We start from the raw sequence: 144179 nt of genomic DNA, 5'->3' as shown, positions 1-144179 counted from the left end.
ACCCAACTTCAACATAAAAATAAATAATAATATACCAAACTGAATAAAAACTTTAAAAGTATAGGAATAAATAAAGCTAGCTATAGCTAGCTGCCTCAAAATGTACGTTTTGTAGCTAGCCAAAAACTTAAAATTGGTTTGTTTAAGATTTATACGTAGCTAGAAAAAGTGATGAAATATTCACCTTAACATGTGAAAACAAACTAAATAATCCTATAGGATAAAAAGTACTCAGAAGAAATAAGGAGGATTGAAAGGAAACCTACAAACTTCACACCATCACTTCCAAACCAAAATGGCCTTCGTAGGGGTAGCATGTTTCCTCCCGTCGGCATGTTGAGGCCGCGAAGCACTTGGATTGGTCATTAGTGAAAATGGAGCCTCGTGATTGGTTTATTACAATGAGCGGCAAAGCAAGGCCGGTAAAAAAAGGGGTCTGCCGGGGATTCGAAATAAAGCCGCAGGGCCGCGGGGATTTTCGGCGGGTCTCGCTACTTGCTCCGCCATGTTGCGCAGAGACAGACAGACGGAATACGGCTATTATTATAGAGACTAGCCGGGAAACCCGGCGTCGAAACGCCGGGTTAAGCCACAAGTAAAGGTGTGATCGCCGGAACACTCTGTGGAGCGCTTAATAAGAGCCGTAAACTGTCCCACACGATCAGGTGGAGCGCTTTAGTACAGGTATACAGTATGTCGTTAATCATTTGAAGCGCATACACCATTATAGTGTGCGACTGTAACATATTTTTCAAAAATAACTTTCCCGCAACGATAACTGATATAAAAACAGAGTTTACAAAGTGTTGTTACTCCATCATAGCAAAAACAATCGTCAATTTTATTTCATTTTGCGGAATAACTTTTTGCGCAAGTTAAAAAATTAATCGTGACACTGAGCTGAACGCTTAGTACAGTTAAACCGTGTTGCACAGGCGTAAATCAAGTTAAGTGCATACACCATTATAGTGTTCGACTGTAACATATTTTTTTTAAATTACTTTCCCACAACAATAGCTGATATGAAAACAGATTTTACAAACGGTTGTTACCCTGTCATAGCAAAAACAATCGGTCAATATTATTTTATTTTGTGGAAAAGTCTTTTTAAAAGTTAAAATATTAATCGTGACACTGGGCTGAGCGCTTAATACAGTTAAACCCTGTTGTACAGCGTATAGGAATAATACCCTTTTGAAAAAAACTTTCTCGCAGACACAGGGCTGAGCGGTTAGTCCAGGCGTGATTCCCAAGAAAGTTTAAAATTAATTGTCACAGTGGTGGGCTGACCTTAGTATATACAGGTAAACGGTGTTGCACATGCCCATAGGCGTAACAGCCTTTTACAAAAAACAGTCTGTTTTTAACACTGGGCTAACCGCTTAGTACAGTTAAACACAGTTCAACAGGCGCATAAGGCGTATTACCCTTTTCCAAAAATGTTCATTGCAACTTCGGTTTAAATAAAAACACAGGGAACAGCCTGTCGTTACTCGTCCAGCCAAAACAATCGCTCAGCCATTTCATTTGCAGAAAAAGTTTGCAGAAAAATAATAAAATATGTAGCTATACCTAGCTAGCTAACTGCATTTAGCATAAAAATTATATATTGCTTAAGAATATTGTTGTAGCCAAGCTGCATTTTTATACTTTCACTTCTTAAGGAGCTAGCTAAATAGCCACAGCCTCAACATAAAAATAAATGTTGGCTAGGATAAAAAGCTCTTATACCAAACAGAATAGCAATAAGTGAGGCTCTAGCTAGCTAGTAGCTATAGCTAGCTAATCTTCGTTCCTAGCCAAACATCCTAAAACTGGTGCGTTTAAGATCTGTACGTGGCTAAAAAACGTGACAATATATTTATCCTAACATTGAAAACAAACAGAAAACAAATATTACAAATATATAAGGCTTTTAGAAGATCAAAAAGTCAAACAGGCCTACAAACCTCACACACTGACCACAAACACGACCATTATCAAAATGGCCTTCGTTCCGCGAAGATCTTGGATTCTTTCTGGTCGCGAAAATCTTGGGTTTTTTTTAAAGAATCAGGCGTTGTGAATGGTATTCCACGCGCGAGCGGTCAAAACAAAGTCGGTAAAAATATATCGCATTTGATATTCGTGCACATTTTAAAAATTTCGTGTTTCCGTTACGGGAGGCGGCTTTCGCGGACAGACAGACAAAATACGGCTATTATTAAAGAGACTAGCCGGGAAACCCGGCGTCGAAACGCCGGGTTAAGCCACAAGTAAAGGTGTGATCCGGCATTGAACACTCTGTGGAGCGCTTAATAAGAGCCGTAAACTGTCCCACACGATCAGGTGGAGCGCTTTAGTACAGGTATACAGTATGTCGTTAATCATTTGAAGCGCATACACCATTATAGTGTACGACTGTAACATATTTTTCAAAAAATAACTTTCCCGCAACGATAACTGATATAAAAACAGAGTTTACAAAGTGTTGTTACTCCATCATAGCAAAAACAATCGTCAATTTTATTTCATTTTGCGGAATAACTTTTTGCGCAAGTTAAAAAATTAATCGTGACACTGAGCTGAACGCTTAGTACAGTTAAACCGTGTTGCACAGGCGTAAATCAAGTTAAGCGCATACACCATTATAGTGTGCGACTGTAACATTTTTTTTTTTAAATTACTTTCCCGCAACAATAGCTGATATGAAAACAGAGTTTACAAACCGTTGTTACCCTGTCATAGCAAAAACAATCGGTCAATATAATTTTATTTTGTGGAATAAGTCTTTTTAAAAGTTAAAAAATTAATCGTGACACTGGGCTGAGCACTTAGTACAGTTAAACCGTGTTGTACAGCGTATAGGAATAATACCCTTTTGAAAAAAACTTTCTCGCAGGGCTAAGCGGTTAGTCCAGGCGTGATTCCCAAGAAAGTTTAAAAATTAATTGTCACAGTGGTGGTCTGACTTTAGTATATACAGGTAAACGGTGTTGCACATGCCCATAGGCGTAACAGCCTTTTACAAAAAACAGTCTGTTTTTAACACTGGGCTAACTGCTTAGTACAGTTAAACACAGTTGAACAGGCGCATAAGGCATATTACCCTTTTCCAAAAATGTTCATTGCAACTTCGGTTTAAATAAAAACACAGGGAACAGCCTGTCGTTACTCGTCCAGCCAAAACAATCGCTCAGCCATTTCATTTGCAGAAAAAGTTTGCAGAAAAATAATAAAATATGTAGCTATACCTAGCTAGCTAACTGCATTTAGCATAAAAATTATATATTGCTTAAGAATATTGTTGTAGCCAAACTGCATTTTTATACTTTCACTTTTTAAGGAGCTAGCTAAATAGCCACAGCCTCAACATAAAAATAAATGTTGGCTAGGATAAAAAGCTCTTATACCATACAGAATAGCAATAAGTGAGGCTCTAGCTAGCTAAGTAGCTATAGCTAGCTAATCTTCGTTCCTAGCCAAACATCCTAAAACTGGTGCGTTTAAGATCTGTACGTGGCTAAAAAACGTGACGATATATTTATCCTACCATTGAAAACAAACAGAAAACAAATATTACAAATATATAAGGCTTTTAGAAGATAAAAAAGTCAAACAGGCCTACAAACCTCACACACTGACCACAAACACGACCATTATCAAAATGGCCTTCGTTCCGCGAAGATCTTGGATTCTTTCTGGTCGCGAAAATCTTGTTGTTTTTTTTTAAAGAATCAGGCGTTGTGAATGGTATTCTACGCGCGAGCGGTTTAAACAAAGTCGGTAAAAATATATCGCATTTGGTATTGGTGCGCATTATAAAAATTTCGTGATTCCGTTACGGGACGCGGCTCTCGCGGACAGACAGACAAAATACGGCTATTATTAAAGAGACGCTGTTTAAATGGATGCGTCAAAATGTGTCTCAGAGGCAGAAAACTCTCTCCTCCACGATGCTTCTTCACAAAAACGAGAGCGTCTACATACGAGCGATAAAGCAAAGCGACGGAGTTACCCGAGATGGCTTTGAAATCGGACAACAAATTGTACCATAAATATTTATTTTAATGCAGAAATACAAAACTAATTAAATCACATGAAAAAAATACAAATTTAATTTTCTAATTTTTAAGAAAAAAGAAAAATAAAAAAAGCGAAACACGACTCAAAAATGATCGAGCCACTCGGCTTTAAATTAATTCGAATCTAAAAAATACATCCGGTGAACTTTCGTTCCGAATAAGGGAAAGTCCATTGTGTCTATCAAAATTGTTTACATGTGCATAACTAAAAAAGTTCACAAGCACTCGCGAATTACAAAGCAAAACACTTCTCCACTATGCTTAGAAAGCAAGCAAAACACTTCTCCAGTGTATAGAAAGCAAGCAAACCACTTTTCCACTGTGTCTTCACCTTCTTTTACGACCTTTGCGTCCTTTCTTCTTTTTCTGATATGTTGATTCAGAACTAAAAAAAAAAATCGGTAGCAATTTTAATTTTTGTTCATAGTCAAGAAAAGAGCCAGGCGGCGGAGGGTGGGCGGAAAGACTGGGCTTCGAACGTAGACTATGGTATTTCCTTCCAGCACACCAAAATGTGTTTCCTCAAAATATTTGCAAAGATGCTTTGAGCGTATACTTAACTATATTTGCACTGGGTCTCAATTAATTTGGATTTTGATGTTCTATTGATTCCGATGTTTTTTGACTTATTAATAATACTAGTCGTTAGCCCGTGGAAAATCCACGGGTTCGCCGTCGCAGTTAAGCTACCACTTTGCGTGACAGACAGACAGACAGACTTATACAGGCATTATAATATAGACTATTCGGTGGTCCGTGGGAAAATCCACGGGTTCGCCCGTCCTTTATATATCGCATTTCGTGTTTCCGTAACAGGACGAGTCTTTCGCGCACAAACAGACAGACGGAATACGGCTATTATTATGGATTTTTCCACGGGCTAACGACTAAGAGATTAGTCGTTAGCCCGTGGAAAAATCCACGGGGTCGACCGTCCTTTAAATTAACCCGTTGCAACAAAGTGAACAGAAATATATCGCATTTGGTATTGATGCGCATTTTAAAAATTTCGTGTTTCCGTTACGGGACACGGCTTTCGCGGACACACAGACAGACGACGACGATTTTTCTGGAAATTCCCCACAGTTTAATCCGTATTTTTGAACCGTTTTGACTCATTTTGTCCGCCATTATTAAGCTAAAAAATGTTCAAAAAACTGAGGGTCAATTGTTGTCATCTTTGTGCAAAACATCAGAAAAAAACTAACCAGGGGCGGATACAGGTTTAAAAAGTCCTTAGTCAAAATTTTTCGTGAAGCCAAAAATTTTTTGTCGCAAATGCCCGAATTATCATTTTTTTAATGTATACTTAGCAGACATTTCATAAGAATAAATTGAAAGAAAAAACAACATAAATCTAGCTACTTTTTCATAGCAGCTGGTATTCCAAAATAATGTTTTTTGAAAACTTGAAGGGTTACATTAATAACCCATAAAAATCTTCTTTCTTCTTTCTTCTTTCTTGCACATCACGTAATGTAGAAAACCATGGACAAATTGAATCTAACATGAAATGGGTCAAATTGAGCAAATTGTCAAAACCGGCCAATGGAATAATGAATGAATCTATCAAATCTGACATCTAAACATCAGTATACCGGGTTGACATGATAAGAAAGAATTATATAAAAACAAATTTAAAAAATGAATGTGCAAGAACTATTTCAGTAAAATATATAAAAAAAACAAAGGATATGGCATATAAAAAACAAGGCTCAAAAAGTAAATATATAAACTGAAAGGACTCTTGCTAAAAAGCAGCATTAACATATAAATCAGGGGTTGTGCTCAAAGCATTTTAATAAATGTATGTTATAAAATAGGAGTTAGGACTTCAGAAAATCCAAAGTTGAGAAACTTTTAGGATGAACCTAAGATGTTAAGTGTATAATTACCAACTTAAAAGTAAGACTTATTAAAAGATGAGTAAGTAGAGGTAAGTATGGGTAAGTAAGGATAAAGTAAATTGTTTATATATGTATTAAGTTTTAAGTGAATTTAAATTAACTGTAATCTTCTAGGATCTCGGGCAAAAATATTAAGTACATCATCTACCTTTGGAATAATTTCTTGATGAATGTACATTAAAGAAAGGCCATTAAGACGATCTTCTGTCATGGTACTACGACAATAATCTTTTAATCGTCTTAATGATGAAAAACTTCTTTCACATTCACATGAAGTAATAGGGATAGTAGCAAGAATGCGAATAGCAACATTTATATTAGTAAATAGAGACAGGTTTATTGACTTTAAAGTTTGAGCAATGGTTTCAGGTCTTGTACCCTGATAATCCAAAGCAAACTTTTCCCACAGCTCTAACTCAGACTCTAGAGCAAGAGGATTTGGCATGTCAGATTTGTAAAAATCTACAAACCTTTTAAATTTGCTCTTCCAATCTTTGTTGGAGTAAACCATTGAAACTACTTTGGCTGGTACAATGCACAATCCATTATACACTACAAAGTTTTCAAAATCAAACCTCGAGTTAAGTTCACTGTTTAAATGGTCCAAGATTGGTATGGTTAAGGCTTTTTTATAATAATCCTTTGGACTGATAGCAGGTTGGTTGTCCCTTAATGTTTGCCTTCTGATAACCCGTTTCATTTTCTCCTCAACTCCTACACTTTCCGCAACATCTAATGCCTCCTTGTACCATGAGTTGTGAAAAAAATCTACATTGTTCCTGCAACTCATAGTTGTATTTTTCAAATTAGTAATGTATTGAACATTATCTGTAATATCAATACTTCTATCTTGAAGCAAAGTTGTAACACCATGTGTTAGTGCCAAAACATTTCTGGTCACAACAACAGATACAATGAACTCAAAGGTAGAAATTTCATTAAAAAAAGAGTGTGCTTTGGTGGCAGTTTCATTATTGACAATTTTATTTAAATTAACTATCATATCATCAAGGGTCACATAAATTGCAACATAAAGTTCTTGAAAAACTTCCATGCCATCAATACGCTCAATCCACCGTGTTCGGCAGACATCTTTAAGTTTAGACTTATCAGAATTAGGACAATATTGAATGACATTTTTTTCAAGGAGCTGTTGCCTTTTTTGTGAAAAGTTAAAGAAGTAGGAAATTTCTTTAATTTTGTTCATAGCATTTCTTACCAGCGTGATGGAACAAGATTTAGCAACACAAAGGTTTAAACGGTGGCTATGACAATGAACATAAATAGCCTTTTTGTTAACTGACAGAAGACGAGCTGATAAACCATTTAAATGTCCAGCAACATTACCAGCCCCATCATAACCCTGGCCCCTGCAATTACTGAAATCTAGATTTAAATTTTGCAGAGCAGACAACATAAGCTGGGCTAAATCTGCACCAGTTAAACCCTCTTTACAATGAAGAAATTTAAGAAAATCTTCCTTGATATTTCTACTTGAATCAACATAACGGATTACTAAAGAAAGTTGTTCCTTATTAGAACAATCTAAAAGTTCATCAGCCAGGACAGAGAAAAATCTATTCTTCCTAATTTCAGAAACAATTTTATTAGTTATTACCTCACCACAACAATTTATTAAATCATTTTGAGTGGTTTTGGAAATATATGTTGCGTTTTTAGGGCATTTTGATAAATGCTCTTTCAAATCAGTATCACCACCTCGAACTCGAAAATTCAGCAATTCTACAAAATTGCCAGTTCTCCCTACTGAATATTCCCCTGGAACTGGATGATACTTAGCATCATCACGATGTCCTCTTAGTGCAATACCTTGCCGCCCACACAATATGATGGCATCTGTAATGGGAATCAGTTTTTTTCGGTTTTCTAATACAACAGTTTTCCTTTGGTTGTCAATTAAGACATCAATTGCTTTGGATTTACCTTCAACAGCATTTATCAGTGAGGTAAAAGCAACTATGGTATCACTATGTATTCCATTGGGAACATTTTCATGGCGCTTGAAAGCAGCGCATGCATCAGGCCAATATGTTAATGGCTCACGTAACAGTTTCTTTATTTTATATGCCTTGGTTGGAAATCTGTCTCCAAATAAAACACAAGGAAGACAGTATGCACCATCTTGGCTTGGAGAATAACATAGCCAACTAAACGACTTAAGCCATTCCCGACGAAAACTTCTAGATTTTTTTTAGGAAAAACAAAATTGTCACCACATTTGTGAACATTTTTTATCAAATTATATAATTCTTCTGGTCTAAGACCTTTACATTTGTCCCTATATCCAGCAACATCCCACTCATTTATTGAAGAAGTGACAAGAGATGAGCAACCTGCTTTTGATGATGATTCTGAGAAAAATGAAGGAAATAATAAAGGCTTTTGGGACAAAAAGGATACAGGGGAAGAAAGATTAGCAGGGGAAGTAAAAGTAGAAGAATTTTTTCCAAAAACTTGGCTGGCATTGGAAGTAGAAATGGAAACCGTTAAACTATTTTTAGAATTATACGTAGATGAACTTTTTATTGAATCAGTACTATTTATTTTAGTTATCAGCAAGCTGTTTTGTGTGGACATACTTTTTACTTTAGGTAATACAAGCTTATCGCTGCATTTATCGGTCCAAAATGATAGCTTTGCTTGTACTTTATCACTAGCAAAACCCACAGTTTTAATTTTTTTTACAAGTTTTTTTTCATTGGAAAAGGATTTACGCTTACTACTATGATTTAACAAACGTATACAGGGAACAAAATGGTTTGGTTTATAATTTTCACCTGGTCTGGATACATAACCATGCATAACATAACAAAGCTCTATGTCAGAAGCTATGTTTTCATTGGGGATTCGAGGTTGAACTTTCTCCGCAAACAATAACTTATAACATGTTTCGCCGCATTCGGGGTATGCTACATTTATATTGTGATTAATGACAGTAGAAAGGGCAAGTATGTCAAGAAGACCTGCCCATCTGCCGTTTTTGCAATTATACAGAGCTTCAAATTGCACTAATTCTGTAAGTGAAGAACCATGGGGGTAATCTTTATCAGATATAGCCAGGGACATATCAAATACTTGCTTGAAATTCTTAAAAAGTTGGTTATTATTTAGTTGTCCTTGTTCAAAAATAGAGTATAGAAGGGGATGCGTAGAATAAAATTCAGCATGAATAAACAACTCTAAAGAAGTAAGTAACCTTAAATCATGACACAATGAATTGTCACCTGACAACATTAATGATACCGAGCTGTATAAGCAGTTTCCACTTGCTTCAGAGCTAAAACAAGAAAAACAAAGCCAATCTGAGTCTTGTGCCTAGCTATTAATACATTCACAAACATAACAACACAACTCAGCTACCATTTATATATTTGTTTATGACACGTTTTGAAAAATTAAATTATTCTGAGAATAAAACAAAAGAATATTTAATAAAAACAATTAAGGTCAGCCATATTAAATCTTTGGCTTTAGTTTCAGTTTATGACTGAAAATTGCATTACAATAGCTGAACAAAAACTAAATTGTAAACTTCACAGTCTATTAACAAAAACAAAGCTTTAGGGATCAGAAAAAAGTTTAAACAAACCTACCTCAAAGCAATGAGTGTTTCCGAGTTGTTTTGAACAAACTTTGTAGGAAAGTCCAAAGGAGCTAACCTATATTTTAATACACTTCCATTCTCCAGCAGCTGCGGAAAATTTATTGTAGGTAATTTTGACAAATCACCAATGCGGGAGTTAAAAATTTCTTTCATTACATCGACATTTCTACTTAAAAAAGCACTAGTCACCTTGTCAGACATGGTTTTTAAAGCCATGTTTAACAAGAAAGAACCTTTTTCACAGGGGTAATCGAATCCAGCGGACTGCTAAGTCACTAGACTGGTAATTCGAGTTATATCGTTAAGGGCGGCTACCTTTTTTTTCACTCAAAAATCGTGCCGCACAAACTATATATGTCACTAGTCTATGTTACAGGTTTGCTCAACTCTGTAGATTTGTATGACTTTTACCGCCGTAAGAAACACTACCGCTTAACAGACCACAGACTATATTCGTCAAAACAATCACGCACCATGCAAATTAAAACAGATACAACGCACAGACGTGGCTCTGCGGCACCCTGAGCCGTTGGTCCCCTATTTTAAAACAACTCCCGCTCGTCGGCGCACGTTGTTTACATATAAAAAGAACTTTACGCACTACTATGCCCCTCTCGATTGACATCGTCCGTTATACAGGTAGACAATTTACCTTCGTCACTTGACGTCTTTGACGTGGTATGTATCCGCCCCTGCTAACGATCCAATCTTGAGAAATGCCTTAAAAATTAAATTTTAGGACCGCTTTTGCTAATTTTGCGCATAAGTTCGTCATTTTTGGGTCAATAGAATTTTTTCTCAGAAAACTGACTTCGCCAAATTTCAGGGTTTATTGTTCTCCACCATTGTGCAAAAAATCAGAAAAGACTAACGATCCAATCCTAAGAAATTCTAGCAACGGAAGGACGGACGAACACGGGTCATTTTATAGGACTTTACGTGTACCAGGCAGGTCCAAAAAAGGTTTTTGAATATAAAATTGTTATGAGGCGTTTTTAAAATCAACTTTCCACTGGTCAATCTTGACTTAAACACTGGTCTACCTTAACTTGAAGGCTGGTCTATTTTGACTTGAAGACTGGTCGATATTGTAGCGAAAATGATTTTTTTAAAGATAAAATTTATTTATCGATGATGATTGGTTGCTGGTGGTAAAGCTGCTTACCAATTACGAAGTTCGCTATAGTTACTCATGTAGAAAGAAATGTTGACAAAAACTTACTATTCCTGGTGTTCATGAGGTCTGTGACGTCGGGTTCGAGGTATACCACCGAGTCGACATGGAACTCGATGAGAGTTCGCAGGTATGACAGTGTGCAGATTTTGACATCTCGCCCAATCAGTTAATTCGTATATCTGAAAGATAAAAAGAAAATGGCTACAAATCGTGAAGCGATGTCTTCAAAACTTAACTCCTAACTGATACTCCTAAGACTCACTTTTGAATATGTTTTATGACAATATTAGGGTAATTGTTCCAATTAAATGTCTGCTACAAATTTAAAATGATTTTACTCTTGGGACTAAAACAGGAGAGTCAGCAGTAGCGAGGCGAGGTGGGGGGAATGGAGTTTTCATTTTTTTATTTAAATTGTGTTTTCTTTTGATCCATTCTGACTTTTCTGTCTGAGATTTAATAATTATAACTGAAAATTTTTTATAAAGTACATAATGACACAATATTTATCGTTTATTTGAATCACGATTAGGGTTAAAACGAAATTCCAAGAGATCCATGTCAGATATTTAGTTTAACTTTATTAGTACAGTTTCAACTTACTTCACCATCCAGACATGCATAACACGTCCAGTTCAAACCCAGCATGTTCGTTTCTGCCCACAAATCTCCATCATTCGCTGCATGACTTGTATTGCACTTTCTACAATACCGTGCTGATAGGAAATTTCTGTCCTTCATCAAGGTTTTAGGGTGTCTTCCATCACAATTTGAACAGGGTAAGGTGTTTATCATCTCATCGAACATTTTTTGGAAATCGTCAGAATATTGTTTACTAAATGCATCCCATTGCTTTCGTTGTTCCTCCTCCGCAGCTGTTTCTTCACGTTTTTCTGTATCAGATATCTTTTTAAAAGCTGCGTCTAAAACTAAAATTTAATGCTTAATTTCTAACTGTTGTTTATAAAAATTGGTTTCATTGCCCAAGCACTAATCAATAAGAACATAACATAGTCAGGACCTAAAAAAGGTTTGATGTCCAATTTGTTGAGTTAAAACACGAAAAATTCTGCACTTAATTCTACAGTTAATGTTTTTTAAAAGAAACACCTTTAGCCATACTTTTTACTAACAAATTATTAATCGTAGAATTAAGGTCAGTATGTAACTAAACACTGTTCTTCCCTCCTAAAGAACTTCAAGATCGTTGTCCAACTCCTGATCTTTCGAAACAGCGGTGTTGTTTCCTCTAAAATATTTTCCCGTGTAGAGGTTTTCAAACGTTTTGCGGCTTACAAAAGTTTACGCTTCAAAAAAAAAAAAAATAATAATTTACTGGATTTACATTCATAAAACAAAAAAAATGTGTTTGTGTTTCTGTGTAGCCTAAAAATGCCAACTTGTATTTTAAGATACAACAATGCTTCGAGTAGAAAACGCCCACCACTTTTAATGATCCTTTCATTAATAAATGCCCCCTTCACGAAGGCGTATATTCTAAACATAATACAAATGCTAAGTTAACGGATCGTTATAAAAAACCCTTTGAAATATCGGAGAAGATGTGGTCAAAGCTGTACCAGCTTTAAATATATTGGCAATGATCATATTGATAATAATGTAGATGTTATAAGGAAAATAATATGTTTTAATTGTCAACAAGACGTGTGATATACGCAAACAACCTCGCGAATAAAGTTTACAAAAAGCTGTCTATGAAATTGTGATTTCTGTTACGAAGTTAGACACAACATATTGAGCTATTCTGATAAGCAATAATATTTGTTACGCACTACGCAGTTATTTTTCAAAATTGATTTGTGAGATCTTCTTGAACGAAAAATTCCTCGAAATATCAATTTTTGTTCGGTCAGTCTGGAGTAAAATGACTGACAGGAAGAAGAAAGACCACAAGCTCCACTTAAAATTCAGTAATTCAGTAACCTGCTAAAAAAAAATACAGCATATTATTCATGGTTGAAAGTCGCGCGATTGAAACGTTTATGGTCTTAAACAGCATTTAGTTGACAAAAAATTAACATTTTGATGTCACTATCATATTCAGCATACTTTTGTAGAAAATAAAGTAATTTTAATTTTTGGACCAATTTTGGCCTAAAATGACATTTAAGTGACAAAAATTAAAATAATGATGTCAATATCATGTTCGGCTTACTTTTTTTGTTAACTGTGCCAAATTTTGTCGAAAACAAATACCAATTTTGGCCTGAAACGTCATTTAGATGACTTCTAAGTACTTAGAGAGTTTATGTACGAAGTTTAAATCTGTGACGATGCAATTGACCATTTGGTTACTTTAATGGGATAAATTTTCGCTGAAATTAAAGTTCGCGCATTTCGCGGATTTGGGTGCTATCCGCAAAAAATATGTCTCTTCGAAAATTTGGAATCAGGCCATTCGCAAAAATTTGTCCCCGCGAAAATTTGGAAAAATTACTCGATCAAAATTTTAAATTTTAGTTTTTTCTTTGCTTTCAAAGTCTAAGGCTTTCTTTTTTGTAGGCCTTTTGCAGGCCTAATTTCTCTTCATCTTCATGCTGAAGATGAAAAGACAGAGAAAATTGAAAAAGGTTTCGAATCAGTTGACCCTTTCATGGATATCGATCCTTCGCTCCCAGATTGAGTTCTCTTTTCAGCCTCACGGATGAACAATTGAAAGTTCCTTACATCTCCCACGAAGTGAAATAGTAGATAGTAGTAGTCGATGTAACGGATGAAAAATCAGCTTTTTAGAATTCAATCGCTTCGGTTTTTATCTAGTTGTGTTTATTCTACCCATAATTGATATGTTCTACCTGACGTTATAGCCGTGTTAAAAGAGCTTTGAACTAAAATGCAAAACTACATTTTGTCTCAGTCAGTGTAGAAATGACAGGTGTAACGAGGGTCGAGGAGACAGTGTCATTCGGCCCCAAACCCTTTTGACAACTTATTTTTTCAAAAATTGCTATTATGACCTCATCCGCGAAATTAAGTTCCCGCGAAAAATTAAAACATCCCTCATCCGCGAAAATAAGTCCACGCGAAATGCAAAACTTCGCGGAAGAGCACAACTGCGAAATTTAATCCCCGCGAAAATTTATCTCATTAAAGTAGTTAGTTGTGAGTTGGAAACACATCCTCGCAGGCAAGATAGTGAAAAGAAAAAAAAAAGTTACCAAGATGAGATTCGTTCGACTACTCCCATGTCGGTGCTCAGAGATGCAAAAATTTCCATTCTTGTAGGACACATTTGCGTTTTAATGCAAGCTCACGAGCTTGTAATAAAAAGGAAAAATTACGAAGTTTTATTAAAGAGAGGGTGCCTTTTTTAAACACTCTCTCGAAAAAAAATCGAAAATTTAAGAAACGTTAAACGTTACCATGAATTTATGAAGTGCAAAATTTGCATTTAAGTTCAGTACTACTCGTAAATAAAAGGGAAAGACATTCAACATTTTGAATGAGGTTTTTAGTCTAACCAGATGGCCTTGTAACACCTTGCAGACCAGAATATATGAAAAAGAAAAACAAATTCATATAATCCCCCTGCATAAAAGAAGTTTTTAAAGTAACTTCAAAAAGACCATTAGTGTCAGAAGGTATAGTTGAGAAAAAAGACATGAAGTTAAATTTACTTGTTGCACTAAGCTATAGTCCATTAAGCTCTTATAGGTAATATTATAAGTTCCTCAACAATTTATAATGGTATATTTTAGGAAATTTTAGTAGAATTTGGAAAGCTGTAAAATTTAGGAGAAAACACTAAAAATAATTATGTTCTTTAAGCTTTTTCTAGCACACAAGTTATTTGTGAGATTTTAGGAGGGTCCTCATTTTTTTAAGAGATTATAGGAGGTGTGGTCACCCTGACCTAAAAGGGGGATTAAATTAGTACGATTAAGACTTCAACATGGCTCTTGATGATTACCTTTAAATGCATCGTCTGATTTGTTGTCTTCACATTTGTCTGGATGAACAAGCAAAGCCAACTTTCTGTAATTTGATTTGATGTCTGCATTAGATGCATTTCTTGTCAGACAAAGTGTTCTAAAAATATTAGCAATACTTTAGTAATATGTAGCATTTCGGATCACAGGTGATTATTTTTTTACATTTGTGATAACACAAATATTTAATAAAAATTAATTTTTTCTTTCCGTTGAATAATCTTCTCCTAAAATAAACTCTCCCTCACACTGACCTTTAAATGTCACCCACCCACCTCTGTTTCGAATAACTAATAATAACTAATAAATAATAATAACTCGAATAACTCACTGTACTTGTGGTGAAAATTGCTAAAAGGCATTAACCATACATACTGGCACATTAAATGGAAATCCCTTTTAGCACTACATTTTACACTCATAAAACAGTAATTATTAAAAAGAAGCTAAAAGGTTGGTTTCCATTGACAACAAAAGTTGTAGTCATTTTTTCTATTTCCACAACCGTTGTACAAGAAACAATGCACGCCAATTACTGACTTTAATGGAAACCAATGTAAGTTTAAAAAGTATTACACCTTTTGTAAAAATCTCAATATCAAAAAGTTGTAGCAGCCCAACCTTATTCGAAGGTATACCCATTATCATTTTTGACTTTGGAAACACTGTTAAATTTTATTTCAAAGAAAAACGACAGTCTTACCAACAAAACAAAAACACTGATTTTTAAATCACCTGTACGGTTTGTTTTCTTTTTGCTGAAGCAGGTGTCTGACAGCCTCGCTTGAAGAAGTAGGAAAATCAATTGCTTCATCTTCGTTATCACTTTCCAGCTTTGAATTTTTTTTTTGGAAGTAATTATTTACATTGAATCCTGTCACGAGATGGAAGATTTCGAGAATGGTAAAGAAAAACAAACGAATTTTGGATGTGATCCGATATTTCGCATTAAATACAACAGCATAATAAATACACCTAAAAAACAAAAAACAAAACAAAATCTGTTTATCTATACTTTCAAATTGATATGCTAAGTTTGTAATGTAGTCAGAAATTTACCTAGCCACACTATTTGCGTAAAAAGCATAAGAGTAACAAAACTGGAAATTCTGTAGCTTGTTAGCAAACCAGCTAGGCATTATCCCTTTTAATAATAATGAAAGTTGCTAAAAATCACAAGTAATGTAGTATGTTCACTAGAGTATGTGGAGATCATGAAACGAAACCTCTTAATCCCTATAGCTAGGTAGTTAAAACATCAAAAAACTTCAAAAATAAAAAAAGAATGCAAAAAAAAGGAGATAAAAGTATTAAATGCGACATAAACAAGTTGTGGCTAGCCAGCAAGTATTAGGATATATAGCATTCCCCCTGCAGCAAATACAATTGGACATATCTTTTTTGTGCATGACTTTTCCTAACTTTTACTATTGATTCCAGCAAAAAAAACATTTTGTGAAATATTATTGATGTTGTTAAATCCACAAGATTTTTTCCTCTTAGGGTAAAAAGCTTCAGAAAAACCTTAGTTACACTTCTGAGCATGTTCAAAAAATTGTTACATTCCCTTTTTTGCTTTTTTCAAACTTTTTTGGAAATAACTGAATATCTGAGGCCTAATTTTTTGCATAAAATTTTTACCATTAATTCTGTAAGGTTAAAAATAGTAACTTTTTATTGCTTATGAAAAGAAATTTTTAGGCTTTCTGGCAATAGTGTATTACCTAAGACCTTCCAAAAAAGATTATGGTGAAAAACTGTTTTCAGATAAATTGAACTTAGTGGCATGTCATAAATGTGAAAACAACAGGCTTAAATTTTGAAATTATTAATTTAAAAGATTTCTTTGTGAATATGTCATAGTTAAATACTTAATTTTATAGCAAAAACGAAAACCAACAGTATATATTAAGTATAACTTACTGCAAAAACATTCCATATTAGTGAACAAACCTAAGCTTACAAGACAGAAAGGAACTACTCTAGTATCTGTATTATATAATTATATATAATAGATTTTTCAAGTTTCACTGTTAGCCTTCATCTTGTACATAACAACCCAAGTGAAAGTATATAATAGATTTACCCAATTATGGTATAAATCTAATATATAATACTTAACAGTTTGTGTTTTTTGTGTGTATATTTTTTACAATTTTCTTCAACAGCACCTATAAAACATTCCCTAAAAGCTTTATTCTGTATTTTATAAAAATTTTGTTTTACATTTTTAATTGACCAGAACAAATCATGTAATAAAATGAAGCAATTTAATTGGTTGGAAATTTATTGTATACCAATTTAAATTTACCAGTTTTAATACTAGGGAGTGTAATTGCTTTTTCATAAATTAATGGCAATTAAAATTGTTATTTCGATTGTCTATTTCATTAAAACTTTGCTGCTTTTTTATTTGAATTAACAGCAATTTAAAAAAATTTAAAAAAAATTTAAAAAACTAGTCTGATATACTAATACTCTAACTGTGTCTGTGTCTGTGTCTGTTACAGGCAAAAGCGAATAAATTTTCTACAACAGCATGTAAAAACATACATAAGAAATTTACAACAAACCGTTTTGTGAAAAAGGTAAAATAAAATTTTAAAAAGTTTCCGTTAGTTAGTGGATTCTTCATGGGTTTTTACAACAAGTTTTATATACTAACACTCTAACTCTGACTCACTGTGTCTGTGACAGGCTAAAGCACCTAACTTTCTACAACAGTGTCTACAAAACATCCTCTTAAACCTATATTCTGTGTTGTATAAAAATTTTGTTTACACATAGTTGCCTAGAAAAATCATGGAATAAGCGATTTGATTAGCTGGAAACTGTATTGTACTCTGATTTTAATTTAGCTTGACAGGTTTTGAAACCACAGGAGGTGTTATTACTTTGTTCGTAAATTAGTGTATAAGTGAAGTTGATTTTGTTTGAGAAATTTCAATTGTGTGTGTTTTTCAGTACCACGCAAAATTGATTAATTTTCTACAATTTTCCCTGAAAGTGCCGCCTATAAAACATATAAACTATTTTCCATATTATATGATAATTTTATTTGCATTTTTAGTAAGACTTTTTCAATGTTGCCTTTTCATAATCAGCAGTTTGTAGTGAAAAATCAAAACATTGCATGAAAACGAGTTTAGTTTAGATAAAGTTCAGGATGCCAAGTTGGTAACTTGCTTCTTTGACCATAGGTATCAACAATTAAACTCAGAATTAAAAAATATCGAACAGTATGATCTTATAATTAACTTAAAAAGAGGAAAAACGGAAGCAATGTTATTCGGAACTAGTAAAAAGTTGAATTCAGTATTCCACAAGCTCAAGCTATTTTATAATTTTGGGGAAGTCAACACGACAAGCCAGTATAAATATTTGGGTTCAACTCTTGATTCAAAACTATCCATGCAGGTGAATTTTGACACAGCCTACAAGAAAGTTTCAACAAGATTTCGCCTCCTATCAGCATTGAGATCGCAAATTGATGACAACACTGCTACTATCATTTACAACATGATGATACTACCTCTTATCACATTTAACAGTATCATCAACCTTAAATTTACAAATACACAACAGTAAAGGCTTGTGTCTCTGGACAACAGAGCGAGAAATGTCACGAAAAATGCAAACGTTACAACAATCAAAGTATGATAATAAGAAATGTTTGTTGCATAGTTCGTAAGTGTATTGACGGAGAGAGTTGTAGCAGCTTCAGCAGTTACTTCGAGTTGATGAATCATGAAAGGGTTACACAGAAGAAGCAGTTATCATTACCCTTGCAAAAAGTTAAATTAGAAGTTGCGAAAAGTGGTTTTTATTACATGGGTGCTGATACATACAACAAGTTGCCATTAGACATTAGAAAAGAAAAATGTTATGTAACATTTAAAAAGAAATTGAAGCAATATTATATTTAGGTGTATGTTATGAAATTTTGTTTCTTTGTTTTCTAGATGTGTCCCATTTGAGGAGCGTCTTTACTCTAAGTTTGTGTCCACACTCGATCATTTTCTCTGCCTTTTGTTTCACATTTTCTTCTATTTTTTCCCATATCGTTTTTATTTAGATTTTAATCAAATATTAACTAATTTTTAGCTATTTTTTTAAAACACGACAAATTTGTAAAGCAGATATTTTATCTGAGATGTTTTATCCTGTATAAATATTCATAAATAAATAAATAAATGTTTGTTTTATAATTTTTAATTGGCACATTGGAAGAATCGTGATAGGCCATAAGTAGTGGTAGTGTAACAAAAATTGTTTTTATGCCAACTTTTGTGTATGCTAAGTAGCCAATTGGAATAAAAAGAGATCTCTTTCTATCCCTCCAAAATGTTTACATTTTTTACTATAAAATCCAATATGTTATACTGAATCTAATATATATACTGAAACTTAGTGGCTCATTAAGTTAGGTTATAATTATTAATTTTCTTAGAATGTTAGTCAGTTTCATTCTAGCAAGATATTGCAGCTAGCTATATGCACACAGAAATGATGTGCTGCCCAGTTATGTATTGTATGGCCACACTCCTTTGCTAATATGCTTTTATCTTCCTGTTACATCTTCCTGTTCAGTACACATTTATAGTAAGCATATTTTTGGCTTAACACAGTCTGCTTAGTAACAATAAATTGTTTATTGGTATTGTTCTGGCATAAAGGAAACTAGCTGGCTAAACCTTTTTTCAGAAGACAATTTTATAAATGGAAATTTCTGCCGTTCTAACAAAAATGTGCTTAAAATTATGTGCTTTATGTGCTTAAAATACATAATTAGCTAAGCCAAAATTTAAAAATTAAGATTTGAAGGTACTTATAAGCAAGAAGCATATATATACATATTCGCTGTGAATGATTGCATTGCTCTTACTTTACTATATTTTTTATAATATAAACCATGATGAAGACCAATTTTCATCCTATTACCACACCAACCCAACATGCTCAAAATAACTGGCCAAGATGTTTTAAAATAAAAGATAACAATAACCATGAATAAACAACATCCAATAGCAACGAATAAAGTATCTATATTATAATACCCGTATACGTCTGTCCGTCTGTCTGTTTGTCACGCAAAATGGTAGCTTAGCTGCGCAATAGCGAGAAGCACGCAATGCGGCATAAAAAGGACGGGCGAACCCGTGGATTTTCCACGGGCTAACGACTAGTATATGTTATGTTAGCAACACTGGTTAAAGCTTTAACTATCTGGGTTAGTAGCCAATGCTAGTGTGAAATATAAAATACATAACAATCAACTTAGCTAGCTGAACATCCAGAAAAAAAAGAAACTAGCATAAATTATGATGCCATATAAGTAATCACAAATTTTGGCATTTTCAGTCATCAGTAGTTTTAGAACTGTTAAAGGATGTGCAGTCAGACTTTACATAGATTTTATAAAGGTGAATTGATGAGCATAATTTTTTGTGCCAAAATGACACACGTTTGCTCGTGCCAGGCCCCTTATTTTTTGCTAACAACCCCATAACTTCGGATCTGCTTATGAGTAATTGTATAAGGCCTATAGAAGCTGCCATTTTCTAGTTTTTTTTACCAAACATTCATATTTTGCCTACTTGACAAGTTAATTTGAGAAATAATAAAACAAAAAAACTCTTTGTGCATCACTTCGCTGGAAAATTAAAATTATCTCAATTAACCTTGTTTTGCAGAATGGAAATGGATATTGAAATAGGCTGAAACAAATTATACATTGTTAACAACTCGTTTTGTGATAAGAACCACAAAAATGTTTGGAAAAAAATTTAAGTGGATTTTTCCATGGGTTTAAACAATTATATAGTATATATATTAATATCACATTAGAGTGAAAACCAAATATATTCACTTCTATTGTAAATTGATAGTGAAAATGTTGCAAGTCAGCATTGTATTTTTGAACGTGTTCTTCAGCTAATCCTTCTTAGAGTATGATGATGTACTGGTGATTTTCTAACCCCAATATATATAAAATTGTAAATATATTCGTGACTAAAACTCTGAATATTGCACCTTAATGCTACTTTTAATTATTTTACCACTTTCTTTACCTTTCCTTCTCAAATTTCCCAATATATATATATTTTTTTGATGGTCAATTGATTACTCAATGTGGTAGTTAAAATATGCTTAGTATTTATCAATTCTAAGTAATGTGTGGCCAATGCTTATATAGAAACAGTAGCACGACAGCTTAAATTTTGCATAAAAAAAACGAAAAGATAAACAGAAATACCAAAACTTACCTTGCAATAATCAAAAGAAATACCCATAACAACATCTTGATCAAAAACATACCAGTGTGGAACAAAAACTTTACTACTATCCATAGAAACATAATTATTAAGCAGACAACAAAAAACCCAGCTCTTTTAACAACTTGAAGGAATTTCTCAAACCAAACTTTAAAACTTTCAGTGTAGAAATTATCATTGTCATATCTGAAATTCATGTCAGGATCAGCTTGTCCTTCAGTCTTGAAGGTATCATTACTACCATTAGGAATATTATTAAATACTGCATTATTTTCAGCATCTTTTTTAAGGTTTTGTTTGCAGGCTTGTTTCTTACGTTGCCTATTTTTTTTGCACGGTTTTTCATCTGGTAGGTTTTTTGTCCTTTCGGTATTTTTATGAGGCATGCTTCTATAGGAGTTTTCTGTTTCTGCAGATTCATCTTGATTTGATTGAAAGTTATTTTGTTGTGTTGAACCTCTTGAGAAATTAAAGCCCTGTGCATTGTGATTATTTTCATCTTTTTGTGTAAACGCACTAGTACAGTATTTTTCACTGAAAGCATTAGAATTGTCTCTTTCTTTGTACTGTTGTTTCGTACGTTCTGTATTGATTTTGAATGCTGAATGACTCTTAAAGGTATGGTTGGCAGTACGCTCTTGTTTCACTATTAAAAATAGATAAAAAAATGAGAGACAAGTTGTACAAAAATTAAAGGACAGTAACCCCTAGATCATTATATTATAAACTGCTTTGTCTATCTATACTGAGAATTATTACATAAGGTTAATACGCTGATGAAGGACTTTAAAAATGCAGTGTATTTAAAATTATTAACATTTCTTGCTGTTTTTCTGGTGGAGTAATGCGAAGTTTTTCGATTCACTGTTAGTTGATTTTTGAGACTGTATGCTACTATTTCTCTGGCAAAGTTGTTTGTTTACATTTATAGCAACTATTTTGGTTGCTATGAGGTTAAATGTTTTACCATGATGTATAAAGCCCATAGAGAAGCCTTTTTAGTCTATTGAGTGGTTTGCAGGAAATGCACTGGGGTGGATTGTATTTAATTTTATAAACACATAAAAAAGTACATTGATACAGATGAATAAGCGTGTGTGTGCATTTAACTAATTTTCTTGGAAAAAATGATACAAATAAAAGGTATAGTATCAAAACCTTGGACAACAGAAAAAATTGAATGTAAAGCTTAAAGATTTGTTCAGTGTTTTTGTCAGTTTTTATCCTAATTAGGTACAACAAATATGTGCTAAAGATTAAATTTTTCACAGCTAAAATCAATATAAAATACAATAAAAAAGGGTAAACCAAAAACATGATTATTCTTAATAAAGAAGTTCTACATGCAGATGACGAGGAGTCGCACAGTTTCCAGTATGTCATGTAATGATCATTGCATATAAATATACATCACTCTACAGCTTAATATATCCTTGATTTTAAACTTTAAAATAGGAAATCTGATACAAAATCAACACAGTCAAATTAGTTTTTACACTTGTGCATTTATGAAGAAGTGTATTGGTTTTCAGTGAAGCAAAAAATGTGATTCTTCACCTACTAGTGTATTTAAAAAATCCAAAATGGCAACTTAGGCAATATCAAGCTTTCATTTTTCTTCCGTAGAGTCTTCTGGGCTATATTATAAGTTAATATATCTTACTTTTTAGACATCATTCAAGTCTTTTTTTTGAAAGAAAAGCCATTCTTTCTTTTTTTAAAAAATAATATAATAATATTTAACATAAATGAATAATATTTAATATAAAATAATTATAATAAAAAGTTTGTTTATGTTTTTGAGATGATTTATAAAGCACATTTTCGAAAAAAAAATTCTAATTTAAATTAAAATTTAGTTTTTTATTCTTTTTTTTGTGTATACCCCAAAATCGTTTAAAATATGCTCACTATTATTAAAATGTTTGCATGTGTCATTTTAATGTAGAAATTATTTAAAAAAACATTTGATTTCATAACGTCACTTTTATGATACTAAACCATGATGAAAATAAAACCAAGACACACTGGATTTAATGCTGTGCCCAAAATCCTGCAAACAACATTATATGTAAGTCTTATGCAGTTGTCTAACAGCATTGTTGAAATCGTCAGGCTTTTTGTTTATCATAATATAGAAAAAAAAGAAGCTTTAATTCTGCCAAATAAAATGGAAATTATTTTCCAAGATGTTAAATGACTGTTACTAAATAAGTTAATCAGACTTTTTCAAGACTGTACATTAATTACTCCTGTAATCAAAACTGACATTCACCTTAGAAGTCCACTTAGCAATTCCTTCATGACGTGACATAAAAAAGAAAAATAGGCAAAAATTTAACATTGCCCCTTTTTTCTGACATGTTCACAATATTTTTTTAAAAAATCCTAACATTTCCAAACTTTTCTGACGATCCTGACAGAGTAGACAATCTGGCAATATAAGTGTTTTTAGCAAATTTATCCCTAACTTACTGTTATTCTTTTTGCAGTCACACTTTGGTGCTTGCTTTTCTTTCTCTTTTTCTTGGTTGCATGCTTCTTCCAATACTTTATAGAATTCTTTCCAGTTAGAAGTGTTATTTTCTAGCTCATGGCTAAGGAATTTCACAAACTTTTCTTCGATTTCCTCTTGTGAGAAATGAGAAGTTCCTTCAGCATGTGTACTAGCCATATTTTTGTAGTCTAAACATAAATCAGAAATTAGTAAGGAAAACTTCTTTCAACAAAATAGGAAAAAATAAAAACACAGACTATACAAATCAAAATTAAGTGTTTTGCTGCAATTATTTATAATAAATTTTTCCCATGAAAAGTTTAGTGACCAGGGTTCGAATTAGAAAAGTAAAGTCGGTTTGCAAAAATTTAGGCACTCTGTAACGAAGTAAACCACCATCTAGATGTGGCCTGGGAACAACTTAGATCAATTACCAATTTTTTATCGCCGTTCTTTGTTCTGAAGTTTTTTAAACACGATCTAAAAAAGCATTTTTATTGCCGCTTTTCGTTCTTAAACTTTTAAACACGATCTAAAAAAGCATTTCTATCGCCGTTAGGCAAGGCCCAGAGGCAGACCGAGAAAGACTTTGCAGGAGGTTATAAGGATAGACTTGATACAGAGGAAGTTGAGTTTAGGTCTAACACAGTCTAGATCAGATTGGAAGAGGGACATTAATATACCCCGCCCAAACCATGCTAGCATGGAAAACGGACGTTAAGCCGAGAATGATGATGAAGAATGTTCTTTGTTCTTAAGTTTTTAAAATGTGATCTAAAAACCTTTCCATCTCCGTTCTTCGTTTTTAAACTCTTAAAACGCAATCTAAAAAAGCATTTCTATCGTCGTTCTTTGTTCTTAAGTTTTTAAAATGCGATCTAAAAACCTTTCCATCGCCGTTCTTCGTTCTTAAACTTTTAAAACGCGATCTAAAAAAGCATTTATATTGCCTTGAAATACCCCTTTATTGGCAGAAAATCCAAATTGTTCTAATTGGAGAGTAGACTTCAAAGAGTTGCATCTTTCAAATTTTAGAAAATTTTGGAACCAACATAAATGACATCATTAAAATATTTTCTTAAACTATATATATCGTTTACAATAACTAGATGATAAAAAAAGTCATTTTTTGTTTTGATGCAATTCATGTGATCAATTAACATTTTATGGAAACATGCAAATTTTTAAGTTTTATACACTAAAAGTACAACTACCTCTATTAGTAGCCAAACATATTGATGTTTTACGAAGAAATGAATACACAAATCAACTGCAGTAAAAATATTTCACTGCAGTTAAATAATTACATAGTCAAACTCTTATAAAATTTAAAAAAATTAAAATATTAAAAACCCTGTTCTAACAATCATATGGTATTCAAAATTTCCTATCTTATATAATTTTTGCTGATAAATCCAAATATGTAACTTATTTTCCCCCAATATTTTTTTTTCTTTTTTATTGATACTTTTTCATTGAATCTGAAAATACCCAACATTTGAACAATATATAATAAAAACCTATATCTCTGGTAGTGTTCAAATTAGTGAAAAAATTGCCAGAGGCTAATAATAGAAAAACTACATGACCAGCAGTCTTCAGATAATACTGTGGCACACAAATAAAATGCAACCAACATGCTCTGCAGTCTTTGAAATTGCAAATACAACTAGTGGTAACATATAAACACACAAAAATTTTATTGTTGGATTTTTAATTTAATGTGTTTTTTTAGAACAAGAATCCAGTTTTACTGTTTGAATTTGAATTTGCCAGTGAAAAAATATGTCAGTGAATCAAAACAATACATTTTTATTATACTACCCTGAATATTTTGATTTAAGTGACATAAATTCAGCATTTAACCAATTTTTCCGTTTGTTATTTTTTTTTTCAATTTTGTTCAATCTAAGCAACAGCATTTCTATTTAAACTATATGATAACATGTCACTCAAAAGTCATCTACTTTTCCTTTCTCTGTTCAATTTCTAAAATTATGTCCACAAAAAAGATTGACCTAACCTTGATTTCCTGCAAAGAAAAACGCCCTTAAATCAATCACAAAAGTTTATTCCACAACATATTCAACTTAAAGAAACAAGCAATTTTTTTTCTGAAGGAGAGAAAGGTAGTTTTTTAATTTAAAACAAATGCAAATCACAAAAGTTTAATCCCTTCACATCAACAAAACCTTTTGAATCAACCAAAGTTTATTTTGGTAAATTTTTTTTCGAAACTTCAAGGTGATTTTAGTATCATGAAGTTGTTTTCCAGAGACCCCAATTGAACTCAAACCAATGCAAAATTTTCATTTCATGTCAGAATAAAATGCAATTTTTGATCAGTAGACATGCCTAAAAATCACAAACGCGAAAGATTTGGTCCTTTAGACCTTTTTTAACCAAAGTTACATACAATCCGAAGTGACAAATCGTGTAAACAGAAAACACTTTTCACTGCTGTGGCGAATTTAACTTCGCCGTAATTTAACCTTTTAATTTAAGTTTGGAGTAAAATGCTGGATATAGACACTGCAAAAAATTTTAGGCATCCATATAATTCTAAGAATCCCACTCTACTAATTCAGGATAAGGTACAGGTATGGAAACAATTTTCATGTTCAACTTTTTTGTGACAATCTTATTTGTGAAAAAATCGAAAATAGTTTCCAAATAAAACAACAGATCTCAGTTTTTGCATCTTCTGCAAGCAGCTGTGGGTTTGGGCATAATTTTTAGAACGTACCACAAAGAAATATAAAAAATATTATATGAGACCAGAGTGTACTTAAGGGGTTCTCTCACTACTAAAGTTCTTATTAAATTTACCCCCATCTCAAAGCTATCTTACCCCCCCCCCCCCCCCCCCCCCACCCCCCAGCTAAACACAGAAACAGTTTCCGCAGTTGCAAACAATTTCTGTTTTACAGAAAAAGAGCATAAAATCTGGATTCTCAACTATGTAAGTGTTAAATCAGAAACTTTACAGGTTTGGACTATTGTGAAAGAAAGGCATTTAACTGCTATTGGTCTATTGGCTAGCTACAGTGCTAACTAGCAACTGGAGAGACAAGAAAATTTCTCCTTTAAACAAAATTTTTTGAAAAAGGAGATTTCTAGCACTAAAAATTTTCAGGTATATACCTGTTGTTGTTGTATATACTTAGTACAAGTAGAAAACTAATACTGATGAAAAACACCTAGCTAGCTGCCGAGCTGGCTATAGCTAGCTAGCTAGTAGTTAAGAGGACTTTTGAGTGGCCCCCAGTGGAAACAATCCACTAACTATAGGTTTTTGTGATTTTCTGGGCTAGCCACTTTAAATATTTATTATTATTATTATTATTATTGATTATATTGCTAATTTGGACGTTTTCATGATGTTTGTTAAGTATAGGTTAAAAATATAGCTGAAAGAACATCTCTCTCAACTTGTAACTCAACCTTTTTAACACAGCTAAAAAGCAAGTCTTTTACCACTACACATAGCCTAGTTAACTAAGCTTTCAAAATTTAGTTCGTTTTCCAGGTGGTAAGGAAAATAATGCTGGATCTCCTGGTTGCACTACACCGTGCTCTAACACATTTGTATTTTCTTCCTTGTAGATTTCCTTCAGCTCAATGGCGCAAAACGAAATTAAAAAAGCTTGCAGGTCATCCCGGGAACGAGGTTGGGAGGGCAGGCTCAACAGGTGGTAGATAGATGTGCATATTTGAAATGGCTAGCCTCACAAATATCGAGGGGAGCTATGCAGACCCAATTATAGGGGAGCTATGCAGACCCAATTATAGCCCGCCCTCTACTAGACAACTCCTGGCAACATTCAACGGCCCACACAGTGTGCCATCTCCCCAATTTCCCTCACATGGTTGGGTTAACCCGAGGCTATGGTAACATTCACTCGCCCATGCTGAATCGCCGTCAAGAGGAATCGAACTCCGGTCTCCCGCACAGAGTACGAGAGCTATAACCACTAATCTACGGAGCCACGGCCGGCACGGTGAGAAAAAATCATGGTTAATCCCAAACGATGCATGCAAATATTCAGACTTCAGATATGCAGTCTTCCAATTCAGACTTTATAGTACTTATTCAGACTTGAGACTTTACACAAATTCAGACTTCAGAGTTTAGACACACGGGCACAAAATTGATACTTCTTCAGGCTTATTCAGACTTAAGGCTGCGGGTCCTGGTTTTGTTTACTATTTCTCGTGGAAAATATAAGAATTTAATGACATTTTTGTTTCTCAATTTATACTTATTTATATTCATTTCTTAATATATAAATATAATGTTTCATGTTTTGGTTTGACCATTATTGGTTTTGCAATGAAATGCTTCTAACGTTCACCAGGAAAAATAGTCCTGTAACCAATGTTTCAAACAGGAAAAATCAAACACATCTGCTGCCCACAGCTAGCAAAACAACAGCTCCACTTTAACTACAATTTGGTGATTTTTTACATGAAACATGGTTTTCTGCTTTGGAAAACATATAGATAAAACGGATTAAAACACTTTCATTGAGCAGAAATTTGGGGCAAAGAAAAAGATAAAAGTACTGTTGCTAAGGCCATTGCTAGGAAAAAGTTTCACTTCAGACCCTATTATGCTGGTTTTAAATCCTAGAATACGCAGCTATCTCGACTTTTTTGGGAAAATGATGCTGATGGAATAATGCCCAGTTACTCTAAGAGTCTCTTTAGAAGCTGCCGAGCCCAAAGAAAAATGTAATCCTTTATGATGATAATAATGACTTTTCTTCTACAAGTGAGTTTAAACAACTGGTAAATGCTTAATGCTGAAGAAAAAGATTCGTTAATGACAATCATTGCAGCAGCTTTGATGAATCATTAAATATATGTTACAAAATAAATTTTTTGTCCAAAGCGTTAGAACAGCTTTTAAATGATGCTCTGGCATATTACAGACGTCATGACCGTGATACTTGCTATTCACTTTGGGTAACATATGAAAACCAAGCTGGAGTGTATGCAGGGGAAAGACAATTTTATGCTGATATACTTCTTGCCTTTGAAAACGGTGCAAAAGGACTTTTACCCATGTTTATTGGGCAGCATGCATGTAAAGTAATGTGCTACAATCCAATAATTGTAGGGAGTGATTTATTAGATACTGCTAGCAAAATAGTGGCGCATTCCATTGCCAATGTTATAGCAAATCTTTCTAGAAAACTTTATCATTATATGGTGTCAATTTGAAAGTGTAAAAAAAATATTATGCTTCACGAAATTTTTACCTTGAGATTCCATTGCTTAAAACTATAGTAAAAATTATTACAAACTTCATATATCCTTCACAAACGTTCAATTCTCTGGTTGTGAATTGATGATCCAGACAAGTAACTACGACGATTCTTTCCCCTGTTCCCATGTTATTTTTTCCTAAACTAAACTTTTTTACCTCTCTGGTAAGTGCGAACTCTAGAAGGTATGCTAGGGGTGTTAATACCGTGTTGTGGATAAACTAATAATCTAGAAGTTTCGTCAATGCATCTGTGTATGAAAAAAGTCTAATTCACCAAACTATGATTACCTTAAAAATATCACAGACTTTGGAGTTGAGACACTATATTTTCTCATGGCAAAAGACTAGCGTATTCTTCTTTCAATGGGATCAACTCGTTCAAGTGAAGAAATCACACGATGGTGCTACGCAAGATTTCCGAGAGAACGTAAATGGCCAGTAATTATTAACCTGCCGGTTGCTAAACCATGAGTTTTATGACGACGACATTATATTGTCCAATCCACTTTTACTACAGAGAAACCACTCTATAGCAGACACCATCAAGGCCTTAAAAAAGTGTCCGCTATAGAGAGGTGTCCGCCATAAAGTGTCGTCTACATGGAGATTTTGTTATGACAGATTGACCGTCGTTTCATCCGTTCCCTTGAAATGATGTCCATTGTAGAGAGGTTTGCGCTATAAAAGATGTCCGCTATAAGGAGGTTTCACTGTAATTATAGAAAAACTAATTACACCATTTAAACCAAACTGAATTACTTTTCTTCGAAAGGCCCAACGCGATACTAACAACGAATTTAAGATGTCTTTTCAAGTACAACCTAAGCTGTTCAAATAAATTAGGGTTTTTTCTTGTACGTCACACCTTGCAAGAAATTCATTGAAACTAGCGATATTTCTTAAAAGTGCAATTATTGCTTCCCAACACAAGGGTGATGTTCGTTCCACACCTCCAAACTATTGACCAATTGCACTCACCTGCCATAATATGAAAATATTCGAGACTCGTCAATTACGTGAATAAATACAATCTTCTTAATTCAAACCAACCTGGTTTTAGGTTACTTCTTCCATAGCCGACTACTAGCACACCAGATTGATAATCTTTAGCCAACCTCGATCCTAGGGCTTTTCTACGCTTATGATGTTCTGACGGAGTCGTCCCTTCAGAATATTATAAGCGTAGACAAGCCTTTGGGACGAGGTTCATTCTTTAGCTTCTTTCAAATGGCTACAATGTTAATACAGCGTATCTAGACTTTGCTGAGGCATTTGGTAAGGTTGACTTTAGTATTGTTTTATTAAAGTTAAATAACTGCTGCTTTACCCCCTATTTGAGGTTTCAATCTAACTGTAGATGATCTAACTAAATAACCAAAGATTCTAAGTCCGATGTCTGAACATTGACAATCAAACTTTGACAGTTTCACGAGTGAAACATATACGGCGGGTGAATTTCCGTGTATGTTTTCACAAGCAAACGACTATGTTTTATATACTCGTTGTGATGAATAATTTTTTTACTTATACCAGGCAGGCAAACAAGGAAGTACGAAATACTGGTCTGGGAAATATGTACACATATTTCCGTGTATGTTTTTATGAATAAACCACTTTTTTTTTTATAAATATCCCACACCTGATTAAAGATGATGAAATTTATCAAAAGTTGACTTTTCCTTGTACGTCATAAGGTCATAATTCATATCGGCCGTTCATTCAATGAAATCACTTTGATTCGAACAAGTAACATGTCGGTTTTAGAATCAAAGTATACCATCTTTTTTTTATTCCCATGGTGACATGCTTGTGATACATTCTCAATTACAACTTTGAACTCAGGGCCTGTAACTTCAGGTCCGGGGTTCGAGGTTGGACATAATTCACATCGCACAATATTTCTTTATTTTGAAATGAGCTAAGAAGACTAGACACTAAGTTGATTTGTCTCTAAAATAAGGGATTTGACCTGGCTTTTCCAATAATCTTGAACACGTTGTGAAAGCAATGAACATGAAAGAAAATTCAATTTCGTTGTTTAACTCTATATAACAACCTTGTACACAGGACATTTCAGGGAATATATAGACAAATAAATGTACGACGAACAATAGATACGAAAGGGCAATGGGGACGAGATGGTTGGACCTCGAATGTCACTAATCACTGTTTTGTCTATTTTTATTCATATTTCATCCACAAAAACGATCACTGAAAATCTTACATACTAAAAAGGGAATAAGGAAGTGGTTGCTAATTTTCAATTTTCGTGCGTAGATGCGAAATATCGTGTTTTTTTTATTTAAACGGCTAACACAACGGTGATCTAAACTACATTTATATCTCCTGCTTCTTCTTCAGAACAGATATCTGATACCACGCAGACTGTGAAATGGATGTTAAGATAAAGGGTGTGTTTCTTTTTGTGGTTTTCTTGTCCACGGTCATCACGTTCGATATGAAGGTATGTTTCTCCTAAAATTATTCTATCTTTAGCCGCTGAAGTTATGTTGTAACGAGAATGAGATAAACATTGAACATTCGAAATAGCCGTATTTATACTCATACCAACTAGTCATTTGTTTGAATAAATGTTGATAGACGCATTGGTCTTTGATATTTGCACATTCATTTTTATGGAGATGTTGGCCTTTAATATTCTAATATCTGGACATTCAAAATGTTCCAGTAAATTTTCTTGGAGATTTGTGTTTTAAAATTTTCCTGCGTATGCACGCGAGTTTTGAGACCAAAACCTAAACATAAGTCATACATTATTATAGACGTTCTTTCACGGCTCATAGCTTCCTTCAATGAATTCTTTGCCCATCCATGCACAGCGTTCTTCATTGTAACGACATGGACGATACCATATCCTTCCAGGTTTTGGCACTTCGATGAAACCTGGAAGCAGCTATGTCCACTTCCACGTTCAATTAGTTTTAAAACCTAAAGAATCAATTAGATCCATTACAGGCATAAAAGGTACTAGGAACGAAACTTTTTATTAAGTGTTGCTACAAATTTGAGGAATATTCTATATTTTACCGAACACTTCACAGCTTTTACATATCTTTCTATAAATCATTTGTATATCCTAAAAACGAGATCTTTTCCCGCATGAAACCAGCATGTTTTACGTAAGAAGGGGAGTGTGTCACTTTCCCACCCACCCTCTGCTACATCGCTTGCTTCTTTAACCAAGGCAGTTTTTCCTCAGTTTTCGAATATGGACAAAGGTGTCGAACAGTCAATGCGCTGCAGCCGGCAGGCTGCAAAGTTGCTACTATTGCACACACGCAGGCCAAGCAGACAGCGTTGTAAAGTTGTAGTCACCTGTAGCACGCCCGCACACCAAAATAATTCACTTCGGGCCCAAGAAGGCCCCGAAATTTGTTAAAAATGCCCATACTGATGTCAGCAACAATTAGCACATTTTGAGAGTTTGAACTTAAAAAAGTTCATTTAAAAGTTTAAAAACCGTGCATTTAGTATAGAAACAGCCAATGTAATTTACCTGTGGCAGCAAACTTCGAAGTTAGCTGTCTTGTGCCAACATATTTTGACCATCCTCTGTTCAATTTTTTCTATTTTTAGTGTGTGGATGAGCTAAAGACGTGTCTTGAAAAAGCTGGCTCGGACATAAACTCGGTCGATACACTCAACTTGGATGATGACAAAAGAGAAGACTCAGTAACAATGAAGCACTATTTGTGTCTAAAGCAGTACAGGTTGTGTGAAGGTGGCGATGGCGATAAATAAACAAATAAACAAATAAATTTGAAAAAGTTTATGTTTTTTTTTCGCGCCAACCTTGTTCTCGTAACAAGAATGAAACCTCGATCCCAGTGTCTTCCAGTTCCGTCTTCAAAATTAAGAAATCAACCTCATAATAAAAATAAATAAAAACAAAACGAGTGATTTATTTATGTATCCAGACACTAATAACTAAAAAACCTATTTCAAATGTGTTTATCACATCCAGTTTAGATTTTAGTTTTTTGAAGCAAAGAAAGTGTTACCACCTACTTGGCAGAAAATGAAATAAGTTAATAAATTTTTGTGTTATTGCAAAATTTGAATTAGTATACATAAACACGTAATGATCAGCTTCGTGTTGGTGCTTGCAGAGAAAAAAACGTGATGAAGAAGGCTTTATATCTGCTTATGGTGTTCGCGTACATCTCAACAGTTGCTGGCGACACTGTAAGTTTTGCTTAACTAGCTAGGAAACACTTTTTTTTCGTTATGCTTCAGCTTCAGGGGCTTTTTCTGGCTACGTTTTTCCTTTATAATAGCACTGTTTGAGATAGCCCTCTGAAAACGATACAGCACATATTTAGCTAAGGATATGGGGAATTTTTGAGTTTTACTTTGACAGCGTTTTTTGATATTCAATGTAATGTTCAAGCATGCATTTTATGTCCGCTTTCATCCTAAAAGCCTTAGGGACATAGAAAATAAGGATGAATTTTCTTCCTTTAACTTTTCGTTGGTTTCACCCTCTACACACAACAGTGACAACGGGTTAAGAAAGTCCTGAAAAAAGTTTTTTTTTACATATGATTAAATATTGCTGACGTCATCCAAATTTTTAAAATCGTCGATCTTTTGCTTTGGTTTTCTGAGACATCAACCCCAAGACCTTTTCAAACAACTTTGTCTCCAGGACTTTTTATGTAACCTGTAACTTTCGTCCTAATGTTAAAAACCTAAAAAGTTCTAGGGACGAGGTTACCTTACTTGGTTTGGTTTTGAAATTAGTTGTTATGGTTTGTCTATCATAACTATATGCCCAATCATCACTTTTAGGGCTTTTTTAAACCCTGGTTGTTAGCAGGGAAATCTTTTTCTTTTTAAAAGTAAGCAGGATTAAAGAACCTTCTCAGCATAAAATTAAAACGGACTGCTCTCGCTGTCCATCCCAATAAATATCCTCGGCACAACACTGTCATTTTTGACGGCAAAATTTGAAAGGCTTTTGTAATTTTTCTTAGTGCGTGGAAACTCTGAACGATTGCATCAACAAAGTTGGAGTAAAAGATGGCGGACTTTGCTGCGACATAGTACAACACTTGGAAATAACAGGTCGAAATTTATCCGACGGTCTGTTGGCGACGAAACATTGTATTGAACAGTACAGAGCATGTCTGTCTTCTAGTTTCTGTCGAAAATAAATAAATAAACTTTGTCTTTTCTGCCTAATACCGCGCGCGACAAAAAAACTTTGCGAATAAGGACTTAAATTTTAGTGGAATTTCCTGAATTTTGTGAATGAAAACCAGATTAGAAGCCCACTCTGTAACACGAGGTTTTTGCATAAGAAATATACTATTAGAGTTTAGCCTGGATGTTTCTTAACTAGAGCCTCTGTTAAACGAAGTGAAATCCAAGCCGGCGATAGATTGTTAGCCGAAGTGATAACTTTTTACGTTGCAGGTATAAAAAATATGCCATAATTATTAGCCGATATGAATTACACTTCTCCTACCCAGAAGGAGTGTATGTTTTCTACTATATATAATACCAGAAGTTAAAAAAATAGCAGTTGCACATACTCTGCTATTTTATTGTCGGCGTGAAGTTTTACTTTGGTCTGTTTAACTGAAGTGCACTCACACCACCTTAAGCTTCACTTGGCCTTCAACGTGTATCCTATACCGGTTTGACAAAAGACCGAACTGAGTTAAATTCAGTTATAAAAAAATTTCACGCTGGCGTGGGTTTCACTTCGGTCTAAACGTGTATCCACTTGTGAACGTTTCACAAGAGATCGAAGTGAGTTCAATTAGGCTATAAAAATTTCACGCCGGAAGTGACCTGTCCTTTCATTACAATGGAATCTCTCTAAAGAACTGTTAAAGGGAGAAGAAAATATGCAGTCTAGATAAAAGGGGAGAAGAAAATATGCAATGTACGAGAAGGAAATATGCAATGTACGGAAGAAAATATACAATGTACATGAAACAAATGATGAATCAAATACAAGTTAAAAATAAAAAAATGACATTGAAAAGCATATGCATTACAGGGACTTGTGAAGGATTTAAAATCGTGACATTTTATAAGAAGATCAAATTTTCTTGACATATATTTTCAAAATTCTTGATGATATTCCTGACAAAGTGGGCTCCCTGGACTTTAACGTTTATTAGTTAGAAATTGCAAACTTGTGTTTTGAACAAGCCAATATAACTTGCCTTGCTCTTGCCAGATTAACCTTTTATGGAACTTCGTGACGAGTTTTAAAATCCGCTGACATAGCAAATTATGTTGGTGCACCAGACAAAAAAAACAAAAAAACAAATAAACTGAATTTTTACACACGGTACCGGACAATTTCCAAGGTTGGGATTGTTAACAAGAAAAAAAATGCTTTTTTGATGTTCTCTATTTGAGAGAATCAAAATATACAGTTATACACAAGGTGAGATATAAACAAATTTAAATAACAACAAAATCGCAAATACAGTCCGTAAAACCTTATAAAAGCAACCTAGTTCCAATCTCCTTATATTCTTCTACAAAAAGGTCTGAGAACAAGGTTGATTACTTGCCGAGACTGAGAAGAAAAATGGTAGAAAACACATTGGCAGATTGAAAATGTTGAAAAAGTGGAAAGTAAAAAAAAAAAAAAACTAAAATAATTTTAATTCCCTAAATTCATGCCTGCAGAAAAGGTTTGCCCAATTGTCGTTGCATAAATTATCGCACGCTTTGTACCTGATAAAGGTATGTTTACACCAGATACTTTTAAAAATGTCATGGTCACAGCATGTGAAAACTGTTTTTGGAAAATCTCATTAAACAAGAAAAACTTGTTTAGAAAATCAGCAAATGTTTGAAACGATTTTTTACGAAGCTATGACATTGCACGTGCAACCACGACTATTAATAAAAACCGTGGCCTACAATTCCGGATATAATTTACTGCAAAGGTGGGCGAGGTTTCAAAACTTGTAACCACAAGCAATTGAGAGAGCTGTTTCTATGTAAGTAACACGCACCCTGAACCCCGTCAAAAGTTTACTTGTCGATGTTCACAGCGGACTTGACTTCGGATCTTTGGTACTATGTGACATTAAGGGTACAAATGTTTGCTAACGTCAGCACGCTTGTGTTCCACAATTTTCCGGACCTTTTCGGGTCGTGAGGCGGATTACCCCATACTATGGACATCGCAGATAGTACATATTTTCGATGTTGGTTACTGGGCCTACGTACCAGCCAAAGCAAAGATTTGGAGCTTCTGGCCAAGTGTGGCCGTTTGGCAATTTCAAAAATAGCCAAAAAATGGCATTTTGCAAAAAATATGTCCGGAATTGTAGACGCCCAACTTAAAATTTACTGAAGCGATAAATGTAAAAAATATAGATTCCTAGTATGTAAAATATTTGCAAGATATGACATCACAATACACAAAAGATAAGAAAATGGTTTAAAAAAATTAAAAGATTTATCATAAAACTGCCTTTCTGTACCTGTAAGAATGTGTTTGTATAAATATATGTATTTTCACATGGAAAATAAAACCTCTATTTTTTAAAGAAAGCGTAAAGGAGGATTAACTGATGCTTCGAATTTTGCCATTAGAACAGCACATTAAATCAGATTTTGCCATTTATAGCAGAGTTAAATTTAAATAACGAATATTTTGAAAAGTTATTTACCCCGCACCAAGGGGGAGGGGAGGACTGAAAAAGAATAAGAACTCCTGTATATTAAACATTGCAACCCCATGTTGTTTATTTTTGTGGAAACTAAATCAAGACTATTTTTCCCTATTAATAAGATAAATTCTTGCAATAGCGCAGCGAAAATTTTTCAAAATCCCATCAAGAAATGTACTCTTTCTGAGTTGTATAGCAAAAAATAGACTCACTTTTTTAAAAAACTAAACTATTTTGTGTTCTGTTATCACCTGATACTCGTCAACGATAACAGACCTCCGACATCGTTTCTCTTCTTCCTTATTTTTTTCTCTTTTGTTAACTCAAAACAATGCCACAGCCTGAGAGTTTCGTCACCCGCCGACGACATGACGCGACTTTTGTCCGGTGACATTGTCATTTGTAGCACGCGACTCGTGTGTCCAAGTAAATCAGCTTTTTTCGTCATCGACGGGTACTGCCATATCGACAACTGGTTGTCAGGGTAACCGTGACCGCTAATAAGTTCTTTGTGCGCATCACTCCATAGCAACGACGACACCTAAACCATATTGAATTATGTTACTAGAATATATCGCATTTTCTATTTCAGCCAAAAATATTTCGTGCATTCTTAACACGAAATCGGTTCGTGCGACAAATAAGTATTAATAATATAGAGACACTAGTCGTTAGCCCGTGGAGAATCCACCGGTTCGCCCGTCCTTTTTATACCGCATTGCGTGCTTCTCGCTATTGCGCAGCTAAGCTACCATTTTGCGTGGCAGACAGACAGACAGACACAGAAAGACAGACAGACGTATACGGGTATTATAATATAGAAAACAGAAGCAAGGTAAACAAACGGGAATGAGGAAAGGACTTGCAAAGGACATAACAAGGTTTTCTACATGCCAGTGATAAGACATGACAAAACATTGAATACTTTAAAAACATCTAAAAACACATGCACAAAATAGGACCTGTTCAGGACTATAACAATTAAGTTTTTTGGAAAAGCAAGAGAAAAAGCGAAATCAATAGAACAGCAACAGTCTAGAAAATTCTGTTTTACACACCTGTGATCCTGTATCTATAGTATTCAAACAATGCCCCGAATTGATATTCCAAAAACAGATAGTTTTATCTGCGGAGCCTCCTCCACTGGCAAGAACGTGATTTTGCCATGGACACCAAGCAAGTGCCTAAAGTGAAATGAAAAAATAACCAAAAAAATTGCCTAAAAAATTAAGTACTATATGCTATGAAATGACGCTAGAGACATAGAGATGAAAGTCAGGATATTATAGTCTCATACTTCAGAACGTTCTGATAAAATTGTCCTGCACTTTTTAGAAAAAACTTATTTCCAGGTGTCGACTAAACCCTGCCTTCAGTCAACATCAATTTGAGATTACTTTGTTTTTATACTCGAATCATTAAATTTACGGTATTATCCCTTTAGAAAAGTGCACCACTTGTCACCAGTATAGACTCATTTGTTTATAAGCATACGTTAAATTTTCACTTAAGCCCCAGTATGCTTCAAAATATTTCAGTTTTGAGCATGAAATTATGCTTATTCCAATGCATAGGTTATGTTTTAAGGAGTGTCAGCTTTGATTAATTTGATTTTATGGTATGCATTCGGCACTGTAGTGGTTCCAATCAAATTGAATGCAGAGAATTCGAATGTTTCTTTAACAAAGAGTTATTGGCAGAAGATCGTTTTTTTAATGACAGCTGATGGCACAAGCGACAACTTCATGAAACTAGAAGGAATTCCTGGCTACTCAGTACCAGTTCCATTTTATTTGAACCTGCAGAAGAGTCTCCAGCAAGTAATAACACTCCAGCTTAAGTCCAAGATTCCAGTGACAGTTTCGAAGTAATTACAGATGAATCTGAGCATTATGGTAATGACAAATTGGAAGGTGATGACAGAGGTAATATTTTTGATATCATTAACAGCCTTCTCTCTAAAATTATTTGGAACATTTGCTTTTAACAGACTTTCTTGTTCAGATTTGTTTTCAATGTTTATTTTTTGTTCCAAGCTGCATAATGTTCTTAAACATGTTTTATCTAAATATATATTTAACATTACTGACATTTACAACTTATTGTGCTTTTTCCTCTGCCTCCGGTATTGATAGATTTCATCTCAAAAATGTTGGTATTCAGTATCCAACTCTGATGAGCTGAATTTCTGGTCTTCAAAGTATGCTTTGTGTTATGCTGGTTTGTTTGCTGCCCTTTCAGACAAACCTTTAACTAAGAGAAGCATAGATCACCTTTACTTTTTCAACTTAAAAATATAAATGCTTAAAATAAAATTGTGCCATTTAAAATATGAATTGACCCACTAGGAAATGAAAGCAGTATGAAAAAAAATAAGATGTCATTTATAAAAATTATATTACCATTTTTTGTCAGCTTTTGCTTGCTTGACTGATAATCATTTTAATGTTATAGAATTCACGACGGAACTGGGCAATTGTGAAGGTGAATGCCAACGTGACACTAAAAATTCTTAAATCACGTTGGTAAGTCTTTGCCGACATGGTTTTATTTACACCAGATGTAACTCGAACTTACAAAAGCCAACATCAAACACAAATATGCTAACGTGAAACAGGCGCATGGCATTTCACGTGAAATAAATTGACTTTGGAAGGCTGTAGAAATACATCTGAGATTATGGTTACCTACCATGTCTATATTTTAGAAACATTGGTAAAATTTTAAATAGCACTAACCTTCACAGCAGCTTTGTGCTTAGTGAAACAATGGACTGGAGCAAAGGGAGATTGCAAAGATTGACTTATATCATTGTGATCCCAAATCATAAGTTTGTTGTTGTTTGAACCACTTGCCAGATACCGCCCACTGGGTGACCACAACAAACCACAAACTTCCTGAGAGTGAGACAAATATGAGCCAATATGGTGTTCAGCGATGCGCACATCATGATTATGAATCTCACCACTTCTGCTTCCACTATATATATACACCAAAGTAAATTAAAAACTTAAGATTATACCACATCCAATGAAAACACAATAACACTGCAACACACACCTGCTTAGAAGATGAGCATTCCATGACAAACAAGACACTCTTGCAGCATGACCTGACATCTGACGTAATCTCTTTTTGTGTTCAACATCCCAGAGCTGTAGAATTAAAACATGATGGTAATGAGAAACCTTACAAGGCATATAATTCAGCATATTTAGCATTAAGACTCACAAACTAAACAAATGACTCCTCTTCAATAATTTGAATAAACAACTTGGTTTATTTAGACTTTATTTACTGTGTTTTAATGTTCAGTCCAAGTTATTTGTCCAAAATTAAATACTTTAGATTTCTGGAAAAAAAACTTCCTCCCAAGAATCTTGTTTGTATTCTCTGAGTTTTAGTATACAATGTTATCACTATTAAAAAATAATATTTGCAAAGCTTATTTATATTTTTACCTGTACTGTACCATTGACTGTGCCTATGGCTAAGTGACAACCTTCCTCTGCCCATTGTACTGATGTAACATAACTCTCTGGTTCAGGAAGCTCACACAAATGGTTGATATCTCCTGTACTGGGAGTCCAAACATACACAGAATTGTCTAATGCTACAGCTAATAGATCAACGCTGGAACTCCAATGTAAGAGGTTCAAATCTATAAAAAATGTGCAAAAACAGTTCTTTCTTTAGGTAAAAATTTCTCATGGTCAAGTATAATGGGTGCAACAAACTAAATAGAGAGTAAACACATAGATGTGCAGTGACAAAACTTAATCTACACGCCTCATTCAAACGACGACGCTGTTTTAGCATGAAGAAAATACATGCAATATCCAATATTGAATACGTCCAGGAATTTCAATTTGTGTAAGAACATGCAGTAGACAGACTGACCCTAACAAAATATTGCCAACCCTAAATATTATGGATTGGAAAAATTTAGAATTTGAGGACAAGATATTTTTCACCTGACCTTTTAACAAAAAGTATACCAGGTTATTTTTTATGTGTGTGCAAACTTTTTAAAGTTAAATCTAGCTGCTGGTAAAAAAGTTTTAAATAATTAACTAATTGTGTATAATTTGTTTCGAAAGTTAAAGCTTTTTTTTAAAGTCGGAATAAGAAATGTGTGAGCAAAAATTTAAAATGTTGTGTAAACAAATGTGTGAAGAATTAATGTTTTCCTTGTTTGATTTAATATTGTAATTTTTGCTTTTAAAACATCTTTAAGAAATATTTTACATAAACATTTTTTAATGAAAACCTCTTTGAAGGAAATATGGATTAAAGGGGTGACCAAATTCTTAAGGGAAGAATAATTTGCAAAATATACATATTCCTTTAAATAAAGGCGTAACTAATAAAATACATTCTTGAAACCCAAAAACCTAAAATTGCAATAAGTGATTTTCTGAACTTAACTAAGGCGACTCCAATTTAATTAGTGGTTCTACGGGCCCGACCAACCCTAATTTTCACGAAAACAGAAAAAATAATAATATCAAGCAATATGTTTAAAGAAAAGTTTTTGAAAAAAAAACACATTTTTTCATCCCATCTTGTGAAAGTATAATGAGCTCAGAAGATAAGCATGATGTTATATTTTGTTGGTTGAATGTCAATCTACAATTATATTAAACAAAGTGAATCAATAACGTGACTTTAGGACCACCATTGTTAAGGCTTGTAGTTGATTTTTTATTCATGGTTGTTCAGTTAAAACTAAAATGCTCGATGCCCTAATTTTGTAATCACAAAATAGTTATGTGGTTAAACAAAAGTTTAAATTTTTATGTGATTTACAACAAAAATTAGCTACTTTCGCTAACAGATTATTATTGTCGTAACACCCTCGCTCGTTATGCTTATTATATACGTTTGAAATTACGCTATTTAAAATGTAATACTGCAAAACATTCAGACGATACCATTCAGGAGAAATAATAAAAACAAGGTAGAATACGCTTGTTGTAACACACACCGATCGAAATAAGGGTTTGCAGTTCGCTAAATATACAAATCGTTTTTTAAATACTGCGACCCAATTTACACAAATTATCATCAAAAATGCAAATCGAAATTGCAATACATTGTCAAAAGAATAAAAACAACAACAACAGCAACAACTAGTGAGCAGTCAAGACATCATGTGCATGCCCCAACTTCAATGCACCATGTTTGTTTTTGCATATTATTCAGACAGCCCATTTTTTTCTTTTGAGAAATAAACGTAGCATTGACACGGTCCTAAAATAATTACTTAACGCATTGGAAATGAAGTTTATCCTTTTCTCCAAAATACACCTGCAACGTAAATTCAAGCAAATAAGTAAATGCAAATCTTTGTTCAGTCGTTCTGCAAAGTTTTCAGCACATAAAAATTTTACTTTCAAATATGGTAGATTGAAGTCATAATCACACGAACGCTGTTTCAAGGAAAGGATATTTTGATTCGCTGTTTGCTCCAATTTATAACAAAATTGATTTGCAAATTAATGAAAATTGGGTCACAAAGATGCCAAAACGGTTCGCAATATCAAAAAAAAATTTCCGCTTGGAAAAGTTACGGACCTTTTATTTTACATTAATTCGACCCCTTAACACCCTCCTCTGTTATAAATTTTAATAAAAAAATTGTAATGCTGCGTAAGACTTTAAATATTGTCAACTAAACTATAGTCCATAAAAAGATTCTGCACTTAAATTTAGATTTCGTTAAAGACTGCACAAAAAACCATTTAAAGAACACTGACATTTTTTGACATTTTTTTCTGGGTTTTCTATTATTTTAAGTAGGAGAAGAATAACTTTATGTGTAAATTTCGAAACAACGCAAATATAACTTGCTGTATAACTTTCAAAACATCACAAGTATATTCTGTATAACTTTCAAAACAGCACAAGAAATATTCTTGCTGCATAACTGCGTGCGTGATGCGAAAATAAATAGAAAAATATGCTTGTCATAACACCCTCATCCGTTGTTATTTTTTATTACTATTTTTTTTGTTTTGACCATACATTATCAATAAAATTATTTTTATTACGCTGACCAACCAAAAGCTACCGTCCACTTTGCCCACAGAACAACTAACGAAGTTGGAGTCGCCTAAGTGGCAAAAAAATGTTTCTGGAAATATCTTTTCATAAACTCATCTTCCGTTGGAGTCACTGCATATCACAGTAAAAAAGTAACTTTTGGTAAAAAAATAAATAAACGGACAAGCAAAAAACTTACAATAATCATCTACATAATTTGGTGCATCTAAAACTCTTTCTGGAACAACTGGGATTTTACGGGTTAATTTTTTACAGGATGATATATCTGAAACACCTTTAACTGGAGAACAATTACCTAAAAGATAAATTAATGTTGAAAACATTTTGATCTATCATCAAACTTTATGCTGGTTTTATTAACATAACTACCATTTTATTAGTAAGGGTAATAATCAACTGTAACAGCAATCTGTTGGCAACAATTTGGGGAAAAGAGTTTCTGCAGTTTTACAGGAATTTTGTAACATGTGTGAAAGCAGCACAATGCTAAAGGGCTTTTTTATATAGAAAAACAGATGCGAACATAATGTGAAAACGTGCTTTTCTAGCGCATAGTTAAAATGCCTCCTATATCAGCAAACAAAACATAACTATATATTAAAAATTCTTAGCGAAAAACTAATTGTTAAATTGGTTTAGCTTTAACTGCATCAATATTAAATGTAACAAGCCCTGGGGCTGAGACTGGTAAAAATGAATTAACTTAGATTTTTATTTCTTTTAAATATTGCCACTTATCTGTTCAGTCATTGTTAATGAATAATATAGATATTATCGTGTCATTAACAAGCCAGTTTCTTCTAGGCTACGTTTTAACAGCTACAGCTTTCATTGACGACAATGATCGTAATCATCTTAGGCTACTTTTAGTTGAGGAGATAAAGAGAGAATCAAAATCAACCCAGTAATTAAATTAATCAATTTTTTTATCTTTTTAAGGTCCCTAAAAAGTTAATTTATTTAATTACTGTGATCTGACTGGTTGATTTTTATTTATTGTATAAGTTTTTCTCTCTTGAGCTTAAACTTATCTATGAAAATTTGCTAACTAAGAGCATCTCCTATTTATTTTCAGGATTACCTTGACAATCATGCCTACTTTTTAAATTTAGTTGCTTGCAAAGTTATTGTAGTTTAAGCAAAGTGTTTACACTTTGCTACTTTATTAAGGGAAAAAAGTGTTTGCAAAAGAAAATTTTGTGCTTTTTTGGGAAATTCACGAAAGTTTATTCTAGAGAAAGGTAAGGTCAATCCCGAAAAGACGAAAAAACTAATCAAAAATAGATAAAAATTTTTGTAGAAACGCACAAGTTTTTCCCTGCAAAAAAATTACCTTTTAAAGGTGTTCCAAGTCTTGATTGATATGTCAATATACGAGTATTTGAGTCTCCCAATATTTTTGTCAAATTTTCCTGCATACCCTTCTCAAATTTTTGTTTGGATACATCATGACTTGCATCATTCTCGTTGTTAAAAAGGCCATGTAAAATTTTGTAATGACTGGCTGCAAAGTTCATTGATTCCCTAGGAGGAATAAACCTATCACTTGTTTTTGGTGTTTTAGGAGTCTGTATTTTCGATATAGGTGTTCTTTTATTTTTTCTTGATGATATAGGAGTTCTTCTCTTTGATTTTAAACAAGGAGTATGACACTCAAGTTTATCTGACTTTAACCGGTAATTTCTTTCAGGACTACTGACAGCACATGCTGAGGATGGTCGCTTTAAAGCACATTTCTGACTTGCTTTTAATCTACCAGGTGTTACTGAAGAAAACAACCTCATATTTGAACAATCTCGAGTACCCTGAAATCCAACATATCGTTCGACTTCTTTATCGTAATCCATTTCTAATTTATATTGTATTTGTTGGGATAAATTCTCTGATAATAAATCGTAAAAATATAGCCTAAAAAAAGACAAAAGTAAAATAAATCCAAAAACGTAAACATTCACGGCAACATGTCATATTTGTTGTCATTTTGTAATTGTCTCGATGTCACGGGGCAGCGGTTAATTCAAAAACAAAAAAAACATATACGTGAACGCAATTGGCTCGTTATCGGTAATTCGCAGAACAGATTGAAACATAGTAACTTTTTTGTTTCTTAAACTAGTTAGGTTTTTTAACCTGGTGTAAGGTGTGAGAAGAAGGAATGGATTACAATAAAATCTTACTTTCTTGCATTTTTCTTTTTTTAAAATGTTCAGCATCACCTTTCTATGACTTCAATGCGTTTGATATATCAACAGGAGAGGAAGTCAGCATGAAAAAATTTATAGGCAAGGTAGGTAAAAAACGAATAGCTAGCTAGCTGTATCATAGAAAATAATGAACAGTCAGGGAAATCCTCTTAATTAAGCTGTACAGCTTAATTTAGATGTCAGCTTGATTCGTAGCACCCCGGAGATCCGCTAAATTTAAAGTTTTTAAAAATATCCGCTTAAATAGGATGTATCACGTGACGTGACATCCTATTTAAGGATTGTGGCGCGCCGTAGATTAGTGGTTATAGCTCTCGTACTCTGTGCGGGAGACCGGGGTTCGATTCCTCTTGACGGCGATTCAGCATGGGCGAGTGAATGTTACCATAGCCCCGGGTTAACCCAAGCCATGTGAGGGAAATTGGGAAGATGGCACACTGTGTGGGCCGTTGGATGTTGCCTGGAGTTGTCTAGTAGAGCGCGGGCTCTAATTGGGTCTGCGTAGCTCAAATGAGCATTAAATACTCTAGGACTCTCCATCTACGCCATGGCCCCTCCTGGAAATAATAGACAGGGTATATCCCTCGATATTTGTAAGGCTAGCCATGTAAAATATGCACATCTCATCTAACTAAGATGCAGTACAGCTTAAATAGACTATCGCTAACAATGAACCATTGTTTATAGTCCATACCTTTTGAACCTGTGGTGCTGGAAATACCGTTCTTCTTTTATAATATAGTGGTCAAAGTGATGATGAAAGAGCTGCAGCGGTGATTCTGCTAAAATTTACCTTTTTTGAGAAATCAGTGAAAAACTTTTTTTACCTCATAATTTAGATGTATGTCACCTAATTAAGCTGTATAATACAGCTTATTTAGGAGATCTCCAAATTAAGCTATACAGCTTAATTAGGATGATTTTCCTGGCTGATATATGCTATAGATTCCACACATGATTCCCCACGTGTAATGTGAGATGTCTACTTATGGTACCTTTGCAATGTGGAATATTATTTTTTGATAATTTTCTTTTTAGGTTTTGCTGATTGTAAATGTAGCAAGCGAATGTGGATTTACAGATGATCATTATCGAGAGTTGGTTGATTTGCAGAAAACATATGATCACTCCGAATTTAATGTACTTGCTTTTCCTTGTAACCAATTTGGGAAACAGGAACCAAAGAAGAATAAATATATAATAAAATTTGCAGAGCAAAACTATAATGTTAATTTCCCAATGTTCAGCAAAGTAAAAACTGTTGGAGAACATGCTCATCCGATATACAAATGGTTAAAACAAGAAACCATGGGAACAGAACCGAGCTGGAACTTTTGTAAATATCTTTTGAATCAACATGGTAATGTGGTTCGATATGCGTCTCCCTCTACATCACCATTGACATTACAAAATGATATAAAAAAATTATTAGCATTTAAGGAGTTAAAAGGTGGACAACTATTTTATGAACTTGAATATGATGAAGAAAATGTTGACCATCACAATGAGCTTTAACTTTAATATTGCTAAAATTTTATGTTTTTATGGCTAAATTAAAAAAACAAACAGTTTCAACATTAAAACATTTTTTATTTTTTTTACATGAAAACAAGTTTAAGTATATTGTATGTAACAACATTTTTATAATATATTTTATAATATATTTGATATATAAATTTGGAAGCCAACGTGTATATACCATCTAAACATATAGAAGAATAAGAAACAGGTATTTGGACCAAAATATTTTAACTAGCAGAACTTAATCTTCAATTGTTTAGAAAAAATTGTAACACTATTTATCTGAAACGTAAAAGAGTAAAATTTTATTTTTTTATCTCTTTTATTTTAGTTATTGTTTTGTTTTTTATCTCTTTGGCCAGGCAGGCAATGCCTTGAAAAATTCAACAATTACTTTTTGTTCTCCTTAAAAGTAAACTGTGCTATTTGAACATTTGAACACCCTCCCTTCATTTTAGTTGAGTTTTTTGCTTTTGAAAAGTTCAATTTTCTCCACCGCGATAAAAAAATTATAAAAGTATTCTAATTCCAAAATAATTTTTCCAAGAAGAGCATTTTTTTTCAACCTCTCCTAGGGCTCCGAAACCAAACAGATGATCGATTCATAAATTCGAATTATCTACAGGGAGTTAAAACACTGTGGGTACTAAGAATATTTATTTTTTCATAAAAGAACAAGGATGAACGCCACACGCCAATTTACTACATGTTTCCCGAGTTTCCTAATGGGACAAAAAAATGCCGGACAAAAGTGACGAAATCTTTCGAAGGTGACGAAAATGTTTTCCGACGAAAAATTTTGTCCAAACGTAGCTGGTGGAAATTTTAGTCATGTGTGACAAAAAAAAATCACCCGAAGAAAATTATGGGATAAGCCAAAAAACAATTTCGAAAACCTTCTTTATTTTTTAACATCTAAAAGAATTTTCCACTTTTTCTGAGCGTTTTTGAAAGCCTTAGTATTTCTTGCAGCATTGAATCCCTGTGTAATCATTTCTGGTTGTGTGCATAAATGTTCATACAGCTGGACAATCCATGATGCATGTAGCGGTTTAATTTTATACCAGAGACAAAATAGCCAGAGGTATGTTAGAAAAATTATTAACCAGGAGTTCTTTGTTTTTGCAACTCTTCAAAGTTTTACATTTTCAGTGAGTAATGGGAGATAGAACTTAATAATAAAGAAAATCCAAAAACAGGAAAATTTATTTTTTCAATAAATAAACAGCATTTATTTACAACATCAACAAATTTAAAAACAATAAACATACACTTTAACAATGTAATTTGAACATGTCAAACTGATGGTAGTTTGAACACGTCAAACTGATTCTAACACTTATAAACTATAAATTTAATGTGATACAGCCAATGAAAAAAGTCGTAATGTCAAACGCGCCTAAAATTAGCCAAAACTAAATGTTTCCTAATAGTATGGTGCTTAAAAGACACCCAGGGATGCAGTAAACGCTTTAAGTTTCTTAAATGGTGCGACTATTTTTCGGAAGCTAGTAATAACGAGTAATACTAGTAAATTTTTTAAAAATACCGTTGCTAACAATAAATGTACTTTGTTGACCCTGGCCATTGCAGCCCTCGGCTAACGTCGTTGTTTCTTTCGCTGACCCCTATCGGAATTATACTTCAAATTTAAACGCTTTTATGGACAAAATTTTAATGTATACAGTTTCACACTGACTTTTTCACATCAACACTGAATTGTGGTAGCAAGTACTGAAACAGTACAGGCCTTGATAAGAATTTTAATCGCAAAACAAAAACACAACAAAGCTACTTAACTAATTCACGTCAGAGTTACTTAAACGTTTCGTAAGCCACAAGTTAACTACGCCCTGTTGCAAATTACCACATGGCTAAACATTTGCATTACCGAAAAATTTGGATAAATTACCGATAAACTATCGATAAATTCCCGTTCAAAGATAAAACGGAATATACTATGCATAATTAACGTTACAATTTTTTGTGTGCACTCGCACATTTACGTGTACCAACACGGGGACGTTTCGGACGATTTCGTAAACTATCGGGTAGGTACAATTTGTTTGCTGTTTCGGATGCATATGACTAGAAGAAAAACAGAAGATAACAAATACGATGCATGCTTCAACATCTAGGAATTTGGTGCCGTGTGATATACCATGTTTACAAATTGTTTCTACAAGACAATCTGCAAGTTCTTTCTGGGCTAAGCAATTGCGCGAATGTATTTTTCTTAATAAACCCAGGGCTGTTGACGCACTATTGATCTGTGTTTTAAACCAACAGTATCCACTCAATGTTCACACATTGCTATAATGTTGGTCTGAAAAAATTTGGTTAATGTAAAACTGAAACTGAACTGGGATGATACCAAAAAGTTTTACTCCTTCACACGAACAAAATATAAAACATATTGATGAAAAATAAACAATATTATTTTTAACTGGCTGTGCCGCTGTTTCCGCCAGCCAGCATCTACAGATCAACCAAGAAAATCCGTTAACATAATTGGACAAATTTGACCTTCGACACACCATCAAATTCAGATATTTCGTACTTAACAGAAGAAAAATTATTTTTGAAACCGCTTATTAAAACGACAGTAGATTGCGTTGTATTTCTTATTCCGCCTTAAAAACTACTCTTACCAATTTAGTTTTGATTTTTTTCGGAATTTCTTCATCCTGCAAATACAAATCTGAGCGTTTCACATTTAGTATCGAACCATCTTCAAATCGAACCTAAAATAAACAAATGTCCATATAAGGAAAAAGTACAGTTTCATCATTTTCGCAAGATGCATATATTTATTTACATGCACTAAATATCGCAATTCACGTGAATAAATTATCAAATTTACATGGCTAAAACTGCATTTACACTTCATCAAATTTACATGGCTAAAACTGCATTTACACTTCATCAAATTTACATGGCTAAGGCTGCATTTACACTTCATCAAATTTACATGGCTAAGGCTGCATTTCCACTTCATCAAATTTACATGGCTAAAGCTGCATTTACACTTCATCAAAAATTGTGATTTCTGAAACCTAGTCAATATATTTTTCGTTTAAATCAATTCACCTTTTCTTGTTCTTGTTTGCAAAGGTGAAGAAAGTTTAAAATAGAAAGAAATACATTAAAAAAGTCAATAAAATAAATTATTTTTTATAGTGGAAATCCAGCTTAAAATATCATTCCCATAAAGTCTTACCAAAAATAATAAATTACCAAAATTATTATAAATTAGCATAATTTATATAAACTAATCAGATTTTCAGCCACGCACCTGACACATAGCTTCGTACCAATGTCCTGTCACTTCAGCACGGTAAGTTATAGAGTCAGGCCAAAGTATTTGAACAAGTTCACCATCGGGTACAACATTTGTACGAGCATCTATTCCCTACATAAAATTTTAAGTGATAGCTGGTTTAGTAATTATGATGATTCAATAATTTGTTTGTTTATATAACAAAAAACAAAATAACAGCTTAAAAAAGTGACAAACAGGGATAATAGGGATAGTACGTTTTTAATATTTATTATAAACATGGGCTTCTGTAAACTTTCGTTTTTATCGTTTTACGTAAAATGACACCAAAAATTACGTTCATATTTCACAGTACAAATTCAAAACTGGTCAGTAGCCGTTCAGAATACGCTGATTTAACAGCTATTAAAAATACTGTACTAAATAAAAGTTATTAACCTGGATATCATCTGGCGGTAGATCGAAACAAAACGATTTATCTTCGAATACTACTTTATAAAACAATGTTTGCGTGACCTCCAACACACGGCCCTTGTAATATCTAAAAGTAAAGAAATATCCAAAATAACATAGAAAGAAATAAAATCCGTAATAATAAAAGAAAAATTGAGCAAAACACAAACAAACAGACAGGCAGGGAGACAAGAAAAAGGAAATTTTTTGTAAAGAATTGACACCCCTTATAGAGTCAAATTTGAGCAGAATTGAGGACTCCTGATGCGAATTTTCAGCTTTTTGAGAATATGTTATTTTTTATGAAAAAATTGAAGAGATATGAGAAGATTTTAATGTGTTATCAGGGACATTAAGAATATTTGTGGAGATTTCCATGTTTCCACAGAACTAAAATCGAGGAGATTTGAGGAAATAGTTGTTAAAATTATGGAGGAGATTTGAGAAGTTTTGAGGAGACAACTCGAAAAAGTAACTCCACTGCTACTTCTAAATATTCAAAATGGCTGACAAAAATACAACATGGGAATACCTTCCATTTTTGTGTTTCGCTAAAACAACATCGTTTGTAGCAACTTCAGGTAGCACCCTTTTTTCATTCTGCACAAAATAAAATCTTATTAAGAGAGGGAAGCAGCAATACTGTATTGTATATAATCTTAAACGGTTGGGAAAATCTTTACTCTCCTACAAAATATCCTAACCTGTTGCGTTTTCCGTTTAATGTGTTTCGGACAAAGCGTCTCTATCAAAACAGGCCAGTCTCCGAAATACAGCGGAATGCCGTGATGAAAAGCGCACGTCACGTGGAAGGGCGAAGCGCATTTGCCACACTTGCACTGGACACACACACCTCTGTCTTGATTAAACTTCACATTTTCGCTACAATATATACAATTCTAAAAGCAAGATAAGGAACTGTTTATTCAAAAAGTACTAACGACAGAAATGGACTAAAAAACCCAAACTTCACTTTGCTTGCCACGCAGTTGTTAGAGCCTAAATGGCTTACCTCGAAAATATTTAGAAATGTTACACTCGGTTTTCCAAACATAGAGACACAAAATATATAGGAAAAGCTGGCAAATTTCAAAGTCCGTCCCCATAAGTGGTTATATAAGCTGTTTTTATTCTACAGTTATGCAAATTGAACTTGTTCGCTTTTTAAGTGGACTTTACAGTGGACTTAGGACCCACGAAAGGAAATTTTGGGGCGTTGATGTAGATTATTCCGTATAGGAAATGTGTTCTAAAGTGTGAATAGTTTACTTAACCCATGCATCCGAAAAGTAACTTCGGAGTTGATGGTTTTTGACAATTTTGTAAAATGGCCGAAAATAGCCTTTGTAGAATTTATCTTTATTTGTTACTATACTTTTATTTTTTTTTAAGTTTAAAATTTTAATTCTGTATAATAATCAGTGTAAAACCAAAAAAAATGTGTTTAACACAGAATACCAGGACATGAAACAGAATACCAGGACATGAAAACAGAATACCGGGACATGAAAACAGAATACCCGGACATGAAAACAGAATACCGGGACATGAAAACAGAATACCGGGGACATCAATTGAAGGTTAAAGATTCTTAGTTGGAAGCTTAGTTAAAACGAAACGGTACTACAGAGCATAGGGATATAAATCTTCTTTATTTATATCTCATGTTCAGAGCACGCAGAAAACACTCACTAATTTTTTTCTCGCTGGATTCAGTTTACTTGCATTGATAGGTCCTCTCAGCTTCTTGTTTTCAAAAGTAACTTCTGGAAGTGCGATCGCACATACCACGTGACACCAAGTCCCTTCTGTAGTTTGCTTTAACGCTCCACCACGAATGCAACACAAACAGCATTTTATATCGTTTACTGAAGCATTCTCAAGTTCAATATCTACACTCTCCTCCTCTGTGTCTATTATCTCTTCCTCTTCTGTTTCGCTTTCAATTGTTTTTACGGAATCAGTTTTCGGTAATTCTGTGTTAGTTCTTACTATGGAAGGTTTTTGCTGCTTTAGATGTTGACACTTGTCACAAAACCATTTTGTTGAACGCTCATAAACTGGCACACCATAGCAAGCTGAAAGAAAAAAATAATTAATAAAGAAAATATATCAACAAAAACACCTGTGGCAATCACCACTACGAAGACAACTGCAACATCGACAGAAACTAAACAAGAACAACGTCAACAGAAAAACAACAACAACAACAACGTCGACAGAAACAAAACAACAACAACAACGTCAACAGAAACAAAAACAACGTCGACAAAAACAAAACAACAATAACAACGTCAATAACGTCAACAGAAACAAAACAACAACAACAACACGACAACAACGTCAACAGAAACAACAACAACAACAACAACGTCAACAGAAACAAAACAACGACAACAACAACGTCAACAGAAACAAAACAACAACAACAACGTCGACAAAAACAAAACAACAACAAAAATAGCAGCCGTAGGAACAACATAAACAATAGGAACAACTTAAGTGAAATCTACATACTGCTATGAACTGCTAGATGACACGATGCACAAATCAACAAATGCAACTCTTCTTCCTTCTCTTCACCAAACATCAAATTAAACGCAGTTTCCATAGCAGTTTCTTCAGAGTGATCATCTGCAAAACACAGTTCAGTCACAAGACGCTTCCCGACTTTCAGTGCACTGAGAGACCGCCTTTTATTTTGTTCAGGTTTCACAGTTGTACCAGTATGAAGGTATTCAGCCTGTATAAAACCAAAAATTTAAAGTAAAAACATCTCGCCAGAATTAATCAAGCCTTGTGCATTTAAAATGTATATATACATATTGTTAAATTATTTTGATTTTTGATTTGATTTGATACACCTGATATATATAATACAAAGGTAAATGGTGATTGACTAGATAATTTGAGGATAGTTTTTATTCTAAAAATCTATCAATAAGCGAGTTCATTTGTGGCCATAAGACTATAGTTTAGCCTGTCAGAAAAAAGGACCTTTTAACTTTTTAGCAACTACAAAACCTAGCAATCTCATATCAAAATATATCGAACATTCTCTTCAATCTGAGGTCTGGTTGATCGTAAGAAAGCCTTATTTGAGAAAGAGAAGCATTAATTGTTATTGTTACTTTACTGTGGACAGAAAATTTCGTGGTTTAAGAAAAAAAACCTCTTAATCTTTAAAGATAATAAAAAAAAATATCAATATTTATCATTAACATGTATTTCAAACAGTGGATTTCATGATAAAATTTTGATATGCAGTTAGAAAAAATTAGAATTTCGCAGAATAAAATTTCGTTCACAAAAACCCCGTTATTTCATGGCTTTTAGAAAAAAAAAAACACAAAATCTCAAAATTTTCCTTCTGCGAAATTTTTGGCAACAAAGTTAAACTTCGTCAGGGTTTAAACCACTTACAAAAAGGAAATAACAATACCAGCCGAAAGAAATTAACCTGGATTATTATTATTATTATTATTATTAAAAATTATTTACCCAGGATGACCTCTCCAGTTCCTATTGGTACTGCTATCAACGAAGGTTCTGCGAAGGAAGTCCTAGTGTATTTAAAGCTCTTATTGAGCTAAGAAAGTCGTGCAAGCACAGCAATCGCTCAACTAGACAACCACCTAAGATATCAATCCTATTCTCATGCTGAGCACTAGGCAGAAAGGATAGATTTTCACTTTTATAGTCTCTTGCATGACTCGGCTGGGGTTTGAACCCAAGACCTCTCGCACTGGAAGTGAACGCTCTACCACAAGACTACTTACATCAGATTGACTAAAGTAAACACATATTGAACACTTTGTTTCTGTTTCTGATAATATTTTGTTGAGTAAGTTCTCCTTGCTCTTCGCAGGATCTGTGTGTGACCAAACATCACCAAGAACAAATGCAAGTGGTGATGATCCTAAAATGAAAAATTTCTGCTTTATTTCTTTTCTCTGGGTACATGTATAATACCCCAAAACTTTTTTGCTGCTTAACACGAAAACTTATTTTCTACACTTTCTGAATAATTTAAACACATTTAAAAGTGTAAAAATATTTACAACACTTGAAAAAAATTACAACTAAATTTTATATTTTTCAATAAAATGGATAAACGAGACAGTAGTAGGGTAGTCGTTCTATTAAGTGCTTCATTAACCACAAACTAATCCTTTATCTGCCCCTCCATCTGCTCCCATTCGACATTCAGGGACCTCATAAATAAAAAAAATCACTTTCACACTAATTTGCAATGAAGAGGTGCTACTGTGGTTTCCAAGATAATAAATACTGAATAAAAATTTAGGAGATAAGAAATTTTTTCAAAGAATATTGAAGCAGAAATTAAATACCCTTGTTATGTTGTGTGTTGGTTTTGCGTTCACTTTCTTCTTCTTCCTCTTCTTCGATCGTCTCTTCAACAGATGTTTTACGTTTTCTGTGGATGGGATGTCGTTTAGATCTTTGAAGCTTTCTCTGTCTCAAACTCCTGCGTTTAGTGTTGCTAATATTTTTGTTGCTGAAAAATATAATCAGAAACTGAAGGTGTAAAGCCCATTTCCTCATTAAATAAGGAAAGGAAAAGTAAGTACGGTGGAGAGTATATAGGATTTCCGCACCTTGTCCCCACAATATACTGAAATATCAAAATTTAGTTCAGAAATCACAGTAGCCCAGTAATTTAATATGGTCTTCTCTGAATCTACGATGTGAATCAAGGCTAACCGTGACAACGGCAAAATTTTGATGGAGTGGTTTTTAGACTGCACAAAACTTACTAATCTATTACTAGCTTTATTTTTTTAAAAAAACAAGACTTCATTAAGATACATATCATGCATATGCCGGTAGACAGGGAAGTTAAAAATTTTTCTAAGTTGTCTAAATTCAAGGAAATTCTAAGAAATTAAAATTTTTGCAATATCAAAAGTTAATATGCGAGATAGAAGTTATTTCCTGACAACAGTGATTATGCCTGGCTTAAGGTTCAAATCCTTCTCATTTGGTTGGTTTCATATTTACTTGCTGCATCACTATTTATTTTATTTATGAATTTTAAGAAATTAATTTTAACCTAAAAAGATTCTTGAAGCAAATCTACTTACCATAACAACAATGAAGGGTATCCATACTACTGCTATCTCTGTTATGTTTAGAAACATCGCAAATTCTCACTTTGCTATTTTTGTCAATCATGGTAAATTTGGAAAATTTTAATATTTTTATCATACAAAATCTAATTTCACCTTTGTAAACTCATTTTACCCTTTTTTTAAAATTTGCAGAAACATGACAAGATAGTTTGCAAAGCAAAATGAAATAATTAGCAATGCACTCATGCATAATCTTTTCCTCAAAAGCAGTAGCATCCACAAATCTCTGAATGCATCATATAAAGCATTACTATTAAATATCTTTTAAAGATATTCTGCTCCCCTTAAGATAAACCTCGAAAGTAGCTCTGGACCTGTCTGGTATTGCATTTATTATTTTAACTAATCAAACATGGTGGTGGAGACATGGAGTATTTAAGGCTAACTATATAATACACCCCGTAAAAAAATTAAGACTATAAACTCTGCAACGCAATAATAAAAAAAATAAACTAACAAATATAGCTGCAGCAACGCAGCTACGCAAAGATCACTATTTCTAGATTAACACACAGTTGGACAGTGAAACTAAAGTAAAATATCAACAAACATACCAAATTGGTTTGTTACACTTAACATTTCGCAATATAACAACTTCGCTTTCATGATTTTATAGTTTAGCCTCATAGTGTATACATTCATAATGACAAATTTTTGTTCTTTAAATAGTTTCTTTATTCATTTAATATTTTTAGTTATTAGAAAACATTTACATGTTATATGTTTTTTTAAACTGGTTTAATTTTAAAAACGAAGCTTTTGCTCAGATCCCTCTTAACTATCTAAAACCATTTTCAATTATTTTTCTGAGTAGCTGCATTGCTGCGTAGCTGAGTTGCTGAGTAGCTGCATAGCTGAGCATCTACGTTGCTGTATTGCTGAATAGATGCGTTGCTGCGTAGCTGAGCATCTACGTTGCTGTATTGCTGAATAGATGCGTTGCTGCGTAGCTGAGCATCTACGTTGTTGTATTGCTGAGTAGGTGAGTTGTTGCGTTGCTGAGTTACATAGTTTTAATTTTTTTACGGGGGTATTCTATAGTTACTCCGTATTTAAGTATGCCTTTAATTTACGCTGTGACTGAATTTAAAGCAGATACTAAGGGATATATATTTAGAAAGAATGAAATTTTGCTCTCTTGTTTTTTTTAAAAAATTTCACATGTTATTATCTATTTTGAGCATTTTTCCCTAGCTAGCCAGCTTATAGCACATGGAGATCTCTCGCTTTCTTTTTCACTTCCAAATTTACTTGCCTGCACTATTGACATTATTAATCAGCAGGGAATTTTCTTTAGTAAGCCTGGAAGGCACATCTTTTAGTACTGGAAAGTAAATTTTGTGATTTGACACTACAGTAAGGAATAAGAACAAAATTTGCCATACAAATACGTAAAATAAAAAATATTTTTTTAAAAAAGCTGGATTTAAACTTACATGACAGTTAATGTCCTAAGAATATTTAAAATCAGATGCAGGAAAATTTAATTATTCATTACACGTTACCAACCGAAGCTTGTGCGATTATAGCTATTGTGTATCTATCGTCCTGGTTAGTTATCTGATTAAATCAATGCATAATACAAGGTTCCAGACCAAATATAGCAATATATCATTCTATATATAAACTATACTGGACCATGGCATTTGTTAAATACTTTGCTAACGGAAGCAGAAGGTAGACAAGAAGCTGTGATGTAAATTCCCTATCCTTATACCACATATGTACCACTTAATACCACATGTAAAGGGATTTTCCAGCGACTAGTCACTTTTTAAATGACTTTACAATCATTTTGTTGCTGTCATGCAGCCATTTATTATATTTGTTTTTGAAAAAATTTAGACATTAAAAACGAACATGAAAAAAAATTGGTAAATTAAAAAAAAAATGACAAGATAAAAATTTTGGCTAACCAGGTGTGGTAATCAAATTTTATATATATTGAACATCTAATTTGGGGCCTGATACATTAAGAGTGTATTTGAGTTGTTAAAATGATTTTATTATAATTATTCGTTAAAAAAAATATATGATCTTTTCAAGCCAGGAAAAGTAAATGGCTGGGATTTTTTTTTATATACCTTAATTATATAAAAGCTTGCACATTTCATATTGCATTATTTTTCCTCATCCACAAAGATAAAAATCCAAAAATTAGCAAATATTTTGTCTAATAAAAATTTGTACCTTGCATAATACTAAACTTATCATGAATAATAAGAATAAATTTTTTTTTGAGATTTTTACCCTACACAAAATTAGGTTCCAGCATATTGCGAAAATAAATCCATAAGAGGATAAATTGTCAAAGGATGTATTTTACTTTAACATGCTTGTTTTGATACATCTGTCGCTGTAAAGATAATTATAAAACACTTTTCCATTATCAGTCTTCTTTGAAAAATATTCGAACTGCATTTCTTTTTTAAAAAAAAGCCTTTGATTCATTAACCTGTATTTCTTTAAATTACAAAAATGTTCTGCAAAAAGAATTTATTTAGGCCCTGCAATTTATATGTTCATAGCATAACTATAAAATTATGTGGAGATGGCTTTTATCATAGACTTTTTTTTTTAACTGTAACCAGTTGATTTAAATAGCTAAAGGAGTAACAAAACCTGAAATAAATATATTGCTCTATTTATTTATTTACAAAAACATTTACTAAAAATGCTACATATAGTTTATAAAATTTACAGTTTTATTTTAATTTTTAAGCGATTTATTAATTTATCTTTCACCATCAACCCCAATCTGGTAGTTCAAGCAAACATACCTTTATCCTGAGAATAAAAAAAGGGGAATGACATTTATTTGTCTGACCTGTTTGTTTATAGTAATATATTTTTTAATGCTGTACTAATTTTCAGACATTTCGCAAATTGTGGTTTGAAATCCCATTTTAGGTCTATCTAAAGACTATCAAAGTTAATTAAGACAAAGTTTTTGTTTCTTTTAAAATTCTCCAATTTAATAACAACTTGTAAACGTTAACCCACCTTTTTTTTGGAATAGTTGATTTCTTTGTTGTTTCTTTCACACCATTACTTGCTTCATTGTTTGTATCGTCCCCTTCTTCCTCTGTGGATTCTATATTGGAAAACAGAGTTAGTCACTACTACTAAACAACTTACTTAACCTCAAATAAATTATGTCAAATTGTGTCGACTAAGCAATAAATGAGAAATTGCAGAGTGGTATACCTTTTATTTTTTTCGGGTGAGAAATCCAAAGCATAACAAACATAACATTTGCAACTTGATATACTTACAAGTAAGAAAATTTTATAAAATATAAGAACACCTAAAAGATTATTTTAAACAGAGGTGTATCTTGTTGCATGTTTACTCAAGTGGCCGCAGATAGCTGCACATTTCACAGAAGTAGGCCATGGCATTGCACAGAGATAATGTTTGAAGGGTCTTGTTAGGAAAAAGCAGGGTTTTGAATAGAATTATGTGTTTCTCTATACTCAAAAGTTACAACTCTTTGTTTTGATTTAGGACACTGTATCCAGCATAATTTGGATGAGATAGTATATATGCCAGACTTACAAACTCAGACACCCCAAAAAATCACAATGACTTGAATTCTGTACTGCTCTTAAAAATAGAGAGTAAGCTTTCCATCAACATTTTTTTACAAATATATTATAATTATATTGTAAATCTTTATTAGTACTATGCAGTTATCTATGTAAAATTGAAGGGGCTGCGTTGCCCATTGGCATTGCACTTTTTCTTTGGCACTCTGATATAACCAAATAAAACCTCACTGCTTATAAAGTTAGAAACAATATTAAAAACACAGGGATTTCGGGTGCATTGAATATTTATTACCATATTTGGTTAGTTTATTTATAACTTGCTGTATATAAACTCATATTTTAATATATGTTGTATTTACTGATGATGACCGCGAATAAAACCAAAAGCTTTAATAAAAAATTATTCAAAACAACTTCGTCTCTCTTTATATTTTAGAATTATGTAGTTTCTTCTTGCGCTCAAAGTTAGCACGTAAAAACAAAAAGGACTAGTTTTGTTAGGAATTGGAAATTTACCTTCATCACTATCATCTTTTATTTCAACCTCATTTTCATCATCAACGTCATCGTCATCACTCTCATCTTCAGTATCGTTGCTCTCAACCTCAGAAGACTCTACTTCACTTTCTTCTGTATCCTTTGAATCTGAAGAATAGTTTGCACGAGCCGTTTTTCTTTTATTATGTGAGTCGACTTGTTTTTCTTGCCTTCTTTCTTGCTGCAAAATTTTCCATTCCTCTGGCTAAATAATGCAAATGGAGTAAAAAATATACAAACTTCAAGACTATACTGTCTCCACGTCCTTGTTCATTTTTTCATAGGGAACTAAGTTGCTTTGAGTACAATGGAGGAGTTTTGTGAGCCACGAGTGCTAACTCTCTAACTAAGACCTGTGACATAGATATATATGTAATATGTGTTCTGAAATAGTGTAATTGTTTTTTTGAGAACCTATGGTAATTATAGAACAAGAACAAGAATGTATTTACTTGGTATTTCTGTATGAATATGTCCATATCAATCTTTACTGAATCACCGATGCATTCGCACTGAAGAAGATTAAAACAAAAGAATTAAATGCTTAAAAACATTTTACCCAAAAACAGTATTGAAGATATTTGAAACAGTTAAAAAAAATTATTACTAATTTTCTTAGAAATAAAGTTCTGCATAAAGTTTAAAAATCCAATTCTCATGTCATAAAGTAAAAACAGAACATAAAGTTATTACACAAACGATGAAAGAAAAACAAAAATAAAATACATACATGCTTTGCTTTCTTTCCAAATTCAATCCACCGATGTGATGCAAAATTTGTAGATTCAGCACAATTAAAGCCATGATTGTAGCCCGAATGATACCCAAATGGAAAGGTAATCATAAATTCACCTTCATATTGCGTGATCTAGAGAAGAAAATATTACCAAATTTATGTTTTCTAAAATTATACATTTTTGATTGACAAGTATCCAGAAAATTTCTGAACACTTTTAGAGTATCCGAAATTTTTGTCTTCATTTTTGGCTGATAAGTTTTTTGCTATAATTTGTTTCAAGATAAAAAAATAAATACTCATAATTACTAAACAGAAACGTTTTTGGGAATTGTTTCAGGGTTTTCAAAGTATATCTCTAAAGAATGATGGATATTCAATGTTTTCAAGTGAGCTGTAAATTTATTTATTTATTTACATATCTAACTTACTTTATTTACAGGTATGGAAAACTTGCGCAGCACATGTGGTGAAATCATCGTCATTTTATGCCGCATGAATTCCGAACAGTCTTGAAAACTGCCAGAAAAGAAGCCTAAATACATAATGTGTTATATTTTAGTCAACTCAAACTATTTATTTATTAGTTTGAATTTGTTAGTTTAAGGAATAATCTCAGTACAATCTTCAAACCTTTTGCTAAAGTTTCTAATCGCTTTCCATGCTCGGGCGGCACAGCATACCTGTTAAATTAATAAAAACAAGATGTTTAATCTATTGCCTAATTTTTATTTTTACAAAAAAAGTTGAATAGCAATGTGTTTTATCTATATTTTATTGACTAAAATTAAAGGAAAACAACATAAGCTGGATACTGCATGCATTTAAAATTTGCATAAATCAGATGGTTAACAAGAAATCACTTAAATCATTGCCTAACCCTATTCGATCCAGGGAATGAGGGGGGGGGGGGGGATTTCACCCACCTGACGATTTTTTTTTAATAACTCCTTATTGCTATGTTATATGGCTATGAAACTTACTGAGTTTTAATATTTATCTATTAGACACCTGCATTCCAAATTTTAGGTCCCATACCTTTCAGAAGCTTTGATATTGGCCATTACTCAAAACTAATCCTAAAAATCTCTATGAAATCCTAATAATGGGGAAAATTTAATAACTCCTGTTAGAACTATTCTTAGAACTTGAAACTTGCAACACAACTTTCTTTTATTAAGAAGAATTATTGCTTATAATTTAGACATGTGATTAATCCGATTTCCCTATTTTGTTGGATTTTACCTGAATATCGGAAAAAACTTGATTTTTGGGCGATTTTTGGCACTTTTTTATCGATCTACGTAAAAACCGGAAAATATGTTAAATAACTTTTATTTAGCTTTCAGAAACTTCACACAGAATGCAAAAATTCGCTCTGGAACAAAAGTAATTAAATTTTAAGTAGATAGTGACATTTTTAACAAATTTCAAGCTTCTGACGTCGCAGAAAATGTTCTGACGCAAGAAAAAATTTATTGCTGCCATTTTGTTTCTTTTATGACGTACTATAAGTGTGCCAAGTTTGATTCAATTTGAACAACCCCATGAAAAGTTATTGAGGGGGGATCCCCTGGTCATAGTATGTTTTGAAAAACCCAGGATCGAATAGGGTTAAAATAACAACTATTCAATGCCTGACAAACTTTGACATTCGACCGTCAGGATACAAAAAAAAAATGGTGAAGTTGACTGGCAGCTAATAGTGCCTTCCATGAAAGCCAAAAACACTTTCAGAATCTACGCTACAAAATGAACACATTGTCTATCAACAGAATAGCTATAAGGCAGAGCATAAAGTCTATAACCACAAAAATCCTGAGCAACTAAATAATCAATATTTAAAACCAGCTTCTACTGGGTGATTTAAAGTTTCATATCACTTGTGGGTAAATTAAAATGTGAAAAACGCTATTTTTCTTGCCAATGGTCGAATTAAATATTTCTGCGTTTTTTATTTATTTGAAAAATAAATAAAAATAAAATATTTTTTTTCCCTTTAACATTGGGGGATACTGTAGCCAGAGCATAAAATAATATATTTCATGTAAAAAAATAAACTTAAGTTGCAGTAACGAAAATGTATGCAAACAATTTATTTGCAGTTTAATACAAAGGAGAAGATAATGGAGTTTGACATGAATCAAAATCATGGCAAATAAACCTTTGTAGATATTTTACACCCATATCTTAGATGCAAATTACTGAATGAAATTACTATACTGAGTGAAAGAATTGACATTATATTATTAGAAAAATAAGTTGGTACAAAGTTTAATTAAAGACTCTTGCTTTTACAACACATTCATATGGTGTTTAAAAAGAACTTAGAGTTTTGGTAATAATGTTGAGTTTTTGACAGCCGAAAAAAGTGAGTTAATTGGCCATTTTAAATTCTAGGCTAAAAATTTTTTTAGCGCTGTCACACAAGAAAATTTTTTTCAATTTATTTTAAGGTGCATGCATATAATATCTCTAATCAATTTTTTTTATTAAAAAGTAAAAAAAGTTCAAAAGCAAAGTAATGCCATTCTGTGAATTATGACATAATAAAAGCAACTTTATTCCTGACCTAATAACTATATTGAATGAAAGGAAAACATGTGTTTCATGGTCTGTGACTTACCAAGATTTGGGAGCACCAAAGTGCAAATAATTTATACTATACAAATCCATATCTTCTGTATGCCAAGGAAATGTGGTTTTCCACATGCCAAAATATAAGTATGCTGTGTTTACACCAAGAATTTTAACTTTACTGTCTGTATTCAATGTATCCAGTATAGTGTTTAAATGATTAATGTTCCAATATTTCACTCCTTTATCATATATACTTCCAGGGATATCTGCACCATATATTGCAGGGTTAAATGTAATGTTTTTCCAGAATTTACGTTCAATTTTGTCTAAATCACCATCAGGAGGTTTGTACCTAAAAATATATATAAGGTTTTTAATCACTTATATAATCTTAACAAAAATTGATCTGTGAGAATTAAAAAAAAGTTTTTTGCCCCCAAATTTACGTTGAGATATGGTGTTGTTTCAGTTTCATCTGGTTGTGTTTTGATGATTTTACGACCAAATACAGTCTTGTTTAAGCTCAATACAACCGCGTTTTAATGCAGCAAAACTACCTTTATTATTTTTATTTTTGCATAAAGATGTTAATACGAACTCTGTATTAAAATAGAACAACTTTTTAAACGTTTAAATGAAGACCAAAAAATACAGTATTTACAAGTATTATCAGTATTAATGAATTCTGGAATAAGTAATGTTTAATTTTTAAAAAAAGGGTAAATTGTGTGTAACCAGTGTACAATGTAAACACCATGCAAGGGAGTTATTACAACACTATAAGGAACCGTCTCAAAATGTTCGTACGTAGTTCGTATAATTCGTATAAAAAAATTCGTATCGATTTATTAAATCTTTCGTATCATTTTATTTTTAAAACAAACTTTTTCAAATCATCAAAATTACAAGTTCGTATAAAGTTTGTATCATTTAAAATAAAGTTCGTATGTAGTTCGTATCATTTTTAAAGAAGTTTGTATAAAAATTTGCTTATACGAAGTTCGTTTATTATAATTGGACTATTATTTATAGTTTTATATTGAAATTTTTTCAACAAATATAAAGTTTGTTTCGTTATACAAACTTCATTTATTTTAATTGGATTTATTATCTAAGGTCTTTAGGGATCGTCTCCACGGCACCGTAGAAAGCAAAAACATCTCTGTAGATCATTTAAACATCATGAAAACGGGATCATAGAAAGCGAAAAAGATCGCCGTAGATCGTTAAAAAATCATGAAAACGAGATCGTAGAAAACGAAATGATCGCCGTAGATAGTTTAAAAATCATGAAAACAGGATCGTAGAAAACAAAAAGATCGTTGTAGATCGTTTAAAAATCATGAAAACGGCATCGTAAAAGCTAAGAGATCGCGGTAGATCGTTTAAAAATCATGAAAACAGGATCGTAGAAAACGGAAGGATCATCGTAGATCGTTTAAGAATCATGAAAACGGGATCGTAGAAAATGAAAAGATCGCCGTAGATCGTTTAAAAATCATGAAAACAAGATCATATAAAGCAAAAAGATCGCCGTAGATTGTGTAGAATGACCCTATGAATATATGTTCGTTATTTTAAACGAAGCACTTCGTATGACATTCGTTTCACGAAACGAAGTACTTCGTAGCGTTTGTATGATTATACGAAAAAAACATACAAACATTTTGAGACGATCCCTAAATTAACTTATAACCAATAACTGTTTAATGAATCATTTTATATTTATTATTTTAAAAAGAGTAAACTTTTATATTGAAATTATTATGTAGAATATTCTAAGTGGCGCTTAAACGAGAGCCTCCCTTCAATAAGTATACTTAATAAGGTGCCACAAATGTATTTATTTAAGTAAATATGGTATAAATTTTCTGTATATGTTCAAAATGAAATGAAGTAAAGTATAGCTTTAAAGGTGGAAAGTGGTGGAGTTTGCAGGAAAGAGATTGCTAGTAACTTGTTGTCATATTGATATTGGAGGTTAAGACCTGGCATTCAGTTTCTATAACCGACTGGTAGCCTTATGATAGAGTGTTCGCTTCCAGTGAAGAAGGTCTTAGGTTCAAACCCTGGTCGAGTCATGCCAGAGACTATAGAAGTGTGAGTATATCCTTTCTGAGTGCTCAGCACGAGAATATGATTGATATCTTGGGTGGTTGTCTAGTTGGTTGATTGCTGTGCTTGCACAACTTTCGTAGCTCAAATAGGAGCTATAAATGCACTAGGACCCCCTTTGCCGGACCCTCTTTGATAGCAGTACCAATTTTCATATTTTTAAAAAAATTTTGCATTATAATTTTTTTCTTCATCTATAATTAAGTATAGTTATAATCAGCATATGTGTTTCTTTTACGAGTCTTACTTTCAAACAAAGATCAAATATAGCATAATTAAATAAACTGTTGTAGCAGGGTACTTATTTTCAGCATCATTTTGAAAATTTTACACTTTCTTTAATATTTGGTGAGGATTTCAAATATTTTATCCATTTTTTAACAATATTTTCAAAATCGCTGTGGCATATCAAAGGGAATAAATAAGATAAATTTAAGAACTGTGTGTTATGTACACCAATTTGCATTTGTATAGCGTCAAAATTTGTTTATTCTTTTAAACCAAACAGACCGCATGATGTTTTAACAACAGGTGCATAGCTTCAATCCTTGTTGGAAAAGGTGATTTGTCTTCCAAAAAAAGGAACAAGCCTTAAAATGGACAAAACTTTGACCTTATTAAATCTTTTTCCCAGTTTTTTCAGATTTTGTATTTTATTTCAATCTCCTGGTAAAAATACTATATAGCATAATAATACTCTTTTAGCAATAAATAAGGTTGATAACAAAAGATAAATCAGTGCTCAAGGTCATTATGTCTATTTTGTGGTCAAAAAAATAAACAATCATATTGTTATCAGCTGGTTTATTTCCTAATCAAAAATACTTTGCACAACAATAAATTAAAGATAATTATAGTTACATACAATTACACATCCATCATGAATCACAGAAACAAACCTTTTGTGTAAACTATAATTAGCGGTGATCCAAAATAATTATGACACTTCACATATGTAATATGTTTTACATAACATTCTTTAATTAGGGTTTATAACAGAATTATTTTATCACCTTGGTTGTAAAACTTGTTGTGTATAGATTATTTAAATTGTATTTATATTTAAAACTTGTCAAATAATAACATACCTAGGACTTTCTGCTAATTCTTTAAAGTCTTTAACTTTTATTGATTTCTTCTGCACATTAAATAATTGAAATAAACCTATAAGAAACATGTGAAAAGTGTACGCATGACGGCAACAGGACAAAAAATGGCCCATGGATTAAGAAATCAATATATACACAACAATGCAGTCAATATCTTTTTGCACACAATCTCAGTCTTGTCATTCTAGCATGTGAAATCAAACTCGATACACACATTCCATACAGGCCTGAAATAGAATTGGGCATGCTGTTTTCAGGTCTCAATTACACGTAAAACCAATATCAAACTTGCCAAAGTGGACAGAATAATTTGACACTACAAAAACAATTTGCTGCCTTTTTTGCAATGACAAAACCAAAGCTATACAAACAAAAACATAAAGATAAGGACCACATATAAATATCCAAATGTCAATTATACAACAAGACATCAGAATCAAACAGAATTCTTGTTGTATACCCAAAATTGCTTTTATAGTGTCCAGGGATTTTTAATTGTTCAATTAGTCCTTTGCAGAAATTAAATATTTAGATATGTGATATTTGATATATGTGCTGAATGACACACACAATTTGTACCTAATTTTTAAAGTCAATACCTGACAGAGAGGAACACATTTAACAAGCATTTTTTTAAAGAGGAAAATTTCTTAAGGTTAAATCTCAAAAATACCTTGTTGTCCAGTGACTGTTTGCGAAACAGGCGTTTCAATTTTAATTTCACCAATTCGCTTCATATTGTACCTTCTGACAGGACACCATTCCTTTGGAGGTATAACCTAGGCATAAAGAAACAACATCAACAACTACGTATCAGAACAAAAATAAGATGTGAATTGTACATGTCTTGTAAGAATTTTAAAAACTTTATCTACAAAAGCAGGTTAAACCATTACATTTGGCCACTATTAAAAATATATGTTATGTTCACATTGCAGAGTATTAGTAAAAATTAGTCTGTCAGTTTGATTTTTATCACAGAGTCACCAAAATTATATTTGTTTCCAAAAAACAACCTAGAACTTCAACTCATCTCTAGGGCTTTTTTACACTTACAGGCCTCACCAGGAAAAAAAATAATACTATGTAATCATGCAAACATCGCACAGCAAGAAATTTTAAAGTGCGCTCTGGCGTGTTTTAGCGAGTCTCTCAGTTTTAACTTCATTATCTCTAATAGCTGAAAAAATATTTAAATTTTATTTGTTAACAATAAATTAAATCATTTTTGGAATTATTAGCTAGAACTATTTATTAGAAATATACTTGAATTATATGATCGCACACCTGAGTTATTTTATGGATGTTTTTATAATACAAATCAACTAAATGTGCAGTAGTGTGAAATGGGAAGTTAAGCAGGAAATATTACCTTTTTAGAAAAGGGATACAGTAGTGAATCAGGACACCTAACATTGTGGACAGCATGTCATGCAATCACAAATTTGGAGTATCGAGAACATCACAATCTATCGCGAACTATACATTGTAATCTTAAATGCTGTACCTTTGCGATCTTTATTAAATACTTTGTGAATTTTTAATTAAATAAATAAAAACATAAGACGTTAGCAGAATAGATCAAGAAATAAATATAAAATTATTTAATGTAAGGAGATTCTTCGTCGTTGTTCTTTAAACTTTAAATTTCTAGCGTTCAAAAAAGATTTAAAGATAAGAACAACAAATTAAAACAACTTCTTAGCCCTTCAATTCAACTATAGTATTGATCGAAAAGTTTTGTAGGTTTGTTACTAATTTTCAGAAACTCAGAAAGTTCATTTCACAAGTTTTACAACTTACTTTTGAAAAACCTGAATGCTTTACTCTATTTTTGATCTTATTTTCTACATATGCTTATGGAAGCATAAGGCACAAATAATAAAAATTAAAGTATTTCCTGAAATTGATTCCAAAAATTACAGAAAAAAATCTATTTTGACTTTATTATTTTGGCTATGCGCCATGTATGGCACAAACAGTATCTGCATCACTTAAATCTATTTATAGCCCTGTTTCTAGGTACTGTTAAAGCGGCCTTCAAAAAACAACAAAATTCAGAATGCAGATAAAATCTGTAACCAAAGAAAGAACCAGAGAATTCTTTTAAATTTTATTGTAGGTTATCTTTTTTTCATAAACATCAAATGGATGTTTCTTATGGCAACTTCGGTAAATGCTACCAGCAATTTTGCCACTCAGTGATTGATATTTTATGTGCTGTCAATTGTTTCCAGAAGGGACCACAAAGGTGGTTCTAGAGTATTTAAATTAGAAAAAACCACTCAACACAAGATCCTGCATTCACGGTCTATATTTGTGGAAATGGCGCTCGTATGTGAAAGATTTTAATTTTCTGCTATTGTTTAACGTTTAATATTTTAAGAATTAACTGAAATGATCTTCGCAAATACATTTTCTTTTGGATCAAATAAACCAGAAAATAAATTTGTTGATGTGAGGAGGAGGTGGTATGGTATGGCAAATGAAAGTTGTTCTGCAAGGGGTATTATACAGAACAAAATCAAACACATTGCCTGACAACGTGAAGATCCAGTTTCTGATTTCTTTTGTCAATTTCGGTAAATATTACATGACTACAGGATCCTGTATATTTAGCAGTTTCCCCTGACTGACAGAAGCCTTTAAAATTTCTTACCCAATAACCTGGACAACACGATGTGGAAATCTGACTGATTGGAAATTAATTATTGGCTACTTATTCCTTCTTGGCTGAATGGTTATTTTATAGCAATATGTTACTTCCTTAACGAGCGTGAAAAAAGCTCTACTAACCTTGGCTACTCCAGCCTTATGAGCTCCTTTCGATTCCATGTAACTTATATATTGGGAGAAGTTTTTAAATTCTTCAAAAGATGGCTGAAAAACCATTATTTCGCACCCTTCATTTGCAGTCATGGCGAATTCGTGTGATAACCGTTGTGCTGTTCTATTTTTATTCTGGTTGCTGTTGCATTGGAAAACATGAAGCGATCGCCTCAACGTTCTACCATTATTGTTTTCATTCGAATGTGATAACATAGGTAGTTATAGCCAATCAGTGTTTGTCTGTGGATTAAATAGAACTCGACTATGTTTTTAAGAAATGTTTACAAATCCAGGCTAGCCGTTATACTATAGAACTTTACCTGTAATGCGCACAGAACTCGTGGTCGACGACCCTTCTTGTAAATGCGTAATCATACAGTCTTATATCTAGCTTCTAGTAAGTACATATAGCTGTAAGAAAATTTCGTAGTAGAATTTTAAGAATTTAGAGCAATCAGTAAAACAAAAATTGAGAATAAAGTATTCCAAAAATAGATTCACCGCGAGGTCTAGTGGGTTTTAAAATATTATTGTGTCAAGGGCATAGGAATAATGAAACATTTGACTAGAGGAGAGTCTACTGTGTGACTTATTTGCAAGCATAAACTTTAAAACATGTGATTAAACTATTTTGGTGAAAAAAACCCTTATAATTCCTTATCGTTGAACTAATAATTCATAGCGCAAAAGTTCTAATCCGGCTTGTTCTTAAGCGTCGTAAACTAATGGTGGAGCTTAGATCATTAAGGGCCGGGAATATGTGGCGTGGGGATAATGATAATTTTGCTACTACAGTGGCATCTGAACCATCGTATTAATATTCCCAGTGGTTAAAAACGGGAGATCAGCAGCAGGGTGCGGACTTGAGCTGCACTGGCATATTCTCGCATGTTAACCAGCTCTCTAAAGCGGTTGAGTATTGTATGCAGGCCTGCCTAGCTGCACAATGTTAGCGCTGAGAATAACTATAGGCAAATTCCCTCGGACTTCTTCACAGGCTGACGACTATTTGAAACTCTGACTCCATGGTCCTTTTATTTATGCTTTTCATGGACAACGTCATGGTAGAAGCAAAAAGGCTTTTTTTGTTAATATGTATTAAAAATACAGTAAACCCCCTTTGACCTAAAGTAGCCCGAGAACCATTCTCGTCCCCAGAGCTTTTTCAGATTGAAAGCTCGAAAGTAGTGCTACTTTATCTCAAAGAGCTTTGGGGTTGAGAATGTCCAAGAACTTATTTGCTAAGGCTCCTTCTTTTTTTCACGATCATAGAGAAAATAACATGGGAAATGGGTGAGCTTTACTTATCGATTACAATTTCAGTTCAGGCTATTATTACAAAGAGAACGAGATTGGCCCTTTTATGCAAGCTCGATACCAAGAACCCTTTTAGCGTATTTTGTCATAAAGATGATCTTGATAATAAAAAACGTTACAGGCCCTGGGATCGAGGTTGATATTAACACGGTTGCGCAAAATTTAGAGGGCGAGCGAATTAAAAGAATTGAGGCATTTAGTTTACAGCCATTTCTTTGATTCTTATAAGACAGAAATAAAAAGGTGTACCTGTGTTCGTCATTTAAAACGATGTTTGTTTCGCTGAAGTCATCAATTTCAATTTTCCAGGGTACCCTATTCAATATTCATCCAATTTCTTGTTATACCAGGCAATAATACCTGAATGGCCTTCGAATGCTTTTGATTAATGGAAGGTATAGGAAGGTATGGAAGGTACAACTAGTAAAAGTTTTTCAATTGGAAGGCGACTAGTCAGTTTCTTATAAAAAACGTGTTACTTTTATTGTGCAAAATATATTGCATGTTGGACTAGCATTCTCGATCCCAGAGCTCTTTAAGATAAACTCGAAAGTAGTTTCTACTTTCGAGGTTTTAACCTCAAAGAGCTCTGGGGATGAGAATTTTTGACTAAGTAAAAGTTGTTGTCTACACTGTGTGAAAGTTTGTGGAGTGAATAATTTCAAAGATATCCTCACGTCTATCTTACACTCACTTTTTAAACTTGGCCAAGTTCACTCGTCAAGACAGTGTCCTAAGTTGACGGCAAGAAGACGTTTTAAGTTACCAAAGTTCTACAGGCACTAACGTGGACGCACATCTACGCGAATACAATAGTACCTTTTTACCTTCTGTCCAATGACTCAAAATGTCATTCTTGACCCTAGAACTCTTTAAGATAAACCGCTTTAATCTCAAAGAGCCCAGGGAAATTGTTTGTCAAAAATTGTTCGTGATTAACATTTACAGATTTTCTGAAAACAAACCTGCAGGGTTAAACTATGAGTAGGTATTAAATGTTAAAGAATAATTTGTTTTTTTTATAGGCATGGTAAGTGTTGAAATCGCCGTTTTGATTATTATTATTATTGAAATTATTTACCCAGGATAGCCTACTAGACAACTGCCTGAGATATCAATCCTATTCTCATGCTAAACGCTAAACAGAAAGGATAGATTCACACTTTTATATCTCTTATGTGACTCGGCCGGAATATGAAGCCAAGACCTCCCCACTGGAAGCGAGCGCTCTACCACAATGCTACCAGGCGGTTTAAAAAATGTTCGAAATAATGAGCATTCATAAACATAAAAAGTTTTTGCACTCTCTCTAAAATCACTTCTAAGAAAAAAAGAACATTTCCTATCTTTATAACAATTGCTGATTGGGTATGGTGCTACAATATCCTATGGGAAAATGATAACAACTTTTAATTAGCTTAATGGCCGGACCAAGTAACTATCTTTCTCAAAATGTTTGTCAAAATGCTTTTTAATGAACATATTTATATATACTACAAAATTAAAGTGGTCAAAGTATGGATAAGTATACCGAATATTAAAGTGTGAATGTGTAAAATGAAAAACTAGAAGTTCTATAAATATGAAACATTTTTTAACCCTCTCTAAAATCACTGCTAAGAAAAAAATATCTTTAAAACAACCATTGCTGATTGATGATCATTATGTTATAATATCCTGGGGAAATGATAACAAATAAATTTTTAATCAGCTAAAGTCGTTCCTGCTGTTATGATCGGAATGCGGAATTTAGTTTTTTTGACAGCTTGGTGTGGAACTTACTTAGAACATGGCGGGAGGAAGATGCGGTGGCGGAAACAATACAAACACAAATTAAAATGTAAACAGTAAACAGTGAAAAGGAAAAAAAAATTGTCGATAGTTTTTATTTATTATGGCTGAACCTAGATTACTAAAACTTCAAAGCCCTGCTTATGGAGATCCAATCTTTTACAAGTGGCCTCTTGTTATAACGGTAAGAAATAAATTCACCAAAGTGCAGAACTTCCAACTCAAGTCAAGCTAGTTTAGTGGCATACTAGCATATGGTCTTATGATTTGTGTCTTAAGGAGTGTCAAAAAGAGGTTTTACCATATCCTTAATGTTTTTTCCCTTAAAATATTTCCCCTTTACATTACTTTTTAAACAAACCCTGTCTAGCCCTTAAAACTTGATAACACAAAAAGGAAAGGATGCTGGAAACATGATCTTTACTGCAGAAAATTCGATTTCTTTAATCAGGAAAAACTGGTAAACTTTGGATCATGTAAGAAATCAGAAACAAGATCATTCAGTTCTGTATAATCAGTGAATTTGTGAATTACATGCAAGGTGGAGATGGAGGAGCATGGGGAAAATCTAAAAGTGTAGCTAGCTACCAAAGTAATTGAAATCGCTACCCATTTAGGGTTGAATGTCAGATATATGGTGCTGTTATTAGGCCGTTTTTGCGATTACCAAACACAGAATAAATTAAAGTTAAAGTTATACTGTGTTCCAAAAAAAAGTAGGGTTCCTGTTTAAAAATTCCACTATAACAATTCATGTGAATAGACTTACGTTAAATGCTATCCTCTAACAAGCCTAAAGATCTGGCTAAAGTTATCTACACTTTTATTGCTTATGATTTATTTGGTGATGTGATAACGAAAGTGCGACACCTAACGAAGAAAGCAAGACAAGCATTCGAAACTAGTTTTAAGAAGGTGTTTTAATTTATTGTGACTTAAAGTTTAATTTTAACATTGCAATATTTTCAACAGCAATTAATAATTAAATCCTGGGCACTAGGTTGTGATATGCATATTAATATCACCAAGAAATGATACATGCTATACTGCTCTATTACCAGAAGCAAATCATTTCAATATGGTCAATGTGAGGAAAAAAGTTGAGGAAAAAAATATTAAATTGCTTGAGGGAAGTAATGTTACGTGATCACGTATTAACATACACATTTTACCTTGTGGGCCACATTCAAAGCCAGGCCAGGTCATAAAAAAATCATGTCAGAAAAAAGTAGCTGCTATACAATCAAGTTATCAAGGTTAAGCAGCCTGCAGTGTTCCCAGATCGCAACTACCGCAACTGTTTACGTCATTACAAAGTGGCAATTTTTGCGAATTGTCTTTACATTTCTAATCTGAACCCTGAGTCATTTGAAAAACTAGATGCCTGTCAATTAGTATTTTCCATTGGGAATTGTCCACTTTTCAGACAAAATGCAAAATAAATAAAATATAAATAAAATATGCTTTTTAGTATTTTCCCCCATGTACTTTACTTTTCAAACTGAGTTTCTAAATTTGGATCTATTTCTTTTTTCAAAAATGTGCAGAAATATAACTTTATAGTTAAGAAATGCATAATGGTGTCTGAAACCTAGAAATTTACTCTTTATGTTATTTGTTTGAATTTCTTATAATTATATTTGCACAAAGATTAGTACGAATGTCAGAATTGACAGAATTATAAAAAAGCCCTGGATAAATTGTTGGACACGATTTTTTTTAATTTATACTTGCTGACTGGCCAGCTGAGCCTTTAATATTTAAGACATTTGTCTTATATCCGTGCAAAATAGAGCATTTTCGATACCAGTGTTTATTTAATTCAAAAGGTAACAAAATATTTGAAAAAATTATTTCTGTTAATTCTTGTAAATACTAAAAGATTTGGTACATCAAAGTGTAATAAAATATTTACTTTTACTTCAAACTTAAATTGATTTAATGTCCATTTTCTCATCTGTTTTTTTCATAAATAATGTTAAAATTTATGCTGATTATAACTAGCAATATTTATTTACTATAACCAAGCTACATTAAAGTGGCATTATAATTCCATATAACATTTTAATAAAAAACAAATTTTCAAGGGGCTCATTGTTTTACTGGTGCTTTAACTTCTTCAAAATATTTGTGGATGGACCCATGATTGTATTGTTCAATAGTTTTCGAGAGAATCTTCCTTACTAGTAGTACTTTCTATAGGAAAATATTTTAATATTTTAGAAAAAACATGATGAAGCTGCTGAAATTGTCGATACAATAAGGTATATATATATATATATTGATTTTATTATTTTTTTGTTAATACTTACACTAGTAATATTGAGAATTCACAATTATGCAATTACTGGTGATTATGCAAGTTTTTTAGTCAGTGGCAATTTCTAGGAATAAGAAATTACATTGCAAATTTAGAAGTTTGTCTCTGAATGTCTAGGGCTTTAAATTCTATGGTACATGAATTTTGGTCTGATGGTTTCGTTTGGTCTAAAAATTTAATGTTATGTTTGGAATAAGGAAAGCCAATTCTACACATGGCCAATTAAAGCAGAGACCTAAAATTGAAGTCAAAATGGCAAGTAAAGTGTAAAACCAACTTTCTTATGTGTCATGTTTACAAGCAGAGGGCATTGGGTAATTCGTTTTTAGTGATAAAAAAATTCACTGAATGTGCTTTTTGGTGGTAATATGTTAAATGCATGCTTTATTTCCTTTTAAAATTTCACATACAAAGAAAACACAGGACTATTATTAGATTATAATATATTTTGTTTGCAATTTGTTTTTTAAAAATTTATCTGATTCACAATTTCTCGTATTAGAAAGAAATTGAAAAAGTTAATCCGTAGAAACAAGGTACATGACCTGATCATACAATTTTTGTGTTCTGCTACACAGGAAAGGCTAGATCTGTGCCTTTTGTGATTTGCTAAACAAGGCATTTTCTTCAGATTATACTTTTTACATTTTTATGTGAATTGAAGAAAGCTTCACATTTCACCTTTTTTGATATCCAGATCTTACACAGGATAAGTTATATACTTTCAGCTGCAATCAATAATTCTTTTTAGATTGGTATGTGAAGATTTCTGTGAACTCAAGTACGCTGTAGAGAACACCATGCTGAAGGATTATGACCCTAAAGAGTAAGAATATTTTGTTACAGAATTAACTTTAGAATGAACTAAATCATAGGAATACACTTCTATATGTATAAAAGTTTGTTTTGTAATGTTTCAAGTTTTTCTCTTAGTGGAGACTTCTACACTATTCTGCTAAATATTATATTAGGTGTCTAGCAGACTCAATTAATTTTTCAGACAATGTGCTATGTAAAATATTCATACTGCTTGTCCAAGTATGTGTTCAAAGATGTGTCTGCTCAAGTACAAATTTTATTTTTTCATTTATAGCTATGATAGCATGAACCAACTTTGCCAAAGATACAACAAAGCAATTAGAAATATATTATCATTGGTAAGTAATTTTTGTCAACAACTATTAGACGTTCTTTCTGAACATATGGGAATGCATGCGTATATACAAACATCAACGTTGTCTTGTTTTTCAATAACTTTCTTGTTTTCCTTTTTAGTGGAAAGGACGTGCACCCCCTCCTAAAATGTTTAAACCTCCTAGTAAAGATCTTCTTCGTCACATCATAAATCTGTGTTACAGCCATGCTATAAAAGAGCCAGAGAAGCTAAACATCTATGAACCTTTTTCACCTGAAGTAGGTAGATAGTGGTAAATGTACGTAAACATCACTGTAACTAGGTTTCTGGTTTTTCGGAAAACTACAGTTTTTGGCCATTTCTTAAAATCATGGAACAGCGTTGACAAAGTGATACTTTGGCAGACTGCGAAAATTCCATCTAACAATAAATCTCAAATTTAGTCCCATGTGAGAACACATAAGTTTGAAGGCATATAATACAGGGTGTTTAGATCAAAAACCTTTGCATTATGCAATTTTCCAGTCAAAAAGATTTACTCAAAAAAACAAAAAGTAAAAATATTGAAGAAATAGAAGCTCTACAAACATAAAAAATATAGCTTTAAAGCTACTCCCAGTCTTAGCTTTTTTTGTAAAGAAATTATAAGTATTTTGTTGTTTATAGAAGCAAATATAGATTCATAGAAATCAAATCATATTTGTCCAATGAATAGTCTAATAAACAGAAAATGCATTTTTACAGTTCGGGAGTTGAAAATCCAAATGTTCCATTTGTTGACACTCTTGTACTAGACAAGAGTGTCACTAAATAAAGTTTTGTTTTCCAATCCGATCCAGTCAAATGTTTTTTTAATTTTGGCTATTACCCTGGTGTAACCTAATAATAAAAACAGTGAAAGGATTACCTGTTGTTAGAAATCTTAATTCGATATAAAGCTTTGTTACTGTATATTAAAAATCTAATGTTTTTTTGTTACTGATTATCACGTTATTTTAAATCATCCCTTTAAAATCGTGTGTTCTAATGCAACAATTGTCAAAATCCTGTGTTATAACAATTTGTTTTTGTTAGGTATATGGTGAAACATCATTTGATATGGTTGCTCGTATACTAGATGAAGTTCAAAATTTGAACAATGAAACGTTTATAGATCTTGGGAGTGGTAAGAAACTATTTAACAAGTTTTATGTACGCTAAAAGATTAGTCAGGGATTGAATTTAAAAGGAGACTGAGAAAGCTTCTATTTCTTGTTCTAAAACCGAACCCATTTTTGTTAAAAACAAATGCATTATTTGTTTAGATTGAACTTTATATGTGACATAACCAGCCCTTCAGTGATACTTTCAGTGAATAAACTGTTTTCTGTTAATTATGAAACTTGATTTTCCCTTTTTGTGAAGGGAAAAAATAACAAAATAGGGGAAGGCATCTACAATTTTGTCTCCCAATATATGAGAATTGGCACGAATTGAATCGTCTCCTGTACTGAAATTTAACTGTTCTCGGACAATTTAATTCATCTCAAGTTTCTACTTAAGACAAATTTTTTTCTAATTTAGCTTGAATTTAAAAAAATATTGCGAGACAAAAAAAGATGATATCAGAACGATTTAAAGCAGATGATATCGTCTCATATAAAATTAGACAGATAAATTTCATTAAACTTTGGAGACGACTTCTGTCAAGTCGAATTGGCACAGAATTTGTAGATCATTGCTATAAAAAGCAAAGTTAAATTTTTAAGTTACATGCCTAGCAAACCCTGAAAGTACATAGGGAATTAAAAAAATATGTGCAAAGTTTTCTGTTTTGTTCTATAAGATAAGCACAACATAAACATTGTTCTTTTGAGAGACAGCTTGGGAAAAAAGGCAAATTGTGAAATTAAGTATTTTCAGGAACTTCTAACCCTATAGTACAAATTTTTGCCATCACAATTTTTTTTTCTTTTATTGAGGTGTCGGCCAAGTGGTACTCCAAGCTGCAGCTTCCAACCAATTTAAAGAGTGCTATGGGGTGGAAAAGGCAGAAACGCCAGCCATGTATGCGAAGCTCATGGAGAAGGAATTTAAAAAATGGATGGATTGGTATGGAAAGACATACACTGAATTCACAGTAAGAAGTTTTTGCGGTGTTTTTTTTGTTGCCTTAACTTGTCAAAACGTAATTACAAAAGTTAAATTCTGCTTTGCCATAGTTTATAATGAAAATATAAAACACACATTGAAAAAAGTAAAAGCTTTAGCTTTTTTGCTTATGCCATCAGCAGTATATAAAATGTACTAAAGATGGCGAATACTGAAAAGACAATATGTGTTTTATTATTTCATTAAAGTTCGTTGTTGCAAAATTTCAATTTTGTTAACAGAAATGTTTTTATGTGTGATATTGTGCATGATATAATGCCATGCTCTCTGTTCTAAAATAGGCATCCTGTAACTGCGAGTAAAAAAGGAACTTTGTATTGGAGACTTAGCATAACTTGACATTGTTTTTATTCATAAAGTCTAAAATTTTGGCTATTCTAATATATATATTTTTTTAATCTGTGCAGTTTCTGAATTCGTTCTATTCTTGTTTCAGCTTGAGAAAGGAGATTTTCTTGAAGACAAATGGATAAATACTATCAATGAATGTGGGTAAGTAAGTAGTGAGAAATTTACATCAAATTTTTCATGAAATGTATTTATTCCTGATTATACTTTTTGTTTATTTAGAGTTGTTTTTGTTAACAACTTTGCTTTTGGTCCTGTTGTTAATCATCACTTAAAGTCACGGTTTCAAACCATGAAAGAAGGTATAGTTGATACCGAAGATGTTTTCTTTTTTAACTGTAAATTCATATGGAAACTTTTGTTTTGGGTTTTTTATTAAAATTTTATTTTTTTATAATGTGAGATGTGTAAAATGAATTGTTTTATTTGGATTAGTTGTTAGACCAAGAAAAAGTCCATAGTCATTCGCCTGTCGTAACAGAGTCGATAAAAATATGTCGCATTTGCTATTTCATATGTCTGTAGCACAATTTTTTCTTGCATGCATACATACTGACTGACTGCATGTATTATTAGATTGGAGTTATGTTACCATCACAGGTCAGACAAACAACCATAGTGTAAGAACACGACACAGTTAAAGCTTGATGTGTTAGTACCCTCTTCAGGAACTTCACTAATTTAATTTTTATCGTAGGATCAAGAGTCATATCATCAAGAGAATTCTGTCCAATGCACTTTAAATTCAACAAGAGGAATTTATCTGGTAATTCTTTAGTTTTGTTACCATTGTGTAAGTAGTGTGATACTACTTCCTCTTTACTATTTCACTAGTTAGTAGAATAACTCTTTGCTATGCTGTACTTAAATTTTTTCAGAGCTTGGTGCTATGATGCGCGTCACGGAAATCAAACCTCGTAGCGAAGAAGCTTCTGTGTCTTGGACTGGAAACAATGTCTCATATTATTTACATATTGTTGATCGGACAAGGGTATGTTTTTTCTTTCAGCCAGTGAGACACACCTTCATGCTAATTTTGTACAATGAAGGATTGTACTGAGCTGATATATATGATTTTATAGAGAATTAGTGTATTACTTTTCACAAAATGCTTAGGTTGTTACTTCATCCTTTCTAAGGTACTTAAAAAGGGCAGTGAGTGTTATCAAAGTTTGTATCAAGAATCATGCAAGGAAAACAAGTAATGAAGCTGTCTTCTAAACAAGCAAAATAAATACTTTCTGCAACCTATATAACCCAATTTTATTTCTTAAGCGAATCTGAATCACTTAATATCAGTTTTAAATTCCTTTACTGAGAAATGCTTTTAAAAGAGGGGAAGACATTTATTGTCTTTCGTAAGTTACACATGCATAAATTGAGTTCTTCTAACTCTATTTTGTACACCTTTGTACGGCACTTTCTCATCACACATGCTTGTCTTTAAGGATGTTAATTCTGTAATTTTAGCTGTGGATATTTTCTTTTCTTTTTTTTTCACATTAAGAACTTTTATTTTAGCTGGAGAAATATTTTTCCATCCTCAAGAAAAGAAAGGTACTGTTAATTTTTTGAATAACCTCATTTCTTGCTGTGGGCATAGGTACAAAAAAGAGATCTCCTATTATAGCATTGATTTAGTGTAAATCCCGTTTACACGTGACCTTGTTTTCATCACAATACAATTCATGTCTCTGTTTACAGCTTACTCTATTGTTGCTTACATCGGCAAGGCGAAAGCAGAAGAAAATGTTTCATTCCCTTTAATGCATAATTTTTTGCTTTCATAATAATTGTGAAGTTTTTTATTTGATTTGATACCGTAATTATGTTAAGCTTAACATTTGGTGTACATGTCAATATCATGTCCTGGGAGACATTTGAATGAAGACCCTCAAAAAACATTTAAATCAGTCCGTTTTAAAACTGTTTAGCTTGTTTTTGTAACTATTTTGATGAAACCCACCGAGAGTCTTGTGGTAGAGCGTTCGCTTCCAGTGCAAGGGGTCTTGGGTTTATACCCAAGCCGACTCACGCCAGAGACTATAAAAGTGTGAATCTATCCTTTTTGCTTAGCGCTCAGCATGAGAATAGGATTGATGTCCTAGGTGATGTCTTTTACTCCCCTAGGACTCCCTTCACAGACCCCTCGTTAATAGCAGTACCAATAGGAACTGAAGAGGCTATCCTGGGTAAATAATAATGATTCTCCAAAACCTTATACACGTGTTATTAACATCCCAATAAACTTTCTACATAGGAAGGACAAGAACTTGATGAAGATGAGATGTCCTTATATTCCGAAAGTAACTACAGTATGGATACTAATGGAACAACGTTGGATGTTGAAACGTTAGAAGATAATCTAGATGACCTCTACTTGGGCACCACAACTCGTCATCAGTGGCAGGTAAACCTCTTTTCTGTTACTGGTTTCATGCTGGTGTTGTTTTATAAGAACTAGAATTTACAACCATTTTAGCCTTTCAATGTTTTTATTTTTCATTAAAGTTGGAACCACGTTGATCTTTGTAAAACTTCTCACTCTTTAAGTTGTTCTTGTTTTTCTTTTCTGAACAAATTTTAACGCTAACATGCTCACACGAAATATTCTTATATAGGCTGAAAAACGATTTTGCATAATGATATACTTTTTTATTAACGAGACACATTTGTTCTATTTTTATTCTAAGAATAAAAGTGCTCTGTTTTGTACTTCCTGTTGAATATCGAAGTATAGTGTATATCTCAGAGATAGAGGGTACCCTAAGGACAGAATCTCTATAATATTAGCCGTCATCTGTCTGTTTGTCGGTTTGTCTGTCTGTTACAGAAACACGTAATACGATACATAAAGGACAGACAAGCCCTTGGATTTTTCCACGAGCTACCGACTAGTCTATAATAATAGCCATCGTTTGTGTGTTTGTGTGTCTGTTACGGAAACACGGAATTCGAAACATAAAGGACGGACAACCCCTTGGATTTTTCCACGGGCTACCGACTAGTCTATAATAATAGCCATCGTTTGTCTGTTTGTGTGTCTGTTACGGAAACACGGAATTCGAAACATAAAGGACAGACAAGCCCTTGGATTTTTCCACGGGCAAGTCTATAATAATAATAGCAATCGTCTGTCCGTCTGTTACTGAAACACGGAACTCGAAACATAAACGACGGATAACCCCTTGGATTTTTCCACGGGCTACCGACTAGTCTATAATAATAGCCATCGTTTGTCTGTTTGTGTGTCTGTTACGGAAACACGGAATTCGAAACATAAAGGACAGACAAGCCCTTGGATTTTTCCACGGGCAAGTCTATAATAATAATAGCAATCGTCTGTCCGTCTGTTACTGAAACACGGAACTCGAAACATAAACGACGGACAACCCCTTGGATTTTTCCACGAGCTACCGACTAGTCTATAATAATAGCCATCGTTTGTCTGTTTGTCTGTCTGTTACGGAAACACGGAATCCGAAACATAAAGGACAGACAAGCCCTTGGATTTTTCCAGGGGTTAACGATTAGTCTCTATTATAATAGCCGTATTCCGTCTGTCTGTCTCTGCGCGGACCCCCGCTGAGTTAGAAAATGATGTTACGGAAACACAAATATCAAATGCGATATATTTTTATTGACTTTGTTTTGACCGCTCGCGCGTGGAACACCATTCACAACGCCTGATTCTTTAAAAAAAAACCAAGATTTTCGCGACCAGAAAGAATCCAAGATCTTCGCGGAACTAAGGCCATTTTGATAATGGTCGTGTTTGTGGTCAGTGTGTGAGGTTTGTAGGCCTGTTTGACTTTTTTATCTTCTAAAAGCCTTATATATTTGTAATATTTGTTTTCTGTTTGTTTTCAATGTTAGGATAAATATATTGTCACGTTTTTTAGCCACGTACAGATCTTAAACGCACCAGTTTCAGGATGTTTGGCTAGGAACGAAGATTAGCTAGCTATAGCTACTAGCTAGCTAGAGCCTCACTTATTGCTATTATGTATGGTATAAGAGCTTTTTATCCTAGCCAACATTTATTTTTATGTTGAGGCTGTGGCTATTTAGCTAGCTCCTTAAAAAGTGAAAGTATAAAAATGCAGTTTGGCTACAACAATATTCTTAAGCAATATATAATTTTTATGCTAAATGCAGTTAGCTAGCTAGGTATAGCTACATATTTTATTATTTTTCTGCAAACTTTTTCTGCAAATGAAATGGCTGAGCGATTGTTTTGGCTGGACGAGTAACGACAGGCTGTTCCCTGTGTTTTTATTTAAACCGAAGTTGCAATGAACATTTTTGGAAAAGGGTAATACGCCTTATGCGCCTGTTCAACTGTGTTTAACTGTACTAAGCAGTTAGCCCAGTGTTAAAAACAGACTGTTTTTTGTAAAAGGCTGTTACGCCTATGGGCATGTGCAACACCGTTTACCTGTATATACTAAGGTCAGCCCACCACTGTGACAATTAATTTTTAAACTTTCTTGGGAATCACGCCTGGACTAACCGCTCAGCCCTGTGTCTGCGAGAAAGTTTTTTCAAAAGGGTATTATTACTATACGCTGTACAACACGGTTTAACTGTACTAAGCGCTCAGCCCAGTGTCACGATTAATTTTTTAACTTTTAAAAAGACTTTTCCACAAAATAAAATAATATTGACCGATTGTTTTTGCTATGATGGAGTAACAACACTTTGTAAACTCTGTTTTTATATCAGTTATCGTTGCGGGAAAGTTATTTTTTGAAAAATATGTTGCACACTATAATGTTGTATGCGCTTCAAATGATTAACGACATACTGTATACCTGTACTAAAGCGCTCCACCTGATCTGCGGGACAGTTTACAGCTCTTATTAAGCGCTCCACAGAGTGTTCAATGCCGGATCACACCTTTACTTGTGGCTTAACCCGGCGTTTCGACGCCGGGTTTCCCGGCTAGTCTATTATAATAATAGCGATCGTCTGTCTGTTTGTCCCCTTGGATTTTTTCACGGGTTGACGACTAGTACTTTTATATTACGACAGAAAAATGCTTCTGTATTTTGTTCAGTAAACATTATTGGAATAGTTCGTAAACAAAGATTTGGTAGTCGATTGAATGTGAAGGTTTTCTTTTGTCTTTTTTAGTTGTTGACCGACACGATCAAACAGAGTAAAAAAGAAGCAAAAGAACAAGTAGATGGTACTGTCGACTCTAAGAGAGGACAAAAGAAGAAAACATTTAAAAATCAAACTTTGTTAAAAAAGTCAGGAAAATTAGAACTGGTGAGTTGAGGATTATTTGTTTGAAATTAAAGTATATTTAAACTATATTTGTTGTCGCTTTGTAAGAAACTACTTACCCGAATTTCATATCGAGCTGCAGGATTAGCGATTTTTTTCAATTTTAAGGACCGCCCTTCAAAAGCCCTGCGTTCAAAATTGTTAAGGATTTAGGTGCAATGGCTACAATGCTATCTATTACGGTACAACCATGCGAAATTTAAAGGTTAGAGCTTGCGCATATATGGGTGTTTTCCCTTTGACCGTCAAGACTCAGAATGCAGTACTGTGTTGAAACTTGTCATATACTGCAGTAACGCACCGATAACTTTTGGATACTCTCCACTGCAGATACTAAATTGGATTTTAAACTAAAAAGCTTGATAATCCGTAGGGACAAACCTATCCTCGATAGAAACATGGCATCGATGCTTTTGTGACTATTTTCAAATAGCATTTTCTGATACTGTTTCTACGGACAGTAAGACCATTTGTGTATATATATATATATGTCGAAGTTGTTGTCGTTTGAAGTTCAGAATGACCGTTGTGCGGCCAAAACATCGTAAGAAATATATTTCAAAAAAATCTGTGGTCACACACTCAATTAAATATTTAACCATATTTTGTTCGTAAAACCCAGGCAGTAATCTTAGTAATTTAAATATTTGAGAAGGGTATGAGGCCACGCCCCGAATAGGGTAGAAGCAAGTGAAACATTGTCACGCCATCAGACCTATCATAAGAAAGTAACATGTTTTTTTTTTTGCATCTTTAGAAAAACAAAATACTGCGCAAATATGGAAAGCAGGCTTACAAGAAAGCCATGCGCGCATCACAAGAGGCTGAGGAGGAGGAGGGAGAAGAAGAAGAGGAGGAGAGGGAGAGTTCACAGGATTCGTCTACAGAAACTGACGATAGTGATTTCGAGAACCAGTTAAAACTCAAGCGAAAGGAACCACAACCAAAGAAGAAATCACTAGAAATCAACGAGAGAAAGAAATTTTTAAAGACTAACGACATACGACGGGTTAGACGTTTGTTTTTTCGTATGTCTTTCGCTCTAAGTTCACCAGCATCCTCATGAGCAATGCAGGACTCAAAAATGTTTTGTGATAAGTGCAAGTTGAGAAACACCGGTTTAGTGAAGTTTCGTCGTTATGAAACCAATTTGTGCGAAACAAAGAAATGTTATATCTTTTTTCTTCTAGAAACCCATTCTTGATATGCATAAAGTTGAAAAAGATTTAGACATTTTTCTTGGTGAGTATTCTCATTCATTCGTTCATCTGTCATTTACTCATTCATTCATTCATCTGTCATTTTAAAATTTAGGTAACATGAAGCAAAAATATTTGGAATTTATTCAACGCATGAATACTCAACAGTATGCTGATCGATTAAAAGTCATGATTGAATGTGAAACGGTAACACTTATGTTGTACAAAGTAGTAAAAGTACCTAAAACCTATTAGACCCGGTAAAACTATAAATGTGTTTATATTAAAAACTGGCTTAGACTAAAAATTGCCGCCCACTGTAGTTCGGCCAATCGTCCAAACTATGGTGGGCGATTGGCCAATCTAAAATGTTGCATTACCTTGTCGCAAATACTCGATTAAACCCTATTAATCTCTTTAATGTCCATTTATTAGAAATGATCTTGAGTGTGTAGAAAGAAATTTTTCAAGATTCCATTATTTTTACCGCTAAGTATAAAAAATTGACCAGAAGACAATGCGTTGAATAGGTTGGAAAAAAAGTCGAGTCTGAATTTTTGGACTGCGTGACTTTGGTAAGCTTTCACCGAAATCTCTTTATATTTACAGGCTAAGAGAAAGCTACTTCAACGAGAAATCAGTGAGACTGAGCGTGTCGTGCAAAATTTAATAAGCGACGGACTAACTAATTTCTCGAGTCGTCTTGTTGAACTAGACGTCGCCGTCAAAACGCCGCTGGAATTATTGTCGCAATCGACGACGTTATCTGAACGACGACAAGAGTTGGAAAACAAAGTGATTAACATGGAGATTGAAGTTTTTAATCTGGAAGAAAAACATCGCAGCTTGGTAAGAAGTTTTCTGTCTGTAGTGAAAGGTTAGGTATTTCTCAGGAGCTGAATGTTGTGAGAATGGTTTGTTGTTGTATTGGTTGGAGTTTTGGGGTAACTTATTCTCTCAAAATTGCGCTTCAAAAGGGTAAACATTAGGTGAACCGTTCGTAAAAGATGCAATGACCAAATGTGTAATAAAGTTTAAACATTCACGATCTGAAGTGTCTGTAATCTTCTTTCATAAAAAACCCTCACATGATATTACATCTCAGGAGAGAAATAAAAATATCACTTCGGTCTCTAATCAAACCTTTTCGTTATATGGTTTCGGACGAAATGAAACTCATTTTAGAGTTGTTTTTATTTCTTCCTCCAAATGTTCATGCAAACGATTGACCCGAAATGAAAGTATTTTGCACGTGTTCGTAGCCATTAATATGTGCAAATGGCGCATGTGTGTGCAGATCAATATAAAGGTTACCTAAACTCTTAAACTACAAAACTGTATAAGTCCATTGTTGTTGTTATGGTAACTATTTTGTTTAGTGTGCGGCTCGCGATGGTAAAAACCGCGTGCATGGTATGGAGCCTATGTTTGACAGTGAAGAAGATGAACTTGTTTTGGAACAGGTCAGCAGTTTGTATGAAGTGCATGTTCATGTTATTCTTATATTTTTGAGTGGATTGTACTTCAATTCTCTTTCTTCTTTAGAATGCAAGCTCCTCTAAAGGCGAATTGACCACGAAGCTATGCGGAGCCATATTGACCGCACTTGATCATCGCAGATCACTGATTGATAAACAGTCCTCGTTAGCTGAGCAGATATCTATTTTAGAGAAGATTTCGAACACGGAACAAACTAACAATGCGTCTCCTATTGTCGATGTGGTTGGAGATGACGAAAATTGTAAACACTCGGCTAAAGTTGAAAGACCTAAGCCGCGCCCTGTGGCTTTTGTTCCTCCCAGAATGCTTAGTCAGGATAAAAAGAATTCGCTTTCTCCTGAGGCGTCCGTCATATTGTCCACGAGAGATCCTGAATTTGTGAGTGAGCAATCCACTGCATTTGCATCCACTGAACAGTCTAGAAATACTGCATTTTTAAACAGTAACCAGTCTAGAGATGTTGCACGCACATCCAGTGAGCAGTCAGATACACCCACAACTTCTGCAAGACGACCACGTGGAAGACCGAGGAAGCGGCCGAAATCTATGGAAGAATACCAACGGTCATCTTCGACGCAAAGCGATTCTTCACAGGGTAGCAAAGTGGAGCTTGATGAAAGACAAGCAGTTATTACCGAGACAAGTAGAACTCCCCTTAACGATATGAATAATGTAGCTAATCAACAAATAAACCAGGCGTCGCGTAACGGTAGCCATTTTGATTCTTATCACGTTCGCGAAGAACGAGCACCAATAACCTTTCCTCTAAAACAATCCATTGACAATCCTTCTGAATTTTCGAAAGAGTTCTTGAAGGCGACTGGAAAACTGCTTAGTGCGGCAGCCCCGAAATGGCGCCCCGTAGATGAGCTATGGGTGCCATTATCACATTCGAAACAGAAGAAACGCGATCTTGACGTAAGTAGGATAAATGCGGGTAATGAAACGAAAACTCAGAAGTCTTGTCACCATCCCGAGCTTGTTAATAAAAATATTTCAGAAGAGGAAAACGCTATAAACACTATTTTACCAACTGAAAAACCTGTGGAACAAATAGGTTTACGGAAGATTGAAGCTAAACTTCACACCAATGAATCCCAAAGTCACACCTCTGATCCCGGAGTCAACGTCACTGTGGCAACCAGTCATGGTTTCGTGGGATCAAACATCAGTCGTACTACACTCAAAGAGAGCCCTACAACTTCTCATTGTACGCACTCCACAGTACTGACGAGCATGTCAAATTATTTGGAGAATTTGACAAAACCTGTACAGAGTTATTTACGATTACAGGAACCATCAGAGCAACCGCAACGCGAATCTGTACAACCGAAATGCGAGTTGCTAAAACCAAAATGCGAGTTGCTACAACCGAAATGCGAATCAAAAGTTTATCATCCATCTCCATCGAAACACAACATATACGACAACTTGCAATTCGGCTATCTTCGTATGCTATCCAACGATGAGCGGAGTAGCGAAGCAAGCCAGCATCCTCACAGTAATAACATGGAACGCTATGGAAGCCACCTCTCTACCAACCCTCCTCGCATTGATCATATCAGTCAGATCAACAGTGGCAACATTAGGTTTTCGCATATAGATTCAAAAGAATCTCCGATCCTTACGCATTCGTTGAATAGAAACATGAATCCGTCCCTGCCCGGTGCATTTCCTGTTGGCTCGACGCATATTTCACCGGGATCTGCTATCAGACAAACATCGACACATGAAAGCAAGATAGATCGTTTCTCATCTGCGTATTCCATCGCGTCGATGACCTCGCCAGCTAAGAATAAAACTTCGACGAAGGAGGAAAGACAGAGAAAGAAAAAAAATACGCTTGCAAATTCAAACGTCTTCTTACTTGATATGTATAAGCATCCCTTTCATTCCACTACCGAATCAAAGCTGCTTTGCGTTAATCCTGACCCTGATAAAATTTCTTCTAACGTTCGTCATCTTAGTCCTGTTGTAAATCACGGCGATAGTGACGGCCATCTTTACCGTTCGTATGGAGGTTTAAACGAACTGTTAAAAGCTGCTGGAGGTTTAAGTAACAACTCTCAAACAAGCGAAAGAGTTAATTTGGATAAAGGTGCATGTTTAGCGTCAGGCTATGAACGACTGGATGAGACGTCAAAATTGAAACAACACCCAAAACCGTCAAAGAAAGAATCAGAAAGAAAAAAAATGGTGGGCAAAGATTCCTCGCTCCTATTGTCTGTTAGCAAGCTTTCTTCTGCTGTGTCATACCATGCCGCCTCGAGTCCGTTTCAGCAACAAGCTGTCCTCAAGACAAGTGATCATGTGACAGGTGGTGGTGGGGAATCGATGCTTCACTACCCTGCGTATATGGTTACTGCGGATCAACAGTCATCTCGTCAAGAGGGGAACAAAAAAGCGAATCGTATGCCAACGAAACGCCAAGAAAAACAACACGAAGCCGTCAAATCCGACATGACATCAATATATTATTCGGATGCCGTGAAATTATTTAAGCCAGATGTTCAAACCATAATCATTCCCTCATCTCAGCCAAGTCCGATTTCCTTCACGTCAATAGGAATGGCGAAAGAACAAATGCCGTTATTTCCAACAACAGCATCGGTTTACAGTGCGTCAAGAGAATCAAAAGAATCAAAAGAAACGAACCCTCACGGAATGGGGCACCATTTAAGTAAAAAACCTCAAGTAAACAACCAAGGGACGAGTCCTGCTCATTTTATGAGTTCTTTAGTAGGTAGAAAACACAGCGCTGCACCTGAACAATCAAGAATTGTTCCAACACCGCCTGGTCACAGTATGGGTTTACAAGATGAATCAAATCATCCCCCGCCCACAAAAAAACGACGAGCGCGGAAGCCGAAAAAAAATGCGACGATCCCTATACTACCAGCAACAACAACAACACCAAATCATTGTGTTATTTTTAGTGGTAACCCAAATACTGTACCACCTACCGTCTCTTACTTCAAAAGCCAAAGCGTTGGAGCACCGCAAGTAGTATCAACTTCATCGCCAATAATATTTCCGAAATCTACTTTATCAAAAACTTTCCACGGTACACAAGTTGTCAATATGAGCATGGCACAGCATATGTCTGGATTGAATAGCATTATTATACCGACGTCAACTAGAGTAGGTCTTGTGCCTGTAAGACCTGCCCAAAGTCAGCCGGTTACTTACGTCAGCCACCCGCGACTTATTTTGTTGCCGAGTACCGAAGAGAAAAAGAATACCTCGCAGCTGGAGAATGTCAACAGCAAACATTCCGGCAGCCGTGTATTTGAACGTCGGCAATCTATGGCATCGCCGACTTTTCCTCCTCAAAATTCTACGTCTTGAAAGCTTTGTCGGTGACGGTATGGATGACATACCAGCGTAATGTCTTACTTAATATGTCTCCCTTAATTTGTCTCACTTTATATGTCTCCCTTAATTTGTCTCACTTAATATGTCTCCCTTAATTTGTCTCACTTTATATGTCTCCCTTAATTTGTCTCACTTAATATGTCTCACTTAATTTGTCTCACTTTATATGTCTCCCTTAATTTGTCTCACTTAATATGTCTCACTTAATTTGTCTCACTTTTATGCTAAATTAACATTTGTTAGGTTACAACTAGGTTTTAAAGACATATAAATTGTTTTGTGCTTTCCCTTGTGCTTAAGGTCGATGTACGCTTTCATGTTTTATTCCACTAAACGTTTTTTAAATAAGAATAAACTCCATAAATATCTTTTCAGAGTTTCAAACCTTTAGAACATGTCAATACCAAGAAATACTTACAAAAAAGAGGCTTTTAAGGCTTTAGTTAAAAAATTGAATGTTTTTTTAAAGCAACGTGTCGATCACCAATCAGTGCATAGTCTTCATACCTTAATTTTGTAGAGTGTTTTTTTTTTCTCGTTAATATTAAATCTGGATGATATATATTTGGATATAATTTTCACTGGAAGGTTTCAAAGGTTAATATATTAAAATCTCCACCAACATGGTTATCGAGTTATTGTTGTAAAAATGGTCTATGTAAAAGGATTATTTTAGCATTTTAATTTTTATTCTGTGTAAATTTTCTACATTATTCGTAAGCCTTAAATCATGTTAATCGCGACTATTCATACGACGTTTTCACGTCATTTTCTCGTCGTATTTTTTCGGTATTTTATTTACTAGTTCATACATTATTTTAACTTTGTCTTTTTTTCTTAAACTGGTAGTGAGGATAGCAAAGCCCCAGTTACAGTGGCCGAAATTAATTTTGATCACGGTAGCTTCCTCGGTATGTAACTTTTTATTTTCGACTGAAGTAAGCGAGACAACAGGTTTGTTGTCTCCCTTCAACTCTTTTATAACTGCCTCGCTAGACTGATGTAGAAACAACAAATAAGTTCCGCGTTACGTCATTATAAACGGAGCATGTGCAGAATAGACCACGGCTGCTCATCTCATTACCAGCTGTTGTAAGCTAGATTTTTACTCAAGAACAGAGCAATATTGTCTTTAGAACTTAAAGGACTGCATTAGAAGTTTATATTATATTTGTAGATTTTAATTCTATCAATCTTTAATCCAATTTAAGAGAACTGAGTTCGAGATTGCTAGCACCATTTATTTATTCACCAGAGTTAGTTACTATTATAGGTATATATGTATGTATGCAAAAAGAATTGAAACAGAATTTTTTTTTAAATTATTTTGACTATTGTCCGTGTTATCTTTGTCTTTGCGTGGAGGACGTCATCAAGTACCATCGCGTTAATCTCAACCCTGGAGAAAACCCTGGGGACGAAGTTGTCACCAACTTTTGTAGGAAAATTCAGAGGGCGTTAAAACCTGATCAGGGATTTTCAGTCGGTCGAATTTTATCTATATTATAATACGTCTGTCCGTCCGTCCGTCTGTTTGTCACGCAAAATGGTAGCTTAGCTGCGACGGGCGAACGCAAGTTTAAAATTTCGCGAATTCAATTTTAGCGCACCTAGGTTAGCACACATACTTTTCACGCACTTCTTACTGGTACACTCATTACTTTTTATAAGCATAAAGCTTATAAGCATACTTAAGCTCACATGCGTAAAAAAATAAGCATATACTAAGCATATTTCCCAGCCTCGGAATTTTTTTCTTCACTTCCATTTCTTTCCAAATCAAGTGTAAAAAATAGTATAACAATGTTAATATGCTTTTAACACATTCGAGTTGAGCTACTCAAGATTCGAATGTTAGAGACCATTGCAGTGTTCATATCAAACGCAATATGTATCAGACCATGAAATAAGCATACGTTAAGCATAATTTCAGGCTCAAATTTGGAAAAATCTTAAGCATATTGAGCTTGAGCCCAATTTACCCGTATCCTTATAAAAAATAATGAGTGTATCGGTACTATATAAAAATTCAAAACTATTGTACAATAAAAGTTTTTAGTTTATGAAACTTTTAATGGAAAGGGATTGTTTGGTATGGCTGGTTAGCACTAAATTTATGAATCTTATTTACGTAATGGAATAAATTTTTGCGAGAATTAAATTACGCGATTTTTTAGTCTTTTCACGAAACCACAGTCGCCATTCGCACGAAATTCGATTTTTAAAAAATTTGTTTTTTAGCAAAACTTGACGCACTTTGTTTCTACATCTTAATAACAGAAATTTTTTATTCTCTCGCTGTGACTCCTTATCAAAGCCATGAGAACCAAATTGTTGATGACAGAGATGACGATTCTTCTAATGAATTTGATTGGGACTTAATTTTAATGATCATTCTAATATCTGATGAATTATTCCATTTAAGGTAATTTTTTTTTTTTTTTTTTTAAAAAATAATGCGCTGTTCCCTTGGTTTATTATTTTTTGCAATATGTTGTAGTTCGACCGTGGATAAAGTGAATGGATGCAAAAGATTTCCTGCTTTTATTTTCCTAATAAAAATTTTCTCTCTTTTGGTAGCAACCACCAATTTCGTCCTCAGTGTTTTTTCTTCTCTTCAACCACAACGGTTTCACATTTTTATTATATTTTTTCGCCTTCTACAATATTTTTAATCCTTTTACAAAACAATAGACGCGGTGCGCGTTACCACATGTTAATCTTGCCACCCTCGGCCCCAGGTTTGTTTACCTATTCGATTACGTTAGAACACAGTGCGGAAACAAACTCAGATAACGTATAACATCTCTTACATCAAAGACAATACTCTAAAAAAAGTTCGTGAGACCTGAGGCCCTCCTTTTTGAAATACTTTGGTTTCGGGTTTTGGATCGCATCATTACAAAAGCTAAAATTTAGTGCGTGCAGCAGGTAGCTTGTGATGTCTTGTATATAGGAAGTAATGTTTCTTCACTTGACGCTGAGATTATTGATACTTTAAACTGCCAGTGAAAAGTAAATTGATACATTGACAGGTACCATGCTAAAATAATGTTAAAGGAATAGATCTAACTCTATAAATTTTTAGACGTCTACGCTTAACCCAAGAAGCACGTTTCTTAGAAAAAAGGACTTAAAATCAAAATGTGAATGCTTCAGCACGCATCTTCAATTTAAAAATCAGAATTCGGCTATGAGAAAAGTACTGGTGCAAAACTAAGCAAATATATCAAGGGTGGGCAATTCAAATGAAACCTGGCAAAACAAGGTTACACTTTATAAATTATATTAAACTAATCATTAAATACGTATAAATATTTAACGCTATATCTAAAAAATTGCAATCTTCACCCATGCTGGATTTTCTTTCTGGGCGACTCTAAAAGTCATTGATTGAAACCTCATCGTCTTTTTTCCAAGCATTACACGTAGAGAACACTTCTCCACTGTCACTTATTTCCAGGATTAACTTTCTCAGAGGTTGGTTTTGCTGGCAGGCTATAAATGTACGTCGCAAGAAGAACGGCACTCGAACCAAAAATGAAAAATCTAAAAAAGGAAAAAAATTTACTTTACACGCAGCTCACTGAACTTTAAAACAGCAAACAGTTCTTTCCAAAGCAATATTTCAAGAACAATTTTCGTATTACAATAACTGGTGCACCGTGAAGACGCAGTGGGGCGAAAGTTGATGTCCTGAACTTTCCAAGAGATTTGATTCGCAAAAGTTTATAAACGTAAAAAAATTATTTCGTAAAAGTTATTATTTGCAAGAAAACAAATTCCAGACAAGAACGGTCTATTTCAGTTTGAATTTTAATGCTTTGATGATAAACATGTTCGATCGTTGTAATCTTAACTTTTGTTTATTAGCGAACTGCCTAAAAAAATTATCTTGGGAAATATTGGGTTTCGTTATGGTTTGGTTTGAAATATGACCCGAATTTCAAGGTTTTCTAGATGCACTACGAATCCTGATCTCAAAATATAAGCAATTAAAAAACGTTTTACTTACAGCGTTGGGTTGAAGTCATGCAGCAAGAAGTAAGAGATCACAGAAGACACTACGATGGAGATCGAAGTAGCAAATCCCTTTAATATGTTGTCGGCATACTTGACCACTGCACCAATAATCAGACCTCCGACACCCTGTTAAAAAGCAGTACATGAGAATGCAATAAAAACAAGAAGGCCATCACATCTTTTTAATAATAGCCGTATTTCATCTGTCTGTTTGTGCGCGAGAAAGAAGTCTTCTCGCGGAAACACGAAATACTATACATAAAGGACGGGCAAACCCGTGTATTTCTCCACGGGCTACCGACTTCTACATTATAATACCTGTATACGTCTGTGTGTCTGTCACGCAAAATGGTACCGCAAGTAGCGAGACGCACGCAATGCGGTATAAAAAGAACGTGGATTTTTCCACGGGCCACCGACTGGTGTAGTATAAAGGTCAAAGCAACATTGGCTCAGATTTTCACGCAACATGCCATACACCTTATCTTACTTGTCTCGTTCTGACTCCGCCCTGTTTTAATTTGTTTCGCTAACAAACCCTGCCTCCTGGAAATTTCAAGGCAATTCAGGGAAATCAAAACCTACAAATTTTCGCGTATACTCTTTTCGAGCCTAATAACTGTACCAATTTCCGCATTTTATTATTATTGTTTGCGTTGAACGAAAATTACACGCAGAGACGTGAAATATGAAAATTACCACAAGCAAAATTTCCAGGTTTGCATTTACAAAGTAAAAAAATACAACAGTGGTTTCACTTACCTGGATACAAATAACTACGAACACAAGCTTATTGTATCCTTGAAAGAAACCACCTGTCAACACATATTTTATATCGTTGATAAATAATCCAGCCGTTGCTATGATGATACTAAAAAAAGCTAAAAGGAATTTTTTTGATGTTAGCAACAAATGATTACAATTGACTGGTGTGTTGCAGAAATGGTAATTCTTGCCGTCTCCTCTACAGGAGGATATCTATATTATTTATCTAGCAACCTGACTGAAGTGAAGGCTTCTCCTCTCACAAAAACCACATTATATATAAAAATTGCTATCATTACCATTTAACAACAAAAAAAACATTTAAATTCCAACATTATAATCTATTTCTTGAAATTCTTTCTACACGATTTTACATCAAAAGGTTGAATAATTTTCTTCATCTTTAAACCTATTGTTTTGAACACGTTTTTAGAATTCACACCCAAACATTGATCCTTTTATCAGTGTGGCCACTCAAGTAACACTTAATCTAATTAACACTAAACACTTTCATGGTTAGTGTGACCATCCTGATTTCCTATAACCTTGTGTGAACTTAAAAAAGAAAAATATTCAAATAATTTGATGGTTCAAAATAGTTGATGGTTTACAGAAAGTTAGGATATTTTTAACCTGTTTTTTAAACATAAACAACAACAACAATAAAAACAACAACAAACCGATAAAAGCCGATAAAGTTTTCAGTGTAAATTTCTCTTCGATATGCTACAACCTTTTTGACCTTTTTAAACAAAAGATTGAGCAATGTACATACCTAGCTGTAAATTTCTCATCCACAAAGATACAGCACTTCCTTTCAAAATTTTCTCAAAATAAACACCAGAGAAACCACTAGAAATACATGCACACAAAACAGCGACCACTCCAATGAAGCGAGATGAACTTTCGACATCTTTCGTTGTTTTTGCTGCAGCAGAGCTTGGGTCAGGCCACTAAAAGCAGAAGAGCTTAAAGCTACTGTATGTTTTTTTCTTTTTTTAAAAAAAACCTCTGTAGCGAAAGGAAACGACCTAGGACGTCGTTGTCAATTGAGACTGGAAGGAAAACACTAATGGCCACTTGACTTGGCGGGTGGAACCACGTGGTTTAGGTGTAGGGACTACTCTACTTAGCAAGCTTTGCATTTACCATTTGTTATGATTGTGTTTCAACAAAATCCCTCAAAAAAATATGTAATGATTGCAGGGGTGTTCACTCATTATTAACTCCTTATTTTCATGACATTTTCGACTATAATTCTTCTGATTGATTATTTTGAAACTGAAACTCCTAACAATTTTCTGGCATATCAGTGGACATCCTGTGGACTATACTATACTATAATTTATAAGTTACTTGAAAAAAGTAAAACCACAATTATGTTTTCTAGAAATGATAAAAAAATATTTTAACCTAGTCGATTCGAATAGAGAGTTAAAACTAACAGACTATAAATATTTTATTCCTTATGCAGCTCAAATAAAAGCACATGGACTGTTTTCACTTAGTTACGAAAAATAGGTGCCAATTTTATCAGTTAAGGAACCATTTTAATCAATCACCATACCTGAACAAGAATAACTCCAACCATTAATACAACTAAGGAGAACCATTTCATTGGATTCAATTTCCGATGTAGCATAAATACAGAGAAAACAGCTGTGGTTAAAATTTTCAGTTGATACGTCACCTAAAAGCAGAATAAAAATAACTAACTTGTATAAATATTGTTATGAAGAAAATTTAATACCTGTAACAAAGTTTTATCTTCACTGCTTATCGAACCAGTCACATCATATAATGCATATATAAAAGTCGAAATAAAGTTTATGTCAAAAAAAATTCTTTTGGCTAGTGTTTAAACTTTTTCTAGCTTTTTCTGTTGGCATGGGATAGCATAACACCATCATTACAGAAAATTCATGTAATTACACTTCAGTTAACCAGGAGTTGTCAATCAATCGATAAAAAAATAAATAAATAAATGAACATCACTAGGTAGAGGTACAGTAGGTTCTATATCAAACCATTAAATTTTGTTCTGTGGAAATCTGAGTAAATCGCAAAAAATAGGAGAAATTCATTTTATAAAATCCATGTTTTGTGTACTTCAAATCCATTGGATAAAAGCGTAAAAACCTATTTATTTAATTTCCTTGTTTATTTGTGATGTGTTCCAGCAAGCATTGCAAATAAAGGGAAAAAAATAAACAAAAAAGGCATTTATTAGAGTTTGGTTTGCTATTTTCTATTGAGGTAATGAGAGATACTAGCAGCAAACCGAACGACAGCTAACAAAACAAATTCTTGTTAACATGTTAATTTGACCTTGTACACGGCAAAGTAACATGAATATTGACTTGACGTTGTAAATTTATTTAAATGCTTTTTCTCCTATTCTCTTTGCTCGTACGCAAATTATGTATTATGGTGATTTTAAAAACAATTTTATTATTATTCAAAATATTTATACAGTATATAGCCACTTCATTGTTGGAAACACTGTTATCAATGTGGGCCCTGTGTTCTTAATGTATACATTACTGGCATTGCCTACCCTATTTCCCTTACATGGCATGGGTTGACCCATAGATATGGTAAAGACACTTGCTTGCGTTGTGGACCGAACCACACACCTTGTGATTACGATACAAACTCCATATCACAAGACCATGCACCACACATAAAATAATTTCTTTACATTCTCATTTCATTTTTATTTTGGAAAGTTTTAATTAACGAGCTCGTACCTGATATGTTGCTGCATCAAGATTCGACAACGCTAAATACAAGAGATTATTCTGCACTACATACAGTAGAGCTGGCACCATTAACTTCAATGCATCTTTCCAGTTCTCGATGGCTTCCCGATGTATTTTCGTCCGGAATTGATCAAAGCTGTATCCAACTTCTTTTAGCAGTATTAGAATACAGATAAAGATTTTTAAAACTTCTGACAGCAGAACAGCTGTAGATGCTATGTATACTGGCTCGTTTGGATCACGTGATGTTCGTGTGTAACGTAGCATAAGAACATTGAGCGATGTTTGAATTACCAACACTGTAAGACATATATACTTCAATGGGATGGAAATTGTCGAAGTAACTAAAATAAAAATTAAAGAATTTTATCTAAATTACTAAACTTATTGCAAATACATATTAATATGCCCCAGAAGATTCGGTTAAAAACAGAGAACAAGTATATAAAACTCACAGATAACCCTGCAATTTTATTTGATGTTATAGCTTCTTACAACACTGAAATGATTACCTTATAGGGAGGGGATCATCAAGGAAATGATTATTGAAATAGCAAAAGCCAAAGTGTATTGTCTTTTAAGCAAAACAAAATTATTTTGGAACATAACATATTGGAATTATAATAATGTCATCCAAAATTTTATAACGATTCTATGCTCTTCAAATAAGGATATTCAGATATAATATCAAATTATCATGACAAAACTAAAGTTTTTAGAGCAAAATAGTATTCTGGTTGGATTTTATTCAGATTTAAAGAAAATAATTATTTTGAAAACAAAACTATTCTTAGAAAGCTCAGCTATATGAAGGGTTTGACTGTAACTTTTCGCAATTAAGGCACTGAAATTAGGTAATTTGTTCTACCTTTTGTTAATGAACTCAGGGATAAGAGTCATTTTTAGTATCGACCTCTTTAATTGAGTTTGACATAATTAGGAAATTTAGGAAAGGTCTATTCTACACAAAAAACATTTTGTTTCACTGGCAACTAAGGGCCAGGAAATTTGATTATCTGTTTTGAGTGCCTTAAAAACATAATGCACAGTGCATTTTATTTTGCCACATTTTTAAATCGTTTTTTAACTAGTATTTGAAAAATGTAATAAATTTTTTTGACAATGCAATGGGAACAAACACTCTAAATAAAAAGTCACGCAAAACATATAATCAACTTTCCTTGGCCTAAAATTTATCTAAACAAATGTTATTAAAACATTTCAGGGCATCCGATGAAACTCATGCCTTTTTTGATCACACGGTTCTAAAATAACTATTTAATTGATGGTCAAATACATTTTAGGTGAAAATTATGCTGAAAAATTTAAAGTGAGATAATTTTTTTTGGACATAGTCGCCTGCCTTTCTGTCAATCTGTCTGTGTGCACGACGTTTATGGTACGATGGGTTGAGACATAAGCTCAGCTGGCCAACTGTTTTATGAAATCCGGGGCATCGAACTCAAAATTGATTAAAGTGCTAAGCAACAAGATGATAATGTGTAAACAAATGTAAATAAACAATGTATATAAAGCAAAAGAAACACTGTTATAGCAAACAACTGACAAACACGAGAATGCACACAAAGAACCATTAAAAGAAAAATGGGATATTTATATAGTAATAGTGGTATCAATTTTTTTTGGCAAACAGCCACTACATAGTTGCCTGCCTGTCAATTTTTTCGTCTGTCTGTGTGTGGGACTTTCATGAAATTAACATACATGAGTTACCAGGGTCCTGGGATTTATTTAGTCAGTTTTCTCCAGGCAGAGCTTGTTTTAAAACTGACAAGTTAATAAGTTGTATATATCTTCATCTTCAATTTAGCCAAAAGTAGACAGTCATATACATTATTTTAAAACAGTTTAAGAAATTTCCAAATTGTTTTGCATGAGGATGGTCCAACACAGCAGTCTTTTTCAGGAATACTTGAGTAGGTGTGTGATGATTCGCACATGTAAATCAAGTAACGCATGCGATGTAAAACGCACGTGCAAAGAATGTTACGCATGCGTTACGGGCTCCAAGGTTATTTTTGTTACGCATTCATTTTGCGGTAGACAAGTGGGGGACGTTTTAAATCGTGAACCCCAAACATGATGATCGAGTAGACACTGGTATAGCGACTCTCTTAATCTTAACTTCCTTTTCTACATGTCCGAAATAGTATGCATGACTATACTGTCATTTTTATATTTACTGTTTATTTAAGGTCATCACAAGCAAATAGGCAAAAATATGCTTTGTTTTCAAATTAAGAAAAATCATTATCTACGTGGCTTAAATAAAACTTCAAAATTTATTCAGAAAGTTCAGCTACACCTTAACAAAATTTATAAAGAAAAAAATTATACTGCATGTGGGTTTCGTTTTTACAGGCATAAAGAAAAAATCCATTAAATTCGAACCTGCTCTATGGTTTCCAATTGTTTTGTCAAATAAAGAAATTATCTACCATTAAATCCATGATAAAATGCCTATTCCACCCGTAAGTGCAGTTTTGCAAACTTGCTTCATCTGTGCTCCATCGACGTTCACCTCTGCATTAGTTAAGAACCGCATGGCTGGATTTCTTGGTAAGACCTGGGGATCAACAACGAAGGAGCCAGGCAAAAGAGATTTATGTCTACATAGTTCTTTTAACTAAGTCAGGAGTCAGTGAATTAGCTAGGATAGTCAGGTTGGCTATGAATAGTCTTGCTTGTGGATTAAAAGGACCAGGACTATTCAATAATATAACATTTGGCTCCTTAATAAAGTAGATTTTTAACAGGAGGTGGCAAGTACTAACTTGGAGGTTATTAAAATTAAATATATAAGACAACTTTGTAAATTTTTTTTTCTAGCTCTTGCTATCTCCTTATTATCCTTTCCTGTTCACAAAATGAAAGGTGAACCTGTTCACAAAATGAAAGGTGAACCTACTCAATTGAGAAGTGGAACCAGCATACCCTTTATTCTCGGCTCCTTCTGTTTTTTGTTCATTGTGGTTAGCGGAAGCATCGAAATTCACGATTTCTTGATAGCCAGCAGGAGTTTGCAAGTCCACATTAAACGAGAAATCCACTATCATATCTGTGGTTAAACTTTTTACTTGTATTGTAATTGAACTATATTTTCCTCATGACAACAAGCTATTATCTCTTTCTTTATAAGGCACACAATATAAAACACTACCACCAATAAAGTCCTTTGTTACACTCTGCTACAGAATAATAAAATCTTTCAAAACATTCTTTAACTTTGTTTAAGCCATTATTCAAATTAAAAAGGTGAACATTCCAATTATTATTGTTTAATGTTTCCATGGATACTTTAAAGATAAAATATAATTACATGAAAGTATTAGTACAATGGAGTAGTTGATAAGACAGTATATTGCAAATGAGTTGTAAAATGTATACAATGAAATATCACAACATAATTAAAATAACATTTTAACAGTCAACCAAGTACATAATAATGAAAGCATTCAACAAAAAATTGCCACCATAAAACTATATTTTAGTGTTTTATGTTAGCTAAAAATGCAGACATCAGCTTTTCTCTTAATAATGTTTTGCATTAGCAATGTATTTATTTAATTGGTGGGTCCAAATTTACCAAAATTCTTTTTACTTTATGTCACATATTGTTTTGTTATTTGTTATTTGTAGAAGTTTACTATCAAAATTTGTTAAGTCTGTGATTTTATTCAAGCATATATATATATACCAAAACATTAAATAAAACAAATTTCACACTTTTGTCTAGTAACCATTTACAACCACCTTGGGTGAGTGCCAAAACTGCTATGCCTATTGGCACAAAATAAAGTGGAGCTGAACTGCAAGTTTTACTTATGTTAATTGTGGTGACAAAATTACAGTTCTTTCGTACATACTAAAAAGGGTAACACCCTATAACAAGCTAGAACAACCTGGACCAATCTGGAACAAGCTAGAACAACCTAAGAACAGCTTGGAACAAGCTAGAACAAGCTAGAACAACCTAAGAACAACCTGGAACAAACTGGAATAAACTAAGGACAAGTGAGACCTATCTGAAAACATGCTAAAAGATCATGCTGATAGAGTTAAATTAGGGTAATCCCTTTGCGTGTTTTGTGAGCGATTGAGGTTATAAGCGTGTACAAAAAAAATCAAGAGTAAGAAGCGCCGTGATTGTAACATCTGCTGAATGAATAACGAAAAGATACGTCAGTTGGACCGTCAGGGTAGTTTGGCTCCTGTATATAGCTCTTCGACAAAAAATTTAAGCGCGATCTCCTATGTTTCGCGGAGCCAGAAGGCAGCGATTAATAGCCTGGAATGACAGGGTCACTAATGACGAGGAATCGTCGTAATAGCAACATGGCCAGAGATTTGCTTTTGGTTGATGATATGTGCTTCAAATCTTCATCATCAGAAGACGTCATTTAACTAAAACTGTTTTAAAAAACCTTCTTGGATGCTTAGTAATGAAATGGGTATCAGATGTGTGTTTTCGACATCTCGCTACAAAATGGGTGACCTGGTTTCCATTCATTGTTGTTGTTTTTAAACAACAGCGTTTTTGAAGGTTTTTTTACCCAAAAACCAGGTATAACCACCAGTTTCACAGAACAATGAGAGAGCTGACAGTAAACAAAGAGAACAACCAGAGAACCAGCAGCAAATGAAATGAGAATTCTGTACGGAATAACGTAAACGCTGTGTTCTGAAAACTGATTTAAATGAAGAAAAAAAAAATTTTTTTCCCTCTTTCCATTCATTTCAAACATTTCCAATGTGGCGAGACAGAAAGAAGTCCATTTCCTTGATGCAGCGAACTGTATCGTCGTGTAAGACCGGGGGTTCACATAAAATGGTAAAATTCAATATAATAAAGAAATACAATAACTAGCTATTGTTCTAGCTATATGCTGATATTGGACGCACTTTAGGGGTAAAAATACCAGGACGGTTAATGCTGTTGTTGTACTAAACTAAGGGAATCCCCCATAACTTGGCGAGCGGGAAACATGACAGAAACATTCTTGCTACAAACCCAGATTTATTTACAGAATCGATACAGAGATAGTCTTATATTGGTTGTTATATTTCTTAGGTTGTTCTAGGTTGTTCTAGATCGTTCCAGGTTGTTCTAGCTTGTTCTAGGGTTTTACCCTTTTTAGAATGTATGACAGTTCTTTAGCATTGTAGTTAGTATACATTAGATTTACTTTAGTCATTGGGGATGCCATGTAGAGTCATGCACAGTGGGGGATGGTTTCTACATATAGACCTGATCTTAAAGGACAGTAGTAGCCTGTAAAGGAACTGGACCCTACATTAGTGGCTGCATATAAAACCCCAACACCCACACTTGCTAGATCTTCAGATGTATCTTACCCACCCTCCCACTCTTTTCTATATATATTGATTTTCTTCACCTATTTTTTCTTTTTTTTATGTCATCAACACACCTACAAGTGGTGGATGGGAGATATCAATTCAATTTATCATCGTGGTGCAATGGAATCGAATAGAAATATCATGGATATCTCTAATGCAACTAAAGACAACTGTATCACAGCTGTTATTGGAGCACGCACCAGAACACAACCAGACAGTTGCTTCTACCTCCCTGGTATTTATTTTCGCCCATGTTATGTCAGGGTTTTAGTCCAAAGGTAAAATCAACGAGTATCCTCTAATTTAATTGGTGGGTGTGTTGAGCATCCTTTGTCAGCTGTTTAGGCAAGTAATGTGTTGATACAAGCCATTGAAAAACGTACCTGATGCTCAGGACGTGTATACATGTGTTCACCATATTTGCTAACGCTCATTGAGGTGTGCCTGACATGCAGGGCATCTCAATCAGTAGCACTTGAATACTCTTTTGTACTTAATTGTAGGGGGAAGCGTCAAATTGTACTTTTTTGAATTTTTTACCCCTTAAATCATTTATAATGACCCCCCCCCATTTTATTGAAATTTTAGAATGAGACCCCCTCATTTTATTATCACCCGCCATAATACGTTTTGGATATCATAAAGCAGAATCTCTTTTATAATCAAAACACAACTCTCTTTTGGAACAAATCTTAAGAACAAATGCTATTTACAGGTTTAAAAATAACAAATATCAACAAAATGTCAGAACAGTTTATTCCTTAAACATGTGAAAAGCATTGTTATCTCTATTTTTAGTTGTTTCACTAGTGTTAATTTATTTATAGTTAGTCGTTTTTTTCCCCTATTTTAAAGAAAATTTAGTAATCCCCCCTTAGGTCATTATATTATGACCTCCCCACTTTAAGAAATTTTACCCAGATTACCCACCCCTCTGCTTATTCGCCCCCCCCCCCCCTACAATTAAGCGCTCCAGGTATGAATAAAAACACTAGTAATTAGCATGTGCTCAGGACATGTCGATGCACCTGATGCTTAGGGTATCTCTCATACAACTGATGCTCAGGGTATATGAATAAAACACAAGTATATATTTTGCATGTGCCTGATGCTCAGAACATGTAGTTGTAGATATGTGCACTGTAATCATTATTGGAATAGCAAACATGCACCTGTCACTCTGGGCATGTCGACGCACTGGACGCTTAAGGCATCTCATTCACTCAAACACCTGACGCTCAGGGTATGAGAGAAAACACCACTGTCTCATGTTTCTGACACTTGGAGCATGAAGACACCTATAATGCATATCCTTACACTCAGGATATGCATTATATATTTGTGCATATGACGAAGCACTTAGGAGACACCTGCATTCCCACCCATTCCCCAAAAAATTCTATAAATAGTCTATGCATACTGAATGTGTTGTATCTACTCATTTTAATAGAAATGCATTGTTTCTATCAATTTTGTGTTATTCTAAAACCCAAAGCAATAAATGTTCTGACTAAAATAAAATTACAAAACATTATTAGGAGAAAGTGTAAGGGTTAGTATTATCCTAGATCATTTAAAAATTGAGAATCATCATACTAATTTATTTGATGAAGTAAAGTTATGTTATTAAGACTTATTCACCACCCTGCTTCCAAGTTGTTTGGCCTCAAAGTTTTAAGTGCATTGTAATTGCTTAATTAACTTAAATTATAAATATTGGAGTTACATTAATGTTATTGATGCCGTGTTGCAACGTCAGAATATTTAACATGACATATATACATTTTTCGACAATTTCAAAGAAAAATTAAAGCACCCTTATGCTGAAGTTGTCACAAAAATGTGAAAAAGGACTTTTCAGTCCATTCTATAGCACAAATCTATTGTTAGGAATCTACATAAGTATATACATAGCTATAGACACGAAAGATCTAAATAATCTACGCTCCAACGCCTCAAAAACACCTCCGTGAGAAGAAATCTGCTAAAAAGACTTAGCATCTTTTCCCTAAGAGTTTACAGCTGAAAATAAAACTGAAGCAATGGCTTGAGTCTCTTTTTAAAATGCCTAACCTTCAGCAAATGTTAGTTTTTTTATCAGCACCTTTCTTAGGGGCATTCTGTTTCTGTGGATGCGCCCTCTAATAAAAAAGACAATCACATCTTGTCAATAGCTAACTATAGGTAGCTACTAATCTGTTCAATCTATAGACAGCTAAGATGGCTAGCTAGCAACAGAGAAACAGAAATGGATGTATTTTAAGACGGTCTCAACGAGCTAATCACGAATCTTATCTTATCTTACAACGCTTTAGCCAACTTTATAAAATATGAAAAGCAAAATCTAAAAAAATGTTTGGCTACGTTTTAGATGGGTAGTTACCTCGGAGGGATGGAACTGGATGTTCCTTTAATTTCTCTGCTACAATGGGATTTATATCCGTCACTCGTTTTTTAGGCGCCATCTTTCTTTTACGTGGGAATCACGCTTTGCTCCCTCCCAAAAGGTTTGCTTTCACTTTCGTTTTAAGAAATGCACAAAAATGATTTACTCGCGGCCCCTGCCAAAACCGAGACGTCTCCTTTAAATAGAGATTCTTCCAAAGTTGGGTTAAATTTCTAAAAAACTGCTCTGGAGTGTAAGTACAAGGTTAAATTGGCTCAAAAGTGTGTGTGTGTCAAGGGGTTGTTTTTAGGAGATATGTTGCAGTGTAAGTTTTGAACTTTTAAATAACGTGCGTGTCCCCTACACAGATAAAAAAGTTTTTAAATCACGTAGGTTATTCTTGAATTATGGGAATGTTGAATTTTAACACTCCTGAAAACCCTGCACTTTTCCTGGAAACAGAAGGATGTAGCGAGGTTTGATTGATTGTTGCGATAATCGATTATTTCAGTTGTTGGTTAGATGTGAAATTATATCTTCTGTGCACCTATCATAATCTTTTTTTTTGCTTCTTAAAAAAGAAAGGATTAGATTGAAAATGGAACATGCCAAACTTAAGTGATGGGTAAAAAAATGACGAATATTGGAGTAAAACTTTTTGAACCCCTAAACTGATGCAATTTATGTTTTCACATTTCAACAGTTGGTACTCGTCAACTTCCAATTAACAGTAAAAAATGATTTGTGCGTAAAAACTTTACAATTTCACATTTCAATCGTGACACTCTGACCATCGTCAACTTCCAATTAATAGTAAAAAATGATTTGTGCGTTAAAACTTTACAATATAAATCTATTCTTCTTGGTTTTATATTACGTACAAAATAAATAACTTTATCTATAAAATATACTACTTAACTCTGTATAATATATAACCACTAAAATTTCTTAGGGTAATAATTTAAGGAAATAAAAAAAGGGACAGGGAAAGTTTTGACAACAGTCATTATAAAACACTCAGGATCTTTATTCGGACAGGATCTTTATTCGGACAGGATCTTTATTCGGACAGGATCTTTATTCGGACAAGATCTTTTAGTAAAAGAGTCATACGCCTTTCAAATAAACACATCCATTTTAGGAAACTGAAAACTTTTTAACAAGAAATTTCAAATTCCATCTCTGGTCTCCTTTATTTGAAAAAAATCGCCTTAACTGCAACTAACCACGTTGAATTTACTACAGAAATACTTAAGAACAAATAAATAACAGTATTTCTGATTGGCTAAGACAAAACAGGATGTTTCACTTCTCTAAGCGTCTTTCTTGGTTACGTGTTTGTGGTCTGATGTTTTTCAAAAACTGCTTGAAGTAACTATAAAGACCAAATAAGAAAAACGTCAAAGTATGCGTATGCTAGACCTAACATTTTGGGTTTCATACCTTGTAGAATCCTCAAAACATATTTAAATCCTCAAAATTACATTTCAGGTTGTTTTCCTATTTTTACAAAAAAAAATTCCACCTATAAAAAAAGGATACTGATTTCCTTATAAAAATATAAAGGGTTGTTTAAGACATTTGAACAAAACCCGAAAAATACATTTCTCCTTAAAACCCATAAAACTTTGGCGGGACCGGTAAAATTGGAAACTTGTGGGACTTTGGTATGCAAGTTCCTAAAGATGTACTGACACACATAAATATTAATTTACCCAAAGTTATATCCACTTTAGCAATTAATTTTTTAAAGTTACATCGACTGCAGCGATTAATTTCTTAAAATTCTTAAGATAACTTTATTAAAGTTACATTTTCCGCAGCAATTAAAGATAAAATGACCGGAATTGAATCTGAAGAATATCTAACTAAGCATATCTAACTTTTTAGAGCAAAAATTATGTTTTCAAAATTTTCCTCGACAAAAATAATTCTTCACAAATTTTAAGCTTCTAATGTTTTTACCATATTACGAAATATCTTACTTTCTTCTAACCAGATCAATCTTTTCCGATTAGTTACTCCAGCTTTATGCAATCTTTAATAATACGAAATGTGAGCTAAGACGAACTTACATTCTGAAAGGCTTTCCCAACATTGATGATGTAATCATCCACAGGGATACCAGCTGGTGTTAACGTTCGAACGGATTTTGATTGCATAGAGCTTAAAAATTTGTTAGAGCGTGGCAAGTACGTCTGGTTTACTTTCATCTAAAAAGCACAAAGTAGATCGCACGAATTGTGTTTTTTGTATCTGTAGAACAAAACAGCAATTTTGAAAAAATGAAAAGAAGTGTGACAGAAATACAATCAAACCTGTAGAAGACGACCACTCTGAGGAATTAAAAGGCAGGTGGCCATTTCATAAAACACTTCTGTAAGGTGGTTGCTGGTCGCTTTAGGCAGGTGGTCGTCTTATAGAGTATCAAATGACTGTAAAAGACATTGGGGGGACCCAAATGTGGTCGTATAAGACAGGTGGCTATCTTATACTAGTAGTCGTTACAGCAGGTTGTACTGTACAATAAAAAACTAAGATGGAGTCCTTTGTTAGTCCTTATTACACCTTAAATTGATAAACAATAAAATACAGACAATTACTTCTTCATTCTCCAGCTCGTCAATTCTTCTTGGATCTCCAATACGAAGATACACGGACGTTCCATCGATGACTTTTATCAATTTCTTCTTGCGCATAGTGGCAATTGCTGGTATCAAAGGTTGTGACTGGATGTCACTGATAAGTTGCTGAACAAAAGAGGAAGCACTTGAGATGATCAACAGAAAAGTAACGAACATCAAATAGGTATGTAATAATACCTTGGAAGGAGCACCTTGAAAGACTGGTAACTGATAAACACCATATGAAAGATATCCCATTGTACATACTGGTAGCACGGTCCACGCCTAACACGAAAGAACGAGTGCGTTAGGACAAAAGTCCACTTCGATCCGTGAAAAATTATGTTTTTATACACCGTAGCCCTTGCTGGGCTTTTAAATATTTCAAATTGACTATGACTTTTGAAACGGACAATGTGTGAAAAATATTGCGCAATATTGAGCACTTTGATGCGTGCACTTTAAATCAACGTGCTAAAACAAGAACGAACGAAAGAAATAAGTTCACTGGATACCTGCGAGCTGATTGTAAAGATATTTTCCTGTGGCACAACTTCATATAAATGAACAATCACAGCAAGATTAGGATGAAATTGTCTTCGCGGCAATACCTGAAAAAGTAAACCATTCATGATCTATATAGCTTTGGAATGTTTTTATACGTGACAAAATTCCGCGTTGCTCTTTTCTCTTTTTATCATTCCATATCTACAGACAATCGCGTACCAGCGTTTATTATAAATAGTATGAAGCATGCAAGCAACCAAGTGTGGAGAAGAGATTGCTCACAAGTTAACAAACCTTGGTAGTTTCGAACCATTGAGGATGACGTTGCAATGAGTCAGGATCAATCTGAGTCAACACAATTAGTGGATCGTCAACAGAACCCTGAAGAAAGAGCCATGAAAGAATATTCCACATGAAGATCTCGCAATTTTTTTATACTACACACAGTATAAACATTTACCTGGTAATATGCGCTTGGTGGAGACATACACAGAGTTGCAAAGGTAAAGCCATTCCACAAAATATTCTGCGCCCGCTCAAGACGCACCTGAAATAAAAATTGACAAAACATGCGGACAAAACATGGACTGCTTAAGGTAAGGTTCAAATCTCACATTTGCATGACAAAAGTAGACATTGTCGTAAGTGTATTGTGGGTTTATCTTGCTATTTATAAAGCCTCGCCTGCTCTCGTTTTGAAATCTCGGATCACATGCTCTAGATAATACCAAAAAGAATCTAAAAAATTGACTTACGCATAAACCATGTAATGAATCATACTTGAGAAGATATTTTGTATTAAACAAAACAGTCTGTTCCTGTAACTTGAATTTGCCCTAAACGAGAGACATGTCACACTTTAGATGCGTCAGTGACTGAATAAGTAATAAGAACTGTACTGGCAAGTTTTGAAGACAAACTCTCGATCTTGGATGTACTCGACTGCTTCATCATGTATCAGGACTAAGGAACGCTAACAAAGGCAATCAATTATTTGTGGGTTGATCGCGACAACAAGTTACAAAATTAACACACTCAAATTTTTGTTGGATTATGAGGATTATTGTTATTTATTTCGATTTTTTAAATATTTCCAATTTTTAGCGTCGGTATCTTGAGCAGGTATAATTTCAGATGAAAACATTCGAAATGATTTTGCAAGACGTATCGACTTAATCATCCGTTGAAAAGTTACAGCTGTTGGAAACCGAAATTCGATCAACCCGTCCCAAATTTATACCCCTCAAACTCCCTCACAACTTTTGCCCCTATGTTACCTTCAACCATTCGAGCAATCCTTCCTCATTTTTTGTTTTGCGTCCATCAGGTGCGATTTGTTTTGCAGCATCTTTGACCATCACTGTAGCTCTGTTGTTGAAAAAATGAAACAACTCAACTACTGAAGGTGTTGGTCGACACTGTTGTGAATCATATCTACCTAATTAAAAACAATACTAGCTACAGCAAGTGTTATAATACTAATGCCAACGCTACAGGCTTGACTAAAAATAAAACGTCTCGCAAGCACCGTCATCCCGTTTGTCAACCCCACATTAAGAAGGAAAAAACTTACGGCGACAACATAATCAATTCATAACAAATTAAACCAGAAGACAGAAAACCAGTGTTACGCTACCCTCTCACCTTCGTGGTAAGATCTTGGAGGTACAAGAACACCTTCTGCGACCCATTCATCTTCAGGAAAATCTGCTGCCTTCTTCGCTTCTCCGTCTGGGTAGCACGCAGCAGGAAGGAGACGCACAAGTAGGCTGCTGCAAGGTATTGAACTACAAAACGAAGGTGGCTTTGCTAATACTTTATTGAAGTTGAAATCATTGACTATTTTATTAACTTTTTTAGTTGTTATTGTTTACTTCTCTTATACATCTCATCGCTTTTCTACACACTAAATTCATTCATTCATTCATTCATGCATTCATTTATTTATCAATTTATCTCTATAATAATAGTCGTCGTCTGTCTGTCTCCACGCGGAACCCCCGCTGAGTTACAAAATGATGTTACGGAAACACGAATATCAAATGCGATATATTTTTATCCACTTTTTTGCGACGGGTAAATATAAAGGACGGGCGACTCCGTGGATTTTTTCACGGGTAACGACTAGTCTATATTATAATAACCGTGTGCGTCTGTCTGTCACGCACAATGGTACCGCAAGTAGCGACACGCACGCAACGCAGTATAAAAAGAACGGACGAACCCGTGGATTTTTCACGGGCCACCGACTAGTTAACCTCAAATATTAGGCCTTAAAACTAGCAAGCATGATCGTAAAGAAAAACGTTTTATAATGTATATTGCTCATGCATACGCAATTTTTAACATAAAGAGAGTGCTGAGATTCTACTTCACGAACAAACTTCGTATGAAAAGAAGCTCATTTACCTACCTCTTAAGAAAAGTTTTATCAGAATTTGTTCCATGCTGCGATGATTGATACAGCTTTAACTGTATACTACCTTCATTTAAACAAAACGATTCAGCAGACGAATCCACGTGATCAATTGAATTCGGCTTCACAAATACTGGAAGGATGCTTTGACCGAACAACGAAACTTGTTTCGTTACCACATCCAAAATATACACCTGGACAATAAAAAAAATATCACATCGCTTGAACAAAAACTAGTGCCTTACGAGAATTAATTGATGCGAACATTCCAGTAGCAGCAATATATAGGAATCACGAGAGCGAAAAGAAGAGGAAATATAACGACCGCGTCATCAACCTTGAACATGGCTCATTCACTCCACTTGTTTTTTCCATTAATGGAGGTATGAGTCAAGAAGGTACCATATTTCACAAACATCTCGCTGAAAAGATTGCTAACAAGACGGGACAAAAGTATGAACGAATAATGTCATGGATAAGATGTAAATTAAGTTTTGTAATAATGCGTTCTGCTTTGTTGTGTCTGAGGGGTAGTCGTTCTGTGAAGGTTAACGTGGAGCCAGCTGATGACTTCAGCTTCGCATGTGACGAAGCCAGGCTTTGACATTCTGTTTTAGTTATTATATTGTTTTTTATATTGTTTGTTGTTTCAATATTTATTTTTGTTGTTTGTTTGTTCTAATAGCTGGCACACATTAGGCATCAAGTCCCCAACAGTCCTCTCTTTTTCGTTCTCGCAGTTATCTCCTTCTCGAATCTTTTTAGTCTACATCATCTTTACGAAAAATTTTTAACTCGTTTTTATATAATATATAAATAATTTTATTACTTTTAGAAATTTTTTCATTAATTGATGCAGGATTAATTTATAGAGGATTAATTTATGGAGGATTAATTCATGCAGGAATAATTTATAGAGGATTAATTTATGCAGGAATAATTCATGCAGGAATAATTTATGGAGGATTAATTTATGCAGGGTTAATTTATGCTCGGTTAATTTTTCCAACTTTGTTTTGTTTTTTTATTCCTCCGCAAGTTTCTCCTGGAAAGGCGCTTATTTGTAAAAACATACGACCGCCAAATGTTTTGTACTCACGATTATATTTCTGGTAATCCCAGTCGAGAAAATATATCAAACATTTTGTCATTAAATCGCAAAAATAAACCAACAAAACCCAGCATGAATTAAATATGAGATTCCGATCTTCTGAGGAGTAAAATATACATCTGATATTATGGAACGCACGACAAAAACTTACTTGAAAACATCAACTATTCGTGAATAAAGAAACATGGGTATCAATTTGATCTGCCAACCTGCATAGATTACCCTATTTCCTTAGCTAATGATCGAGTTATATTTCTCATCAGAATGCAGACATCTCACAGTCTACGGGTAGTTGACTCTTGACTAACATCGTAAGGATAAAACAAAAAACACGTACCGCAAATACAAGTTCTGACTGTGGCGCAAATGTGAATTGCCGAAATTCGAATCTGGCATTATACTCTGGTTCTAAGGCGTTCGTGTGAAGATCAAGCTTGGTTTCGAAGAAGAATTTCATCGCCTTTGATTTATTACTGGCGCCATCATGCAAGCTAACCACTACCTGTAATTATAAAATTATATCTATTGCTTTAACAAGAAAGTTTGTCTAAATAAGTTGACATCAGGAATGTTTCCGAGAAAAAAACATAAAATTTCAAAGTTGCTTGTTGTGTAGGTAAAGTAGCTAAACAAGAGGGATAACAACATAACTCATAGGTTAGCTAAGATAGTCAGTTATATATAGTTACTCTGGGAAGACTAAGGTAATTTTGCCAATCTAGAAGTTTTCCAACATTTCCTTTAACTGTTTGGAAAGGAAAACTTATTTTTTCAAGGCTCCCGAGTTTGAAAAAAATGATAAAATGATGACCAAATACAATATTAGGGCTTGATGAGTTCAAAATTGTTATGTCCACTTTCTGAAAAAACAAAGAAAAGAAAAAGAAATCTTTTGTGTTGAAAACTTACCCGAGACGCTACAGTGCTATCTGGGAAAAATCTACCACAATCCACGTAAACATCAAACCCATTTCCGTTTTCAAAAAGTTTATTGGGAGCTTCCCTGGTATGATCTAACCACGCACCCTTAAATACAAAAAAAACACGATATAATTTTATGTTCACAGTTCTGCTCACTGAAAATTTGTTAAATATTTAGGAAACAAAATCTGTCCGCAGAGACTAAGCTAACTTAGAGACATGGGCGGCAAAAATTGTTCAAGTTTTGTCAGAAATTGAAACCATCCGAACGAGCAAAAATAAAATATAAAAGTGCTCATTTTGTTTCGAAGTACACATGTTTTACACAGAATTAGGATAATGCTTTTAGATTTCATTTCATGTTTCTAACTTGTTCTGTTAAAGAAAATAATAATATAGTTCTCAAGCATTCGATAACTCGATCTGTTTTCTTGGTCTCGTTACGGCTGCAGTTATCAAAAGTATCCTGTGTTGACTCTTGTTGACATGTTTTGTGTAAAAAGAAATAACAAATTTGTGACAAAATAGCTTGCTACGTATTCGATATTTCCAACAAAAGAATATTTTCTACTTTTGTCCCTGCATGTAACTAACCATCACAGGTTTGTTTTTATCATAATCAAATTGGAGGCTCGTGTTCTAAATGGTACCCTACCGTCAAAAAAAATATTTGACATCTTACCATGGGGATTTGGTGACGAAGTTGTACAATTGGTATTGCCATAGGAGACCGTGTTGGAAGTACATCATCATTAAACAAATGGAGTAATACTGAAGCGGTACTATAAGTACTGATGTAGCTGGATAAATTGTTCTCCTATGAGGTAACATAATGCTAATAAGATTAATATTTTTTTAAATTTTAAGCCAGCGAGAAAACCTTTTCGTTTTTACCACTTTTATGAATGAAGGCTTACTTGAAGCTCACTGCTCAAAACAATGGTTAGTCTGTGTACTCCAATCAGAATCTGAGGTGATATTGTTGTTGCAACTCTGTTGGCCACGCAAACGCAAATGTGTTTATATTACTAGGGCTGGTTATTTTTCCTTTCCCTTACTTTGCTTGTAAATTATAGAAATATATCTTTAGCTGGATTTAAGGCGAGAAGTACACGATGGTTACTTCAACTGTTGTATTTTAACTTACTTACGATGTTGTAGAAATTTATTAAAATTATTTTCCGAATAAGATCACAAGTTACCAAGCAACAAAAACAGTACGAACCTGAAGTTTCTCTATTATTTTTTTAACTTTTAACATTGGCGGTTCGTACAGCAGCATGTGGACAGCACCAGAAAGTATTGTTTCTCTCGACAGATCGAAAGCTGAATGAAGACCTTAAAAGTAGAAAGGAATACTGAGTACTCCAGTGTGCTTTCTGGTGTCTCCCTCCTAACCTGCAATAGTGGTAAAATAATACAGTTTTTTAAGCTTTTTGTTTACATATTTTTAAAAGTGATTGGACGACACACACCGAAAACTTACCAAGAAACTTATTTCTTAAAGGTTTTAAATTTCAGAGTTCAAAAAATTTAGAGTGCAAAAATTATATTTTTTATTTTTTATTCGTGTGACCATTGCATATGAACTGTTAACACCGTGGTCTCTACCTTTTGTCACTTTCTCATTTTGGAATCACTTTAAGAACATTCTCGATGATAATAAACTTACAACTAGGGCACACACATACCGCTGTGTAAGGAAGTTCTTTGCTGGCTTTCTGATTTGCCGCGCAATTGAAATAAGCACACAGCACTCCATGCCATTAATACGTCATCTTCTGAATTATTGTCAGCTCTCTGGTACGCTTCCACAACTAATAGAGAGCGTTGATAAAGTTGCAACGATGGAAACCAGCACTAAAAAATAAATAAATAAAATAGTTGTCTAATTAAGAATAATTTATTGATTTATCCCGAACTGATCCCTTTCCTTGACAGAACGATATAAAAGAAAATAAAGTCTTTTGTCAAAGAGGCCCAGCAGGGATAGGGTTAACTTATAAAGCTACTAAAATACAGGCACTGTCATCAGAAAAAGAATTCTAAAGCGCATGCGTAGATCCTAAACACAGCGAGATGCAGTTAGCTTTAATGGAAGTCGACAAATATTAAATGAAAAAAAAAAAGAAAAAAAAACCGATTATATAAATACTCTTACAAACTAGCCTAGATGACAAATAATGTTGAGCTGAGCTTTTAGAAACAGATTAGCAAGAAGGCTTAGCTGTTGCAATTAAATATTACGTGTGCGTCGTTCACAGTCTGCAGTTTCGTCGACCATGGATCGAATCTCGTTCACTGACAGACCAGTATGCAGTATACTAGACCAACACACATTTAAGATATGCAGTATACTAGACTAACGCACATTTAAGATATGCAGTATACTAGACTAACACACATTTAAGATATGCAGTATACTAGACCAACACACATTTAAGATATGCAGTATACTAGACTAACGCACATTTAAGATATGCAGTATACTAGACCAACACACATTTAAGATATGCAGTATACTAGACCAACACACATTTAAGATATGCAGTATACTAGACCAACACACATTTAAGATATGCAGTATACTAGACTAACGCACATTTAAGATATGCAGTATACTAGACTAACACACATTTAAGATATGCAGTATACTAGACCAACACACATTTAAGATATGCAGTATACTAGACTAACGCACATTTAAGATATGCAGTATACTAGACCAACACACATTTAAGATATGCAGTATACTAGACCAACACACATTTAAGATATGCAGTATACTAGACCAACGCACATGGTATAAGTTTGAGAGGAGAAAAAAAATAATTTTCGTAACTATGACCACATTTTCTCACGTGCCTTTTTTGGCGAATAAATTTATTGATTAAGAGCCCATTAAGAAAACTTTGGCTCGAAAATTAAGAATGAATTTGAGGATGAATTTAAAACTAAACTCCTGGTCAGTTTTTTTTTAGAAGAAAATGCGTATTACAATTTCAAAAAGATTCACAAGACAGCCATGACAACATGAGCATGGACGTTATAATGTTTCTTATTAAGACGAAATACAAACATACAAACAAACAAACAAACAAACAAACAAACAAACAAACAAACAAACAAACAAACAAACAAACAAAGAAAGAGAGGAAAACAATGTGAATTATTAATATTTCAAGTAAAAACTATAAAAAATCGAGAGAAAATTCATAAAAAAATAAAAAGGAAAAACTTAATAAAAAATTACTCCACACAGCCGTATTGTAGTGCAATAACAGATGTTTTCAAAAACTAACTTTGCAACAAAATAAAATATTTATAGCTACAGCAAAAAGTTTATTAAGATGAAGAAAAAAATAAAAAAAGGAGGAAGAAGAAGATAATAGGGAAAAAAGAAGAAAGCAAGAGAGGAGAATTAAAAGTTTCTAAAATCTTAAAAGGTAAGCTTATTGCTCTCGTCAAGGAGGTTTCTCATAAAGATTTTTTATTTATATAAGTAGATCTCCAGCTTGCAGCTTATTAGTAGCTAATGGTTTACACTGGTTCAAAATAGAGGTTACAGTAAAGAGAATTTCTTAAGCGATGGTACGACTTTTTGATCATATTGTTCAATAACTTCACCCCTTCTGAGAAAAGCATACTTTTCTAAACTTTAGTGTTTTTTTTGCTTTACTGTTTGAGTTAACCCTATCGGACCTGCTGCTTTTTTTTAATACCTCTTTTTTGCTATGCTGTATGGTTATAATACTTAATGAGTTTTCATATTTATCTATCAGGCACGTGTATGCCTAATATTTAAGTCCTATACCTCTCAGACCTGTTGAGGTTAGCTATTACTTGAAATTCATCCTAAAAATCTCTATGAAATCCTTATTATCGGGAAAATATAATAACTTTTGTTAGGATTATCCTTAGGACTTGAAACTTATAATACAACTTTATTTCGTAAGGGGGATTTTTCTGAGTATTTTGGTCATATGATTCATCCGATTACCCGATTTTTTCGTGAAAAAAATCCACCCCCCGTTTATAATATCTTCGAAATACCCCGGACCGAATAGTGTTAATGTCTGTTCAACACTCATATTTGTCGAAATCGACCTCCTTTTTATGTCGAGGCTGATAATAAAGAAATATATTTAAACATTATAACAGGTTATCTGAACATCTATATATCTAATGAAATTCTCGAATGTGTGCGAATGATTGCAAAGAAGATATTCTTAGAACTAGTCGTTAGCCCGTGAAAAATCCACGGGTTCGCCCGTCCTTTTTATACCGCATTGCGTGCTTCTCGCTATTGCGCAGCTAAGCTACCATTTTGCGTGACAGACAGACAGACGTATACGGGTATTATAATATAGACTAGTCGTTAACCCGTGGAAAAATCCACGGGCTCGCCCGTCCTTTATATACCGCATTTCGTATGTCTCGCTACTTAAGGTGCCATCTTGCGCGCAGAGACAGACAGACGACGGCTATTATTAAAGAGACTATATTTTAAACGAAAGTTCGGTGAAATTGTTCTGTGAGGTATTCTTCCTTTACTTTGCGGCGGGCTAGAGCTGGAAAATTTTAAGAGAGACTGAATATTCCAAATGAGTTAAAAAATTCGTTTATCTCAGTAAATTGATAAATCAAAGGAAGAGGAAGAAGGGATTCGAAATGAGCAAGGGGGAGGAGTGATCAAAATTTAATAATTTAAGGAGGGCTATTGCCAGGAATGTAACTTTGAGAAATTTCAACTAAATTTTTACAGTAGTTATGCCATCACCAACACCCACAAACTTCGAATTAAACTTTAATAAAAAACTATGTATCATTAAATTTAAAGGACCTCTTCCCTCTCCCCTTTCTCCCCTTAAAACAGTAAAACAAAAAAACTATCTAAGTAACTTCTTAAAAAAGGACTTTATCATCTTCTATTTTTAGAAATAAATCAGCGCAATGAAAGATGTGGAAAAGAAAAACACAAACCCGTCCACATACACATACACTGGTGAACGAAATACAAAAGGGGAAAGACATGGTCAGGGTCGAGCAGTTCTAGACAATGGAGACATATACGTTGGTGAATACAAACACGGCGTGAGACATGGATATGGTGAATACTGGTTCTTTCAACAAAATGGAGCCAAATATGCTGGTTGTTATAGCAATAATAAAAAGAACGGCGAAGGCACTTTTCTTTATCCAGACAAATCGAGGTATTTATTTTACAATATCAATAAGTAAAAAAAACAAACAAACAAACAAACACTAAGAAATAAATAACACAAATAAACAAACAATAATCAAAAATAAATAATTTGTTGGAACCTTACTACCCTCCTAATTACCCAATCAGAGTGCTGGAAAAAATGTGTCAAAGTTTATCTAATCTGCTCAGCTTTTCAATTTGTTATTGCTATGATGGATTCGAGTAAAATATTCTCTTTTTAAAAAGTAAAGTGGAAGTAAAAAACTTCTAAATGTAAAAATTAAAAAAAGGTTGCGAAACATTACGCAAGTTGCAAGCCAATAGTTGTCCCTAGTGTTTTTTGTTTCTCTTTGATATAATACGGCGAGGTGCTAACATCTTACTGCAGCTGATATCTGGGAAATACACCAAAACTGAATATCATAAACGTAGAAAACCCTGGGGACGAGGTAGTAAAATAAACTCACTGTAAATGTAAGAACCTTTTGTGTTTAAAGCATGCTATGATAGAACTAATTGTTAGTCATTGGTACTTAGCATAACATTTGCAACCACAAAAAAAATATAAACTTGAATTTATCTCCCTCTACTTGCTATCAGTAATAAGACAATGGTTTGTTTTTTTAATTTCTGCTGACATATTTTGTCTTGGATTGTAGCTGCCTATTTAACACAATAAGAAGTAAGGTTCAAAACTGCTTAGAGCAGAGCAATATCACCACATAGGTATTTTCAGAGCAATGTACTGTTTCAGAGAAAGTATTTAGGAAAGACACTTCCAGGTTGCCATGTATGTCTATTACAAAGAATTATACAAAAAGAGGGAGCCAACAAAAATTATGGCACAAAACCACGTGGTGACAAAACCACGCGGTCACAAAATCACGTGATTAAATTTGAACTTGCATATAGATACGAAGGTGAATGGAAGAACGACAAACGACATGGTCGTGGTACATATCGCTATACGAACGGAGATGTATATATTGGTGAGTGGTCTGCTGATATGAGACATGGGAAAGGTGAATACCATTACGTTGATGAAGACATGGTCTACACTGGCATGTGGAGACATGGAAGGCGATCAGGTAAATGCAATTAACGATCGCCTAGCGAATTTCAAACATAAAATTATCCAGCTTTTCGAAATTTTTTACCCAGGGTGGTCTCTTCAGTCCCTGTTCGTCGCATAGTTTATAAGGGCACAGGGGGTCCCGCTACATTTTAAGAACCAATCCTTTGAGTTACAGAAGCCACACTAGCCTAGTAACCGGTCAATTTGACATATTTTTATTCTCCTCCTGAACGCTTAACAACACTGTTGTAGTTTCCGTATATAGATAGCTCAGTCGGAGATTGAACACGCGACCCTCCGCACTACAAGCAAAACTCTATCACAGGGACGCCAGTCTTAAGTATTTGCTCAACCTTTGTTAAAACTGTAAAAGGACTAAATCAATTTACAGAATTGTTTTTTTTAGGTGAAGGGAAACTCATGTTTAATGATAATTACTTCGAAGGACATTTCCGCCATGATAAAATGTTAGGTCCAGGCAAGTACGTGTTCAAAGATGGCAGACAACAATATGGCGAATACGTTATTGAACATAACAGAAATAATACATCAAACGGAGAGTTCGTCACAGAATGGAGAGGTAAAAACATCCAAGGTTATGTTTAACCTTTCTAAATTAAAGTTTTAACAATGGTGTAATTTTAATCAGGAAAGGTTGACCACGGATATAAGTTGCATACAAAGCAAGTGAAAATATGTGACGTTTTGGAATCACTTTGTAATTTATTAGAGAGCAGTTAATATCTAACTTGTTATATAGATGAGAGATATTCAAAAAGAATTTATCTAAAGCTGTAAATATATTACTATTATAAGAATTTAAAATATTTGAGCTACACAGCGAGAATGTAGTATTTAAAACCACTACATAATTATTTTCTTATTAACACATTCCAAATATGTTTGGTTTCTACATTTTCTTCTTAGTCGTTGTCATGCAGACAAAAAATAAACTCTTTCGTGTATTTTTAACACGAAGTCAATTCTGATGCAGGTGTAAACAAAGATCCAACCGACACAAAACTAGGCAGGTGCCGTGGCTGGCGATGAAAGACTTGTGGTTTGCTGTGGTTTTCTATTTCATGGTGGTTTTCTAATCTAAGTGTAGCTTATACCTTGACTTATTGATTTATGTTTCGCGCTGTCAAGCTATACTATTCTATCCCACTCAGCCTTATTAAGCCTTACTCAGCCTTAATGTTTCAAACTTAGCTTAGACATTTTGTGAAAGCAACAAATCTACAGCTGCTAGCCAGTCAGAGAAAAATGATTTAGTGCGGAAGTTTATCAAATGAATACTGAGACATATCGCACTTTACATTGTTGGTTTTCCTATTTTTATTTTAAAAAATATACTTCTGTTTTGCATGCTTACAATAAATTTTTATCGTGACTTGTGGATGTTGAGATTAATCCATGGCAAAGTTTGTGTAAAGGGCTCAAATATCAGGTTTGGCGAAACTGCTGGTATACAGTGCATCTGTTATTGTTTGTTAATTTGATTTTAATTGGCTAGCAGACAGGCAGCGAGTTTCATAATATAGATTTATCCAGAACGTTCTTAAAAACAAATGCGCAAGTAGACAACTGCACAAACCAGCAGTGGCATTCTCCTGCAAAGCATTAAAAAATCAATTCACATGGTTCTTTTTGTTGTTGTAACTGAAACGAAATAAATTCCATAACCTGCAACATTGCAATCCCACACTTCTCAACTAGGCCACAAGTTGTCATGGTAATAAACAAAAAACACAAACATGAAACGAAAAGATTACCTGTTGCAAAGAATAACAATGAACGTCTTTGAGGAACGATGGCCTCGTAAATTTTGTTACAAATTCCGCATGCTTATTATTTTCTGCAAGCGCTACCTATAACGGGAGTAAAAATAACTGCGTTGAATGATTGTATCAAAAGTGAAGATTCAGAACAAATTTGATGGCAAGTACGCCTCGGAGATACAACTTTACCTCGCCATTGGGATTGTAGACAGTCACTTTAAGTCTGACAGCACTGGTACTTAAATCCACGATGCGATCGACTTGTACACCTAAATTTTCTTGCACGGTTAAATGGGATAAACTAAAATAAAATAAAATTATTAATATATAAAATAAAGTAGTTTATTTAACTTTACAATAACAAAATACTAATTCTCTTTGTTGTCTCTTATCACATATGTAGACAAAGTTCAAATTTGCTTGCCTGCCACACTGATAACATTACATTTAAAAATAAACGGCACATAAATATCATATTTATTCCTCACGATGATTTGTGAAGAAAATCACTAAAAATGCTCCTGAAAATGCTTATTAAAAATCCCATTCGCAAAAATAGACCCTGCAAATATATTTCAGGAGATTATTATTTTTAAAAATAAATCCCCCAATTCATCAAATTATTTTGTTATTGGATATTAAAAATAAATCCAGGATAAATTTATCCAGCATTAATTAATCTTCTTAAGGCAGTGAGTGTCCTACAATGTTATGATTGCAAACTGAAGGTGTTACATCTATTGACTTCCTGGATTTAACATTCCAAGTTTATTTGCACTGAGTTATTCAGATCATACCTCATGAAGTCTTACATTCGATTCTGACATTATTGCAAATAATTTAGTCAAGGATGGCTGACTTGAAAGTTCAGCAAATTATTGTTTTACAAACGCTGTTCTAAAAACGCTGGTTTCTAATGGATAGCTTAAAATAGAACATAATGGTGACCACAGAATCTGAATTCTAGAACATTGTTCTCATTAAGATTTTAGGACAATTCCAGGACGAACAAAGTTTCCAAGAATTTCAGGACTTGAAAAAATATATATTTTCGTTTCTTCATAACTTTTCGAGAAAATTAATCTCAATTTGCAAGATATTGATTGCCTTTCAGAACAATTTTAGGTCATCAACAATGTTTTGTCAAAATTTCAGGATTTTCTAAAAAAAGGAGTTTCTCTTGTAAGAAGTTGTAATACCTTTCATGATTATAAAAAAATGTGAGAATATCTTTGTTTTTAAGACAAACTTTAGTATAAAATAAGAAACAGAAGCAAATAATAAACATAAAAAAACCCCGGAAAATCTAATGACATTTAGTTTTGTCTAAAAAACAACAACAACAAACATTTCTGTATACCTAGGGCGTTGTTGCTGTTGTTGTGGACGTATAACTGTTTTACTTCTTGTGTGATGTGATCGAGTGGAGTATATACTAGCTTCACTCTGCTTTCTAACTCTGGAAAAAAATGTTTTATTATAATGCAGTTTGGATGGCCCATGGACTAGCAGATGTTAATCCATTTTTGTCCTCATGTTGGCTATGGATCCAAATAGTCAATATCTTATAACTTTTTTAGTTGCAGAACATAAAAATGTTACAAAGATATAGCAGAAAATGGACATATGAATATTGATGATTTGTGTTGAAAAACTTACTGAGGAGATAACGGATTCTGTATATTACTTGCTTTATTTTGGAGTTTCTCATCTCTTTGTTTCTGAATAAATACAGGATCATTAGCTCTTGATTCTGGAGTAACTGGTTTTAATGTTTCTTTTGGTTGTTGCAAAGCCAACTGTGGCAATGCAAAGATTGGCTGCGATTCCTAAGAAGAAGAAAATACGCTTTTTTCATTCAGTTGTTTATGTTTTGTTCGTTCGTCTGTTTGTTATTAAACAATAACACACCACTGGAGGATACTTGTAACTGCACATCATTTGAGGACTTAAAAGGATTCCCTCTTGACTTGCAGCGTCTCTGCTATTCACTAATCGAAAATATAACTCTGTTTGACCAAGCTAAAATAAAATGGCATAAGCCGCAAAAAAAATAAAATGATAGTGTATGTTGTTGCCAAAAGTCCCTAAAAGTAAATGAAATGTAGAAACTTATTGTCTATCATTGTCTGACTGATAGCCTTGTGGTAGAGCGTTCGCTTCCAGTGCAAGGGGTCTCAGGTTCAAACCCCGGCCGAGTCATGCCAGAGACTATAAAAGTGTGAATCTATCCGTTCTGCTTAGCGTTCAGCATGAGAATAAGATTGATATCTTAGGCGGTTGTCTAGTTGAGCAATTGCAGTGCTTGCACGACTTTCGTAGCTAATATGGGAGCTTTAAATGCGCTAGGACCCCCTTTGCAGCACCCCCGTTGATAACAGTACCAATAGGAACTGAAGAGGCTATCCTGGGTAAATAATTTCATTAGTATTAATACCATCTTCTGAAACATCTGTTCACCCCTAACTATTTATAGGAATCTCACAAGGGTTACCTGTGGAACAGCATTCAAAGAAGCTGTGTTTAACTCTGGTTGAATTGGTAGCACACGAACTGGAGTTTTCCATCTTTTCATAAAAAAGAAAAATACAGCAATAAAAAAAAATTGGAAATAAATATACATAAACAACAACTAAGAAAGAAATAGAAAAACATAAACACAACAAACAAAACAAAAGTATTACCTTCCACACGTCAACCTACTACAACCATCAAACAAATCTATCTTGCACCATCCGACATCCTTCAACATATTATTGTGTTGCCCATTGCCAGTTTGTAGACAAACACAAAGAGATAAACTTGTCATGGGGAAGCAGCTGAAATAGATAAGAAGTTGTGCTTTTAATTAAGAGTGTGCTGGAGTACAACACTAAGTCTTTGTTAAGGACTGTTTAATTAAGCGACTTGGCAAAGTAAATTTTCAGGGCTCCTAAGGAGTGCTAATGCGAAAAAGAGAAGTCATTTTAATCTTTTAGTGCCTATTGTTGTCAATTAGTAGCCATGGCAGTTAAAGGAGAAAACCCCAAGGATTTTAGAACTAAATTCTTTATCAATCTTTTAGTGACTATTGTTGTCAATTGTTGTCAATTAGTAGGGCAGTTAAAGGAGTCTCTGCTGCTAAAGGATGAATATGTTGTTTTTGCACCAAATGACCAAATTCGTGTTTCTGCAAACTTTCTAGAATTTTTCTTACTTTGGGAACATTTGCTTGACACCAATGACAGCTACATCAGAGGAGGGAATTCTGTGTAAACTGTGGCCATACATATTTGTTTGACCATAAGCCACAGTTGGCAGTGTCTTGGTGTCTGAAACTGCATTTTTATTTTCGTAGAGTTTTACCAACAGACGACAACAATTAGAAATCAAATTTGGCATTGACACAAAATCCCAAAACACTGAAAAACCAGACCTAAAAGAAGAACTATTAGCAAATGTAACAGAAATAACAAACAAATTGACAATTTTAAACATATTATGCAAAAGAGGCTCAAAAATAGACGTTGTTTACCTGTCTTACAAGTCTGCAAAATTAAAGCTTATTCAGCGTGCCTTTTTAGTTTTAGCAAAGTGATTCTGTATCACTTAAAAAATGGCCAAAAATCAGGCTTTTATAAAAATATTATGTAGAGGATTGTAGATAAGATCAATCATACATATAAATTAGACCAAAATTTCCACAATTTCCATAAATTTCCACATTATATCAGACTGTAAAACAATGAAGAATCAATTATTAGGTAAATCCAATCATTCAGTAGTTAAAAATACTGGAATTAACCCCTTTTTGTCTACACAACAGTATGCCATGTTAAACTTTCATTATAAAAAGGTTACTAGCTCACCCAGGATCATAAGGTGATAGTAAAAATGCATCCCCTTGTTTATGCAGAGACATCTGGTAAAAATCACTTTCTAAGTTGATCTAAAAAAATGAGCGTACATCTTTCAAAATAGCTAATGTAAAAAAGAAAATGTCTTATAGGAATTCGCTTAAAGAAATGTTTATAAAGCTGGTTTATCTTCCAAATGCTGGATTGCATTTAGTGTCTTGAAGAAGGCAATGTGGCATTTTGCACACCAGGATATACAACAACAAAATGAAATGAAATTTATCAGGAAACAAATTCCTTTATCCTGCCATTGGAGGATAAATTTTCTGCATACATAAACTGGCTTCAGGTATAAAGATGCCAAAATATATTTTAAAATAAATTTTAAAAATATTAACAAACAAAGCTAGGATGTCCATCGACTTTAAAATAAATTCTAGAATTTTAATGTTACTGATGTTACTCCACCCCCTCACCCTATCAACACACCATCCAAGAATTACAAAAATCCTACACTTACAAATTGATTTGGCAATGAATGTGTAATTTGAGCACCAATATGAGGTAAAACAGGTCTGTCTGGATGTCCACGTAATGACATAAGCTCATGTCGTAATCTTTCCAATTCAAGTTGTTGACGATATATTTCTGCTTCCTGTCTCATGTCGATTAATCGCTGTTCATGATAAGATTTTAAAAATGTAGATTGATTGATCAAAGTATTTCCTCTTCGAGTGTTATTCCTGCTCCCTAAAAAAAACAAGGTCTATAAATGTCATTGACTGATCTTTGGTCTAAAGCAGAATCTTTTGGACAACTTTTGTAAACTTTTGATGGACAACTGGGCTTAACGGTCTGTCTGTTGTGAAAGAAGATTTTTGCAAGATCCATCTAAAATTCGCGAATATAATTTAAATAATTTCATTTCATAGCGTAATTTCGTCATTGTTTCATGAAAAAAAAGGAATTCATCAATTTAGGCAACCACCTTTAAACTTTGATCGATTAAAGCAAAACAAATGGGGGTTGGGGAGGAGGAGCAGGGTTAAAACATAACAAAATTGTTCTTTGGGAAGATTAACAAAAGTAGTACAAAAATTTTAGTGTTTATCATAAATCATGAAGTGAATGTCTGAGAATTGAAAAACTTTTCTAATGATTTTACTTTGTTTTACTTACACACATTGCCCTTAACAAATATAAGTTTAAACTCCATTAACTAAGATTTATTTATACATTTTTTATCTGCTGAGAGGTACTTTGCAAAAATTTAAATTTCCATCAATATTACTTTAAAAACAGAAGTAATTTTTACGTTTTTCAAAATAAAAATACCTCGGTAAAAATTGTCAGATTCGGTATGTTCTTGATTTCCATACTAAAATAAAAATATATTACTGTTAATAATTCAAATTTTACTTCTTAACAATAACGATAACTATAAAGGTCTCACACTCAATTTGCTGGAATATTGTTGAGTTTTTAAACTTTCAATCTCTTTTTTCATTTCCTCATGTTGTGCTTTATACATCTTTAACTGGTTTTGTAATTCCAGAAGAACATGATCAGGCTTCACTGTAAAAAAAAAATAAATGCAGACTAGGGGATCTGAAGCAGCCTTGAGGGGGGGGAGGGGGCTTATCGCATGCCAATCTTCCTAATAAAAATTTTTTAAACAATTCTTGTTAATTAAGCAGAGTATACTTTTTTTTCCAATCCAATGGGGGTAAAAATTTGTATTTCTGGACAAATAGACATCCTGCAGTAAATACCAATGCCTTAAACATTTCTTATAAAATACTTTACTAAAAGTCTTCTGTTTTAATGTTATGCAATTTCTGAGATGCAAATGTATACTTAAAAAATATTAGCTTGTGTTTCATGCAGGAACATTATTAACATCAATTCATGCTGACATCTATTAGTAAAGAAATGCAAATTGAAAAAATTAAATGTTATTAAAAGATTTTCCACCTTTTTTAACTTGCAATTGAGAATTTAATATTTCCTCCTCAAGTTGATCAAAATATTGAAGAACTTCTCTATCTTGTCCACCATTATTTTCATATTCTTGTTGCATAACCCTAAATCAAATTCATTCTTGTTATTTATATTATAACGCCCGTATACGTCTGTCTGTCTGTCACGCAAAATGGTAGCTTAGCAGCGCAATAGCGAGAAGCACGCAATGCGGTATAAAAAGGACGGGCGAACCCGTGGATTTTCCACGGTCTAACGACTAGTTTATAAAATAAATTCTAAAATGGAAGAGAAAAAATAATACTTAAAATTATAAAAGATTTACTATACTCCTGGATATATGGAGTGGGTGGGCAGACCAGTGTTTAGAGAGGATAAATAAAAACCAAAATACTAAGAATGCATAAAAAAAACAACAATAATGCTATAACAATAATACCTTAACTAGCTGTTTCCCGTGGAAGAATCCACTGTATTCCATTTAATTTATGTAGCAGATATATGTCCATCAAAAAACAAACAATACAGCAGTGCGCATCTTACATCTGCATTATTATATAAATGACCAAAAAAATTAAAGGTTTTCAACAACTGCAGTATTTATGTGACATTTAAAATCTAAATCTACTAAAATTACTTGCTCTGACCATCTGACAAATGCGAAAATTATTCGGAAAGAAGTTTCCAAAAGCATTTCAACATACATCTCACCCATAAAATTTAAATCACTTAAAACGCCACATATATACAAAAAAGCTGATCAATGTCAAACACAAATCTCTCTCATTGTATATGTTAAAATCAGTTAGTTTATTGCAAACCCTGCCAAAGGTTGACACACAATGTGGAAAATAAACAATAAATTGTGCCTCTGACAGAATTTTTTATCTAAGGTGTAAAAAAAGGGATTTGCAAGGACAAATTATAATGCAATAAAACATTATTTGATATATTGCATACAGTCCCTCCTCACCAAACTTTAGACAAAATGCCAACAAAATAACGGTGTTTAAACCTAAAATTAATAAAGTCCTTTTAGCAATTTGCATGCTGTTTTACCATCAATAAAGTAAACAAAATTTCAAATCTCACATAGTATTCTGTCACAAATTTTCATAAAATATATATATAAGTCATAATGAGTCATGTTAAACAACAGCAATCAATCTGTATATAAGTTCATTTTATGTCAATTTTTGCACCAATTTTGCAACACAAAATACAAATTCTAAATACTAAAATCTCTTATTTTGGTCCTTCACATACCGACGGTCTCCCACAAAAGTTTAATCAAAATGTAAAAAATGAGAGGTAACGACAAAATCAAAGTTTGCAAAATTTAACTATTTCAGTACATATATCTACTGCATATGCCCTCTAAAACAATATTTTAATCCAAAATGCCAAAGAAAAACAGTTTGCAACAAAAATCAGTTATTTCGATAATATTGCATACACTCTTTCCTCACAAAAGCTTCACAAACTGTAAAAAAAAGAATGGTTGTAGGGAGTGCTTCTGATTCAACAAAAAAAGTTTTTTTGACATATTGCATCTAGCCCTTACCCATTAAATCTTACACAAAATTTCCAAAACTATATACGATTTAGAACACATCAAATTTAAATCGAGAAGGATCAGTCATTTCGATATATTGCACGGAGTCCTCCCCAGTAAGAATTTATACAAAATATAGAAAAACAAAGCTTGCAAGGTGTAAAATTGAATTCTTCTTCTGTGTATATATATATGGTCCTTCCTCGCAAAATTAACATAAAATGTCAAAAAGGTTCAGATATAACATCTAACACAACAAAAATCAGTTCTATCAGTATATGTCATGCCATTGTCTTCCACCAAATGTTCCCCTTAAAGTTTCACAGACACAGCCTGTAAATTAAAAACAACTAAGATCAGGTATTTTGGTCTATTTCATACCATTCTGTTCCAAATAACTTATAAAATGTAAAAATTGAGTGGTAAAACAGAAATGTCAAAAAGAAGAAAAAAATAGCTTACAAAGAGTATAAAATTGAAATCAACAAAGTAGCTCTTTTGGTGTATTAAATATAAGCCATACGCACAAAAGTTTACACTAATTGTAAGAAAATGGTTGTGTTTATTCTAAATTAGGAAAAGTCAGTTCTTTTAGAATGCTGATTAAGGTTTTTGCCCACAATTTGAAACAAATTAAATTTACATTTTAAAAATAAGTAATTTCTGAACTTTATTTTCAGAATATTTGGAGGAAAAGAACTTCGCAAACCAAAAAAAACCCAGGAAAATGTTTAAAATTTTCAGGGTTAATAACGTTTGATGTGTTTTGTGGGAATATATATATATACTGGGAATCTTTAGTTTAAAGCTAGCATTAGCTAGCTACAGCAGCTAATAGCTAGTCACTTAAATATAAACTGGAGACTTAGCTAGGTATAAAGAACATGGCTACATATATATATATATATATTCCTAGCTAGCTAGCTAGTTGTTGGTGGTGGTTGGCTTTTTATGATGCTAGCTATAAAACATGTCTGGCAACAATAATATAATCAAAACTGAAAATAAAACATGAAAAAACCTTACAGAACCTTGTTATGATTAATTTATAAAACCATGCTCTTCTTCAAATGTTTTTTTAAAGATTTATTTTGAATGAAAGAGTAGAGAATACTCAAAAAGAACAGCCATCTTTTTCGTAAACACAATTTCCGTTTTATGCTAGGAACTTCATTTAACAGTCCGTATGCTTAGTGAATATCTAATACCGTTTCATATGTAGCGATACCTATATATATATGCTAACATAGAGTTTTTTGGCATAAGGGTATATATATTTATATCGTTATTAGCAGCGGGTTATATATTTACACCTTATGTGCGATTTCTATGCAGTACATCCCTAATTTTTTTAGTTAAATTTTAGCGTACGGCCACGTCATAAGAAAGTGACCCGTGATTTCCGTGTCGTGGACTCACAGTTTTACTCACGCAAGGAAATTAATATATAAGATTCATGCAAAAGATCTTCATATTTTCTATTTTTTCCTTCCTCGCCATGAGATATGGACTGCCATTCATATCTAACATATGATTTTATATTAATTAATCCAGTCTCCACTTTACTGTAAAATTGGTGACTGGAGAAGTCAAAGCATACAACACTTGCTTGACATGTTTTAGAATTTTATGTAATCATGAAACGGATAACAAAAATGATAGAAAATGATAGAAAATGTAAAATTAAGCAGAAACAGAAAAAGTTCTAATTGTTGGGCCTGCAGATTAACCAGTTAGATGCAAAACTTTGGCTTTATTCATGAGTATTAGAGGGAGCAATAAAATGAATTTTTTCAGTATATGGCATCAATTCATATTATTCACAATAACACAATAAGAAACAAGTATTTAAGTGTAAGGCATTATGATCTGTGTAGACTGATTAAAAAAGTGTGTTTGTAATGTATACAGTTAATACCTTCTATGACTTGTAACGTCTATCTAATACATATATTTTTGAAATCCACCCCATGACAAATCATACCTTAATGGGATTTTTAAGTTCAAACTTTCATGCATACGAATTAACTTCTCTTCCTGAAATAAAAATTTAACATTTTAAAATTCTTTTACTTTGGTAAAATTTCATTATTAGCACTATATTGAATTAACACAATTTTAGACATAATTCCATTCTTTAAAGAGATTTTGAAGTGTGACGTCAATACCTTATTCAATATCCTAAAGTTGTGTTTGTATATTTGTTAAACTTACCAAGGACAAGTTTTGTTCATCGATAGGTGTGTTTTTCCAGTAGTTTTTAGTAGCTGGCAGGGAATAAAATTGTTGATTTTCTTCGAGTTCTTTGACTTCAAAATGTTGCAACTGCCTTAAAATCGCTGAAGGTAAAATAAAACAAAACAAATAAAAAAACATCTTCTCTCTAAAGTTAAATAAAATCATTCTTGGAAACCAGGGCCATGTAAACGTTCACTAATATATTTGTTTTGAATAAAAACTTCAATTTATGGGATTTTGTTAATAGCTTTACTGAGAATTTTGTTAAAAATTTTTAAAGTATTCCAACCAAAACACGAACTGTGGATAGATGCAGATTCAAGAGAAGCGTGCATTTGATGGAAAGTTAACCTCCAAACCTGTCAGTTGGAGAGGAGATCTTATCTTTCAGCTAGTTTAAAAAAGTGCAGCTCTCAGTAAAAATAAAAATAAGTTGTTGTTTTGAACTTAAGAAATACAATTTGAGCTAAAAAAATAACAACTTTTAAATACCTAAAAATAACGCTATAAGAAAAAACATCCAAATAAAATGTGTTGTGGTGGAAAATCCTGCCTTGACATAATAAAATATATTTTACTTTCTTCTAAAATGAATGCATTTCCTTTCACACACATTGTAAAGCAGGACTCATATTTAATTGGTTTGTTCTTGTTCTGATAAAAATCCCTCAAATAAAGAGGATGCATAATAATTTGTACAAAAAACTGTGCTTTTTATACCAAAAATCCTATCTGGAGTATTGACAACAATAGGTTTTAAAAACAGCAGAAAGTACACAAGGTTCCTATAAAAAATATTTCATCAAAGTAACAAAAAAATCCACTTCTGTTTGATTGGGGTTTGGTTTCCTTTCAATAGACGTTTTCCTGTGCAACATTTTTTAAAATGTCTTTTAATAATGCCTTGAGCAGTTCTAACACATTATTCTAATCGGTTTCATAGAAGATTTAAACCGCTTTAAATTCCTGTATATATATATATACAAGGAAAATAACATCAACCCCTGGGATGTTAAATTTTGACATTCATCATTTGTGTAATAGTAAAAGACAGTATGGAATTTGCAAAATTTGGGCGTTCAAGTTTGGGCCTAAATTTGAAATCGTTTGAAACTAACCTTCTTTTTCTTTTTCTAATGTATTTGCCTGTCTTTGTAATCCCTCAATATTTGTTTCATACTTGGAAGTCAAAGAATATCCTTGTAACTTGTTTGAGAACCCATGTGAACTGACTTTTGATAAACCCTAAGAAGATATTTCAAATAAATGTGAGATAACATAATACCACTAAAAAGATACTGAAATATATAAAATAATAATAAAATTACTTTAGAGAGATCTATTGGTCAGCTCAATTACTGTAACTCATAGTAAATTAGACAACAAAAGAGAAGGTGCAGAGACGGGTGGCCTTGTGGTAGAGCGTTCACCTCCAGTGCAAAAGGTCTTGGGTTCAAAACCCTGGGCAAGTCATGCGAGAGACTTAAAAGTGTAAATCGATCCTTTCTGCTTAACGTTCAGCATGAGAATACGATTGATATCTAATGGGGTTGTCTAGCTGAACGGCTGTTGTGCTTGCACGTCTTAGTTGGGAGCGGTTGAAGGGGAACGCTAACAGCGACAAGTGTATTTAAGATAATAAGAGTTAAATTTAGAGTTGAAAAATAAGAACTTTGCAACATCTGGGTGTTTTTGTGTTTTCAAACTTGACCTAGTTAAGCCATAGATTATAAAAGTGTGAATCGATCCTTTCTACTTAACGTTCAGAATGAGAGTAGAATAGATATCTTAGGCGGTTGTCTAGTTAAGCGGTTGTTCTGCTTGCACGCCTTTCGTAGCTTAAATGACAGCTTTAAACGCACTAGGACCCCTTTCGCAGGACCCTCATTAATAAAAGTTCCTATAGAAACTGAAGAGGTAAATAATAGTAATAGTAAGTGTGAGAAAGTGTGAGACTTGACAAGAATAATGATGTTTGTTTTTTTGTGTAAAAATGGTAAGAAAAATATTTCTAGTTATAGTAAAGAATTATGCACACTAATTATTGAATTCTGTCATTATTTTAACATTACCTACGATATTTTTTAAGATGGGAGGTAACCTTTAAAAATTTTTTTTAAAAACAAATTTAAATAACGTATAAGTGCAGAGTATGCATGTTTTAACAAAAGTTTATGTTTGGTTTATCAGGACAAGGAAAGAAGGTTGAATAAATGATTACGGGATTCACTTCTATTTTAAAAGCAGTATGTTATTAATATAAATACATCATGCATAGTTCGAACAAAGTTTATTGCATACTAGGTACACTTAAACTTTGTGTGCGTATGCAATTTTTGAAGACCTCTCAGTGGGCACAAGAAAGTTTTTCTAATGGCAAAAATACAAGATTTTTTTGTTCAATAGGCACTATGGAGGAAACAAACTTAGTGGTGGAACAACAATGTAAAAAGAGAAGGTTATGAAATAGGTAAAGGAGTTTGGTGGAGTTTCGTCAGGTACAGACAGCATTTATTATATAGCTAAACAATTGTGACAAGAGAATCAGGAAGTAACTGGTGAGAATTGAATTCTTGATTATGGTGGAGCTATAGCATTTGATTAAGAGACAAAAAGAATGCTTGGAAAGGACATTAAGAGCGTCTTTTAAATGTTGAATTTGCATAGTTCCAAAATTTACCTCATGTTGATTTTGTTTCTGGTCTTGCATGTTTTACTACTTCCAGAATGAGATAAGCAATGAGAAGGGCTGGAGCCCCAGAATGAATAGTTAAAATCACTGAAGATATGTACAATGGAGCAAAAAGTTGCATTCGAGTAAATGACTCCTATAGTGAGGAGTTTTATGTGAATGTTGGTGTGCGTGAGGGGTCTGTACTAAGAGCTCTTTTATTCATCATTGTCCTAGAGGCAATAGCTAGGGGGTGTTGTGTTGGCTGTCCTTGAGAAATGCTTTACACAGCTGATCTAGTAATAATTTCAGAATCGCTGGATGATTTGTTAGAAAAACTCAGATGTCGGAAAAATGAGCTGAAAGGTAAAGGTTTAAAACTGACCATTGGAAAAACTAAAATAATGATTTCTGGAAACAACTTGAATACCCTGAGAAACTCTGGAAAGTACCCATGTGGCGTGTGCATGAAGGGAGTAGAAGTGAACTCCAAACTTGCAAATCTTGGATTATATAACAAGAATTACTCGGATATCAAGGGTAGACTGATTAATGATCCCTACTTTAAATGTTGAAAATGTCTTGGATTTGCACAAAATGTAGATGTTGGACCATGTACTGAAGTGATATTGGAAGAAGAGAACCTTAAAGTAGTGGACAAATTTGTTCACTTAGAAGATGGTGTTTGCGCAGGTGGTGGTTGTGAGCTGGCAACAACTATCATAACTTATTGTGCCTTGGAAAAAATCAGGGAACTCTTGCCTTTATTGACAAGCAGGGTGTGTCCCTCCCCCACCTAAGGAAAATTGTACAACAGCTGTGTGCGTAGCACCATGGTCTATGGTTCAGAATGTTGGTCTCTTCAAAAGAACTAGGCTCTTGTGGATGTGTCATGTAAAGCCAAACACACAAATTAGTACCACAGAGGTCCTGCAGTTACTCCAATTAAGATCTATTGACAAAATTCTGAAAGTTATCAACCTGTGATGGTTTGGACATGTGGAAAGATACTCAAGATCGGGTGAAATCTCAAAATATTTGAAAGACTGCAAGTCATCAAGTTAACATCATACGTCTGACGTATGATGTTAAAGGATAGTAAATGAATGAGAGTGAGTGATTTCATTGTGCAAATATCAAAGTATTGTTGAAATAACTGAGAAACAAAATGAACGCATACATGAAATAAAGATAAAAGCCGTTTCTGTTAAACTTTCATTTAAAAAAGTAATGTTTTTAATCTTAATAATTAATATAAGTCACTTGAACTTTTACAATGTCCAATCACGAATAAAAAGGAAAAAAAATCCTGGGTTGAATTTTATATTTTCCACTTTTTAAAGTTACATTCAATCATTATCTGTTTATATACAACGTTGTCTAAATATTAACTTTCCTGAACTGTTTATGCTATGTCTTTTTGAGCAACACTTAGAAAAATTGTTTAAAGAATGTTTTTTAAAGGTTCCGTCCTAAACAGTTGGCATGACATCGTAATAATAACATTTAAAAAATGTTTCTTGAAGCAACACTTAAAAACATTATAAGATTTTTTTTTTAACATTTCGTCGCAAATAGTATATGCAACGTCTTTATAATAATATTTAAAACATATTTAAAAGTTCTGTTCTGAACCATTTATACAATGTATCATTAATAACATTAATTGAACGTTGTTTTGACTGACATTTTAAAACATTACAACGTTAAATTTTAGTAACAAAACAAATGTTAAGGAAATGTCCATTAGTTGGTTTCGAACATTGCAGCCTGAGAAAAACTATAAGCAAACACTATATAAATGTTATGTGTCCACTAGGCTGGTAATTATTACTCCAAATTTAAATTTAAGATGGGGCTCATTCAAAGAAGAGTGCCTATACAGTGGAGTGAGGAAGAGTGCTTATACAAGGGGGTGCTTATTAAAATTCCTAAGCATTAAAAGGAACACTTATTTTGAGGGAATCTTTATGGCAAGTGCACTTGATATTCAGGAAGATACTGGCCTTTACTTTCCTGAAAATAAATTAGAGTTTTGTTATAACTTCACGCAATAAGGATAGAGAATTGTTTTGTTCAGCTACACACTTAAGTTTATGTTATATATCTTTAACACAGTCAAGTTCACAAAAAATACCTGTTTGCTTGAGGTTATCAAAAGTATGAATTTCACAAATCTGTTAAAAGTGTATTTTCCTAATGCTCCAAATATTACCTGGCTTAAAAAATACCTAGAAAAAATAATAAAATTAAAGTTATGCTAACTAACTATACAGTACAGTCAAAATGTAAGCATATGCGTAGGTTCAAATTTTACACCTTTTTCTCGGAGGCGGTAGTTGTTTATCTTTTGTTCTCATTAATTATCTTGAGAGTCTTGTAAGTCATTAACTCACGCGTAATAAACAAAAGGTCCTGGAAGAAAAAGTCACTTATTATCACTTATTGTCACTTATTGTACGTAACTATTGTTAAATTGTGTTAACATAACTATTCCCAATAGCATTATTGTAAATGTTATCAACTAACCAATGTTAGTTGATAGTTTTATTAAATAAAAGGTTTGGGTGAAACTAAATAGACTAGCGAGAAGCATGTTGGTTCCACGGCAATAGAAATGCTTTTTTTCTAAATCTTGTTTAAAAAAATTAAGAACGAAAAACGGCGCTAGAAAGGCTTCATTAGGTTGCATTTTAAAAATTTAAGAATGAAGAAAGCCGATAGAACAGCTTTGTTAGATGGTGTTTTAAGTATTTAAAATTGTATCAACTCTTACCAATGTTACACAAAGAGCCATTGTTGGATAGTTTTCTTACATAAAAGATTTGTGCAGAAACTAAATATAGACTAGTGAGAAGCATTGTTGGTTGAGTGGCATTAATAAAGCTAAAGAGATAAAAATAATTATAATTTAAAATTTAAATTTAAACAATGTAAATATTAATTCAAGTCTTATTTTCTTTCAAAAAATTTTTTTTTATATTATTTTTTTATTATTGTATTTTATATATACATATCTTGCGTTTTCACATTTTATTTGTGTTTTTAGAATATTTATATTGACGATTAAAATAGCGTCACTTTTTTGTTGTGCAGAGTACTGTTTTTAAACAATGTTTCTTGCTATGCTTTTGTTTTTAACATAATTCGCGTGGCTAGATAGGTACTCACTATCCTATTGTGCTTTGGAATGAAAGCAATTATTTTTGCAACTTAAGCATACGTGTACGCTTACATCTGGATTGTACTGTAGTTGTAGTCCAAACCTTGCTTGCCAGTTTTCTGCCAGATGATATATTTTGTGATTGATGGAATGTAATTTTGTCAGGGCAAAAATTGGACTTGTGGTTTTCATATGCAGCATCACTTGAAAAGCCTAAATCACATTGATCACAGTAATGACCATCATCTATCATATCCATACCTCTATAAAAAAATAAAAAATGCACGGTTAATTATATAGATAATGCATATTATACACTCAGAGTAAATGCCTAATTAGGTAACATGCCCCCAATTAAGGTGCAACTAGTTTGGCAAAATATCAGAGATTTTTGCAGCTTTATGGGGCCATTGAAAACATTTCTGTGTTAAGGAGATATCACCTATCTCGTCTGTAACTTAAAGAAAATTCCACTAAAATTTAAATTTTTTGAAAATGTGTTTAAGGTAGTCGTAACCCTTTTAACCGTAATTTTTTTTATACATTATTATTTACGAAAGGATATTTTCATCCCTATTTTTTCTATTATAACACACTTTTTTTATAACACACCTCACGCTTTTATAGCTTTTATCGACATTATAGCTATTACTATTATCTTTCACCAAAAATATTCAGCCTTAACAATTCCTCTTTAAATTAAATTTATGAATAATTAATTTTTCTGCTGAATTTAGCTTTAGTCTACGTGCTTGCAAAATTATACAAGAAGAAATGACGTAATTATTAAACTCTGACCTCCAGACTCACCCCAAGATGTTAGAGCAACTTCTGATAGCATTTTCTTTTCTCTTTAAAACTTTCACACAGCTTTTATAAATCATACAGCTTTAAAACCTATTTTCCTCTTCATAAATGAGTTTATCTGCTGACTCAGAAAATTAAAAACATAAACAAAACTGTTTCTATGTGCCTGAAGGCCAATATTTTAAGGAAACAATAAAGAAAGTTCATGTTGATAATACACTGACTAAAAAATCCATCTGCTTGAACGGCTAAAAAAGGGTTAATGCCACCTTAAGTGCTTATAATTTCCACTGACAAAGATTGAAAATAATAGCCATAAGGAGTAATACATCAACAGAACTGTATAATGCACTACTAGCTGTTTCCCGTGGAAGAATCCACTGTATTCCATTTAATTTATGTAGCAGATATATGTCCATCAAAAAACAAACAATACAGCAGTGCGCATCTTACATCTGCATTATTATATAAATGACCAAAAAAATTAAAGGTTTTCAACAACTGCAGTATTTATGTGACATTTAAAATCTAAATCTACTAAAATTACTTGCTCTGACCATCTGACAAATGCGAAAATTATTCGGAAAGAAGTTTCCAAAAGCATTTCAACATACATCTCACCCATAAAATTTAAATCACTTAAAACGCCACATATATACAAAAAAGCTGATCAATGTCAAACACAAATCTCTCTCATTGTATATGTTAAAATCAGTTAGTTTATTGCAAACCCTGCCAAAGGTTGACACACAATGTGGAAAATAAACAATAAATTGTGCCTCTGACAGAATTTTTTATCTAAGGTGTAAAAAAAGGGATTTGCAAGGACAAATTATAATGCAATAAAACATTATTTGATATATTGCATACAGTCCCTCCTCACCAAACTTTAGACAAAATGCCAACAAAATAACGGTGTTTAAACCTAAAATTAATAAAGTCCTTTTAGCAATTTGCATGCTGTTTTACCATCAATAAAGTAAACAAAATTTCAAATCTCACATAGTATTCTGTCACAAATTTTCATAAAATATATATATAAGTCATAATGAGTCATGTTAAACAACAGCAATCAATCTGTATATAAGTTCATTTTATGTCAATTTTTGCACCAATTTTGCAACACAAAATACAAATTCTAAATACTAAAATCTCTTATTTTGGTCCTTCACATACCGACGGTCTCCCACAAAAGTTTAATCAAAATGTAAAAAATGAGAGGTAACGACAAAATCAAAGTTTGCAAAATTTAACTATTTCAGTACATATATCTACTGCATATGCCCTCTAAAACAATATTTTAATCCAAAATGCCAAAGAAAAACAGTTTGCAACAAAAATCAGTTATTTCGATAATATTGCATACACTCTTTCCTCACAAAAGCTTCACAAACTGTAAAAAAAAGAATGGTTGTAGGGAGTGCTTCTGATTCAACAAAAAAAGTTTTTTTGACATATTGCATCTAGCCCTTACCCATTAAATCTTACACAAAATTTCCAAAACTATATACGATTTAGAACACATCAAATTTAAATCGAGAAGGATCAGTCATTTCGATATATTGCACGGAGTCCTCCCCAGTAAGAATTTATACAAAATATAGAAAAACAAAGCTTGCAAGGTGTAAAATTGAATTCTTCTTCTGTGTATATATATATGGTCCTTCCTCGCAAAATTAACATAAAATGTCAAAAAGGTTCAGATATAACATCTAACACAACAAAAATCAGTTCTATCAGTATATGTCATGCCATTGTCTTCCACCAAATGTTCCCCTTAAAGTTTCACAGACACAGCCTGTAAATTAAAAACAACTAAGATCAGGTATTTTGGTCTATTTCATACCATTCTGTTCCAAATAACTTATAAAATGTAAAAATTGAGTGGTAAAACAGAAATGTCAAAAAGAAGAAAAAAATAGCTTACAAAGAGTATAAAATTGAAATCAACAAAGTAGCTCTTTTGGTGTATTAAATATAAGCCATACGCACAAAAGTTTACACTAATTGTAAGAAAATGGTTGTGTTTATTCTAAATTAGGAAAAGTCAGTTCTTTTAGAATGCTGATTAAGGTTTTTGCCCACAATTTGAAACAAATTAAATTTACATTTTAAAAATAAGTAATTTCTGAACTTTATTTTCAGAATATTTGGAGGAAAAGAACTTCGCAAACCAAAAAAAACCCAGGAAAATGTTTAAAATTTTCAGGGTTAATAACGTTTGATGTGTTTTGTGGGAATATATATATATACTGGGAATCTTTAGTTTAAAGCTAGCATTAGCTAGCTACAGCAGCTAATAGCTAGTCACTTAAATATAAACTGGAGACTTAGCTAGGTATAAAGAACATGGCTACATATATATATATATATATTCCTAGCTAGCTAGCTAGTTGTTGGTGGTGGTTGGCTTTTTATGATGCTAGCTATAAAACATGTCTGGCAACAATAATATAATCAAAACTGAAAATAAAACATGAAAAAACCTTACAGAACCTTGTTATGATTAATTTATAAAACCATGCTCTTCTTCAAATGTTTTTTTAAAGATTTATTTTGAATGAAAGAGTAGAGAATACTCAAAAAGAACAGCCATCTTTTTCGTAAACACAATTTCCGTTTTATGCTAGGAACTTCATTTAACAGTCCGTATGCTTAGTGAATATCTAATACCGTTTCATATGTAGCGATACCTATATATATATGCTAACATAGAGTTTTTTGGCATAAGGGTATATATATTTATATCGTTATTAGCAGCGGGTTATATATTTACACCTTATGTGCGATTTCTATGCAGTACATCCCTAATTTTTTTAGTTAAATTTTAGCGTACGGCCACGTCATAAGAAAGTGACCCGTGATTTCCGTGTCGTGGACTCACAGTTTTACTCACGCAAGGAAATTAATATATAAGATGCATAACAAATATGTGAGATCTTCTTGAACAAAAAATTCCTCGAAATTTTAATTTTTGTTGGAAGAAAGACCACAAGCTGCAACTAAAATTTTTGAAATTCAGTAATTCAGTAACCCCCCCCCCCCAAAAAAAAAAAAAAAAAAAAGAAAAAAAAGAAAAAAGAAAAAAAAAGAACAAAAAAGAACAGTGTATAAGAAAGTCACTCAGTGAAAAAAAGTAAAATAAAGAAAAATAATATATAATCTTAATTGTTCGAAAAAGGAAATAGCTTTAGTTAAAAAATATATTACCAGAACTGTCACAAACAGCAAACTTCGATAAAAAGAATCCTGTACAATTATGGCGCGGAGACAATTAACATGCAGGGAATTGGAAAATTTACGTTTTTTGGGGGTGTTTCCGAAATCATATTTCACTATGTTGGCGTATCATTAGCGTAGCGAAAAGAATTTTACTCTTGTCATTAGTTGTATATGGTGAAGTGTCTTTGTTTTTCTCTTCCGTATTTCTGTGAAAATTTTATTTTTTGCAGACTACTTTCCAGGCATTTGGGGAGACCTTAACTCTGCCTAAATTCACTTTGGAAAACTTTGGTAGAAACACCTTTACTTTACCAGTTAGTTAAATAATGCTTTTCAACACTTAAGGTATATAATTTTAATTTTTGAACCAATTTTGGCCTAAAATGACATTTAGGTGACAAAAAATCAAAATTTTGATGTCACCATCATGTTCAGCATACTTTTTTTGTTAACTGTGCTAAATTCTGTCGAAAATAAATCCGTTTTAATTTTCGAACTAATTTTGGCCTAAAATGACATTAAGTGGAATTTTGATGTCACCATCATGTTCGGCATACTTTTATTTTAGTTTGTCAAAAATAAAGTAGTTTTAATTTTCAGAGAAATTTTGGCCTTAAATGACATTTAGGTGACAAAAATTATGATGTCACTATTATGTTCAGCGTAATTTTTTTGTTAACTGTGCCAAATTTTGTCGAAAACAAAATACCAATTTTGGCCTGAAATGTCATTTAGATGAATTCCAAGTACTTAGAGAGTTTAGGTACGAAGTTTAAATCTGTTACGTTGCGATTAACTATTTGGTTAGTTAGTTATGAGTTGGAAACATATCCTCGCAGGCGAGATAGTAAAAAGAGAAAAAAAGAAAAAATAGTGACCAAGATGAGATTCGAACACACGACTACTCCCGTGTCGGTGCTCAGAGAGGCAAAATTTCCATTCTTGCAGGACACATTTGCGTTTTAATACAGGCTCACGAGCTTGTAATAAAACAACACAGATTTTTGTTTTCAAGGTGAAAGTACTAACCTTGGTGATACATCCCCCTGGTTAGACTTTGAAATGCATGCCCGCAAACCCTATTTAAACATGTGGTTGATTTTATTTAAACAAAGCAGAAAGGTGAACGTAAAGAAATTACTTTGCTTTCTAACATTAAATTTTTTTAAAAACAGGACACGTTTAAAAATACAGTTTATTGTATTTTTTAACGAGTCGTGATGACAGAAGATGATTTTAGCTTATATGTTCCTGCCATTTCGCCATTAATTTGTTTAATGCTTTCAGTCACCTGAACATAAAAGGATTCTAAGTTGTAATTTCTCACATGGTATTGTTCTGTGCAGATTAAGAATGATGACCGGATCATGTACGGCAGCTTACCCCGTTTAAAAACAGGGCAGAAAATACATAATCATAATTTGCCACCTTATGTACGACAATTTTACAGTATCCCTTACTTTTAAAACAAATATAATCGGGGATGACTGGCTTTTATATCATTCACCATCAATTCTGACAAGAAAATAGCCCCTTAGTAGCAAAATTGTTATTGTTCTCAAATGAAAGGACATTTCATGGAAACATTTCATGGAAACAATCCCAAAAAAATTTTGGGATTCGCAAATTTAGCAACTTTTCACCAAAATTAATTCCTGCAAACAACTGACTTAAGTCATCCTCAAAATTCAATTCCCAGGAAAAGGAAAAGTGAGTCCACCCAGCCGTGAAATTTAGTTATTTTAAAATATATTACATTGAAGAGTACTCACAAGAGGAGTTTTTACGAAGAATTACATTGAGACTTTTTTTGCTATGCCTAGTTTTCAATGGATTTTTATCCTACAGAGAAAAATCATGTCAATTTTTTTGTCTTTCACCATGCCTAGTCAATGCTTCATTCACAAAAGTTCGAAGAAAATGCCAATCACAGCCTGCCTGACCAGCCCTGGCCAGCAATTATAGTAGCGTTCATAATCTGGACACCACAACATCATCAGGGCTAAAAAAAACATAATTGGGTCATGCATTCATAATCCGACCGTCTTGTTTATAAACAAGCCGTTTTTGCAATCAGAGCAGAACAATATAGACATGACGTCTTCTTCAAGATAAAGGCCGGTGATAATACACCTTTACGATAATTCAATTGTACATGCGTTACTACAGCTCTCCATCTTTTATAATATCAGAAAAAAGGAGGTAAAAAACTTGTTTATATGAGTGTTTGTTAGAGACAAAAGCGTGTTTTTTCCAGTTTTTTAACTTCTGTCGTATGAATTTTATTCAAATTTTTAGGAAACAGTAATAATAATACGCTACAACTTATTCGTACTTTTCATTAAAAACAAAACGCGGCAAGAAAAGTTACCACAAAAGAACATGTTTTCTCCTTAATAAACTCCTATAAAAGTGTGACGTTTACCTCCTCCGATCGCAAAATAAGCTGCAATGGAGTGTTAGTTTTCCCGAATTATCAGAAAGGTGTATTGAGGTGACAAAACAAAAGCTGTGATGGTAAGTTGTAATAGTTTAATGCCACTACTGGTGTAAAACAATGTTATTTGGCGACTAAAATCATGATTTTAGCTATCTTGACATTATCAAGCTTTATTTAAAGAAAAATATATTTATATTTACCATAAAAGTTATAATATAATACTTTTACATAAAAATACTTGTACATTTTAGTGATGTGAGAGAATTAGTAGTTTTGTGTAAATTCTTTCTTTAAGAGATTCCTTAAGGAGGGGGGACCCCTAACGGCAATATCCCGGTAAACAAGGCACGAAAAAAAATTTAAATGTCCTAAACATTGTGATTCCTTTTGAAAATAATTGACAGGATATACCACCTAAAATAAGCAAGGTTAACGATATAAAACATAAATCACTATCATCAGAGAATTAGAGTAATGCAGTAGCTATAACTATAGTGGGTGTATATGGCAATCTTACTTTGCCCTAATTGTTTCACTTGCATATTGCACACATCTGCGCCATGTTTGTTGGTGGCATTCGACTATGATATTTAGATTTTGCAACAAAATAGATATTGCAAGAAACAAAAGTATGCGACATAGATCTACTTGATGCAGAGTTTAACAGCCAGGATCTAAAGCACATTTATCTAAACAACGTTGTTTACATGCTGCGATTTGTGGTCGAAGTTTTGATTCTGAGGCAGGAGGGATGACGCTGGCTGCTGTGTTGCTGCTTTAAATCCTGTTTAATTTATTTTAAACAGTATACCTATAACAAATCATAGTTTTTATACCACCCAGCTATTCTATTTTATTTCTTTACTTGAGTTTGCTAGCTAAACTTATTTAAAGGCTACTGTGGTTTATTTTTAGTTAGCTTTTAGCTAGCTTACTACTATATTCGTTTAAACGGTAAACTGTGTATAACACCTGAAAAGCTTTAAAATTATTACTTAATAAAGCAGTTCGTCACTCTAGCTAAACTCTATGTTATATTGGTACATTTTAACCCTATTCGGTCCGGGGTTTTTCGAACATACTATGACCGGGGGGGGGCGGATTCCGCCCCCCCCTCAATAACTTTTCATAGGGTTGTTTAAATTGAATCAAACTTGGCACACTTATAGTACGTCATAAAAGGAACAAAATGGCGCTAAAAAAAATTTGCTTGCGTCAGCACATTTTCTGTGACGTCATCAAAAGCTTGAAAATTGGTAAAAATGCCACTATCTGCTTAAAATGTAATTACTTTTGTTCTAGAGCGAATTTTTACATTCTGTTTGAAGTTTCTGAAAGCTAAATAAAAGTTATTTAACATATTTTCCGGTTTTTACATGGATCGGATGAAAAATTGCCAAAAATTGCCCGAAAATCCGTTTTTTTCCGATTTTCGGGTAAAATCCGACAAAATCGGGAAATCGGATTAGTCACGTGTTCAAAATATTCAAAATGATTCTTCTTGATGAAACAAAGTTATGTTGCAAGTTTTAAGTTCTAAGGATAATCCTAACAGGAGTTATTATATTTTCCCCATTATAAGGATTTCATAGAGATTTTTAGGGGTAGTTTCGAGTAATGGCCAATATCAAAGCCTCTGAAAGGTATGGGACCTAAAAAATTAGCATGCAGGTGTCTAATAGATAAATGTTGAAACTCAGTAAGTATCATAGCCATATAACAAAGCAATCAGGAGTTATTAAAAAAAAACCGTCAGGGGGGGCGGAATCCGCCCCCCCCCGGACCGAATAGGGTTAAAGGTTTATTACAAACATGCCAAATGCTTGAAAATTAATACTTTTTATATATAGCTAGTCATAAAAATGACTATTTAAATAAGATATAGCCAGCAGCCGTAGATTAGTGGTTATAGCTCTCGTACTCTGTGCGGGAGACCGTGGTTCGATTCCTCTTCATGGCGATTCAACATGAACAAGTGAATGTTACCATAGCCCTGGGTTAACCCAAGCCATGTGAGGGAAAATGGGCAGATGGCACACTGTGTGGACTGTTGAATGTTGCCGGGAGTTGTCTAGTAGAGCACAGGCCCTAATTGGGTCTGCGTAGCTCAAAATCAGCATTAAATACTTTAAGACTCTCCATCTAAGCCGTGGCCCCTCCTGGAAATAATAGACAAGGTATATCTCTCAATATTTGTGAGGCTAGCCATTATGCACATCTATCTATCAGAAATTGTTGTACATAATCAAAAAATGAAACAACTAAGTATAAAATATAACAAAAGTGAGTCTAAATGTTCCTTAACTTTATGG

General features: G+C 33.4%; 8 protein-coding genes across 11 annotated transcripts; 3 read left to right on the top strand and 5 right to left on the bottom strand.

Annotated features, from left to right (window-relative positions):
• Nucleotides 1–4026: 4026 nt before the first annotated feature.
• Nucleotides 4027–23683, bottom strand: LOC130630550 (uncharacterized). The gene is made up of 7 exons (XM_057444081.1): nucleotides 23474–23683; nucleotides 20990–21644; nucleotides 15459–15698; nucleotides 14705–14823; nucleotides 11377–11702; nucleotides 10819–10952; nucleotides 4027–4449 (listed from the first exon to the last, which is right to left on the bottom strand). Exons 1-7 carry the CDS (start codon nucleotides 23670–23672, stop codon nucleotides 4392–4394), a joined length of 1731 nt encoding a protein of 576 aa, XP_057300064.1. The 5' UTR covers nucleotides 23673–23683; the 3' UTR covers nucleotides 4027–4391.
• A 10968-nt stretch (nucleotides 23684–34651) lies between these two features.
• Nucleotides 34652–44490, bottom strand: LOC130630548 (cell division cycle protein 20 homolog). The gene is made up of 7 exons (XM_057444078.1): nucleotides 43837–44490; nucleotides 42682–42798; nucleotides 39899–40098; nucleotides 39498–39592; nucleotides 39176–39416; nucleotides 37496–37621; nucleotides 34652–36978 (listed from the first exon to the last, which is right to left on the bottom strand). Exons 1-7 carry the CDS (start codon nucleotides 44348–44350, stop codon nucleotides 36685–36687), a joined length of 1587 nt encoding a protein of 528 aa, XP_057300061.1. The 5' UTR covers nucleotides 44351–44490; the 3' UTR covers nucleotides 34652–36684.
• A 121-nt stretch (nucleotides 44491–44611) lies between these two features.
• Nucleotides 44612–46544, top strand: LOC130630549 (glutathione peroxidase 7-like). Its single transcript, XM_057444079.1, has 2 exons — nucleotides 44612–44790; nucleotides 45746–46544. The coding sequence occupies exons 1-2, from the start codon at nucleotides 44659–44661 to the stop codon at nucleotides 46220–46222; spliced, it is 609 nt and encodes a 202-aa protein (XP_057300062.1). The 5' UTR covers nucleotides 44612–44658; the 3' UTR covers nucleotides 46223–46544.
• Nucleotides 46545–47416: 872 nt separating this feature from the next.
• On the bottom strand, nucleotides 47417–68819 carry LOC130630547 (lysine-specific demethylase 4A-like). Its single transcript, XM_057444077.1, has 20 exons — nucleotides 68539–68819; nucleotides 66416–66521; nucleotides 65722–65797; nucleotides 62565–62870; nucleotides 60572–60621; nucleotides 60370–60473; nucleotides 59933–60070; nucleotides 59655–59714; nucleotides 59182–59407; nucleotides 58118–58208; nucleotides 54314–54480; nucleotides 53741–53880; nucleotides 52479–52704; nucleotides 51654–52039; nucleotides 50666–50860; nucleotides 50494–50561; nucleotides 49947–50049; nucleotides 49524–49640; nucleotides 48880–48972; nucleotides 47417–48316 (listed from the first exon to the last, which is right to left on the bottom strand). Exons 1-20 carry the CDS (start codon nucleotides 68782–68784, stop codon nucleotides 48203–48205), a joined length of 3012 nt encoding a protein of 1003 aa, XP_057300060.1. The 5' UTR covers nucleotides 68785–68819; the 3' UTR covers nucleotides 47417–48202.
• A 2827-nt stretch (nucleotides 68820–71646) lies between these two features.
• LOC130630542 (uncharacterized) lies at nucleotides 71647–90324 on the top strand. The gene is made up of 20 exons (XM_057444070.1): nucleotides 71647–71863; nucleotides 73903–73943; nucleotides 74751–74825; nucleotides 75093–75156; nucleotides 75275–75412; nucleotides 76209–76299; nucleotides 77096–77253; nucleotides 77722–77777; nucleotides 77856–77935; nucleotides 78331–78399; nucleotides 78512–78624; nucleotides 79155–79190; nucleotides 79894–80043; nucleotides 82770–82907; nucleotides 83683–83934; nucleotides 84116–84167; nucleotides 84240–84331; nucleotides 84734–84973; nucleotides 85504–85587; nucleotides 85670–90324. Exons 1-20 carry the CDS (start codon nucleotides 71783–71785, stop codon nucleotides 88970–88972), a joined length of 5313 nt encoding a protein of 1770 aa, XP_057300053.1. The 5' UTR covers nucleotides 71647–71782; the 3' UTR covers nucleotides 88973–90324.
• Nucleotides 90325–92268: 1944 nt separating this feature from the next.
• On the bottom strand, nucleotides 92269–104461 carry LOC130630544 (UDP-N-acetylglucosamine transporter-like). Of its 3 annotated transcripts, none has more exons than XM_057444073.1 (7): nucleotides 104312–104461; nucleotides 96538–96893; nucleotides 95355–95477; nucleotides 94563–94740; nucleotides 93785–93903; nucleotides 93015–93148; nucleotides 92269–92548 (listed from the first exon to the last, which is right to left on the bottom strand). In XM_057444073.1, exons 1-7 carry the CDS (start codon nucleotides 104391–104393, stop codon nucleotides 92449–92451), a joined length of 1092 nt encoding a protein of 363 aa, XP_057300056.1. In that variant the 5' UTR covers nucleotides 104394–104461; the 3' UTR covers nucleotides 92269–92448. The 3 variants fall into 3 exon arrangements, with proteins under 3 accessions (XP_057300056.1, XP_057300055.1, XP_057300057.1); XM_057444072.1 differs by lacking the exon at nucleotides 104312–104461 and adding an exon at nucleotides 99479–99883; XM_057444074.1 differs by lacking the exon at nucleotides 104312–104461 and adding an exon at nucleotides 99505–99882.
• A 615-nt stretch (nucleotides 104462–105076) lies between these two features.
• LOC130630543 (uncharacterized) lies at nucleotides 105077–142492 on the bottom strand. Its single transcript, XM_057444071.1, has 34 exons — nucleotides 142385–142492; nucleotides 135502–135661; nucleotides 130683–130809; nucleotides 129541–129665; nucleotides 129311–129363; nucleotides 125766–125875; nucleotides 125245–125366; nucleotides 125127–125169; nucleotides 124312–124541; nucleotides 123804–123883; nucleotides 123152–123370; nucleotides 122640–122774; nucleotides 122450–122522; nucleotides 121867–121977; nucleotides 121615–121784; nucleotides 121316–121414; nucleotides 120145–120256; nucleotides 119950–120045; nucleotides 113585–113753; nucleotides 113119–113231; nucleotides 112576–112710; nucleotides 111882–111998; nucleotides 111310–111474; nucleotides 109859–110055; nucleotides 109090–109232; nucleotides 108723–108883; nucleotides 108201–108281; nucleotides 107906–107992; nucleotides 107740–107826; nucleotides 107454–107549; nucleotides 107137–107223; nucleotides 106918–107064; nucleotides 106390–106527; nucleotides 105077–105689 (listed from the first exon to the last, which is right to left on the bottom strand). Exons 2-34 carry the CDS (start codon nucleotides 135655–135657, stop codon nucleotides 105645–105647), a joined length of 4029 nt encoding a protein of 1342 aa, XP_057300054.1. The 5' UTR covers nucleotides 135658–135661; nucleotides 142385–142492; the 3' UTR covers nucleotides 105077–105644.
• LOC130630545 (radial spoke head 1 homolog) lies at nucleotides 114759–119383 on the top strand. Of its 2 annotated transcripts, XM_057444075.1 has the most exons (4): nucleotides 114759–115339; nucleotides 116832–117106; nucleotides 118012–118187; nucleotides 118581–119382. In XM_057444075.1, exons 2-4 carry the CDS (start codon nucleotides 116847–116849, stop codon nucleotides 118778–118780), a joined length of 636 nt encoding a protein of 211 aa, XP_057300058.1. In that variant the 5' UTR covers nucleotides 114759–115339; nucleotides 116832–116846; the 3' UTR covers nucleotides 118781–119382. The 2 variants fall into 2 exon arrangements, with proteins under 2 accessions (XP_057300058.1, XP_057300059.1); XM_057444076.1 differs by lacking the exon at nucleotides 114759–115339 and having other exon boundaries at nucleotides 116624–117106; nucleotides 118581–119383.
• Nucleotides 142493–144179: the final 1687 nt, after the last annotated feature.

Source organism: Hydractinia symbiolongicarpus, chromosome 2, assembly GCF_029227915.1.
Source record: "Hydractinia symbiolongicarpus strain clone_291-10 chromosome 2, HSymV2.1, whole genome shotgun sequence".
Lineage (NCBI taxonomy): Eukaryota > Metazoa > Cnidaria > Hydrozoa > Anthoathecata > Hydractiniidae > Hydractinia > Hydractinia symbiolongicarpus.
Note: the sequence above shows the minus strand (reverse complement) of the source record. Positions and strands in the feature narration are given on the sequence as shown.

What these genes read in the sequence shown, in the direction of transcription:
- LOC130630550 (XM_057444081.1), bottom strand. Translation starts at nt 23,672, where the DNA reads ATGGCTAGTACACATGCTGAAGGAACTTCTCATTTCTCACAAGAGGAA. An exon ending in TTTCTTTTGATTATTGCAAG is followed by an intron (nt 15,699 to 20,989) that starts GTAAGTTTTGGT and finishes TTTGTTTTTTAG; the next exon opens with GTGTATTTATTATGCTGTTG. An exon ending in AAAGAAAACAAACCGTACAG is followed by an intron (nt 14,824 to 15,458) that starts GTGATTTAAAAA and finishes TAATATTTTTAG; the next exon opens with AACACTTTGTCTGACAAGAA.
- LOC130630548 (XM_057444078.1), bottom strand. Translation starts at nt 44,350, where the DNA reads ATGGATTACGATAAAGAAGTCGAACGATATGTTGGATTTCAGGGTACT. An exon ending in AAATTATGTAGATGATTATT is followed by an intron (nt 40,099 to 42,681) that starts GTAAGTTTTTTG and finishes CATTTTTTATAG; the next exon opens with ATTTGAACCTCTTACATTGG. An exon ending in CTATAGATACAGGATCACAG is followed by an intron (nt 36,979 to 37,495) that starts GTGTGTAAAACA and finishes AATATGGTTTAG; the next exon opens with GTGTCGTCGTTGCTATGGAG.
- LOC130630549 (XM_057444079.1), top strand. Translation starts at nt 44,659, where the DNA reads ATGGATTACAATAAAATCTTACTTTCTTGCATTTTTCTTTTTTTAAAA. An exon ending in TGAAAAAATTTATAGGCAAG is followed by an intron (nt 44,791 to 45,745) that starts GTAGGTAAAAAA and finishes TTTTCTTTTTAG; the next exon opens with GTTTTGCTGATTGTAAATGT.
- LOC130630547 (XM_057444077.1), bottom strand. Translation starts at nt 68,784, where the DNA reads ATGTTATCACATTCGAATGAAAACAATAATGGTAGAACGTTGAGGCGA. An exon ending in GAATTAGCAGAAAGTCCTAG is followed by an intron (nt 62,871 to 65,721) that starts GTATGTTATTAT and finishes ATATATTTTTAG; the next exon opens with GTACAAACCTCCTGATGGTG. An exon ending in TCATCTAGCAGTTCATAGCA is followed by an intron (nt 52,040 to 52,478) that starts GTATGTAGATTT and finishes TTTTTCTTTCAG; the next exon opens with CTTGCTATGGTGTGCCAGTT.
- LOC130630542 (XM_057444070.1), top strand. Translation starts at nt 71,783, where the DNA reads ATGGCTGAACCTAGATTACTAAAACTTCAAAGCCCTGCTTATGGAGAT. An exon ending in AAGGATTATGACCCTAAAGA is followed by an intron (nt 74,826 to 75,092) that starts GTAAGAATATTT and finishes TTTCATTTATAG; the next exon opens with CTATGATAGCATGAACCAAC. An exon ending in ATATTGTTGATCGGACAAGG is followed by an intron (nt 78,625 to 79,154) that starts GTATGTTTTTTC and finishes CTTTTATTTTAG; the next exon opens with CTGGAGAAATATTTTTCCAT.
- LOC130630544 (XM_057444072.1), bottom strand. Translation starts at nt 99,626, where the DNA reads ATGATAGTGGATTTCTCGTTTAATGTGGACTTGCAAACTCCTGCTGGC. An exon ending in TCGTAGTTATTTGTATCCAG is followed by an intron (nt 93,149 to 93,784) that starts GTAAGTGAAACC and finishes GCTTTTTAACAG; the next exon opens with GGTGTCGGAGGTCTGATTAT. An exon ending in CATGACTTCAACCCAACGCT is followed by an intron (nt 92,549 to 93,014) that starts GTAAGTAAAACG and finishes TTCCTTTTTTAG; the next exon opens with ATTTTTCATTTTTGGTTCGA.
- LOC130630545 (XM_057444076.1), top strand. Translation starts at nt 116,847, where the DNA reads ATGAAAGATGTGGAAAAGAAAAACACAAACCCGTCCACATACACATAC. An exon ending in CTTTATCCAGACAAATCGAG is followed by an intron (nt 117,107 to 118,011) that starts GTATTTATTTTA and finishes ACTTGCATATAG; the next exon opens with ATACGAAGGTGAATGGAAGA. An exon ending in GAGACATGGAAGGCGATCAG is followed by an intron (nt 118,188 to 118,580) that starts GTAAATGCAATT and finishes TGTTTTTTTTAG; the next exon opens with GTGAAGGGAAACTCATGTTT.
- LOC130630543 (XM_057444071.1), bottom strand. Translation starts at nt 135,657, where the DNA reads ATGGATATGATAGATGATGGTCATTACTGTGATCAATGTGATTTAGGC. An exon ending in AACTTAAAAATCCCATTAAG is followed by an intron (nt 125,876 to 129,310) that starts GTATGATTTGTC and finishes AATTTGATTTAG; the next exon opens with GGTTATGCAACAAGAATATG. An exon ending in ATTGTTATTCTTTGCAACAG is followed by an intron (nt 113,754 to 119,949) that starts GTAATCTTTTCG and finishes TTTATTTTTTAG; the next exon opens with TGCTGGTTTCCATCGTTGCA.